At 32.5% G+C, this 144,179-nt stretch overlaps 1 protein-coding gene across 1 annotated transcript; it reads left to right on the forward strand.

Annotated features, from left to right (window-relative positions):
- The first annotated feature begins 8,455 nt into the window (after positions 1-8,455).
- LOC126776781 (head-specific guanylate cyclase) lies at positions 8,456-78,256 on the forward strand. The gene is made up of 14 exons (XM_050499539.1): positions 8,456-8,691; positions 35,321-35,394; positions 37,207-37,289; positions 40,395-40,555; positions 40,901-41,112; positions 41,522-41,706; positions 49,579-49,757; positions 67,068-67,247; positions 70,479-70,617; positions 71,657-71,823; positions 72,926-73,069; positions 73,369-73,523; positions 76,823-76,964; positions 78,085-78,256. Exons 1-14 carry the CDS (start codon positions 8,503-8,505, stop codon positions 78,166-78,168), a joined length of 2,094 nt encoding a protein of 697 aa, XP_050355496.1. The 5' UTR covers positions 8,456-8,502; the 3' UTR covers positions 78,169-78,256.
- The last annotated feature ends 65,923 nt before the right edge of the window (positions 78,257-144,179 follow it).

Below are 144,179 nucleotides of genomic sequence, written 5' to 3' on the forward strand. Positions count from 1 at the left end.
ATATTTGGATAATACTATACTTACATACTGATCAAGCCTGATGACTGTTGGTCATTATAAATACTCTTATACTAAACCGGAAACTAATTTATTCTAGTACGCTTTTACCGTCAACTGTACACTTAGACACGCTCACTCATTAATATGCATAATCACTCACCGCTAATGAATGCACTCAGCGAAGGTTTGAATCGCATACCACCATGACTCGGTTTGCCATAATTTATTTCTCTTCATTATTTAGTGTATTTAGCTGAACGAATAACAAAATCAGGTTCGTAATTTAAAAATACTTTACTATGACGCAATTATGACTGATCTGTACCAGTTTCTAAATTGTGACATAAAAGTCGGAAGTTTCAAGACTAATCAAGGCGAAGTTTTAAAGAATCAGATAATTATATTATTTTCACGATAAAACATTTACTGTGGAATCTATTAAGTTATACGTAAGCTAGTTAATATAAGCCACTAAACAATTATAAATTAATATTTAAAAGCATCGTTTCGTTTAAAATGTCAATCTTCAACTTGATTCAATTGACCTGCTTAAAAGTTAGTAGCAGTAGACCTAGTAGAAGCACACCTAGGCAAAATATAATTACTCTCATCTTCATTTTTAGAACAGGATTTACGTGATGTGCTTTTCTATATACACATACATATGCAGTAAAATACATGTTTTAACCGCGGCATCGAATGCTTGTTTTCTTATATTTTCGTCATATCTGATTTATTGATCTACTTCAGCAATATTGAAGTCGTAAATAATAAAAGCGTCTGTATGTTCGTTGGAACGGCTTTAGTGCTCTAAATTATTTACTACTTCTACGTGGGTAGGAATCCTACATTCCTATAGTCGTAATAAGTTTTCTTTATACAGGGTTACAGGGTAATATGTCACGATCCTTTTAAAGGGTTATAGTTCAGGACAATAGCTATCAAATGACCCCCAAAATGCTTATGCAAAAGTGTATCGTTTTCGAGTTATTAATTTTTTAATATTTTTTTTATTTAAAGGATGTTTTATGATTCTAAAATTCAATAAAAAAAAAATCAACGTATTTTCCCTATTTTTTTTTTGTATTTCTTGCTAGGGTACATCCTAGTTAATAATAACCAGTTATAAAACAACAACAATCTTCAAGCATTTTTAAATTACAGATCCAAAACTGTACAACTTTTCGATTTTTAATTTTGATTCATTAAGTTACTCGCAATTTTTTTGTAAAAATCACTATGGCTCTTATCGTGCGGATCATTTTAAAAACATCTGCGTTTCTTTAGCTATCCATCGGTACATAAAAAGTACAGTAACAATCATAAACTCAGGAGAAAATTAGATAACAAAGAGACCAGGTAGGAAATTCTAAGAAATGCTATTGTTAAGAAATTAAATCTCGATCAAAGACAAAAGGACCTCAATGCAAAGTAGTTAAAGATTATTTTTAATAGGGGTAATAGGTAAAAAAGGAGAGATAAACCAGAGCTGTCATTGCAATTTTGAATTTAAATCAAAAACAAAATACTTAATCTTTTTAGTTACTCCATACTTTCGAAATTACACTGTTTATTATTCATAATTCGTGTTCAAAATGAGATCCCCTATTTCGTATACAAATACGCATTCTTTTTCTTAATTCACTTTTTACTACAACACTACTCAAGCTATGTCGAATAGAATTTGCAGCATTCATTATTCTTGTTTTGAGTTCTTCAATTGTTTGTACTGGTGAAACATCATAAACCAGGCTTTTCATATGCCCCAGACATAATAGTCCATCGGAGTCAAATCTGGACTTCTCGCTGGCCATGGGATTGGTCCTTCTCTGCCAATCCATCTATTACGATAATTGCTGTCTAGCCACTGTCTTACGGACATTCGAAAGTGTGCGGGGCAACCATCATGCTGGAATATCATTCTCTGCCTAAGTTTCAGCGAAACATTTTCGAGTAACTCATGCAGGATTTCTCTAAGCAAGCTTTCATAACTTTCACCATTTAAGTTATCAGGTAGGAAATGTGGCCCAATAAGATTATCATTGATAATCCCCATCCAGACGTTTACCGAGAAACGTCTTTGGGAACCGCTTAATCGCTTTTTGTGAGGGTTTCCCTGTTCTTTTTGAGACCAATATCGAATATTGTGGTAGTTAGTAATACCATCTTTGTCAAACTTTGACTCGTCTGTCCATAAAATTTTTCTCAAAATATTGGGATTTTCTGCATTACAGTGTAGCATAAATCGGCAAAAATCTAAACGTCTTGCAGGATCTCCTTCTTCAATCACGTGTACGGGTGTGTAATGATAGGGATACAATCCAGCCGCGTGGACAGTAAACCAGACTCTCCATTGAGATACGCCCAGTCGGTTTGCCACAATATTGGTGGAAACTGTAGGGTCCTCTCGAAAATGACGAATAATTACATCTTCTTCATCTGGAGAACGGACACGAGGGCGTCCGGAATCAGATTGTCTCCTTTGCACGCGACCAGTTTCTCTAATTCGACGATACACACCAATAAAGACACTATTGTCAGGTGTCCGGCGATCCGGAAATCGACGATTATACTCACGACGAGCAGCTGCGGCGTCACCGTTACAATATCCATAGCAAAATAAGATGTCAGCGTATTCCTCATTAGAGTACGGACGACGAGAAGAATTTTGTTCTGCAGCCATAATAGTCCTTTTTACGCGCCAAGTTATCATAAACACAAATCTCAAATTCCTTTTAGCTAGCCGAGTCACGAAGTTGTAAGAAACAGAGTCCAGTAAACGAAGCGGTTTTTTTCAAAAATTTAAGAGATCAATATTCACTAAAGCGCGTCTACACTATACGAGCAGTGCAAGTACAGTGAGTATTATGTGCCCCGACAAGGTTTTATTACTCTTATTCCTAAAAGAAATGAGATAAAAGGAAATTAGAAAAAATGACGGTAAATTCAAAGGAATTGATAATAGTATTCCACAAACAGCTCTGGTTTATCTCTCCTTTTTTACCTATTACCCCTATTAAAAATAATCTTTAAGTACTTTGCATTGAGGTCCTTTTGTCTTTGATCCAGATTTAATTTCTTAACAATAGCATTTCTTAGAATTTCCTACCTGGTCTCTTTGTTATCTAATTTTCTCCTGAGTTTATGATTGTTACTGTACTTTTTATGTACCGATGGATAGCTAAGGAAACGCAGATGTTTTTAAAATGATCCGCACGATAAGAGCCATAGTGATTTTTACAAAAAAATTGCGAGTAACTTAAAGAATCAAAATTAAAAATCGAAAAGTTGTACAGTTTTGGATCTGTAATTTAAAAATGCTTGAAGATTGTTTTTGTTTTATAACTGGTTATTATTAACTAGGATATACCCTAGCAAGAAATACAAAAAAAAATAGGGAAAATACGTTGATTTTTTTTTTATTGAATTTTAGAATCTTAAACATCCTTTAAATAAAAAAAATATTAAAAAATTAATAACTCGAAAACGATACACTTTTGCATAAGCATTTTGGGGGTCATTTGATAGCTATTGTCCTGAACTATAACCCTTTAAAAGGATCGTGACATATTACCCTGTAACCCTGTATATCTACAATAGTACGTATTGAAAATAAATTGAATGGTCTGTGTCTTGATTCGATTAGTATTTTGATAACAAAACTGTATATATTAAGTTTATCAATAGGTTTTATTATTCAGCCAATCGTAGTCCACAGCTGGTGGTCTATTCTAAGTAAAACGTCAAAGTAAAATGTCCCAAGAATATGCTACAAATATAGACTGCCGGCCTATTTTGTAGCATACATACTAGGCTGGTGAAAACTTTACGTTGATCCGACCTAATTGAGTTTCTTAAGTTATTAACAGCCTGGGAATGTCGAGTCGAGTTTTTAATAAAAATCATTCTTTGTTATTATATATTTTCTTATTAAATTAAATTACTAGGTTCAGTCAAAGTTATATTCATGGATATAAAAACATCACTAAGTTTTTTAATCATAATATATTATTTATAGACCCAAAATTTTATAATGTTCGGAATTACATAGAATTATAACAGTTTTAAAATGTATGTTGCTGTCAGTTAAAACTTTAAATCTATGCATTATACAAATCCCTTAATACGTAGAGCTTACGCGAATTCAAATGTCTGTAAATTTAATATAATAATAAACAAAATACGTACACTCTTGAAATAGCCTTCACTCCGTATCCAGTAGTGTTTTCAATATTACGTAAACATTGAATGTTCAAATTCCAGGTCACGCTGATAAAATATTGAATTTTACCGTTGAAAATTTCTGAGTAGCAGCCCGGAGTCTGGAAGTTGAAAGTGTACCCTTGCGTGTGCCTCGGAAAGCACGTAAATTAGTTGGTCATGTCCCTGCACTTTTTCCAGTCGTATAAGATATACCGTCCTATCGGATTATGAAAATGAGGTAATAAAAAGTGCACCTGTGTTTGCGCACACACTTTTGCACTATAACATGTCCAGCGATATTGGCCGCCATCACCAAAACCGGATCGCCGAAAGGACATCATCATATTACACACAAATGTACCTAAACATTCTAAGGGACAGACAAAATTTATTTTTATGTTTCAAATCAAATTAGTCGATCCAATTTAAGATACAAGTAATACACAAATTATACTATTATATTAAAAGCTCAAGAGTTTGTTTGAATGCGCTAGACCTAGAGAACTATTAGTGATTTGAAATAATATTTTTACAATATGTTTAGATAGTCCATTTATTGAGGAAGGCTTTGAACTTACAAAACAGATGTTTTTACTAGAAATATATAATTAAAGTTTCATTTACAATCATGGGTATACATATATATTAGTATTATAATTTATACTTTTAATTGAACCTAGGAAGCCGAATTTTGCAAGGTTTATTTAATGACAAAAGCACCCACTTTAAAAAGGTTTTATGGAAATTTGAGAGAGATACTGGCTTTGTATGAATTCAGGAAATTAATTTAAATGTTATTTCAAAAATATATTCCCAATTTATAAGATCTTATCAAGATGTTTATTGATCTAATCTATATTAAATATATTCTGAGCTGTTAGAGCAATTGGCGTCTGACCTTCGCATCTAGAACGTACCAATTTCTTAATTGGTAGGATTAATTACGTCACCCCTGGATGATTTCTAATTACTTTTAAATATTGTACTATGAAAATATTTACATTGCTGGATTTTGCTTTATAATAAATTTGTAAATAGGTTAATTATTTTAAAAAAAAAACTTTGTTCTGAATTCATTTCGTGACGAAAATAAAAAAAAAATGCCATTTTCATAAAAACTCATAATACATTTAAATTATTAAAATGGCTGGTCACTCGCAAATAGCAATATTAACTTAAAAATAGTCAGTTATCACAGGTAAAATCACAGGTATACTTAATTTTTTTATTTATATGAATATGTAGATTAGCTTTCTACTTGTATTATTAGTTTTACAAACCCACTACTAATTCCGAAATAAATACTAAGACATGACAGGAACTGAAAGAATATACTCAGTGAAATTAAATTCTTGCATTAAATTTTATTTACAATTCAAATTGTAAAAAAAATAATTGAAAACAGCTAAGACTTGATCATTTCGCTCACAAAAACCCATGTTTTAACCATAAAAGTCGTAAGCGTTAAAATTTTAGTGCACAAACATTTTTTTTTTTTGTTTTGTAATAAATTTTGCCTAAAGTAAGTATTCTTACATGTGTATCAATATATGCTTACAACAATTTTATATATGTATACGTATGCGGATATTCATGTTACTAAAGATCATTGAAACTTATAACAAGTTCCCGACTCCGCTGCGAAGTTAATACATCCTTCCTGGGACATGGATTACATTTCTATTGTAATAAAATTCCTTCGATTTTTTTGACATTGCAATTTCCTCATAAAATAATAAAGTATAAGGACAATAAGACTTGTGACGTAAAACAAATTTATTTACTATATAAAAAATGTGGAATTAGCATTCCTTAATACATATGTCATTTTTCATTTGAGAAAAAGAGTATCTAGTGAGTTTTTACTTGGTGGTGGGGCTTTGGGCAAACTTTATAAGTACCACATGCTCATCAGATATTCTACAGTTGAGCAGCAATATTTAATATTGTTCAAACCGGTTGAAGGATGAGTGAGCCAGTTAAACAAAAACAAAATACAACAATGTTTATGGTCAAATCTATGGGTGGTAGTGACCACTTACCATCACGTGACCAATTTGCCCGTCCGTTTACTTATATATATTTATTATTGACAATAAATTTGACAGTTGCTAACTCGACTGTACATAATATTGAGATCGCCCATCGCTAAACTAAAAAATTTTTTCGATAATCACGAATTAAAAATTTTATCACTTTTTTTGTACACGTACTACTACATATGTATGTAGTAATTTCAAAAAATTTACATTTTATCTTAGATACAAATTAACGTACATTTTTTTGCTACAGATAATGCTATCACCAAATATTTCCGTACTACTATAGTTTTGGTAGGACGCTGTGCAGCCAAACAAACGCAACTTTTCCTGCGTTCCGGTTCGCTGGGTGCAAGTGCAATTACAGGCATAAAGGGTGGTAGGCGGTTCATTGACATAACTGTATATATATATCGTTACAGTTGCAATTAATAGCCTGTGAATGTCCTATTGCTGGGTTAACCTCCTTTCCCTTTTTTTTGAGGAGAAGATTTGGAGCTTATTCCACCACGCTGCTCCAATGCGGGTTTGTGGAATACAGATGTGGCAAAAATTCACTGAAATTAGAGACGTAGACACGACGTAGAGTCAAGCACGAGATGAATTATAATCACAAATTAAACACATGAAAATTTAGTGGTGCTTGCCCGGGTTTTTAATCCACGATCATTGGTTAAGATTCACGCGTTCTTACCACTGGGCCATCTCGGCTATGTCGCTATGTAGTAATAATAAAATGTTCAAGTAAGTTATTATTAATCTTATATATTTAACCTTACGGTACACGGTAGCCTAGGTTCACGTATATTGCTTATTTGAAGTATATACTTTATATTTAGAATATAAGATTATTATTTTTTAAATAAACAGAATTTTAAAATTCAATTCAACTATTTGTATTGGATGAATTTCAATGTAAATAATTTGATAAGCATTAACTTTAAGCAAATTTTCTCAAGTGTTATTTTCATTACAATTTCCGTGAACTCATTCGTGTAGCAAACACTTTCTGTTTGTCACTTGTAAATATTTTCTCGCTTGCTTTTAACAAAATTAGAATTGATTATTCGACTGCAATCGTAATTCCGGGAATTAAAATTCAAATTTTAAATTGAAATTTGTACTATAGAATTTCATATTTCATCTGACTTTTATAGTTTTGTTTGATAAATAATTGTTGCTTTTGCATTTTTTATCCTTAATATTATTTAAAAAAACTTTTTTTGATTTGATTAATAGAATCTACTAGGTAGGTGCATGTAAGGTAGGCAGGTATTACGTGCCTTTGTATGCAAATTATAATGAGAATCAATTTTTTATAGGCGGACGAGCGTTGGACGACCTGATGTTATGTGGTCACAAACGCCCATAGACAGTGGCGCAGTAAAAAAATGTTAACCATCGCTTACATCGCCAATGCGCTGCCAACCTTAGGAACTAAGATGTTATATCCCTTGTGCCTGTAATAAAACTGGCTCACTCACCCTTCAACCGGAATATAAAAATAACAAGTACTGCTGTTTTGCGGTAGAATATCTGATGAGTGGGTGAGTTGACTTACCCAGACGAGCATGCATAAAGCTCTACCACAAGTAAACGTACATTAGTTATGAGGTGAAAGCGTAACAACCAAATAAACTCACTTAATAATATTAGAGAGGATAAATTGATTTAATAAAATTGTTACGAAGCCATGTTTAAAACAAATGGAGATTTAATATTGACGTTTTAATAACCAAGCAAATTTATTGTATTGTTCGCATAGTAAACAATATTTTTGAAATGCTTTTGTTAGTAATTTAATATTTCTTATAATTATTTTAGACATTAATAATGTTATTACATAATTCTTCAGCTCAATTTAACATTTATTTATCATTTATTGTTTGAAATTTCAAAAACAATTTAAAGATAAAGTATTGAATTTGTGATTTTGTGTGATAACGGAATAAGCACAAACAACCTTAAGTCCTTAATTATAAACGTTGTTTATCGGCTGAGTTTAAACAATGTGTGTCTTCCTGACTTTCTTTCGAATGTCAATTCAATAATGATAGAAAGAGCAAAAAGAGCAAAGTTTATAAGGTCGTTAATGTTTCATGTCTCCCACTAAAATAAAATAAATAGTTCACACGGACAATGTATAGTGAAAAAACATTAAATAATCTTTCTTTGTTTCAGATTGCAACCGATATCTGCAGTGATAATACATACTCTAAGCAAACAGATACTATGACTTGATCATAAAATAAAGTTGATCATGTCGTGTCCATTTCGCCGAGCGTCCTCGCAACACCAATTTGCAAATGGCGGCGGTTCCGGTAAAAAAGAGTTTCGGTCTCGGCAGTCGTCGGTTCACCTTTCTGGACCGGAAGAGGAGGTGGGGGATAGCAATACCCTCACATTGAAACATCTGAGCGAGGCGCTGAAACTCTTGACAGCACCGTCGGTAAGTGATCGCATTTGTTGAAATAATATTATTCGATGCATTCATAGAATCGGTTTTATATAGACACGTCGAGAATACGTGTAGCGTTTTAGTAATGTTAATATTAATTTACTTTTATTACAATAAAATAGTAATAGGCAAACTTCTCAAGCTTTATACCAAATAAATAGTTATATTTACCTCTGCATACGAAGACAAATGTAATAATATATAAATTTTTTACTCTAGACAACCCAAAAACAATATTTTTTTACATAATTGTATATAATACGTATTTAAAGGGTTAAAAATTAACTAGCAACTCTCATTTATGAATAATGTAATACGTGTCTTATTTAGAAATGGTGTTCGAATTTCGCCAATTAATAAAAGCAAAAAGAGAACGCCACCATGTCCATCCGACTCCAGGATCAGAACTCAAAACCTATCCAACTGCAGAGAGGTGTATGACAGGGAGACGTGATATCTCCGAAACTGTTTACTGCTGCATTGGAAGATGTTTTCAAGCTTCTGGACTGGAACGGACTTGGCATCAATATCAACGGCGAGTACATCATTCATCTTCGATTTGTCGATGACATTGTAACTAAGGCTGAGACCTTGGAAGACCTCGGCACTATGCTCGATGACCTCAGCAGGGTTTCCCAACAAGTGGGTCTAAAAATGAACATGGACAAGACGAAAATCATGTCGAACGTCCATGTTGCACCCACTCAAGTCAAGGTTGGAAATACTGCACTCGAAGTTGTAGACAACTATATCTACCTAGGTCAGACTATCCAACTAGGTAGGTCCAACTTCGAGAAAGAGGTCAATCGTCGAATTCAACTCGGCTGGGCAGCGTTCGGGAAGCTACACGATATCTTCTCATCCCAAATACTGCAGTGTCTCAAGTCGAAAGTCTTCGACCAGTGTGTGTTGCCAGTGATGACTTATGGATCAGAGACGTGATCGCTCACAATGGGCCTCATAAGAAGGCTCAAGGTCACTCAAAGGGCAATGGAGAGGGCTATGCTCGGAGTTTCTTTGCGAGATCGAATCGGAAATGATGAAATCCGCAGGCGAACCAAAGTAACCGACATAGCCCGAAGAATTGCTAAATTGACGTGGCAGTGGGCGGGGCACATTGCTCGCAGAACTAACGGCCGCTGGGGCAGAAAGGTTCTCGAGTGGCGACCACGAACCGGAAGACGCAGCGTGGGCAGGCCCCCTACAAGGTGGACCGACAACTTAGAACGAGTCGCAGGAAGCCGTTAGATGCGGGCAGCGCAAGACCGGCCAATGTGGAAATCCTTGGGGGAGGCTTTTTAAAATACTATCTGAACAGGTTGAAGATTGTCACGGTGTTCTCGTGTGTACGGGGTTCGTTCCACCAAGACCGTCACATTAATAAAACTCGTCATAAAGATTATAAAATTTTCAACATAAAAAATCAGGGGGTTGGACGTTGACAGTATCTGGTCAATTAAGTTAACATTAATACAATAAAATATTATAAGTGAGTTATCTGTAGGTGAGTTGGCATCGGTTAAAATTAAGTGATAGAATTAAATAGATAAGCAGGATAGTGTAAACCCTGAAAGCATTGTCACAATGAGTGAACAAATAAATAAAAGCAGTGCGAAGCAGCAAAAAGCATCAGCAGCAACAGCAGGCTACTGGAAAAGCAGCCTCTACTTCATAAAACAGCAGAGCCTCCAACAGCTCCAAATCAGCAACAATTCCTCAGTTGAGACCACCGAAAAATATTATTTTAATTTGTAATGCAATATACAAAGTATATATAATATTAAAGAAAAATAAACACTCCCTGTGAACAAAACAACTTATTACCTATCTTGCATAAATACTAAGAAGGTCCTAAGAATGCCCTTGTGTGTCTAGGTACAAAGAAAAATAAGTTATTAAAACCAAGTAATAACCTAGACAATTGAGGTTATTAAAGTTAACTTTTAATGTGTCAAAACCTGGAAAATTATTGCTTAATTAGCAATAAAATAATATTAAAAAGCAAGAACTATCTTTAAATTAATGAAACAAGGCTTTTAAACAATTCGAATCACATTAGGATTCGACCCAGGTCACTTAGTACATTGACAAAGTCTATGTTAAGTTTTTTAAGTAAAATATCAAGAAATTAATAAAAATATGTACTGAACCCTGTCATGTATTGATTATATAATGTAATTTATGCATCAACTCACTTCAGGAGTGTTTAAATACGTAGAAATAAGACAATATATGACTTATATTGCACGTGGCACGGTTTTTATACAAAGACTGGAATTAAACGAAGAATCGATTAAACACTACTCAAATAACAATTAATATGCCTCGACTAAACGAATACAATGTGTTTTACTTACGGTTTGGCAACCTGAACCTCTCAAATAAGTTTTACAAAGTGGATGACGTAGGTAACCCTCCGTATATCCGTATTTTCTATATAATCTGAAACGAATATAAAAACCAATATACGAAATGTACAAACAATATATTCAATGCCAACGATCCACTATATTCAACGAATATACTTACAAAAAGGAATATATTTAATCGTTTAAAACTAACATGCGTCGGTAAGCGACCGGCGCTTGCTCAACGATCAAAAGGACGACTGAACGGCGAACAACGTAGTGCTGCCATCTCTCAAACCGCACAGATAATAAATGTCGAAACAATGAATGCCGATTCGATAACCGTAATTTATTTTATAAACTGGTTAAGTTAGGTAAAATATATACAATATTTTAATAAAAATTTTAATAAAAATTAAAATATTGAAAAATTAAATTTTTTAGGGTTACAGTATGAACCCGCTGTTTTCCATGTCGAAGTCAGCGACGGACGTCCCGTCAATTTGATGTTTGTTTATTTGGGTTACTGTATTCTATGTTGATGAGTTACTGGAGTATCATATATATATGTAGGATATGGATTATAAAAAATTCTATAAGATCCTCACAAATCACTAATCCGTAACAATGCGTTCACGAATGGAATTCGCCATTGAAGTTGAGAGAATTGAATATAAATCGAATGACTGTGTAAAGAAGCCAAGCAAGATTATTTATCACATCAATGGACAGAGATTTATCAAGAATAAGACCGAGGTTACGTTCTGAATATGGAATTGGGCAGTTATGAGAATGTAAGTTGGGCAGAGAACCAATAAAATTTCATTTATTTGTATTTTTTCGATTTTATCTTTACATTTCGACAAGTTTATTTCCAATGATTCATAGAATACGAGGACTTTCGAAGTCTAGGTGGCGTTAAATAAATTCATAGTTTTGTTTAGGCTATTAACAGAAGGGTCGTGATAAATCGCTAAGTCATAAGCGTAACTTAAGCTGGAAGATAATTAAAACAGAAATTATGTTAATAAAGAAATAAATAGTAAAGGATATAACATACTGGCTTGAGGGACACCAGCATTTGCTTTACACATTCATACCGATCACAAAACAATTGACCTATGCACAGGCAAGCTTCTAGAGCAATTGAATAGCAGAGTTAGAGATATAAAATTGTGTATATTGGAATAACAATACCCATGTTTCTTTTGAAAGTAAAAATAATATATTTCGATGGCTTCGATGTTAAAGATGAAAAGGCACAGGCTAATGTTATGTAATATTTATATATTTTATTATACAACCTAACTTCAGTTAAGGAAACTCTGCGAAGGCCAGGAATTAGAAAGCTGTCACTGGCACTGTTGTGCCACGGCAAGTGAAATGCTCCCAATAACTAAAAAAATCTCAAAGATATTATTTATACTAAATCTGTGCACACAGTTAAATTGCTTTTCCCATACCCTTATAGCCTAATGACGGCATTTTTCTTTTCATTTTATTAACAATAAATCCGAGGTTTTAAATATTATACTGATAAGAAAAACATTTACAAGTCAGATATTACGTAAAGAAATAATTTAAAAAACAAAAATTATTTAACTCTGTAGAAAAATAAATATTAATGAAATAAATGCAGACTTGAAATCCCCTATTCTAGAAATGCAATTTGTAAATCTGTGAACAGACCATGTGCCAAGAAAATCTGTTTTTATTTCTTTCATCTAAAAAAAATTTGTTTATCTAATGTTGCGGCCAACCATCCATTGCCCAACTTTAAACATTATGCAATAATACCAAAATGGATAAATGGACTTGCATTTAAAATTCTACTTTATTTTTTCGAACATACAGTTTATTTTTGTATAACAAAATATTTCAGTACAAACTGCAGTACGAACTTTAGCATTAAATCCTTACACGTAATGTCTTCAAATTCCGCTTTTCAAACAAGTTAAAGCAAAATGTAATACTTTGTATTTTGAAAATATTTCTTTCATAAGCTGCTTGCTACATTATGTAATATTACACTGTGTATTACAGTTAATAAAATATTGCTAAACGAGCACGAAGACCACTACATATATATTTTTAAGATTATTGTTTCCTATAGGTGGACAGACTAGCAAATGGGCCATCTAATCACAAACATCCTAACATTGGTGCTGTAAGAAAAATATACTTGAGTAATAACTCTTCCCTTACATTGTAAAGGCGGTATAGCTTTGTGCAAGCCTGGGTAAGTACCAGCCACTTATCGGATATACTACCGCTTAATAACAATAAATATTGTTATATTCCGGTTTGAAGGGTGAGTAAAAAGCCACTTCAAGCCACTGTAAGAAATAACTTGTACCAGACAAGGAACATAATATCTTCGTTCCCACGGTTGGTGGTTCATTGGCGATGTAAGGAGTGATTAATATTTCTTACAATTCCAATATCTCGGTGGTACTACTAGTCCATTGGACCGTCCATCTTCCTACATTATAAAATAAACAAAGAAATCAAACGATGTTATAAATCAGATCAATATTACAAATGCCAAAGCAATTTTGTTTGTGTGTTTGTTACCTTGTTACAACTAAACCACTTAACAAACAATTTGTACGCGAATGAAGTCGCGGCGAACTAATACTATCCGTATAAGTATAAAATCCTAACCTTGATATCTGAACATAGTAATGGAACTGGAAGCTATAAATATATATCTTTAAATGGATTATATCTTACAGTCTTATGTTTACATAAAGGTTATTACTTATTCATGCCGACATCTGAGGACGTGGAATACATTTCCATTGGTGTCGAATGCATAATATTTATGTGTTCTTATAATTAAATACTTGGCGATCGATGTGGGTATTATGTATAATTTTTTAATTTATATTATACAATGTGTCATTAACCAAAAGATTTAAGATGTTGTCTATTGTACTATTTAATACACTGAATCACATCTCATTCCTTCTATTTGACTGTATAATAATTAAGAGGCAGTAACCCATATAGACAAACTTGTTCAAGGACCTACAGCAAGTATTTTTGTAATTGGCAATTATTTTTAACGCATTTGAAAGTTACTGTAAGTGGTTTAATTTTTAAGTCTTAATTTTGGAAAGGTCTTAAGATCCAAAAAGTTCGTGTTGTATAATTGGTAAGCGTTTCTTTAATCTTTCATTTGAAAACCAATTATTACCCTAAACTATTTCATCCGATGTAATTATATATGATTGCACTTTAATTAAATCAGCAAAAAATAAAGAAAAGTTTCTAATGGAAAAGGTGCTGATAACACAGATCGTGCTCAGACCGTTTTCTTTATCGAGGCAAAAAGAGAGCATACGTCTTAATCAGAAGACGTTACAGAATTAAAACTTTGCCGGAAGCGTTTCTCTCAAATTCTACAGGGCTACATATGGTTATGGTCATTGATCACATCTATGTAGAAAAAACGGTTAGGTTGACTGGCTATGGCAGAGATGAAGTGGCGCGATCTTAAATGAACTCGTATTATTTGTCATTATATTGCTCATGTTATATTAAAACTCTTAGTTTGATACACTCTTAAAGTAATAATTAATTATTATTATTATGTAAAAGTACAAGAGACAAAAAACATGAAAATTTAAGAGCTTAATCGAGGATAGGCCTGTTATTACATGCCTAGAAATAAATAATTTAAGATGTAACATTTTTTCGAAATACATTTGAAAATCACCACACTTGGTACATTTTGATATAAAGTGAATACAGATTTGAAAATTTATTGTTCAAATTTTTTTATTCAACGTTATCATCAGAAACCCTACTATTAATTACAATCCCAAATTAAGCCCATCAAATTATTTCTATATGATGCCAATCCCAGCATGCCTACAGATAAAACTAGAAATATTTTTGTTTAAAATTTAATTATAAATTTTTAAATGGTTTTATTTTAAGCTAACTTTGTCACTCAATGCTTTAAAAAAAGCGTAAGCGTTTAACCATAGTTATCCGTAAGAACCGAACCTTTACGAGCTGTAACTCACCTAAAAAATTTAAATAATACTTACTGAAATAATGTATGTTCAAATAGTTTATATTCAAACAATATAATTACAAATAAAATTAAAAATAGTTAAATAATGAACAAATCGTGACCGCGTTGAATGGTGGCAAGAAAAAATTCTAATGGTGTTGATAAATCAGACCTTGATTTAAATTTCACTTTTTATTTGTATTTAAGGCTTTAACGTTTTTTTTATTGAATAGGTAGTTATGTTATATTAAGTTATCCAATAATATACCAAGGAGCCTATTTATCCAATAATATATCAAAGTTAAAAAATACAAAACTTTTACGACGACCATGGATAGGCAGGCTTGTCTATAAAAAACTTTTTCAAAATAAAGAGGCAATTTGAAGAGATTGCAAGATAAAGTGAAATAGCAATGTTTTCCGCTTCGGGGTACAACATTTTTCTTTCAAAGTGATCGGCATAACAGTGAAAAACTCGTGAAATTTATGTCGTTTAGAAATTAGCCTTTAGTGGAAAAATGCATTCGCGCACTTCGCTTTGCAATTTTGAATGATGTAGGCTAATTCTATTTTATGTAGCAGTTTTGTGGTAGGTTTAACATTTTACCTCTTGTTAGAACTTTATTCATAGTCCATGTTATAAATTGCGCGATTCATATTGTACACGTAAAAGATTTTAAAAACTCATTCGTTTTAAATTTTTTTATTTATTCTTGCCAGCGAAATTATTTAACCGCCTTTGAACTAATGTACAAATTATAAAACGAACGTTTTAAAATGTTATTTCTTTTTACTTTTAAAGATTATGTAATTATATTATTACTCATTTTTATAATTAAAGAAAAGGAATGGATCAATAATTAATTTGTATTGGACCTTTGCATGTTTTAAAGTTCGGAAAATTTGTTTTTATTTATATCATACCGTGAACGCGATTTAGATACCTATCTGATCTAGATACAAGTTTTTGCCAGTGACGTAAGTTTTTAAACAAAGTTAAGTTGCACGCAATCTAAGGCCTTAGATAACTCACACAATATTCCTAACCCAACTAGAGTTTGAAGACAATTTTTACAACTTGTCTTCAAAGTCAGACAATAATTTCTCTTTTTGTAATGATATTTTTAAAATCATTATACATTATACTGTTCTGATATAATTTTTATTATATGTATATACAGAAAAGGATATATCATTTGCCCCAGTTAAGCCATAAAATAGGTTTAACGTAAGCGAATATACCAAGCTTTTACGATGCTATAAAAATATAAGGAGTTACCAAACAATTTCATTGTTTAATGTGATCAAGAACAACGAACAATGAAAATATGTTTTAAAATATTACTTTATTTCCATTCCAATTTGAATAAATATTTTATATACAGAAAAATTAATAAATTTTAAATAATCTAATTGGTAAAGTAACAAAATAAAATCGTTGCATTTCTCATTCAGATTCTGGTTTTTTAACTTGTTATTTGATTTAGGTATTTATTTTTTATAATATCGGTAGGTAGGCAGATGGGCCATCTGACGATAAGTGGTCACTGCAGTTCATAGATTTTGCGCATTAAAATTATACCATTCCAGAAATATTAACCATTCCAGACTTCATCATGCCACCAACCTTGGGAACTAAGGCAAGTATATACGCAAAGCAAGAACAGCACGACATAATAAGGCCGCACTATAAATGGATATATAACTGCATTCATATTGTTATGTATTCATTATATATAACACGACTGTCTCATGTTTCAAGGGCTAACTCAAAGGGCTGCTGATTTCGAGGTTCGGGGTTCAAACCCCGGGAAAATTAAATGGTATTGGATTTTCTGTTAAAAAAAAATCTCAGCAGCTACACGAAGTTTGGAAGCTGGCAGTTAGCGTGTCTGGAAAGGAAGTAAAACCGGTCCTGCGCTTGAGATTTTTCCGATGTTTCCGAACTGTGACATAGCTCTACACATAGAGAGCATACCATTGTTTACACTCGATTACTATATTTATAATGCATACTCGCCTATTTTCTCTTAAGAATGTCTGCCTAAGAATTTTAAAGCCAAATTCAACAATGGTGAAATCACGAGGCGTATGTAATATTACATAATTAATACTTGCTTTTAATATTGTACTTACAAAATTAATATCATACGAAAATCATACAATGTTATGTTATTGATAAATCCGAATTCCCTGAGGTTATTTATCAAGGAATGCTCGATACGTAACCGAACGGTAGTCTTACCGAAACACGTTTATCATATCTTATTAGTTCAACCTATTTTATGAATTCCTTAATACATGATATATTTAAGTAAAAACGAGTGTGTGTCCGTTAATTGTCCCTAAGCCAATAAATTGTGATGAAATTTTGATGATTTGTTCTGTATATAACGTGGTTCCCAGCCCAAAGAATCAAGAATTTTTGTTTGTATGTCTGTCCTTCAATAAACATTTATGTATACATTTATTCTATCTGGAAGAGGCTAATACGGATAGCTATTTATAATATAAAATTCTAAACTTAAAATGTTATATGACTTAATAACGGACGCTTACTGGGATACTTTATAAGCTAACAGTAACACAAGGTGTACTTACAAACTTTTGATTGCTTCGAAACTTTGTTACATCCCGTAACGTTTCATTGAAATTCCTTTGTCCTTGTAATTGCTTTAAGATGTATTTAACAACCGTCACTATTATTATAAAAGCAAACATGATTTGTTTGTTACATTTTTACGGCTTAATTATTCAACCGATTATCGTAAAATTTGGCATACACGTTATCAGGCGTATAAAAATTAACATAGGGTATCTAATACCGGACCCCCATTACTGGAAACAGTTACTGTATCTATATGCGAAGATGACCACTTACCATCTGATGGTACATATGATCATTTTTCTTAAAAATGAATTAAAAAATGAACTATTGACAAATTCGCCTTAATAACCTTAAAGATAATACAATACAATATTTGACCTATTTTTATGCTGAATCTGATTTAATAAATATTTAATACGCGATAATTATTTAATGAGGGAAAATTTAAACAGCCATACGTATATATACATATAAATATACTTATCAAAACACAAAATTGGTCCCCAGAGTGACCCGAAATTTTCAATATCCGTTAAAATAACATACAAACGTGATGTTGAAAAAATATGAATATAAATGACTGAATCCTTTTTATTTTCAAATATTTTTTATCTTATTTTATTTTCCTTACTATTTTAAATTCAAATGTATCAGTCCGTTGTCTGTTACGCTTTCAATCGATTTTGATGAAATTTGTTACGAAACAAGCCAGAACCCCAATGCCCCCCAACACTTGGGTGAAGCTACGAACGCAAACTCGTATACATATATATTTATTCCTTCAAAATTGTATTTCTAACTCATAGAGGCAATCATATAAAGGCAATCTTAAATCAAATATGTGTGCCCTAGTATTTTTAGGGCGTATGAGTAATTGTGTAACACCAAAGAGTAATTCCAACATTTGTTTAATATACGACCCTCTTTAACCGTCGCTAATGGCACTTCCTGTACGTTTGTACGTCAATCCATCATCCTTTCAACTCGAACACTTTAAACAATGTAGTTTACTTACAAAATACACCAAGGTTCTTTCTATAAATAACTGCTTTGAGGAACTAAGACAACAGCAATCTTGACTATGTTCGCTGGATGCGTTAAATTGTTTTTTTTTTTTTAAATTAATAACACGTAAAATGGTTATTTAGTACATAAGAGTTAGAAATATACAAATAAAGATTAATTATAGTAACTGTGCAAAATCATAACTGTATGGAATGGTGGCAAGAAATGCAGAATTGCTGCATTGAATCGCAATTCTGAGAATCATGAACCACCTCTCACTGTCACTAGTAAAGGCAATAATCCTTAGTAATATTATAAATACGTAAAATAATAATATGTTTCTTACGCTGTCACGTCTTAAATCATTTAGCCGATTATCATAAAATTAGGATATAAGGTTCCTGGCACCTCCCATGCGGAAATTAATATGTTTTGTAAAAGTTGTTCCAATATTACTGTAAGGTCCAGGTTTTTGAACTGCGAATAAAACAAAAAAATATATATGTTTGATGTTAAATATTAAATTTAACTTTTAATGTACTTATTATATAAAAGGTATAATTTTTTTAGTGTTGCCTGAAAAGCTAATTTTTTTCTGGTTAAATCCAGAAAAACGCTAGAATAAAATGCTTTTATGTACGCTGAAAAAGCTCGAGTTCGTTTTAATATTTACACCTATCCTAACAAATACGTCTGCAGTTTTTCGCCTAGTGAGTATTGTGCTACAAACTTCAAAAGCCATTCTTTTGTAAACATCTATACGGGTTACAGAGATTAAAATTAATAGGATTAATATCCAATGACTACTTGATAACAAAACGACTGAGTCCATATAGGAATTTTTTTTAAACATTAAATAATGTGTTTCTATCGACACAAAGACCTAAATTTATTCTGCAATAATTATATCTTTGTTCTTGATAGTAATGACGCGGAAATGTTGATTTCTTTTAATAAAACTCTCTGAAATGTTAATTTATCAGGTGAAAAAAATATTACATGTATATAATATTTTTTTCACCTGATTTTCCTTATAATATGTTATACCTCCAAGATATTGTAAATAAAAAATGAACGTAAAAGTAACGTAAAAATATAATGGCACGCTTTAAATATTTTCGCAAAATACTATCAAATATAAACTAACTAAAAATCTACAATAACTAAAAAACTACTATAAACTAACGACTAAATCAAATTAATTTTGTAATAAAGAAATAAAATTACATTCACGCGTTAAATTTTACGATGAGAAATCACTAATTTTTATTTTAATCTAAGAATGCCGAGATGGCCCAGAAGTAAGAACGCGTGAATCTTAACCGATGATCGTGGGTTCAAACCCGGGCAAGCACCACTTAATTTTCATGTGCTTAATTTGTGATTATAATTCATCTCATGCTTGACGGTGAAGGAAAACATCGTGAGGAAACCTGCATGTGACTAATTTAATTGAAATTCTGCCACATGTGTATTTTACCAACCCGCATTGGAGTAGCGCGGTGGAATAAGCTCCAAACCTTCTCCTCAAAAGGGAGAGGAGGCCTTAGCCCAGCAGTGGGACATTAACAGGCTGTTACTGTACGGTATTTAAATCTAACCTAACTTTTAGTTAATTTAAGCTAACTTTTTATGATCTATTATAAAAATAGCATAAAGCATAGCTGTCCCATTTTATCGTCTCAACTAGTGCCAGAAGGTATTTTCTCTTGCATAATTAAAATGTCAATTCACAGGGGAAATTCTAGCATTCTAGCCACAATACTACGCGATCAAGAATTCTATAGCATATTGAATACACTTTTTTATCATTCGTAAACATATAAGATTATTATAAATCTTCTCTTTTGTCGACTTGCTGATTTGGAAATGTATATATATTATATAAAATAGGAAGGCATGTGAACGGGAAGATGTGACTATCGCCCAAAAAATTGCCGCTGTAAGAAATATTAACCATTACTTATATAAAAACATCACCAACTTTGGCAACTAAGGCGTAATATTCCTTGTACCTGTAGTTACACTGACTCATTCCCTCTAAACCGAAACAGTACTTCCTCATATTAAATCAAGTGTATAGCTATCAGCGTTTCCGAATGTAGATTCTTCTAAGTAGAAGCGAGAAACAGTCAATAGTCTCTTCTACCAATATATGTAATAAAATAATATAAAGATATATGTATATACTTGATATAAAGCCGAGATGGCCCTGTGGTAAGAACGCGTGAATCTTAAACGATGATCGTGGGTTCAAACCCGGGCAAGCACCACTGAATTTTCATGTGCTTAATTTGTGATTATAATTCATCTCGTGCTTTACGGTGAAGGAAAACATCGTGAGGAAACCTGCATGTGTCTAATTTCACTGAAATTGTGCCACATGTGAATTTTACCAACCCGCATTGGAGCAGCGTGGTGGAATAAGCTCCAAACCTTCTCCTCAAAAAGAGGAGAAGAGGCCTTTAGCCCAGCAGTGGGACATTCACAGGCTGTTACGGAATATACTTGATACAACACATACAAAATAACTCAACAAATACATTCTACATAACATTCGCCGTTCGTTGTCGTTAGCTCATTCATTATTGGCTAATGATTTTCTTCTATCCATTACAAAACAATCAGCCTCAGCGTCTACTAAGCAATATGTACCCAATAGGTATGACTAGGTATTTAGAAGTATTTTCTAAATTTAAATTCATTAATTAAACATAGAAGCACTTACAGGCTTATCGATAGACGAAGTAAAAACTACCACAGATTCGAAAAAGATTACCCTGATCTGAGAAGAACCGGCTAAAGTAACTCAGGATTTATTTGTATTTTTTTTTTCAATTCAATATGAAATATATATATAAATATACTATAATTTCAAACCCAAGTTGTGCATCATCTATGATCTCAAGTTTTACATTCATTTTAACTTTTGACGCTTCTTGTATTCTGTTGTCAAATCATATACTTTGCCTCACTAAACTTAAAGGGTTACTTACTCTGCGTTTTCATACGGATTCTGATATACAAATCACTAATAAAATTTTTGTGTGTTAATCCAGGTTTTAACCTATCTGTGTGTCTAATTTTATCCAAATCAATTATAATAATAGTGAGATTTAATTAAATGTTCAATGATAACATAGCATGGGTATGAAACTTAATGTGCACTATTAAATATAGGTCCATAAAACAATATTATTGATATAATGATCGTAACAAAATGTTTACAACTCTTGTTTCACTAGCTTTTAAACTAGGGAAATCATTTTGTATGTTGAAGCTAAGTATAGTTATAGATACTACATATTTATAAACGAACGCCTTATGTTCAGGCGCAGGGCCAACGGACTTTACGTGCTTTCCGAGGCACGGGAGTGTACACGCTTCCAACTTTCAAACTCCGGGCAGCTACTGAGAATTTTTGACAGAAAAAATCGATAACTTTTTATTGGACCTACCTGGGATTTGAAGCCAGGACCTCTGGGTCTGCGGCCTTACATGTAGCCACTAGTCCAACGAGGCTGTCAAATAATTTATAGTATATAATATTTATATAACTTTTAAATTATACGTGTGTTTCAAATAAATATTTGAATTATCTTCATAGTCGTAGTACCTTAGTGTTCTTCTTTTTACCCAAGACAAATACCTTTAGACAGTAATTCCACATTTTGTTCAAACCTACCTATTTAGGCAGACATTAATTTTAATTAAATAATGGTGTATTTTATATATATTTTTATATTATAAGATCAATTATAAATAACAATATCAAAATTGTCCGTGGAAAGGATAAAATGTTAAGGAGTAAAAAGCCCGTTCATGTAAGCCACATAAAACGAATAAAAATCCGCATCATGTGTGACACTCTGATGGATTTTACTGAAGCCTTTGTCGAAATACAATTGAACATTGACGAGAGCGAATCAATTGGCAATTCTAAGGATTTTAAGATTTTTATTACGCTTTTGTATTGAATCCCATAAAGTAACAACGACTGTATTAGAACGTTTTTTATATACTACTAATTCAGCCTGTAGTTATGCCCACGTGTTGGGGGAGGGGATATTACGAACACAATATCCTTTTCTGTATCTGATTACATATTGTATGCAAAATTTAATAATGATCGGTTATCATTTCAAGTATTTAACTGAGAGTCTAAATTATTAGATCTTTGATGTAAATATCAATCCTGGCTGTTTCTTTTCGTTTTGTACTAAACGAATAAAATAAGTCCTGTAGGGTTTTCCTAAAATAATATAAATATAAAAATAAATTAATTTAACCATTAATACGTACATAAATACTTAAATGAACACCGATGTCTGCATTGATAGCTTATGAATCTAAAAGTAACGGACTGTTGAGTGAAAGTTATCAAGACTAATTCTCCACGCAGCATGCATGTTTTTACTATTATCAGATTTTCTCGCGATATCACCCTTCACCCTCGAGCATGAAAAAAATTATGAGCATATACTTAGCGCATGAAATCACTTAGTACACAGAGCTGTTATGGCATATATAAATTTATGTTTAACTACCATTAATCAAAAATAATATCAAAAAACAGGTCCTCGTCTTATATAAAATTCCATATATCAACAGTTCATTCCAGAAACTATTAATTATCACTAATTGCTTAACCGTTTAACATATCTTGCTTGCGCGATATCAATTCAAATTAAATGGCTTACAAGTCATAGCAAAAACGAATGATAACGGGTATGATTCTACTTATTTAAATAGTTGATTTGTTATCAAACATTAGTCACAAAAACTCGGGGACAGTTCTAAAAAATATACAACACTACCAATGCCATTTTTAAGGAATCAATAACATTTCTCCCTCCAATTAAGCGTATATTTTGTTTTAAGAATGGGGCGACAATAGCCTTAGGGGTAACAATGAAACTTGCAACTTTTACAGCGTTGGGCCCATAAACCATTGCGCTATTGGCGCTTAAGCATTTAGTTTAATTTTGTAAAATTAAAAATTATTTGTGCCCTACTTGAGTACTGTTTGTTTCGATTTGATTATTATTATTTTTTTTTTTTTATATCGCCGGGAGGGCAAATGACTCTACTCCACCTGATGGTAAGTGGTAGTAGAGTCCAAACGCGACGACGGCCAGTACAGACGGGAAAAACGTTCTGCACTAGCCGCCTTCGCCTTGCCGGCCCGCAGCAACACTTAGTATTGTTGTGTTCTGGTTTGAAGAGCGAGTGAGACAGTGTTACAGGAGCAAGCGAGATAATAATAACTTAATTCATGATAGTGCAATGGCAATGTAAGAGATACTTGAGGTTACTTACAGTTCCAATATCTATGAGCGGTGGAGACCACTTACGATCAGTGACCACATATACCAGTCTGTCTATATATTTTAATAAAATATATAACAGCTATCTATGATACTTTTTTCTAGAATATTCGTCTTTATTTATTATACTTAGATATTCTAATGAGTATGTACAACCTAAGTCCATTCTATGTTACGAATTATCAATATACAATTGTATACTAATTGACAATAATTATTTGCTTATACTAACAGCTTCGTCAACTATATTCAACGATCAATTGTAATCAATGTGCTTGAGCGACCCTATTCCAATCAAAGCCATTAACGTCGAATTACAATTAATTTCTCACAGCTATCAATGTTAAGCATGTCTCGAAATTTACTATACATTGAAATGGGCTGCGTTCTGACATAGGTCAAATTTATAATTTTTCATATCATATTCGTAGTTATAGAAAACATTGTATGGAAGCCAGTACGACGTCAGATAAAATTCTGTCACAATAATAATGTTAAATTCATTCATGTCAAATTCAGACCGATTTCGGCCACGGTCGCTAATCTCAAGAGAGATTAAATAACTGCGCAGGACATATTATAGTGCACAAGTGTGTGCGCAAACACAAGTGCACTCTCTATTTCCTAACTCTCGTAATCCGATGGGACAGCAATCCGACACGACAAGAGTTCAGGCGCAGGACCAACGGCTTTACGTGTTTTCCAAGGCACGGGAGTGTACACATTTCCAACTTGCAGACTCCAGGCTGCTACTGAGAATTTTCGACGGAAAAATTCAATAAATTTTTATTAGCCCGAACTAGGATTTGAACCCAGGACCTCCGTTTCTACAGCTTTACACGTAGCCACTATACCAACGAGGTAGTCCAGTCTGTCACAATACCTATCCACTAACTCGCATTAAGTTTATAAGCTTATGTTTAAGATGAAACGGAAGCATTATTTAAATGATAGTTGATGTGGATTTGAATTCTACTAATACATAACGGTTACGATACGTTCCTGATATTAACCTCCTTTGAATAGAAACTGGTAGCCAATTCAACTAATTTATATATATTCGACCGAACTGCAATTCGATCGTTATGTTAGTAGCATTGGAAAACGGTTAAACGGCAACGATTACGTATCGATTCGATTGTGATGAAGTGTAAATTTGTTAGTAGAATTGGCCTTGATTGGTGAGATGAAATCCTAGTAGTAAATATAAACCTTTAAAGATACATTTTGTGTTAGTTAAGAAACGCTAGAAATCTTTTCATCATTATATAATTTTACAACTACACATATATAGATTTTTTAATATTTAATTTATAAAGGATAACGGCCACCTGTAATCATCATTTAGAGAAATGCCATGTCCGATTCCATTAAGATTGATTTTATATATATATAACACTATCTCACTGAACCTTCAAACAGTAATTTATATTATTAAAACTTTAGATGAAAAATAAAAGAAATGCGTCTTACTAATTATGGTCATAAAATTTTATGTATTATTCTTTCTCAGTTTTTCCAATTATTATTAAAAACACTATGACACTTAAAACAGAAAAAAATTCATACTTAGAAATGATTCCAAAAATAGCTTATACAAGATGGAACTAGAGATTTTCAAATGACGATTTATTTATTTATCCTCTTTATTAATTGTATTGGAACCAAAAACAGGATTCCAGTAAATTGCGTTATTTTCATCGCTGTTATTCGAACAATAACAGCCCAGGCAGAATGCTATAATTTGTCATGCGATTGACAAATACGCTAATCATTTTTGAGTCAATGTCGTCGTCATTCATTTGATGGTTGTTGCTGTTTTAAGTGATATTTCAGGTATATAGGTATATGATATGACAAAAATTTGAATTAATAACAAATAACACACTTCCTATTTGAAAGGCAACCGTAAGAATTGTTTATATATCAATTTAATTATAGCAGATTAAAGAATTGGTGTGTGAACACCAACACATATCACATTAATTAAGTAATTAAGAATCTCCAACAAAGGATACACACTTACGAGGACATTACATCGTGGAATAATATTTTAAAATATGTGTGCTCCTTCAATTAAAGGAGGTGGTCTCCTGAGCAAGCACAAAAATAATGACTAAACAGAAATTTAAAAAATTAAACTAAATGTTACGTAGTGGTACTCAATAAAACATAGGAACTATAAGAAAAGGTAAACAATGGTTAAACTAAGACTAAATTGTGCAAATGTGAGTTAAGTGTTATATAAAAATAGCTACAAAAATTAAAATTAAAATAACGCGTAAGTAAGTAATTTTAATATATTACGCAAACCCACACATACATACACAATTAAACACAGCTATTACAGCTCCGGCTCGTTTGACTATATATTGCACTTCTCTCTGGTTGTTGCCTTTCATGCATGCTCGTGTAATGGAATTTTATTTTGTCCTTATTTTAACCGTCCATCTCAAACGTAATCTGCTATATGCTCTGCTACCTTCGACTTTTCCTTTCACATCTAGGTGGTCTATAAACACCTTTACGTCTAGACAAAATATTGGGGATGCGAGCTTGAACAATGAAGCTGTTTAATATCAAGTTTTTCAGAAACGATTTGTTTATCCCTGACATTTTCCGTGTCACTTATAATATTCTTCTTCAGCACCATGTCTCGAAACCTGTATTCACTTCTTCCCTTGCTGAGTACACGCTTCGAAGGCATAGCAAAATATTAATTGTAAAAAGTATATATTATTAAATTTAATAATATATATTTTATACAATTAATATTTAGTAAAATTCCAAAATCGAACATATGAACTAATTGTGATAAAATTGTATAAAATCATCCTTACCTGTAATTTAATATAAAATAAACATGTTTGAAATTTTATCTTTTTATTACTTCAGTAAATGCCGAACCGTAAAGTCAGAAAGTGCCGCAAAGTATATAATATTGCAGAGGAATCCCTATTGGAATAGTCGAAGATCCAATTTCAGCCGTAAAATAAAATACTCGGGATGTTTATGCTCTTGATGAAAGAAAAGTGTATTTGTTACAAAACTTTGACATTACAAACAATGTCCCTTTGAACCTTCACCTTAATAACAAATAAACGTCTCAGAAACGAGCAAAAACTAATATTGCGGATACTAAGAATAGTATATAAGTAATAACTATAATAGACCAAGTAAAGAGTAAAAGAACAATATGACGTACAATTAATTTAATTTCAACGGAAATAAAAAGAAAAACAAAAACAAAGTTGCAATTGTAACTAATATTATGAATTCGGAGGTAAGTTTTTTTGTTTGTTTATTTATTTGTTAAACTTTCATGTCTTAGCTACACAATCGATCAAAATGAAATTTTACACACACGTTTTCAGGGGTACAGGACACATTCCTACTTGTGAGGGGGGCGGGTACATCCCCTCACAAGTAGAAATGTGTGAGTGGAAACTTGTAAACAACAGTACTTATTGACGCTTTCAACACTTTTTTGGTTTAATTGATTTTGTTATAGCTTTGTAGTATAATTATTTAAAAGCAAAGATTGTTAGCCCCGAAAAGCCATATGAGTAATTTAATTTATTAAGAAATATATAAAAGTTATTTCAATGTGTATATTCTATTATAAAATTTAAGCTTTATATGAATATATATTTTGCAGTTCCATTAGACAATGAGAGTGACTGAATACAGAATGAACCTTTGTTTGTGTAAACATTTGTCCAATATAATTTCTCATGCGTTGTTAGCTAGTCAATAAGATTGGCCGCCACTAAACTGTCGATTCCCTCACTCTCATAATCCGATGGAACGGCAGACCCACATGACCGGAAAGGGTTCAGACGCAGGACTAACGGCTTTACGGGCTTTTCGAGGCATAGGAATGTTCACATTGTCCAAATTACCGACTCCGGTTTGCTACTGAGTATTTAAATAGAAAAAACAATATATTTTTATTGGCTCGACCTGGGTTTTGAACTCTGAGATATAATGGAGATGAAGATTTATATGAAAATTGTTTTATATTTCATATAAAAAACTTAATCGAGATAAAAATGAATATTTTGTATCAAAGTAAAATGTCAAAATTCCGTCATAATTTTCATAAAAGCCCTCGTCAGCTTAACGTTATCGGTATTTCGTTTTAATTTCACGAATATTCTATTTTCAAATTTTCGGCACTTTGTACTTAATTAAAGTGTCATTTAAGTATTAAGTATTGTGTCTTGTAATAATAATAAATTCACTAATACTATTACATAATAAGACAAAACATTTACAGAAAAAAATAAAGAAATGTATGATTTTTCAAAAAGTGGCCTCTTCGCCAAAGTGCGATTTCTTCTTTCCGATTCTTCCTTTAGGCAGAGAAAACTACTGATCGCTTAAGTTTCACAATTCAAACTCGTTTTAATATGTTTTTTTAATAATAACTACAATATTACTTATTGTATTTACTACTTTATTTACATAACAACTATTATTTATATTCAAGCAAGTATGTATAAACTAGTTTCCGCCTGCGATTGCGCCCCTCCCCTCTGAGTGTGTGTGTCCTTTTCTGTACCCCTTACGACGTGTTAATACAGTTAAGACGTGAAAGCGTAACAAACAAACAATCAAACTAACTTTTGCATTTAAAATATTAGTAAGTATTACGCAGGTAGCGTTGCCTGTACTGTATAATTTGTAGATCTTATTATTTTTGTGTATATCTAAAAAAATATTTATTTAATAAATATACTGACGGTAACAAATCCCTATTAAATATTTTTCTTCCAATTATAATAAGCGTAACGAAAAACATAAGCCAGGAAAGATGAAAAAGAAACACCATTTATTTTATACTTCATTTATTCCTAAAACATATCTGAATAAGCTGAAAATTCTAAAAAATTCCTTTGTAAAATATAATGACTTTGTTTGAAAGTAATACTGGATTTAATTAAAGCCTTATATAATGTCATATTTCATTCATATTTTAACAAGGAATATTCTCGTTTTTGATGCAAAAAAAACGGACATAGAACAAAATTTCTTAATACTAAAATAATATTATACAGCCTTACAGCATACACTGCATGCAATACCATAAAAGACAATAACCATTTAATTGTCTTCAACATCATCTCAGTCGGAAGACGTCCATTGCTGGTCAAAGGGTTCCTCTAAGTATCTCCATGATGACCGATATTGTGCTACGCACATCCAGCCGTTTCCCGCGACCCTAACAAGATCGTCAGTCTACCTTGGACGAGGAGACCCTTTGGTTACCTTTGGTTACCTTTGGTTATCGCTGATTCTACACCAGATCCAGCGCAAGCTTTAACAAATTAGTGATTTTTATTAAGAATAGATCTATTTAATTGATGTATATGAAGTTCAAGTAGTAGTCTGTGAGCAAAATGAGGGATTAGCGCTCTTCATTCATTTTCTTGTAGAAATAACTTTTTAAAATATTTGATTGAAAAATAAAACAGTAATTCATTAATTAACCATTGATAGGCAAAGCCTTTTATCCTCTAAGGAGTTTTCGAGTATATTTAATCTCGGCTCCAATGTTAATTGATTGGGAATTTCATCCGGCTTATGCGGTTTCCTATTATTTCCTATCAATATTTTCCTTCAACATCGAGTACGACATGAATTCGAATAATAAATTGAGCACATTTATTCTAGTGACAGCATCACTGCTTACCATAGCTCAGATCTGTAAACTGTAAGATTAACGCGTTCAATCCATTAACAAACTTTAGCTGAAACAAATTTTTGTTTTATTCTTAGAACCAAAAAATAAAGTCCACATTTACGCATTACTTTCCAGCGGCCAGCGGCACCAAATCCGTCTTTTCAGGGGTCGTCATGGGATCGCTTGCGCAGAGGACAGTCATAGGAAGAATAATAAAATAAAACATTTAGAAGTTTCATATAATTAAAAAAAAACTCATAATATTATATAATATAAGTGTGTATGCTATAATATCTACAATGTGAGTTTGCATGTGACGTTGACTTACTCAGTCTTATTTCAGTAGGATTATCGCTGGACTACATACAAAAAATTATAATATACAAATAGAAACATGATAATTTCATCAAGATGAGGCAATTTGTTGGGATTAGCAATTAAACATTCAACGTAACTAGCTTTACGGATGGTCTTTAATGTGAAAATATCACGCCAAGCTATCATAATACTCAGTTTTTGTGATACTAAACTGCATTTTGCAATAATAAAGTGTATTTTTTTTAAATTGTATGTAGTTTGACAGTAAAGGGCAACGAGAATCACACTGACGATTCTCTACCAATTTTGACTGTATGTAAATCACCTCGTCTGATTGTATTATACAATCAACCTTTGTAAAATTTAATATTAAATATCTATTTTTTTTAAATATTATTATAAATGTATTTTATTTAGTAGAGAAAAAAATCACTCCATTAGTCATTTGACACTCCGAAATGCGTATAGCATCGTTGTTCCGTCTTTCGCAATACGATCCGTTGGTTCGATCACTTAAGGTTTCCTATTACGCACAATATTCTTTGACCTTAATAAATCGAACGTAACATGATTTGTCATTATATTATAGTACAAAACAAACAAACCAACTTTTACAGTCTCACTCAATATATATGTATATAGATTTAATATCAAATGTACGAATAAGCTAAGCGTTTTCTTATCTCATATCTTTATTATAGGTATTATACATTAATATAATTATATGTTTTTATTTGTAATGGCCTGGAGGCGATCGATTTATTCCTGAGGTGTACAATTATTTGAAAAAAAAAACAATATTTTTGTAATATCCTATCATAGAAATATTCTTTAACGTTTTCTGGCATCCTGTTATAAAAGCGTATAACCCACAAAATATTTACTATTCCTGTGTAATCGGGTAGTATTTACAAGATTATGCTTGTTCCTAATGTTATAAGTACGTTACAATTTCTGGAAAAATCTTTTATGTTTTCACGTACATATATAACAATGTCATATTTTGAGAAAGCTATATTATATGAATGTATGTATGAAATAATGGCGACGTTTGTGTGAGTATATCTTAAAACAATATGAGCTTTCTTCTAATAAATGGATCATAAATTTTGCGATACGAAATAATCCAATTAATTGTAAGTCGATAACAACTTTTCTACCAATCAATGATTTGTTTTGCTGTATTTTCGTACGAACTATGTTCGAAGTATTAATTGCCAATACTTACATTAATTTTCTATTTTATATGAGTGTTGTGTATCTGTGTCTCTACTGAATTGTAGTTAGTGGTAGGACTTTGTGTAAGTCCGAGGTACCACCCCACTTATCACATATTCAAATCACCACCACCACTACATCACCGAACAGCAATACTTGGTATTGTCGTCTTCCGCTCCTCGTGGAGACGGAAAGGGTACCACTGATTTTGTAGTGGGTATTCCGATGTTTGGGGCGCACTCGGCGCCTAGGACACCGGCGATACATATACCACCGTTAAACGCGTTACGCGTTTCCCCCGCGTTAAAAAAAGTGTAACTACAGGCACAAGGGACGTTACATCTTAGTTCACATGGTTGGTGGTGCATTGACGATGCAAGGAATGGTTATTATTTCTTACAGCGCCAATGTCTATGGGCAATGTGTTCAAGTTCACCATACTATTTTATAAAAACAAAACGATGAGCTTATGTAAAAAGTAATTATGTATACCCACGTTCTAGATCTTTATATTTTATATTCTTCATTAAATAAGGAAAATATATCAAATATAGAACAATAATTTAAATAACTGACAGACAAATCCCGAAGCAATCAGCTTTTTTTGAGTTAACTTAATATATTTTAAAAATATATTAAGTTAATAATTAAATAAATAAATAAATATTTTACTGGTGATAAGATTTTGTGCAAAATCCATCTCTGTAACTACACAATCATTTGTTATTCTACCGGTAAGCGTCAGTACTTTATTCCGCTTCCAGCTTGCAAAGTGAGTCAGTCAGTGTAATTACTTACTGATAATCGAGGGGCGTACAATCTTTGTTCCTAGGGCAGTGATGATTTTAAGTGCTATTTATATATCAATTTTATTAACAAAATTATTCACATACCATTTGCAAATTTGTCTTCTACCTATAATTAAATAAAATATGATGAATTCCAAACAGTCCAATATGACTTCAATATCACAAATTCGGTACCAATTTTATATCATGCGGGGAATTTATATAAAGTTTGGCGAAGACGTTGCCTTTCCATAATTCAGTTTGAACTATTCACAGGCGTATGCCGTATGTGGGTCGAGCACTGTACGGCTTCCGCGACCTTACTACGTTCGTCATGCATGATACTATTTATCGATATATAATCTACATACATACATACATGTAGATATTGATACGATCCATAAAGTTTTGAATTATTTTTAGTTATTATGATTGAATTTCTAAAACACGTACGGATAACATAATTTTTTTTGACTATTCCGACCCAATCTAAAATCGAAATCCAAATTCGTTGACAAAAAATAATTTAAATTATCTAATTTGTATAAGCTAAATACAAATTATGTACTTAAATAAGAAGTGTGACGCTTTTGTTTGGTACAACATCTACAATTTGCATTTCTGCCTGACTATACTAAAAAAAGGGTAAAAAAATAACATCTTAACTTCTGTTGCTTTATTTTATTAAAAACCATATAGTGACTATCTAATGAAATTTCATTTATGAAAATGACAAAAAACATTCCAAAGCAATCATAGAATTTTATCGCGTAATTACATAATCGCATTAAGCAACTCATCTAAACTTCAATTACGTTTTAAGTAAACATTTCTCTCAATTATGTCCTTCAGACGTCAATTAAAAAATAAATCAGACGACTCTATTTTCAAACCAATTTAGCTATCGGTCTCAAATTCGACATCCCACTGATAGCTGTCAATTTCACAAAATTTTATCGGTTTTTGTCAATATTTTCGGCGCAAGAAAAGCCTTTTTAAAAATCCATCATCTATTTTGGCATGTCATGGTGATATATGTTGTTTTTATGGCACGATTAAGAATTGTTTGGCGTTTTGCCCTTACGCTATTAGAGAACATATTTTGGTCATAAGACTTTGAACTGTTTTATATACTTCTTTAATTTACTTTTCGACTTGAAAACTATATTAAAATAACACACTAAGATATAAATTTATACTAAATCATTTTATTAAGATCGTCGTAACATATTTTATATAAAGACATATAAAACTGAAAAGTATATCAATTATTAACCCGCATCATTAAGAGGTATAAAGCAAAATAAAAATATTCATATATTTTATTTCATTTTGCATTTGTAAATCCAGTTCAAAGTTAGAAATAAAATTATGTATGCATGTTTATGTTATATTTGCAAGGGAATTGTTTAATCAAAATCATATGAGAATAAAATTTTCGCGATAGAAAATATTAAGAAATGCTTTGTAATCTTTATTTTTTTATTTATACTTGCAACGCTATAAGTTATTGAAACAAAAACTATACATTTAATTAGATGTCATGATGGGCTGGCCACGAGGGGTTTTATATAACTCATTTTTACTAAGCGATGAGAAATTTTTGGCACTTACTACATAATATCGTAATACTGTTTTTCGCGAACAACCACATCTCCTGTTACTCATACTACATACAAACATTTCTTAAATTAGTCAATCAGAGGACTACGAAAAAAAATAACGCTTTGTATTATTTATCATTTTTTAATTAAAAGAATTACTCTTAATCTTCAAAATATTTTTTAAAATATGTGTTAAATTTTTAAGGTTCGTTATAGACAGAAAAAGCAAATAAATGAGATCGCGTACCGAAAGGGGCGTGTAAGGCACGCGCGGATGAAATCTGAAATTTTGCTTGGTTTTAGGCGCACGTTTAATCGTAAGCTTTGATAAGTTTTGCGCATGTCCGAGGCTATGTACCACACTTCAAATATTCTACCACCAAACATTAATACTTGTATCGGCTTAGTATTCATTGATACAGAGAGAAAACAAAAACGATTTATAAATTTTATGGCTCGTAGGGACATTTTGCAACCTGTAATTAAGAAGAAACTTAATTATTTAACTCTATGATTAAAGACTCATTTGTATTTATTAATGTAATCCTTGTTGGTTTTGATATTTTAAATAATAAATAAATTAATGAACTAGCAGCTTACATTAGTGAGTAAAATAAGTAATATACTTGTCGCGGATTCAAATGTATTGCCATCGAAATGGTTGCCATTGTCGTCCAACATGTTGATTTTATTAAATCAGTCAGTGCGCACGTCCGGCGCTGGCGCTGTCCTGAGAGCAAGAGACCAAAAGACCAAGTGTGTCACTCGAAAAACGATCACACGAACTGCTAACAGATAGGTCACTATATTTTTATATTTCCATCATTCGGTTGTACAATAAAATAGACACCCGTCTTATATTTTCACAACTTGATGTCTGACTACCGATAACCCATAAGACATTAAACACGTTGTGTGGTGTTGCTATTCTAATAATATAATTGACGTCATATACCCGCTTAAATTTATTATCTCTAACATACTACTAACTAACTTAAGTACAGTTACTCGAAATAAATGTCACAGTGAACAAGTTAATAAGTACTATTTTGTATATATATACTAGTTTAGTACTCGTGCGTTCAGGTGTTAAATGTAAAAAATGCTTAAACATGAAACAGATAGAGAAACTTTCGACTTTATAATAATAGTATTATATAGATAAGCCCTAACGCAGTTAATGTTACTACGTCAAACTAGGGTATTAACATCTGCGTCACGGTAGCCACGCGCAAGCGATCCCGTGGCGCTCCTCGTTAAGACGGAAAGGGTACCGCTGGTCTTTTAGTGGGTATTCCGATGTTCGGGGCGCACTCCGCGCCTTGGACACCGACGAGTCCCACATACCACCAACTGTTCCCGTGGGTGAAACGCGTAATGCGTTTTCCCAACGTTAAAAAAAGGGTATTAACATCTGTATGGGAATATCATATCGATCTATTTATCTATTGCTATTCAGAAGAAGGATTAATCATCAATATCATAATTCTTCATTTATGAAATGGATGTCTTGTGTTTTGTCTTACCTACACCTATTTATGTATAAATTATATACTAACCCTAAATTCTATGGCAGAAGATCTTTGTTATATAAAACCTAACAAGGACTCTAATTTCGAAACCAATTTCACGATTATAACAAATTAAAGTGAAGCGTTTATGTGCAATACATAAAACAAGCTCTTTTCTTACAGAATGATTGCCTCCACGCCGCAGTGACGTCATTAACGAAGAACCAGGCAGAGCATTACGACAAATACGATTGCCTGTGAGTACTAATAAAATTGTAATTTCTTTTGCACCATTAACTTCGCCCTCGATTAACTTTTACCGTTCTGATTATATTGGATTAACAGAATAATTTAGCTCTGTATTTATAAAGGAATAAAACGTACATGGATGAGTTTTATTCATATTTTTTAAACATATTTTATTTGTAATAATTCTTGGTCCAATTCTTCAGTAACTGATAATAAATTTCTCGTTGATATCATCTTCCTGTTAGGGAGTGGTTTTTTATGTCTTATTCATAAAAATAATAATATCTGGAATATAATGGAATTTTATAAGACCACTTATGTTCAATGTCAATTATAAATGGATTTTTAAAAATAATGATTTAAGAAACGAATTCAAAACTCAACGCATATGGAGATCGTAAAATGTCAGAAAATGTGTATCCAATATTGACTATAAGAATTAAATTAAAAGATTCACGTGTTACGTTTCACGAGTGAGTTCTTGCATATCTATACAGTTTTCTGTATACTTTATTACTTATTTATAAACTTAATTGAATAATATATATATAAGTTTAACACTTTTATTTTTTTATGTATTTTTTTTATTCGTACGTAATGGTTGTCTGAAATAAAAGCAAATTGTTGTGGTTAATCCACCTCATCACTGTTTTGAAGCGTTTCATTTTAAACATATAATTGATACGTCAAAATTTTCTTCACGGGTTTTTTAAAAAAGATTAAATTTATTATCATTCGTTTGTTTTTTTTTCTTATTTATTTAACGGTCGGTGCATAATGTTTATAGTTGCTTGAAAAGTATTATGCTGACGTTTACGACCGCGCTACCTGAAGGCAAGGACTCATGAGATTACCTTGATAGGGATTTGCTTCCCACTATCAATGGCGTTTACAAGCTCGAACGATAGATGCATTTGACAATAATTTCCGTAAGCAACTTAACCGTTAACAAGCTTAGCTGCCGGAACTACGCGATGTAAAATTATGAAATTAATAAAAGACTCAAATTTAAAAGCAATGTTTTTCAAAGTAATATTCGTGTCTTGCAACATCGATCTTAAAATAACACTTATAACCTAAACAAAAACAAAACAATCTTTATGTTTGTACGTCATCTTGTAATTTTTGTAATTTTATTAAACAAACTTCGATGCAACATGGTCTGAAATAAATATAATTTATATTTTAATATAAATTCATATACATATGTATTTCTCCGGTTGCTGGTTTTTTGAATGCTAATGACGTATTTTTATAGGGCAGCTTGTTACTTAAATGAAACTATGCTCCAGTAATTTTATATGAAGATTAAAGAATTGTACAACACTGAATGTTGTGGAAAATTTTACTTTAAAACTTAGTGTTTTAAAGTTTTTTTTTTCAAATTAAAGTAACATTCGTTTTTGCATTTGCAAATTATATCAAGAAGGCCTTGAATTCATATCTAATTAATGAAACAATCTAGACTCGTTAAAAGAGTTTTAACGAGTCCAGTTTTTAACAAAAACGCATAATAAAAATAAAAGCTAAAAATAACTTTGTTATGTTGAGTAATTAATTATATTAGAACAACAGTGTAATTTTATCTTGACGTGTTCCAACAATTCTTACAGGTCCATAGGAAAATTTCCGTGATTATATTGGTTGGGGTTCGAACCCGCTCTTGAATCTCGACAAATGTGTCGTATTTGTCTTTGAATTGTTTTTTACAAGAATACTTGTATCATTATCCTTTCATTTTAATTAATCTCTTCTTTAACAATTTCTGTATATGATTTTTGTATGTTAAGAAATATTAATTTTATATTTTTTATCTCTAGCCGGCGATTACCAGATGACGTGAAGTCGTGTAAAAATTACGCATATTTACAAGAAATATATGACGCTGTCCGAGCTACTGACAGTAAGTACAAAATAATTATTTATTTATATACTATATTCCACAAAATAAAGTTGGTCTTGTGTCCGTAAGCATTTTATTAAACTCCCACATAAAAGCAATAAAAATCATGGTATGAAAGAATCCCTGTTTGTAATTTTTTTTATATAACTATTCTTGTTTGTTGTCTTTTATTTAAAAATATCTGGATATTGCCGTTATAATGCTGCCGTTTGTCCTTTATTTCTATCATTCCGAGTATTTGTTTTGTACAGTACACAAAAATGTGTTTATTTCGTATAAAATATCAACAAAGAAAATATTGAGTATTGATATGATAATAGTAACACACACTCTTAATACAATAGTTGTTTTTTCTGTATATTTTACTATTGTAATATGAACTTTCATTTGTTAAAGAAATACACGATTAAACCTTATTTTCCATTCCCGAATCTCATTTGAATTTTTGGCATGAATATCAAGTAAAACTTTTTGTCAAACTTCAACGTAAGCGTAAACAGCTGATTTTCTAGAGAACAACGAAAACATATTTGAAAGATAAAAAGGGAGAATTTTGATCAAATCGTTTTATTATATTAGCAACAAATATATGTTTTATTAACGTACATACATACGTTTGTTCGGCGCAAAATCTTAAGCAAAAACTTAGCTTATGTGATTTTTCCTCCTTTTATATATGTATTATATATTTATTTCGTGTATCTCGGAAACATCTAATGATTCGGCTCAAAAATTGTCTTTAGATAAGGTTTAGCTATTTGACTTTACCTATCTAGGTGTCTTAAATCTCTGTCTGTCTGGAAAAATACAATTTTTCATACAAAAAAAAATATTCATACAAATAAAATTGATATATAAAAATGGTGTTAAAGGTGATATATAAAAAATCAGCCTCCGCATGTTTATGGCCGCAAAACTTGAAAAATTGTCGATGGAGTCTTGAAATTCTTACACAACGTTGCATTTCAAGTGACCTTGTTTGATTATAAAATAAAATCTGTCAGATGTCAAGCATCCATCGAGCGTGATTTTAGATATCACATTTTTTCCACTAACACAGATCCCTTAATGAATTCGATTAAGAATTATCTACCAAAATACAATATACTACAATTTCTAATGAGCTTATTGATATTGCAATCATACATACGTGGCCATGTGCTGCAATAATATAAATTCAACGTGTTTTATTCATGGAATACTCAAAATGGTCACCGGCAATGATAGCTACTCTCTATTTCGACGAAGAAGTACGCAACGTACGTATAAATAAGGAAAAAGCAATAACTTTAGAAGAGAGAGGAAATAACATTGAATTCGTTAAAATCGTTACGTTGTTAACCTGTTACAAATTCATCACCTTTATCGAATATTAAAGCACATACCAACGTCGAGTATTGCAATTCTGTGAAAGCCATAAAATAGATTTATGAATACGTCAAAGGCAGATACTAATCGCTGGAGTTTCACAACAACAAGTAATTTAAATAAATCCTCTCGATATTAAATCGTTGCATTAATTAAATAAAAATATTTTAACATTTAAATTTTCATATAATATAAAGCATTAGTTACGAGTATAATGTTGTTTTAATTTACGAAATATTATTTGGTCATGCAAATATTTACCCACCTTGTATTTAAAAACTCCGAAAGGCAATTTTAGCTACATTAAATTCATCCATATTTCAGGCTACTCAAATACTTGAAATAAAATATTGTTATTTATTTTTTTTTCCTTAAAGTTGTAACTCATATTTTTCTTGTGAGTAAAAAAGTATAAGGAAGATTGATGACTTCGTAAATTAATTCAATTTTTTCAAACGTCACGAACAGAGTAAGTTAGTCCTTTGTTCCATTTTGAAATATGATGACTGGACGTTTCAAATGAATTTGTTGAGTCCGTGTTTGCGTCGTGAAAACCTATTAAACAATGAAGGACATAACCTGAATTATAAACACGTATTTGTAGTTACGTGGCAATGCGTACAGCTTCGCAATTAAACAATAATCAAATCTTACATCTATGCTAGAGGAGTGCGTGAACCAAATGTACAGCATACATGATTTCCAAGTTGATTATCGACATTATGGCGTTCATTCATTTCGTGTTGATGCAAGAGAAATTTTTGAAATAACAGTTTTATTGATTTTTTCCAAGTGAGCTTCTTTTTTTCTATAAAAGTGTCCGCCGTCGTCTTATTTTTCTTCTTTCAATACTCAAGAATCCGGCGCCTTCCAGTAATAATTTCCAAGTCTCATCTGAAACTTGAAGAAATTTAAACTAGTCTTGCCATTTATTAGAATTACTTGCGAGCTGTCAACCTTTTAAAAGAACACTGTAAAATTGTTTATAATAATTACTTTATTCTACACGGCCAACGACATCCATTGATGACCGAAGTTACAAAAAACTTTTAGATTCGGACGTTTTAAATCCTATTTAATCATATAAAGAAGTATTTTATAATTACAATTTTGTGCTACAATAAATGAATGTATATTGTTTTTACTATACACATTTTAATTATACAACGGCTTTATTTATTTGATGCCTAGAAATACCAACAGTACTGAATGCCAATATTTTTAATGTAGTTTTAATTTGTATAATGAACGATTTCCATTCATGTTCATGATACTTCATTGGAAATATAAAAAGACGGCATTCGTATTTATTTATAAGTTTCCAATTTCATTTAACATTGCATAATTTAATTAATTATAGTGAATAATATATACAAAAAATATGTTTCACGAATATTCAAGTTGTGTTAGATTAAAATGTATTAAACACATTCTTAATACTTTTATGTGATACGTGGCTTGCCTGAATCGTACTATCAATATCACCTCAGTTGAGCTTCATATACAATTACTGCTATTTCAATTAATCAGGCGTTGTCGTCTGGCTAGTTATGTCATTCTGGTATGAAAAATCTTCGAGACATTTTGTTTGTATAGATTTTTACTACAACATGAAGTGTTTTTTTTATTGTCACGTTATTTGACAGAGACTATTTGTTATCAATTTCATTATAAATGATTACAAACAAATATGTATTTAATATGATATAATTTTTAATAAAAGTATATCTCTTTCAGGTGTAAGCACTAAAGATTTTATGGCGAAATTAGGAGAATATTTAATTTTAACAGCATTTTCACATAATTGTCGATTGGAGCGAGCGTTTAAATGTCTAGGAACCGATTTAACTGAATTTCTAACTACACTGGACAGTGTACATGATGTTTTGCATGATCAGGTAAGTTGGCTTCTTTAACGTCGTAACATTAACCGTTATTGCTATTTGTATGACATCGGTTTTTAAGATATAAAAATTAGAGGTACTGTCTACTCCTTTCGCTAAATAATATGATCATTGGTTCTGATGCGGTATATATTAGTCCAGCGATGTTAAAAAACGTAGCTATTATAATGACTTTGAAATATTGTCATATACAATCATATTAAAGTCATATAATTAATAATATATAAAATGAAAGTATTAAAATCTTAAAGTAAAATAATACTAGAAAAAAAACCTGTATTGAAATATGTAAAATCCATAACGGTTACGGTAACTAATTGTTTAATGAAATTTAAACAGGACGATATACTTAAAGATGAGTCAACAGAAAATGAAGCAGCTTTCGTTTGTACAACTTCACACGCTGGCAGAATACAATTACACCTAACTACGGAGAGTGAACCCGTTGCATACTTACTGGTCGGGTGTTTAAAAGCGATAGCAATGCGACTATACGACACCCAGACTGATATAAGACTGATGAGCTATTCCAACGATCCTAGGAGATTTAGGTGAGCTTGGTAAAATAATAAATTAACCAATAGACATTTTCTATACACAAATTTGCATAATGTTTTTATTATTTCTATTTGAATATTTAAATAAGAGTAGTCGAGATGGCCTAGTGGTTAGAACGCGTGGATCTTAATCGATGATCGTGGGTTCAAACCCGGGCAAGCACCACTGAATATTCATGTGCTTAATTTGTGTTTATAATTTATCTCGTGCTTGACGCTGAAGGAAAATATCGTGAGGAAACCTGCATGTGTCTAATTTCATTTAAATTCTGCCACATGTGTATTCTACCAATCAGCATTGGAGCAACGTGGTAGAATAAGCTCCAAACGTTCTCCTCAAAAAGAGAAAGGAGGCCGTTACTGTACTGTAAATAAGAGTTATGAATAAAGTTATTTCTTGCAGATATGATATAAGTGCACTACCATTACATCAGAAATTAAAAGAAGACAACTGCGAGGCTGCCAGCGAGGCAGTAAGTCTGGCGACATCGAACAAAGTAAATGATTTAAGGATCGGAGTTGCTAGTTTCTGCAAAGCGTTTCCTTGGCACTTCATCACTGACAAGCGATTGGAGCTCGTTCAACTTGGTATGTAATTTGAAACTAAAAGTTTTTTAATTTCTTTGAAAATGTTCTCGGAAATACGTTAAATTAGCAGACATGTGTTCTCGTGTCCACTTTAAGCGAACTTTCAATTAGAATTATCAATAGTTATGTTATGACATAATTAGACACATGCAGGTTTCCTCACGATATTTTCCTTCAGAGGCTAGACACGTAATTTTTAACTGAATGTTTCGGATTCAAACCCAGGCAAATCTTATTTTTATTCATTTTTGAGACCTATATATTGTTTCAAATACATTTTCATATAATATTAATCAATTTAATTTAATCATATTCTCTATTGATAGTACTAAAAGAAATTTTAAATTATTATTGTATCAAAAAGTCATAATTTTAGTCAGATCTAATAAAAAAACTCCAAGCACTTAAAAATATGAAAAAGGTATCATCATAGTATCTAGGTTACCTTAAGCAATTTCATATATTTATGACTGTTGGCTGAATTCAAAGATACGATGCTGCAGTATTACATAAAGTCTGGAGAATGTTCCAAATTGGACGAAATGCTTTACTTTATGAACAAGAACTTTGTGTTTTCAGCTAACCAAAGCTTTCTTGAAACTTCCTTTTATTTAGTACCTTGTAAACAATTTTCAAGAAGGACCAATAAATATTTTTTATGACGTTGAAATTAAAAATTTGTAACAGAAAAGGGAGAGAGAGAAAGAGAGTGAAACATATTTTTCATTTATCTTAAATTTTAATAGTTATTCAAGTACAAGACAGTTATATTTTTGTAAGTCTTTAATTGTTAATGTGTATAAATGTACGATGCTTTGTATCTTAACTAAATATTGCATTATTAAACCCAAGCAAGTATCTTTGAGTTTTAATGTGCTTGTGTGTGAAGGATAACATTCTAAGGAAACTGCATGTGTCATATAAAATCTGTCATATGTCTATCCGTGGAACAGTGTGGTGGAATAAGCTCCAAATGTACTCAAAAGTGGAATAATCAGAAGTACGTTTACCGATAGCCGAGATGGCCCAGTGGTAAGAACGCGTGAATCTTAACCGATGATCGTGGGTTCAAACCCGGGCAAGCACCACTGATTTTCATGTGCTTAATTTGTGATTATAATTCATCTCGTGCTTGAAGGTGAAGGAAAACATCGTCAAACCTGCATGTGTCTTATTTCACTAAAATTCTGCCACATATGTATTCCACCAACCCGCATTGGAGCAGCGTGGTAGAATAAGCTCCAAAATCCTTCTTAAAAAAGGGAGAAGATGCCTTAGCCCAGAAGTGGGAGATTCACAGGCTGTTACTATACGTTTACGGGCTGATACTAAAACTTACCACTATGTTAGATAACTTCTATAAAGCTACTCAAGATATAATTGCACCCAAAATATTTTTAAATTTCCATCTTTCGAGATAGAATCCATCACATAGCTACAACCAGTCTTAATGATCCCAGCCATATGATACCGTATATCATATAAATTAACAAGACTTTTTATTGCTAAAATGCCTTGAAAAAGAGACTGTTTTTATAATGGATCCGACAGATAGGATATTTTCTTTTCTCACAATTGTAAGGGTTACAAGAGGATACCATATTTACCCTTCCATTCATTCCATAAATTGTGGACACAATGGCTCTTTCATACAATAATAAGCAACTTTTATCAGTATTTTAGCAGTGTAAATTAACTTTTATGTTCATAATAATCCATAATTCTACTGTTGTACATAACCATACATTGCGTAATTATAGCTCACAAACCATTGTATTATATTTATTTCAATATTTCTTCAATATCAATTTTCATGTTTAGTTTATAAAATTGTTTCGATACTGGTGTTGAAATCAATTCAGTCAGGATATAACTGGAAATTCTATTTTTGATGCCATCGACGGCGTTCTTGTTTGACCTAGTCTCGCTTCTATTTTGTTGTTACATAACCTTTCTTAGTCAATGCAGTCGAAACAAATAAATATATCGCATTTCGCTATTTTAATTCTAGAAAAATAATTTTGAAATAGTTTGTAATTTATATGAGTGTGTTAAAAATTTAATTGCATGATTAATTTTATGCACAATATTCTAAAATGATTAAATAATGAAATGGAACGTGATGATGGAAAAATTGTTACAATTAGTGGAGTTACTAGCAATTTATTTTATTAGTTATCGCTTATCAATAGAATTTATTGATAAGCGATAACTAGACGAATAATAACACTGAATTTAAGATGACACCCCTGTTGAAAGACATTGTCATTGTTAAGCTCTATAAAGCCATTCCATTAACTCACGTATCCTTTTTATTGGGTTTTGATGCTATATAGTTCCGACAAAATTGAACCACTGACTGACTTAAAATTATAATGTTAGAAAACAAAAAACTTTAAAAAATAAAACCAGGTACAAGTAACCTAATTTGTAATTAATAACAATGCACAGGTATTTTAAGGCAATATATTTTTTAAATATTAGTTTCAAGTCACGATTATATATTTTTAGAGTAAGAAAACTTATGATTAGGACGAATAGATGGCCTAAGTGATTGTGTTTTTATTGATGATGAAAATATAATAACGAATTTCTTACATAGGTTTTATAGAAGTTTATGAAATATAATAAAACTTGTATGCAAACAAAATTTTCGCGTAATTTTGTTTGAAATTTTATGTATTGTATACATAACAGCACATTCAAGACTAGTACTAATCCGACCAATGCAACTGAAGTTTTATCTTTGTCCTTGAAGTATAATGGATGGAATTAAGTGGGATGGTAGGTACCACCCATTCATGAAATATTCTATCGTCAAAAAGCAATACTAAGTAATGTTGTGGTCTTTGTAACTTTGTTTGTAACTACAGATACAAGGAACTTAACATCTCAATTCCCAAAATTGGTTGCGATGTAAGGACTGGTTAATATTTCTTACAATGCCAATGTCTATACGGAGGGACCACTTACCAAGACGTGGCCCATCTGCTAGTTACTTTAATATATATAATATAAACGATAATTTCACCACTGAAATATATAAGGTGTCTGTCAATAACAGAGTCGTAGTTACAGTGTGCTGGATTTTTTTTCATAATAATTATTTCAATGTTATATTATTACAAGCTTTTTGTTAAAAGAAGAAAACGCCTTAGTCAGCAGTGGGATATTTAGAGGCTGTTAATTTTACGAGAAAACAAATGATAGACGAATCGGATGATAAGCCCCTTAAAGAAATTGATGACAATAAATAAAAGATAAAAATTTTGTCGCCCCTTATCTGAAACGATTTAGCTATTTTTACAACTCACCGATTTAATGATCCATATTAATATGTCTTGTCAGATTTACGAGCCTATTTACGATTTGCAATAATTATTTATTATTAGGGGTTTTTGTAACATTTAATTATACATAGTTGAAAAAATATTATATTATTTATTTTTTCATTTTATCAAATGTAGAAATGTAATAAAAACTCGTTTATATTAAGTATAAGGAAAAAAAATAATAATATCTATACTAATAATTGAGGATTTTGTAATACCTAACTAAAACAAAAACTGCTAAGCCTATTTATACATAAAACTTATACTAGAAGATGCAGCGCGCTTCGAAGATGGGTTTAGTATATAATAGTATTATATAAATAGCTGTGCTTCGCAGTTTAACCAGCTTAAAATTAAGCCTATTGACGTCGACAAGCGTAAATTTGATCTTCAGGCATTTTATAAAAAAAATTAGTAATATAATTACAGGCACAAGGGAGATAACATCTTAATTCCCAAGGTTGGTGGCGCATTGGTGATGTAAGCGATAGTTAACATTTCTTACAACGCCAATGTGTATGGGTGTTGGTAACCACTTACCATCAGATCCATATGCTCGTCTGCCTTCCTATTCTGTAAAAAATATATATTAAAACGTCAATTTCAAATTTTATACACTACTTAAGGAATAAACGTCTATTGCAATGTACCTATACACTAAAAATGTCACTATATAAAGGGACATTGAACAATAAATAAAGTCCATTTATATTTAATATTCAAACAATATTTGCAACTACAAGTAAATGCCCTAGTTTCAGGCAAAGTCGTCGTCTTCTACAAGTTGAAATTTTAGACCTTATTTTACTATGCTGCCCCAATGCTGATTGGTGGAGTTTCATCCACCACAATGTTCTGACAATGTTTTCTTCACCAATCAGGAGCGTAATTAACCTTTGAATATAATTCTAAAAATAATACACAAAAGTAAAAAGTTGTGCTTAACATGAATACAAAGTAGTGCTTAATTAAGTTTGATCTCACAATATTCACTTTACATATTTTTTAAATAATAAACATCAATCAAAATATTAGGTCCTACATATGAAATTGGCGTTTTGTACGGGAAGAATATAAAGTCAATTTTTTTTGTAAAATATATTTAATTTATCAAAGTATGCACCATTGTTATCTATGCACTTTTGCCATTTCATAGGTAGATCATAGATCCCTGTACTAAAAAACCATGGGTGCGAAAATCAATAACCTCTTTATAGGCGGTTTGGACTGCCGCATCGGAGTTGAATTTTTTTCCTTTTAATAAGTTGTTGGACAACCTTTCGGAAAAAATGGTAATCTGTTGGAGCAAGGTCCGGGGAGTACGGTGGATGTCGCAGAGATTCCAATTATAGCTCATTTAACTTAGTGGTTGTTTGTTGTGCAGTGTGTAGTCTTGCGTTGTCGTGAAGCAGCAGTGAACTAGAGCGATTGAACAATCTCGGTTGTTTAGCAGCTAGTTCTTCCTTCATGGCTTGCAGTTGCTGACAATAGATATCTGCCGTAATCGTTTAGCCATATTTTAGAAAGCTGTAGTGAACGACACCGGCGCTAGTCCAACAAACACTCACAAGTAACTTTTACCGAGTCAATTTTCGTTTAGGGCAGAGTTATTTGGCTGGGTCTCCAGGGTTCAGCCATTGCGACGAGCTCTTCCGATTATCTTACAGTATCCACTTTTCTTCACAAGTAATAATTCGATTTAATTCATTATTGTGTCGGTTGAGCAAAGTAACACAGCAGTCGACGCGTATTTGCTTTAAGTGGATTAATACAGTTTTATCACTTACCCCGCAGCCTGCAGCTATCTCTAAAGTGCTTTGTGATGAATTCGCTTCCACAATGGCCTTTAATTCTTCATTTTCCACTTTGGTCTCCGGCCCTCCACGGGGTTGGTTCTGAAGGTCGAAATTTCCAGAACGAAAACGTTGAAACCAAAAACGTACCGTGTTTTCTTTTGCGACACCAGCGCCGTACACATCATTAATCCTTCGAGCTGTTTCTGCAGCACTACCACGGTAGAACTCGTACTCGTAAATATACCGATATTTCATGTTTTCCATTGTACGGTAATAAGCGACGCCAAAGAAAATAATACTGAGGAAAAAACAAATGAATGACTGTTTTCAAGACTCAAATGTACCAACTAAATAAATTTATAATTTTGAATTTGGAATTCTTAACCAAAGAGGAGATATTTCAGATCAAAGTGGTCAGTACGACAAAACGCTAATTTCATATGTAAGGACCTAATATATGTATTGAGTCAGATAAACAAGAATTTTAATAACTGTTATTTATTACTCATTTGGGTTCCATTTAATTAATTTTATACGAAAGGGTTGGTTTAAGTTAAGGGTCACCATTACAATGCCAAATCATTAAATAATTTTCCTATTCTGCTACCGATCCTTCGAGATATTGTTATAGTATCCTAAAAATATTAACTGTTGATTTTCAATTAAACTATAACGTAAGTTTGAGTATAACGTAACGTTATAGTTTGAGTATAATTCATCAGTTTGAAATTCATCAAATAGATATAAATTCTGATAGTTAAAATCAAAATATATATTTTTCCAAGTAGGCTCTTGATATATAATATAAAATTAAATGTTAAACTATCACCGGTTTGGAATATGGATTTACCGTGAAGAACAGGCAAGAAAATAACTTGTTACTATTATATATTATACTAATTTGCTACAATTGTGTGATACCGAACGTAAATAGACTTAACCAACGCAAGGGTGCATGAAAAATCGATGACGGCTAATTATTCTGTCTGTCTGTATATTGTGATTGTCAACTCTGCACACTAACATTGCGTGATGATTGTACCATTAAACTTTAAATGCAGTTTTAATTTTGTATATAAAAATTTTATTGAACTTAATTAAAAAAAGAGAATTTTAACTGATAATAAAATTGCTTGTAAAGGCAATCTTATCACTAAAAGCGATCTTTTTATTTATTTAATGTAATATAAATTAAAAAGTTTAAACAAAACTACTCTTAGTTTATTACTGGTGGTAGAGCTTTGTGCAAGCTCGTCTGGGTAGGTACCACCCACTCATCAGATATTCTACCGCAAAATAGCAGTACTTGGTATTGTTATGTTACGGTTATAAGGGTGAGTGAGCCAGTGTAATTACAGGCACAAGGAATATAACATCTTAGTGCCCAAGGTTGGTGACGCATTGGTGATGTAAGCGATGGTTAACATTTCTTACAATGCCGTCTATGGGCGTTGCTGATCACTTACGACCAGGTGGCTCATATGCTCGTTCGCCTACCTATTCTATAAAAAAAAACAAAAGTATCAGCATATCTATGTAAAGTACCTGAACAGAATCTCTAAAGAAATTCGATTGTTTATTCAATATATTAGTATATTTGGGAAATGACTGCCTCGTTGGCCTAGTGCAAATCCCAAGTCGGGCCAATAAAAAGTTATTGAGTTTTTAAGTCGAAATGGAAGTTGGCAGCATGTACACTCCCGTGATTCGAAAGCATGTAAAGCTGTTGGTCATGCGCCTGAACTCTTTCCGTTTGTGTCGGATTGCCGTCCCATCGGATTTTGGTGGAACATGTTTCTTAAGGCGGAGAGGTTTTAGCTTAGCAGTGGGACATTTACATAGTGTTAACCTTACTACAAATAACTTACATCAATTGTCAGTAGACACATTTGAAGTATAAATAACCAATATCTTTAGATTTCCTCAAACGATGACATAATTTATCTCAGAGACATAATTCAGTGGGGATTTGTGAATGAAACTTTGGGGAGATATTATTCAATCAGATTGGCAGCTGTCCTTGTTTCTGCCCAAATAGCCATTCATAAAGACAAATAATGTAATTGATTATATTATTGTATTACGGTTTCCAAATTTCCAATGAGAATTCGAAGAAATTTATATAAATTATAGACTCATATATTTTCAAGCTAATTATATGGATAATATGCAAAATTATAAATTAATTTAAAGTAATTTAAGTTATGTCTATTATATTACTTATGAAATATATATCAATAAAAAAACGCAAGTGATTGCCTGAATTTGAATCCGATATTCGCTTAAAATTCACTTCTATTCTACACTTGTGTTATGTCTTTCCTTGTAGAATACAAATGGTCATCTGATGGTAAATGGTATTATGTGGCCATAGATACTAGAACTCACAGCTTACTCACTTGTGTTGCTACTGGCATTCTCACCTTTCAAACTAAAACATTACAAAATTCTGATGTTTGGCGATGAGTAAATTATATCCACCCATGTAAGTGTGCAGTATTAGCAATTTTTACCAACAGATAAAAAAATGGTGTGTAAGTGTGTGATTAGCAATTTAAGATGTTTTATTATTATAAGAAGTAAAACGTAAATTTGTGACAATACTCACAACCGTATCATTGTAGTGATATTGTGTCTGCACTATTACTACTACTGTTGTGTGCAGTGCTCAATACTATAAAGGCAAGGTGCCATCATTAATTCATATTATAGGCACATAATAATAATTCCCATTTCTCCACTAGGCGGCGGATTCATGCGACTTTTCGGCACATACCTCTCCTTACACGGTTCATCTCTTGGTACCTACTTCAGACTTCTAAGGCCGAGGGGAGTGAAGCTGGATTTTCGTGAGATCCTTCAAAGATTGAATACACCATTCACATTCAGCTTGAAGATACCTGGGTCGACTTCTCTTGCAGAGGTAAGCGTAAAATATCTCTTTCAGTAATTTTTAGTACCATATTTTATTTGCCGATACAATTTACTATTTGTAATTGCGATCGGTGCAAAAGAGTTGTCGTGCTGCAGCGTTATTTAGTGACGGGTTACAAAAACGTGATAAAATGATATTCTCCATAAATCATATATTGTTCTAATTTTCATGGCCTTAGATTTATCTCAAACAGATGTGCCAACTTAAATCAATTTTATATATGTAAAGTTATTATACGAATAATTATGATTTACGAAATTCAAAATTTTCTTTTGAGACCGAATCCTGACAATTTAGTTTCTACATATTCTTCAATAGTTTTAAATAGTGACTGAAAAACTTAACTAGATAAAAATAGAACGGTAAAAGAAATTTTAAATTATAGCCGATTTATGCAGATTTGAGATAAAAGACATTATTTGCTTGTAAATCCAGAAATCTACCAATGGTCTTTCAGTAAGTAACATTAACGGTAAAAAGGAAAACGCATGAATACAATAAACATTCCTTAAAGCCTTTGTAAAGAAGAAAAAACACAAATCCATTTGTATCTCGCGGCTGTTTGATAGATTTGTTATTTGTTAGAATTTGTTGAATATGGAAATATGTTTCTTCAATATTTACTTTTCCCTTTTATTTTTACATAAAAATCATATACATTTGTCCTAACTAATATTATAAATAAGAAGTGAATTTGCTTATTTGTGACGCTTTTACGTCTTATCTATTCAACCAATCATCATACAGTTTTGCGTACGTGTTATCAGGGGTACAGAAAAGGATAAAAGGGAAGTCAGGTTCTAATTAAAACCTGATTCCATACTCCCAAACGCGGTTGAAGCCTCGCCAGAAACTAGTTCTTTTATACATACATCTTTTATTTTAAATGACTAACCTATTTCTACATTTTCTTGTATCATATAATAATTGATTTGAACACCAGAACTAATTTAATTTCCTTCTAAGAAATATTTTTTCTATACCCGCATAGTAATGGCTACAATAATTTAAAAGGCCTTTGATGTGCTGCCAACTATTGCACCTACGGAACTTTCACCTTTTGGTCAATAGTTGGCGAATGGTTAGACTTAAATGCATGCATGTTGGCACTTACATTCTATACGAATAATTTATATATATATATATATACATATATATTCATTCGAACAGTTTATGACGTGAGAAAAGGTTACAAGGTATATTATATTAATATATATATAACTATAATATAACTGTAATTGTAAATTGCATTTTTCTGAATAACGATGCCTCGAATGTTTTTTGTATTAAAATTAATGAATGAAATTTGAATTTACTGAATTTGAATATTTCTCGCAAAAGCAATCATAATGGTTTAGTTGGAAATCTCATTAAATTGAGGTCTTTGGCCCCAAAATGGATTGTGATTAACAAACCGATATCTAAGCGATTAGGATAATAAATGATGCAGGGTAATACAGACTGGATCAGCGCCAACTAGGGTTGCTACAATCTACCTAAAATATTTATTGTATAATATATACTGTTTATTATGTAAACAAATGGACAGAGAACCAAGGTTATCGTCATAGCCCATAGGATTAGTAAGCTGAAGTGGCAGTAGGCTGACCACGCCTTGGTAAACGTAGCGTAGGACGCCCTCCAGCTAGGTGGAGTGACGATATACGCAAGGTGGCTGGCAGCGGTTGGAGATTGGCAGCTGAAAATCGAGCTCAGTGGCGTGCCATTGGAGAGACCTATGTCCAGCAGTGGATGCGAAAAGGGTGATGATGATGATGATATAAACAAATAATAAGCAAAGGTTAAATTACGAAACGGCTATCTTTATAAAATGTGTAACTAAAGGCTACAGCTCCTCGCCAGCGTACACAAATGAATTCGTATTACCTATTATACTCCGACGACAGGGTATGCACTTTCTCTAATCTTAAGGACAAGGTTTAGGACTTCGCGTTGATGGATGCACCCTTTCGATAAACGTAGTTTTCTACGCTTAGTAGTAGATTATCTTTTATATTTTACGTAGTACATACTATCATTAATTTATTATATATTATATAATAATTATAAATACATGAATTCAAATCAATTTACAATCAGCTCAGACATCGGATAAAATACACACGACAATTGACGAATCATTTAATTTTTCATCCATATCTTCGAGTAGTATTTTAAACTTAAAATGTATACATATATATTCAGACGTTTTTTCTATTGACTTAATAAAAATATCTTAATACAATAAAGATTACTTTTTCTGATCATCCATACAAAAATACGTAAAAATCATATTTGTCACTATAGACTTGAATACCCTGTGACTAGAAATTATTACCGGATCAGGGCTAACGTTAAAATATACATATATATTCATGAATTCATATCGGAGTTCAATAATTGCATTCAGGCTTTCAAAATCTAATGCTCATATGAATTGATTACCCTATTCATCTCATTCATTTCGGTGTCGCTTAGTTAAAACAATTCATTAGCAATTATTTATAGAGTTACTAATAGACTTGTAGGCTGTATAGTTGAATGTCAATATCAAAAGAAGAAAACATAGTGAGGATACTGATACTGCCACATGTAAATTTCTGACATACATATATATCCATCAATCTACGTTAAAGAAACGTGGTGGAATAAGCTCAAAAATAATCTTTAAGTTGTCCTTAAGAGGGGAAGAGGTTTAGGTGTCTTCCCATTTTTGGCTTAAGCTCAACAATGGTACACTTACAGAAAAATGTCTGTAAATGACTTAAAAAAAATGTTATAAAAACGTTCAGTTTTTTTAATAAATTATCTGATAAATATCAGATAATAAAAAGGTGTGATGAAATAAATCCGTTACAAAAAATAAGTCAACAATGAAAAGAGGTCGTCTACTTAATAATACACGGAGCGAATAAATTCAACAAACATCTGAATTCAAAGTACCGGTATGGGAATGTGAGTGCTCATATTACATCAAAGAAAATGTAATCTCGTATAAAGATCGTCGTAATTCCCTAATCTTTATCTGTTTTGACCCAAACAAAGGTTACGGTGTGCTTGAAACAGACTTATTTCCAAAGATCAAGTAAAATTTCATGAAATAACTTAGGGATTCATTCCGAGTTTAAAATGGAGTCATTGTGTTCTATACTTATCAAAAAACCTCTTTTATTTTTAACAAAACATTAAACAATAATATAAAAGAATTGTGTAAGCTTATCAAATAAGTACTGAGTATATCAATATACACAAATTTTTGTGTGGAATTCAGTTTACTGATTATTTTATACTCAATAAGAAGTTTGTTGAACAGTAGAAATAAGGCCATAAATACAATCGAATTATTATTAAGACACGTGATTTATGGAATGAAAGCGAAGATGAAGATGACTACGAAATTTCTGGAGTTGAAAGAAATTCATGATTAAAGAATATATTTAAAATTCTTATATTAAATCCCTACAAAACTCTAAAAAATATTTATTTTACTACAAACACGAAAAACTTCACCTAACTGATTTGATTGTAGTATGATAGAAAAAATTTGAAAGTTGCATAGGAATATAAGTATTATAGAAAAAAATACATATAAACTACTACAGTATAAATAATATTATTTTGTCACATTCGAAGTTATGCAACTTAAAATAATTATATCTATCAATATAGGTTTTTTCAATAATTTAAAAACCGGAATAGCTTTTAATAGTTTAAATAAGACGACGAATATATTTTATACTTACTTAAAAGTCCTTACTCAACTTAATATATATTACACAAATAAATAGGAGACAACCTCCTGACTTTTCTTTAACATATCGAAAATCAACTAAAAAATTAGACAAAACAAAACCCACTGATATTTTTTTTCCAGTTTTTATCAGGTAGGTCAGAGTATTTTCTTATCTAATTTAGTAAGTATAATGTTTCAACATCGAATAAATGAATTTGAATTGATATTTTGCTCTCAAATGTTTCATATAAAAAGTTTAACTTTGGGTATACTTGACCTTGCAATTTATTTTTTAACTCCCACAGCAAGCAATGTAGTTTCACTTCAAAATGTCTATATTTTAATTTACGCCTATCAAAGTTGACAGGTTACACCTACTACAAAATATAAACGACGTGCCTTTATATTTGTAAGAAAACTTTCCTGTAATAGCATGCCTGTCAATTTTCACAATATTGAGTTTCTAGTGCACACGTTTAATATGGATGAGCCATGAGTATATATGATCTATAAAGGATGTAATGATGCTCTACTTAACAACAATTCGTTAGTAAGTTGGTAAAATAACTATTTTATTAAACAACTGACAGATCTGAGGTCAAAATAAATTAACGACCACTGTGAGAATTATTTAATTTGAATTTTGAACTTTGTTGGAGTTTATTTTACTTTAGAATAATTTAAAAAAATGCCATACAAGTTTTAATATTTGTTATCAAATTAAGTTGTTATAATTTTTCTTGTACGATAAAAACCATCTTATTCTTATAGGCCATGTTGCATTTATAGTTCTGATCGGATTTATATTGATGTTTTTAATTCTCTGGTTCTCTGGTCGTATCAGTTTGTTATACAATTGAACTATGAGAATTAGCAAATAGAGAGTGAATCTCTGTTTGCGCATACAACAGTATTATAATCTCACAGACATGACATATAAAAATTAGGAAAATTATTTTTTAAGTAAATGTCAATTCAAGAAATCCTTAAAAAGTTTTAGACCAAATAAATTAGAACACTATGTAATTGAAAAGAAACATATACATACACCCATTCATTTCATCGGAGATATTGGTCTTTCATTGTCCTCGTACCTTTGTAGTCTCAATAGTCTCCAAAACACTTCCATACAAGCACCTTTGTAAACCACTTCAAACGTTACTCAAACATTACGTTACACTTCCGTTTGTTTTGTCATACTATTCGCAAGTAAAATAGGTCCATTTGTTTATTTAAGAGTGGACTAGACCACAGTGGATATATTAAGGATGATCGGAAAGAATTTTAATACAGAAAAAATCGAATAATGTAACTTTTAATCTTTGGTTAACATTCTCGTGTTCGAACCACTATCATCATTATCATCTCTGGTCTATCCTAACTTTACTATAATAAATTTTGAGATAAGTATCTTTTTAAAACATAGTAGAGAATATTTTTACTCAAGCTTTAAATATCTTTTTTTTGTTTTTTTTTTTCATAGAATAGGAAGGATGAGCGCATGGGTCACCTGATAATAAGTGGTCACCAACGCCCATAGACATTGGCATTGTAAGAAATTTTAACCATTGCTTACATCTCCAATGCGCCACCACCCTTGGGAACTAAGATGTTATGTGCCTTGTGCCTGTAATTACATTGGCTCACTCACCCTTCACACCGGAACACAACAATACAAAGTACTGCTGTTTTGCGGTAGAAAATCTCATGAGTGGGTGGTAGCTTTCCAGACGAGCTTGCACAAAGCCCTACCATCAGTAATCTTTTTGGAAGGAAAAACAGTATTTATACAATTTGCTCTACAATGGACCATTTACCGGTTATTAATTACCCAGTTGAATGTCTTGTTGAGTTTATAAGACCACATATTGCGAATTCCTTGTTTCAAGGTCGATCTAATAAAATGTTATTGAGTTTATTTTCGTCACATTCTCAGTAGTAATTTTGTCGGGTAGTTGGTACTGTTTACACTTCCATAGGAGAGCAAGGACTTGCACCTAAACTCTTTCTGTCCGTGTTAAATTTGCTGTCCCATCCAAATGGATGGATAATCATAAATATGAGAACCAGGGGACAATAAGCATTTGTCTTTGCACTATCATGCCTAGTTGGCCAGCTCGAGAATGGCTGTGATGGCTTAAATTTATCAGGGTATATCATTTCATAGGTAAGGGTATACTACTATATACTTCTAGTAAAGACTAATATTTTTTAATTAAAAGTAATTTGATTTTTCAAGTATTTATATCGAGGCATGTTTTCTATAATTTGCTTAATATATTTATCACATATCAGCTTATTATCTGATTGTCTTATAAAATTAATTTATAATTGTAGGTGCATATTATATTTAAGTATCAATATCAAAAAGTGATTCCTTATCGAATATATTCAACAGATTTTTTATTTAATAAAAGCTATATACGAAAGTGTGTGAGCGAAATTAGCTCGTTATAGGGGATTTGTTACGGAGAGCAAACAATCCCCGTGTTTGTTGGACCTTTAACTATGTTTGACCAAGATTGGGCCACGAGGTGAGAGAAACGGAAAAGTTTGAAATATATTTTCAACCTTTGAGAATAAATTTACAAGAAAAATAGCATTATTTATATATGTATGCTATGAAACATAGATTTAAATATACTCTTTAATAAATTAAATAAAAAATTGAATACATTATTAACTACATACGTTAACACTTATTTACTAGTTTGTTTTAGTTATAGATTAACGTTATTTTATTTATTACTACAGCAACACCTACCTCATATCCTATGAGTTATTACTCACACCGTTGGTTGCACGGATAGAGATATGTGTAGCGATAAGATTCTGTATCCATGTTTTGTTTTGTCTCTTTGTGGTGATAAAGTATAACGTAAGTACATATATAGAAATGTTATATCAAGTTACATATATTTTTTAAATAAGTACATTACTGTTATGTTTATTTTCATATTTTATCTTAGTTACCAAAAAGAAAAAAAGAAAATCAATGATTTCGTCGTAACCAATGGCGATTCAACAATTTATTATATTTTAGTTTCTTTCTTTTTTTGTTCATTAATAATTCCACAAAACAATATAAAGAGCTATAATTATTAAATAAGCTAAATAATATTACATATACATTTCAGTCAAGTAATTCTTATGGAAATAAAAAAACAACACAAGAGACTCGTATGAAAATTAATAAAAACCAGTATTAATTTTCTTTGTGCAAAATCAAAAGGCGAAGCTTATTCGTTATTATATTTGTGTAAGCATTATTTTTTTTATATAAAGTTCATACATATACATAATGAATTAACATTGTAATAAAGAAAAAATAAGCATTTACGGAAACATTATCTGATATACATAACATCTATAACCAGGGTACATAATTTTCAATAATATAGTTTTAGTATGGTAAGTTTCAGGGGCACTTATTGCATTAAAAAAGGAACCTTTAATTCATGAAAACAAAGATTATAAGTTAAAAATAAACAACATAGATTATAGTTATACATACAAACACTACACAACAAGTATTTAATATGCACATATTGCTATTCTAGCTGTTATTTGTCAGATTGTATGAGAATTTAATTCTCTTTTTTAACCATAAAAGTATATTATATATTACTTCACAACAAATACATATTCATACCTATTATATTATCTATTATCTTTTAATGAATCATTAAATAAAAGTTTATTTCTGTCTGTGCGTGTGGTGAGATTAAGGTTTAAGTTGACATTTATCAAATGTTAACTTTATTTTATTTATATATAAAAAACATACATTTGTGCGAGAACAAAGTTTTCTAAATTTTAAAAGATGTCATTTCGTAAAGTTGAAAGTCTTATCTCCAACTTTTCCGCTTTTATATTGATTTTTGAAACGGGAAGACAGACAAGGAAATGGGTCATCTTATGATAATCTGACGAACCATCGCCGATGTACTTTGGTAATCTAAGAAGTATCGATTCATATTTCTTCCATCGTCAATGTGCTGCAGGCACGAGATTTAAGGTCATGTTTAACAACTGTGTATAAAATTGAATTGAAATGAAAGAAAGATGCCAGGATTTTTATGAACTCTGGTTCCACCCTCCAATAGCGACGTGTAATACATCGTTGGATAGGTATTTTTAAGCTGAACAAAAGTTATTATGTACTAAGTTCCAAATCTTAGTCCGTTAAGAGTTATGCTTTACTAAACACATCAGTTTAACAATAGTTAAAAATAATGTTTTACCCCAATGCATCGCATTCTCGAATTGATACTAGTACATTTACTTGGTGGTAGGGCTTTGTGCAAGCTTGTCTGTGTATGTACTATCCACACATCAGATATTCTACCGCATAACAGCAGTACTTATTCTTGGTATTGTTGTTTTCTGGTTTGAAGGGTGAGTAAACTAGTGTAGCAGTAGCAACTACCTAACTACCGTTATCATCAGTCATACGTAGTTGGTTACCTGAAAGAGATAGCTATGTAGCGATAAAGTCGCCAAAATTGTATCCTACATTTATTTAGGCTGTATCCTGTTTTGTATTTTTTTTTGTGGAGTACAATAAAGTATAAAGTAAAGTAAAATAGCTTCTTAAATATAAAACACACTATCTTTGTAATATAATAAAAATAAATTTAAAAATAAGGTATTTTAGGTTGCCTCTTCACGCATTTTATTCCTACTCTGCATCCATTATGATCTCATAATAAGGCTGGTCCTACAAATCCATGCCTGGCGAATCCTTGGTACTTAATAATTATTAAAAAGCAATATTTGTCAATTAAACTGTCATGTTTACTAAAGCATAACTCTGCTCGGACTAAAATTTAAAACTTAAAGCCACAGTAACTTTTGTTTAGCTTAAATACACTTATCCAACGATGTATTACAATTCGCTATTGGAGGGTGGGAACAAAATTTGCATCTGCCTTTAATTAAATGAAGTATAATGTGCGTGTGTGTAAAATGTATACATGTGGTAGTGGACGCTTGCTATCAGGTGTCCTATTTACTAGTTTGCCTACAGACTTAAAATAAAAATAAAAAAATAATTGAAGAAATCAACACTATAAGCTATAAATAAAACAATTATACATGCGTTTCTTTGTATATATGTAAAAAAAGAGCGAATTGATTGAAACTTGGTCTTGAATCGTTGTGGAAGTTTGGATTTAAAAATGTCTTCCACTTTTAAAAAGATAGTTCCCTAAGCCGGCGCGTTTTATATCGAAGAAAAAGTATATAAATAAAAATTGTGTTTTCTTTTATGCAGGAACTCACCAAATTTTCATCACATCGGATGAATGGTTTACGAACACATACACGATAAGCATACCAACATTCATTTCTGTTTATATAAGCGATTAATAATAATAATGTCCTCCAGACCGATTTCGGCCACGTCGGCCAATCTCAAGAGAAATTAGCCAACTACGCGGGAGATATTATAGTGCACAAGTGTTTGCGCAAACACAGATGCACTCTCTATTCCCTAACTCTCATAATCGTACCATCGTACGGCAACTCGACACACGTGCTTTTCGAGGCATGGGAGTGTACACACTTCCAACTTCCAAACTCCGGGCTGCTACTGAGAATTTTTTGACAGAATAACAAAATAACTTTTTATTGGGAATTGATCCCAGGATCCGCCGCCTTACATCAAGCCACTAGACCAACGAGGCAGTCAAATAGGCGATTAATAATATATCTATGTTACTTTCTTAAATATTTTAAGTTATACTTTAAATTTGTAAAATAGTTGCATTTGCTCAACGTAGTTCCTGTTTATTATTCTATAAACGGTGTCGACGCTGTGACCTCTAGCCGTAGTTAGGTATTCCGTTCGAGTTTTACCTAACCTGCTTACAAGACTTGAAATTTATCTCCATGTATTTGAACTTTTCTATTTGATTATAAGTAAATTAGATCGATATAGTAAAATTTCATTTAACAGATACCGAGTAGATTATAGAATCATTTTTGGTATTAATAATCAGTTTCCGCCAGGTTTTATATACCCTTTCCTGTATCCCGGATTACTTATGCATCGGATTGATAGGAATACGAATAAAAAAGAGAAATAAATAATAATCTTTTTGATTTTTTTTTTGGATATGCGAGATGGTGGTGGTTATCTTGGCCAAAGACATTGGCACTACGAATAAGACATACGCCGCTATCCGTGGTATCTAGATGTAAAATCCCTTATAGTTATAATTCCAATTTCAAACGATAAATCACATTTTTTTTAAATTATTTTTAAGACAAATTTCAAATGCCAGTGACAATCATCGCTGCGTTCAAACGATTCTCTCTTACTTTTAGTTGCTATTCTATTCATAGCTCTAGTTATCTTTCAAATGAATTTACTGTTTGTGCTGTCAGGCCTTGGAACAAGTTTCCTGTAAACATCAAAGCTCACTTTAAGACATCGTCTGCAAGAACATTTTCTGAATGTTTCTTAATTGTTTATTTATTTTTAACTTATTTATTTCCATATACTATATATATATACTTATTTGAATATTATTGTTATGTTGTAGTACCGCCTTCACGTATTTCTGATTAGCCTAAAGGTTGACTGGTAGAGAATGCCTTCTGGCATTAAGTCGGCGTTTTTTACCAATCTCAATAATTTAATTAAGTTTTTTTTAAATAAAAAATATACAAGCATGCAATGACAATTAATTAATAATAAATAATAATATAAATTTATGTTACAAAAACGAATTCCAGTATTTTTTATTTGACATAATACATAATTTTATCTGGTTACCCATTTATAATACTTCTAACAGACATGTCACAATGTTTTATGATAGTTTCATTCATATACGTGATAATAAATCAAAAACTACGTACGTATATGTTACGTGCAAGTTACGGCGTCCTGGGAGGTCATGAATCATTATGCACTAAGTAATAAAAGGGATTCCACGCCCTAGAGTGTTACACTTAGAATGAACAAAAATGGGGATGATAGCTGAGTGTTGCAAGATCTTAAGATGTTGAATATTCTTAATATATATATAAAAAGGATGCTATTTTATTAAAAGGGGTAGATTTTTTTTGAGATTGACATATGAGTGTGTCAGACAGCTTTCGTGTTGTATTTATACTTAAGTTATTAAACATAAAGTGATATATATATTCTTATTTCTATCGGGGCATATAATAAATAATACAAGTATGGAAAAACAGACAATTATTGTATGATTCAATACATTAATTGTCTGTTGTTTTCATCGTACGAGTAACATGATATGACCAAAATATAAATTGTAAGAGCTAACGTTTTATAAACAAATTTATCCTTCATGCCATTTAAATTAACTTGGATTAATAATTCTCGACCAATTGTCTAATCATTACACTAGGTTGAGAATACCTGTTCATTATTTATATTTACTGTGTTTTGTTTTTTAGTATCCAAAGTGTAATACTTTGCAAAGATTGATTTTCCACAAGATTGAGATGAAAAATTAACAGTATTTTTTTATAGAATATGAAGGCGGACGAGTATATGAGCCACCTGATGATAAACGCCATCAACACCCATAGACATTGGCATTTTAAGAAATGTTAACCAACTCTTACATCACCAATGCGCCACCAACCTTGGGAACTTAGATGTTATGTCCCTTGTGCCTGCAATTACACTGGCTCACTCACCCTTCAAACCGGAATACAACAAGTATTGCTGTTTGCGGTAGAATATCTGATGAGTAATTAATTTGAAAATGTGAAAGTGGTGGCAATACTATGACGAGCAAAGTTTTTGGTGCTTGTGTTGTTTTAAATATAGCGACTCATGTATGACATTTGGTTTTCAATACAATATATGTAAAGTAATATCGAACAATAGTCATTCCCCTTTATTCATCAAAACCTAACTTTAAGCTAAAACTATACTACTAATATAAATATATATAATGATTTCCATATTAGTACTGAACTGTTTTTTAAAAAAAAGCATATTTCTCATCTACTTCAGAATCCACTAAATTTATTGTCCAGCAGCTTAGCAATTTTATATAACGTACACTAAATCCCAAACATAAAACAGCTTAATTTATTAGATACTGGTTTTGAATATCAATGAAAATCAATTCATATTTAATTTGGGAATCCACCAATAATATAGTAAAAGTAAACAAAAGTTTTTTCAAACCCTTTTACATTAAGTATATTAAATTCAACCTTCACAAACCTTTGGCTTAATAAAACGGAATTGATACTTCGAATTTGTTAACGCAGTACTTTGGTTTCATTCAAAATTTCCGATATCTTTGTATCAAAATCAAATTGAAATTCATTTCCGATATATTTATAAATTTTAAACTTTTATATATTCGATTTTAAAGCTTCAGTTATAATATTGATTTGATAAAGATTGATAATCTTATGCCCGATAAGAAATGATTGCCTATTGATTACTATATTCAAAAAACGATTGGTTTTGCTTACGGCTAGTAGAATTGTCTACGGGCGTAATTTAGAATTCGAATAAAGGGTAAATGAATGAAGCCGATAGATTAGTATTTCAGTAATTGTAAATGTAATTTAATCAATTCTACTATCAGTAAGTAAAATGAATAATTTATTGTATATAGTAACTAGAAATTTATTCATACGTATTCTATATTCAAAATTAACATACCATATATTCATTTTTGATAGGTAATCAATCTGACAGGCTTAAAAATATATTCTATTTTTAAATATCGAACAGGTTGCATTTTAAATACCAAATGAAACTATTATCATTTTCGGACACACGAAATGTTCGCAATTTTATGCGGCAATGAGAACGATGGCTGCAATGTCGTCGGCCGCGGCTGAAATACTGACTGACGTAAATGTCAGAAACGTACGTTCAGAAATTTGTAGCCGTCAGTTTTCCAACATCCACTTCCAATGGCCAGTGAAATCGGTAAATGGTGCGACTTTTAGGCATTTTTTTATTTTTTAACGCTACGTTTATTGTATTTTGGTCGCGCCTTTTACTGACATAATGGGATTTTCTTATGATTTTTTCATTATTAGTTATATTTAATTAAAATGGTGAATGTTATTGAGTTTTCACATTGTGTTTTATTTTACTTAATGACCTTAGCATCTCAGAATAAATAAAATCGAATATACATACTTATTTAATATATTATTATAAATAATATAATTGGTGGTAGGGGGTTCTGCAAGCTCTGGGTAGATACCACACATCAATAATTAGCATTGATTGTTCCGGTTTGAAGGGCGAGTAAGCCAGTGTAACTACCGATACAAGGGCTATAACATCTTAGATGTTATATTCATGGTCCTAAAGTTGGCCGCATATTGGCAATGTAAAAAATTGTCAATATTTTTTACAAGGTCAATGTCCATGACTACCTACCATCAGATGGCACAGTTGTACATCGACATTTTTTTTCCACATCTTTAACGAAATAATTCAGTCAATTTACGAGATGTAGAATACTTTCTATCCCTGCAAAGCCGGGGGTAGCTATTTGAAATAAAATATGAAACACTCTTGAGAAAAGTTCTTACTAGCTAAGATTTTAAAATGTTAAATCTAAAATCGAATTACTCAATAATATTACTCTAATGCTTTTAATTAGTCAATATTTTGTTATTTTATCGTTTCGAGTTATTTCGAAATACGTATCATTTTATTTTCTCTAAAAAAAGTACGTAACTTATATAAACAGTAAGTTTTTTTTATTTTATATTATATAACCGACATGGCCCAGTGGTAAGAACGCGTGAATCTTAACCGATGATCGTGGGTTCCCGATCCCGACTCGGGCAAGCACCACTAAGTTTTCATGTGCTTAATTTGTGATTATAATTCATCTCGTGCTTTACGGTGAAGGAAACCATCGTGAGGAAACCTGCATGTGTCTAATTTACTAAAATTATACACATGCAGGTCACCTTATCATTTTAGCCCAGCCGTGGGACATCCACCGGCTGTTACTAAGTATTTTTTAAATAATTTTAGGATTTATTTAGAAATTTGATATTGCTATTAAAATAAATCTTTTGAATTACAAAACATATATATGTGTATATATACTTTATTTATCACTTTTTAAATACAATACACTAGTTTTCCGTCCTTTTTTTACTCTGAGACGTGGGAAAAAGACAAACGCATTGATAATCTTCGTCTTCTAAGTCTCTTAAAATCAGTTGTAAATAGTTAATTGTGCTTTTGCTGGTGGTAGCTTTGTGCAAGCTCGTCTGAGCAGGTACCATCCACTCATCTGATATGCTACCGCAAAACCCCAGTACTTGGTATTGTTGTGTTCCGGTTTGAAAGGTGAGCTAGTGTAATTAAAGGCAAAATTGCATTTTAAAAAAGGCACTTACGTATATTTATGTTAAAGCTATATTATTTCTTATGTTATGTGCTCGGTTAAGAGTCCTGAACTCATTATAAGCTTACGGTACAGTACAGTACGTAGATATATTGGAATGCAATATGATTGACTTTTGAGTATTATTAAACATTTTGCCGACTGGTCGAATGAATGGTCGACATCAGTCGGTGACGTAATTTCAAAGCGCCCATTTCATTCCGGGAAAATGACAAGCATTTCTCGTTATATATCACTGAAGCCGGAACATTTAATATTGATAATATGGTTATGAGCAATAACAGCTTATTAAGTAGTTAAATTATATATTTTTTAAGTATTTTACACTGAACATATTCCTTTTACGATATTACATTAATTGGAATTTTAAAGAGCGTGAACTACCGAGGGGAATTAACAAAATACTCATTTATTACTTGATATTACTAATTATTTATAGTAAACATATTCTTTACTGGGTGGTAGGGATTGCGCAATCTCATGGTAATTACCACCCACTCATCATATATTGTACCAACGAAGAGAAATACTTAGTTATTAGTTATTGTTCTGTTTTTTTTCTAGTTTGAAGGTTGAATGAACCAATGTCACTACAGGCAGAGTCACAATATCGAAGGCTGTTAAACTTACAGTTTATATTGTCCAATGTCTATGTCATACTATATGAAATGATATCTGTCATCAATATAATATATATATTCTCACAATCCGCGTTTATCATGTCGACCGAAAATAATACCTTGAATAAACCCTAAAGTCACAACTCGTGCGAATATAATGTCGAAATTACGTTCTCTCGACTGACTTGCGAAAGATCTTCGTAAACGGATTGTAGGAGATTAAATTGTTATTCTGTGGTAAGGTTTGACTGTATTCTCTTGGCATTATTTAATTTGTATTGTTACAAGCTTTTATTTAACTTAAATTGTTAATGTGCGTCAACTAATTGAATTTTAATTTATTTCCGTTAAGCTGATGGATCTGACGTAGCACACTTGTTCGATTCTTGTGACGTATATTATAATCTAGTTACGTCATTTTATTTGTATTTGTTTATAAATGGATGAATAACTAAAAATGCTTCTAGTGTTTTGGTTTTTATATTCATAAATTAAATTTATTTATTTATATACAAAAAATCTGTGTGCGTAAATAAATAAGCATATAAAATTTAATAAAAAAAAACGGCCATATATTGGCAAACATTCTTTCGCTTATTGAACATAAAATACAGAGCGATACCGCCCCCCATCCTCCTTAAACAAGGGCGAAGCCGAGGACTACGGGAAACTATTTTTACAATATTTGAATTTAAATATTTTTAACCATTCCTTACCAATTCGCCATCAACCTAAGAAAGTAAGCTGTTATGTCCCTTTTGCCTGTAGCGCTTCCAATTGGAATACCTACCCAGACGGGCTTGCACAAAGCCCTACCACCAAGTAAGTCTTATCTATCACTGGAATATAGACTCAACCGACAATTATCTTGTTTCGAGAATAATGTTATTTTTCGCATTGTAATATTTTTCTTTGAATGAAATTGTTTTGTTTTGTCATTCGTCAACTTTCATTTATTACATTTTTGTTGACAAAAAGTATAATATTTTTACGATATTAAGATCTCGACGCCGATTACTGTAGTAAAATCGTAAACTGTCTATATATAATAATAATTTATATCAAACATAAGCAAAACTGTAATAAAAATTATCAAATGAAATATGAGAGAGAAAATACCGAGAGAGAGAGAGAGAGACTACGTGTAGTACCAGCGTGGTTGAATAGAATAAGCTCCAAATCTTCTCACCAATTACCACCACATATATATATATATATATATATATATATATATATTACCATCACTTGAATTTTCACTTCAAAGTGCCAGTATTGAACCACGACCAATATATAAAACAACACCTGAGTGTGTCATAAGATCACACAGTAATCACACAGTAAGTAAATAAAGTGAAAATAGCCGCTGAAATTAAATGATATTATTATTAAAATAATTTTTTCAACAGAATATTTCTTAGTCTATTAAAAATATTCTACCAGTTAAGTAATTAAATCTTTGCTCAAAACATTTTTAACTCTTCCACAAGCGACTGGAAAAAGAATTTTAGTGTAATTTTAAAATGCTCACACTGTTTCATCTGAAAACACAATGGCTACATTGTGAGTTAAAAATTGTAAGGCCAAGTCTTCATGCACATGACAACATATTAAGGTCATATGGCGTGTATACTCTTTGCATATTTGACAATTTAAAAATAAAAAAATACTTAGATTAAAATAAGAGTATTCAAAACATATATATATATATAGTGTACATAAGTGCTAATCTGCAGCATTAATTATTTGAAAATGTAGGGAAAATATTTAAAATTGAGCGGGCAAAGTAATCGTTAACAAAAAGGCTTACATATTGTCAGCATATAATTGTATTTTCTAGATTACTGCAAATTATGATAAGAGAAAGACTTTAATTTCAACGCACTTAGACGTTATTTCAAATATACATAATACTTTCCATCCATATCGAAATTTAAAAATGGGTGCTGTTGCTGTACGCATTAGTTAAAGCCATCTTATGATTCCTCCTGAATAAACGAAATAGGTACCACAGGCTCATCAGGGTATTCTCCGGTGGGGACTGTCTGGAGAGGAGAGTACCAAGTACACACACACTTAAATACCCACACATACACATACGTAATACTTAACATATATAAAAAAATACCTACTAAAAAAATAATGAAAAATGGACCGGGAAGTTTTGGGGCCAAGGGCCGCAGGGTCAAGGTGGAACCTGAGACTTTCATATCGCTAGGCAGCCTATAAGCCGTTGAGCTATTTAAGTTAGGTAAGCTTTTATAAAATTAATTCATTGTAAGTCGACGCTAGATGGCACTGCAGCATATCGAATTATATACGTTATATGATCGCCTTGATAATTTATACTATATAAACAGACAAAACAAAGTCAACCGAGTTTTGTTACTGATTTATTATCATTTATGTTGATATTCACAACATCTTAAATATTTTTGTAAGTAACTATATATAAACGCCTCTTTTTAGAGAAGTAATTCAGTATAATGGGTCGGCAACTCGTTCTTATATCCTTGGAGACATCAATTCGATGACTCGTAACCGTTATTTTTTTCCTCAGGGTCTCGAGATAAAAGGACAGATGGTTTTCTGTTCGGAGTCGGACTCGCTACTTTTTGTTGGTTCGCCTTTCCTTGACGGACTCGAAGGGCTGACAGGACGAGGGCTATTTATATCCGACATCCCATTACACGACGCGACCCGGGACGTCATCTTAGTCAGCGAACAGACAAGAGCTCAGGTTTGTTTTTTTGTTTTTAAAACGACATTTGCAAATTTTCTTAATGTATTTTTTCCGTCGTCATTTTTAAGTGCTTTGTGTTACGTATTGTATATTTTTTATTTGTTATATTATTATTTGTAAATGGTTTAATTGTTAGTCCATAACATATTAAAGATCCAAGAGGTATTGGGTTCGGGTAAGACCAATAACAGCTTTTCTTTAAAAATAAATTCCAACTAATTGAAAATGAGTAAGGGTCAGAAACACAAAAAGAGTGTTTTTTGGTGAGGTTTTTTGGGTAATAGGGCACATGCTTGTGCAGTAAAATACCTCGAATAATAATTATATTTATTCAATTGTATTTATACTCTAATTAGTAAAGAACTAATTGTAATGAAAATACATTTTCTATTGCAAAAACAAAATGAACAATAACTTCGAAAATCATATCTACTCGGCCAACAAACAGGTACATAATAATTGTAAATTTTACAACGGACAAATAATGAATTTTATTTTGACGTATCATTAGATAAGTAATAATTTTAAGCATTTTTTTAAAGATAATTCGTATTTGTCGTCATTATTTAATTATGTATTCTTCACAGTAATGCAGATATACTAATAGATTATTATTAGTGCAATAATTCATTACGATTTGCAACTGTTACACTAAAAATAGATTTCGGGTTTTGATTTCATAGACCTCAAATGCATTATAAAATCATTAAGACAATCTAAAACACGAAACGCTAACAATTTCGCAGCTCTGCCATATGGGCAGCTGTGGCGCTTAATGTTTCTTATAGTATTATTATAACTACGAATAGCACCTGAGCTAATTATGTAAATATTATGCTCACCAGCTGCCTAGTCAACATTAGCACTACATTTCCAAAAGTAATTTAAGATGATTGGTTAAGTGAAAATTACCATTAGCAACTGGTATTCTATTTGCTTAGAACTCTTGATATTCTATTCTAGAAATTGGCTGCATCGTTGAACTGAGAACTGCTAGATACTATGTTTGTCGAGCAAGGTCTCGTTTTAGAGGCCCTGGGTTCAACTAAAAAGTGATTGAGTTTTTCTGACGCTAAATTGTCTAAAAATTCAGTACCATCTCGAATCGCTTAAGTTAGCCGTGTTTTTATTCCTTGAATATATAATGAATGTATGGTATCTATCCAGCCGTGCTTGGACAAAGCCCTATCACTGAGTAAATTAACAGTTTGTTTAATTTTAACACAGTGGAACAGGATTTTAAATACATCGTTATGTCATATTAAACATGCAAAGCTCTGGACTTACACTTATAAAATACTGAAATTGAAGTGATATACGCATAAAACAGACGGTACATGAAGAAACTTTTCGCTGAAATGCGACCTTGACCGAAGAAGTATTAAAAAAAAAAACTTCTGCAATGTTAGTTGAAAAACAAGCCGTCAATGGTTTTAAAGATCATAACTTAACTACAATTAATTATGGCTAATTATGATTTACAGTTAATTAAGCTTGTTCAAGCGGGTTAGTTAAAAACAACAGACTCAAAAAGGATCCAATAACGGATTAGGCTTTCAAAACGTTATTGAGTTGTACTTTAAAAAAAATTACAGGCTGTTGCTATACACGAACAAATAATTTAAATACAGAAAAGAGACAAGATATAAATAAATTTTATACTAAAATGCAGAAGGGGTTTCTAATTTAATAAAAGGTATAAATCCCACGATTGAATACTCAAATTAATGAGAATTTTCCGACGTTATGTGCTCCCAATAATTGCTTTAAAATTAATCACTCGCTAAAAATACAATTTTCAATTCGAGACTGTATTTTTCTGTTGAAAAATACGACTCGACGTCCGTGTAATGTCGATGTAAAGCGTTGATACACGACTTATTAAAGCTGCAGTTAAACCATTTTACGTGTGCCTATGTAATATAATTATTAATTGTAATTAATAAATAAAAACTTTTTTAACATAATTCTCTCGTTACCTATAAAGTGAATTTAAAACATTTATTTTCACTTGCTAAAGGAATATTGTTATATTTGATAGGGCACATAACTCGTATAATATTATTTAATACTATTATTTCTTCGTATATGTATATACCTATATTTATATATTTATTGGTGAAAAACATTACATTTCTACTACTACTAATATATATTATATTCAGTTTATTGTAGAATATTTTACTATTGCTGTTTGACGGTAGAATATCAGATGAGTAGGTCCGAGTGCGCTCCGAACAACGGAATACCCACTAAAAAACCAGCGGTGCCCTTTCCGTCATAACGAGGAGTGCCACGGGATCGCTTGCGCATGCTACCGCGACGCTCTGACGGGCAGCCTGCGTATGCAGGCTTCCATTCTCTAGGGGGATTACCAGGGTACTGAGAACCCCCTAGTCCCAGCGACGCCTGTTGCGGCGGAGGGAGAAGGTGCGCATAGCGTCTCATTCTTCTCCCCAGTCTTCTTCGGCGGAGCAGGTTTGCAGCGGCGTCCTCTTCCCGCTCCCGCTCCGCGGCCTCCTTCTGCGATATTACATTTTCACAGAAAGAGACAATTTCCGACCAACACTCATTGCTTCCGAGGATCGCGTTGATGATGCTCGGCAAGGAGAGGTCTCCGCCAACAACTGCCGCCAGAGAAAGCCTCTGGGGCCCCCACGCGGCACACTCCGTCAGGGTGTGTTGCGCCGTGTCGGTTGGCGCACCAAACTCGTAGTAGGAAGGTGACATTTCCCGCCGTGCTATCTTGTGCAGGTACTTACCGAAGCAGCCGTGTCCGGTAAGTACCTGCGTCAACCTAAACGAGAGCGTGCCTCGTTTTCTTTTGACCCAGCGCCTTAAGTGGGGACGTACCGACTCCACTGTCGCCAGGCCCGCTGTGGGGGACTTCAGATCTTCCTCCCATTGGGCTACAGCAGCCCCGGCGCAGTGGTTTAGGTTCGTCTGAAGAAAGCTGAGTTCTGCTCTCATGACGACATTGCAGCTTCCTCCTCGGCCTGGTGCCGTCCGACATTGGTGGTGGTCTGTGTGCCTAAGACCACCTTACCCTTCGTGATGGGTGGGTTGCACTCCCTCGACCCCTTCATGTGGGCACAGAGCCTTACTATGAAGTAAATAAACATATTTTTCATTTATATTATTGCTACTGCCTTTTCACAAAAATACATTTTATAAAATGTCCAAATTACCTGATGTCAATGTCAGACTTATGTATACTTTTATCCACAGGATGGACTTCGGAAGAGAATGGACAAATTGAAAAATTCAATAATGGAAACCAGTAAATCTGTTGACAAAGAACGAGAGAAAAATGTCAGCTTACTGCATTTAATATTTCCACCGCACATCGCAAAACGTCTGTGGCTCGGTGAGTTTGTATTTAAGATTATTTCGATTTTTATTCTATTTAATTTCAACTTAAAAAAAAAACTCTAAAATGAAATGATTTTCAACGTCTGAATGATATCAAACAGTTTGACTTTATTGAAATATATCTTAATTTATTGCAATATATGATTACTTCAAACAATAAAAGTCTCATGTAAGTCTTTTAGTTCGTAAAGTAAAATTTTAGCAGACAGGAGACTTTGAACCTCGTAAACCAATTTCCTGTGCCATCAAAAGTGTATTGTTACCAGCGAATAGTTATTACTTGTTTTAAAGAGTTTTATTAAGAAGGTAACTCACGAAACGGAGATTGAATTTTATGTAATAATGATAAATACATTATACATAAAAGGGTGATCGGTATTAATGTTGATGCATATAGAGGGCGGGGGAGGCCGAAGAACGTGTGGATGGATTGCGTAAGAAAGGGTATGTGAGTGAAAGAGGTAAGTACTGAGACGATGAGTGACAGAAAGAAGTGGAAGGAACCCAAGTAGTGGGATAAGAGCAGGAAGAAGAAGAAGAAGTAATATATTAAAATTGAACTATGATTAATACGAAAGCTATACCTACATAAATAAAACGTGACATTTTGTTTGATCAATACGCGTTTGTTAACAAAAGCATCTATAATTACCTATTTATTGCAATTTTTGTGTGATTGAAATCGTAAGTTGGAGTTGCGCTCAACGATATGTGGACAAAGGTTTTTAACGCAGATTAAATTAAGTTCTTTACATTTGATTAATGTTTATCTTAAATCGATAACCAATTTTCTAGTTCAATCTATTTAACGGTTAGGTTATGTTTGTAAGTTCTCAATTCTCTTAAAAATAACAAGTAAATAATTAAAATTGAAACTATTTAAAATAGGGGCTTAATATCTGTGACGTCAGAATTTATATAATTCATTTAAACTCAATTGCATGCATCAACCCATATACGTGATTAATTAAAATAAATAAATAAAATGATACGATTGGTGAATCTCATTGAGCTCAACGATTATTTAACTATAGGTGAGAACATTGAAGCGAAGAGCCACGATGACGTCACGATGCTGTTCAGTGATATTGTGGGGTTCACGTCTATTTGTGCCACAGCCACACCAATGATGGTAATAGCCATGCTTGAAGACCTATACAGTGTATTTGACGTGTTTTGCGGAGAACTCGATGTTTATAAGGTAATATACTATAATGGGTTTAATATAACGTCCAGCTTAATAAAACTAAACTAATTAAAGACACATATATCAAGCTTAAATAGTAAATGGCCCTAGCAACAATATTTCCATACAAATAAATAATACATCATAACATAAACACATAAGCCTTGTAAAATGACAATTGTCTTCGAAAACATTATTAAATGTATATTTGTTTACTACTGATTTATTATAAAAAAGGATTTAAGTATCTAAAGAGCGATTCTATAAGAACTCACTTCGTAGCTCACGCGTGAAATTTTAAAAACTAACTTACAGTGATACGCTATTTCGATTCGTGTATCCTAATGAATATTGTATATACGTTAGTGAGATTTTTTGTTACACTTTCACGTTTAACTACTCGACCAATCATTGTCAAGAGCATACATATTGTTAGGGGTACAGAAAAATACATAAGGGCACCTAACCTATCCCTCCCTTCATACGCGGGCGAAACAGCTGGCGAAAACTAATCGTTTATATATTATAATTATTAAATTATATAAATATTAAAGGTGTAACCATAAATAAGTAGTAGTAGTATTTATGATATTTTTGTTTGTGGCAACACTGTTTTTGTTTTTCTGACTTCCTTATCTGTATTCCTAATTCAAAAATATCATGTGTACGCTCAAAAACTAGAATTCTTACTCAATCGATTTCTTATTTAAAAGCCCGAATTCCAGTATTTATTATTAGTCAATGTTGCATAATGTGTCATCTGACATTTTACGATCGTGATCTGCGTGAGTTTCGAGTTTATTTTTTTTCAAAATAGTTCTATAGATATAGATCCTTAAATGTTAATCGTCTAAAAATTATTTTAAAACAAAACAAAGCAACAATAATAAATACAAGAAAAGATTACCCAATGAAGACAATATCAATTTGACTTCAATGGGTAATCTTTTCTTGTCAAACTAAAATCGATTTGTGTGAAAGTTAGCCCGTTCTTAATATTGTGATATATAATATATCGGCTATGGTATTTACTAATGAAAAAAAAGAATAAGAGCTTAAATATAAATTAGCTAATTTTCCATTTGATTTGTATTGCTAACTGATTGTGTAACTTTAGGTTGAAACAATTGGCGACGCGTATTGTGTGGCGAGCGGACTGCATAGAAAAATAGATACCCACGCACCACAAATCGCTTGGATGGCATTGCGCATGGTCGAGACATGCGCTCAACACCTTACACACGAAGGAAATCCTATAAAGGTATACCTTGACCTACTAATTTCACAAACCCTTCCAATTATTTGTTAGACAAATGTATATTTAAAAGGATTCTTTTGATGATAATAAAAAAATATATGACATAACTTGTAAACCAGAGTAATACTGTTTGTTATTCTTGGTTCAAAACAAGTATACTTGAACAATATTTTGAATCTTTTATATATTTATATTGCAAACGTATCATAATCGCATTACGGCCCAATTTCAATCATTTTTAATTTGTGCTGTTTTATAATTAAGAACTACTTTTATATTAAAATAATGATTATTTTAAACAGATGCGTATTGGATTACACACTGGAACAGTTTTGGCAGGTGTGGTCGGCAAAACCATGTTGAAGTACTGCCTCTTTGGTCACAACGTCACGCTTGCTAATAAGTTCGAATCAGGATCGGAGCCCTTGAAAATCAACGTCAGCCCAACAACTTACAAGTAAGTTTTGAAATCCTAGCATTAGCATTTAAAAAATTATACTATATATTTTTTCATTTACCGCCGAATATGAGATTAATTTAAACATAAGTTAAGCACATGAAAAGTCACTAGTGTTGTAAGGGTTTGGACTTACAATAATCGGTTAAGAATCACATCTTCTAGCCTCTAAGCCATCTCGGCTTGCTACATGAAAGTCACATAGACTCCTCTTCATTCATAAGCTACTTAAAATTATTAAATTAATAATGGTTAAATATTGTTATGTTTTTTATGTTTATATATAAGCTGGCTGTTCCTCGCAACCCAATTTTTTTTGCTTTTTTCTTTGTTGTTGTATTTTCACTTAAAATCCTTCATTTATGTTCGTATATAATAATAATCTGATTAAATCACAAATAAAAAAATATCCGTATATATAGTGTAAATTGAATTATCACGATAACCGCGATTATCAATTATCCATTGTATATTGTTCATTAGTATAGTTTTAAGTGTCTCAGATTTACGGCCTATTGTTCTATTTGCTCTCAATGGGAGCTTAAGCCCTTTCAATACTCAATTAATTCGCATCATTGATTTTAATATGGAAACCTATTGCTGCCGCCGTTAAAGTTTATTGTACGAATTAATTGATTGGCTATATACCGAATCTATGATAGTCATAAAGTGAAATTATTTTTATACTATGTTAACGATAGCTTAATATATTATGGATATTAAATATTGATAAATAATGGTATAGATTTACATTTATATATAAAAACAAAAGTTTATTTCCTCACTTACAAAATTTTTTACATTACATTTTTGCATGTATAGGACGTCTTCCATACGCCACAAAAATAAAAGATAAGCATGCATCTAGTTGTATTATCTGTCTACGTGAGCGTGCGTTTGCGTGTGCATGTGTGCATGTGTAAGTATGTTATATGTGTAGGTGTGTTAATAAGAAATGATAGTAATACACTTTATTGCCCACCACGACAAAAGTGTTAAAGAAAAACCCAACATATAACTAAGCAACAGATATTACAAAAGCCGGTTTTATCGCTACAGAACGATCGATGTCTAAGGGTAGAAAAATTAATCTGGCAACGAAAAAAGCTTTTTTGAACGTGTTTTAAAATGTAGATTTTAATTGATTATATTACTGTATTTTTGTCACACCAAAATGCGCCTTAACCTCCTTTATGCATTTCTCTTTAAACAGAGACTAAGAAACGATTTCAATTTTAAAACTCAATTAACATTTTTTTTTTAAAAACAGTAATACAATAGGTATTGCTTATTTAAGGAATTTACTAATCTTAGGAATTTTAGTATCCTTATAAGGTTTTTTATTAAATTATATTTTTGTTTTTGTATTTTTAAGAACGTTAGGTAAGTATTTTAAATAAAATTAATTCTTTTGGTTGATTGGTTTGGCGCTCCAAAATTCGGTACAGGTACTGTCTCTAAAAGCGTTTGCGCAGTACTGAATTCGGACGCCCAACACATCGCATTTTGTAGTATTTAGAGGTAGGCATAACGCTATTTCGTTATGCGACATTTCCTACCATTTCACTCTACTATAAGCCGCCTAAAAGAACTTCGTTACAAAAAAATAAACAACGCTTTTGTCCAGAAGCTTATTATACAATTAGTGAGTTTACGGATGATAGCACACCTTAGGAATAAAACGATCACCGGAGGTGGCTACTACTTTGTTTTATTTTCAATTTGTAAACAATTACAATAACTGAAAAAAAAACGGGAGTTTCGTTCGCCTGTTATTCTTATGTGAGGTTATGTTATTTTCTTTTCCGAAACGATGGTAGTGCTCAAACATTAAGTAAGTGTGAAGTCTAATATTAAATATATAATTTGATATTGAATAGGTATCTAATGTCATGTCACCTCTTCTCTTTAGGATTGGCACTAAAAAAGATTATTCGAACAAAGTTATTTTACGCGGCTTACAGTAGAGTTCCCCTCCACGCGAACCTTTCCTCTCTTTCTCTTTCTTACTGTCTCTTTCTATTTTATATAGTTGTACGAGTTTTCAGATTTGACAGTAAGCATTGTGTACGGTCTACGGTATAATGTCAAATCTATACACATGTAAATATCATAAAACTCATTTTAAATATTTATTTTGAAAAAAAATATTTTCTTAAAATGTTTAATAAAATTTATTGATTCAAATCATTGCTTAACATTTTTGCATTCAAAAAATAATGAGAAAGAACTGCTTCAAATATTCAAATTATAGAGACATTAAATAAATGAGGATTGCGCTTTTTGGTTGGAAAAAATACAGCAATCAATGAAAATCTAAAAAAAAAATCTAAAGAAAAAATATTTCATAGAACCTCGTTACTAGCAAGATGCCCCGACCGCACTTTTTTACACCGTACAACCACCAACTTTTAAAATTATCTCATATCTCGCATCCCTTTACTGTAGCTCACTCACATATTAAGCCGAAACACAACAATAAAAAGTTTTTTGGTGGTAGTATAACTGATGAGTTAGGTATACCTATCCAAACAAGCTGAAACGAATCACTTCTACAAAATTGAGATGTGCCATGGGCCATGGGCTTTAATACGTAAATTTTGACCAAAGAACCACTGTTTTTTTCATGTTCTTAATTTGTGTTTAAAAACTTGCACTCGGCGGTAAAGGTGTACAATTGGTACAATAACATCCTACCATATTTAATATGTATAATAGTATGTAGGTGGTACTTTAAATAAATAAAAAGTTCCTAACCCAAGAAGGGGAGCCTGGAGACCCTTAGTACGGAACAACCTAGCTTGGACTCCTGCCTCCCACATACAAGTGTATTTATTATTATGATATAAAAAAATAAATAAAAACAAAATGTATGCCTGTGGAAGAGAATAAGTAAATTTATTATATTAAAACACTTTAACAGTCAACAGTAGAAACATAATCTTGTTTCACCCACGAAAGTTTAAGAACTCGACGTGGAATTGAAAGTAGCATTATATTGATAGTTTTCTCTGATACTAAAACGTTATATTCCTTGTTAAGATATTTAACTACGATTCGATATTTAAAAATAGAAAATTGAAAATGGTCCTTACTATTTTCTAATATAACATGTTCCGATGAAATTGCAATTGTTAGAAAAATTTAATCGTGACGTCAGAAATTATTTCTGTTTCCTTATCGAATAATATATGTAAAACTATTTCATTTATTCATTATTAAAAACTTATAAAGATATTCAAATGTCTATTGAAATTGGCAGAGCAAAAATTTCGTCAAAAATGTAATTTTGCACGCAGGTGGCTAATAAAGTTTCCGGGATTCGAAATGGAGCCTCGTGATCGATCTTGTCTACCGAACTCGTTTCCCAAGGACATACCTGGAACGTGTTACTTCCTGCACAAGTACACGCACCCTGGGACAGACCCTGAAGCGACGCAGGTGAGCAATTAGATCGACTATCTATCGACATATTACGTACCTTAGGAATAGTTTGAGAGCTCGTGATAAATTAATTAAATAAATTGTTCAGCATCGAACTGCCTTAATAAGTAATAGATCAGTAAAAAACATGCGTATATTTTTGTAGTCGTTAAGCTATAATTATTATTATAAATTCTATAACGTCGTATGCGCTGTGGATGGTCAGTTTTATTTTATTCATGAGCACAGGTGAGTCATTTGTATTATTCGCTTTGACATGGGTTGGTCCGGAATTATGGGTAACCTTCATTAACAAATTGCGTGTAGTTGTAAATATACTTATATATATTATGTACTATTGTGTAAAGTAACTAGTATGGTTATTAATCATACATTACATTTATTAATTTACATGAAAAGAACCTTATGCTTAACATAATATTACCGCTTTAAACTAAACAGATACAATCCCTTATTATTAGTGATACCGCTTTAAAGCGCTTTATATCAAATGGGTGATCAACTTATAGAAATATTTCGTAACCCTAACGCGTCGCAGGTGACTCATTCATTTTGCGGACACTGTGATGTGGGTTGGACCGCTTTAGTTATTACCCTAGCCTTCATTAGTAAATTGCGGTAAGTTTAGTGTTATGTTAATTGTTATTACAACACTATATATAAAGGTAACTAATATACTTGTTTAAGTATTATAAAAGTGTTGCGTAAAATTTGTTAGGTATCGATTAGTTTGAATTAAGAGTAATATAGGAGAAATTCCAAAAAACAATCATTTCATTGATTCAAAAACGTAAATAAATATTGTTACTGAAACCAAATATGCGTTGAGAATTGAGCTTGTTGCAACAACCGGCTGTGTAGAACTGACTTAAAATTCAGTTGCCTGATATTATAGCTTATATAATTTAAAACTTACCATAGATTTAATGATTTTGGTAAATTAGGAAATAATATTTAGCTTTTTGAATTCAAGCTCGCTGTTACGAGGTTCTGTCAACTGTTTTGTAGTGTATCCCCACTCATGACTACGAGTGATACGTCAAGCATGTTTTAAGGAGTCGGGCTTAAAATATATATAGTATGTATATTAATAATAAAATCTTTTTTTTTTGAACAGGTAAAACACATAGAAGACGCTTTAAAAGATTTTAGCATTGGAAAAGGAAAATCTACTGAAGTGGAACAGGAAGAATTAACATAGTAACATAAATTATATAATAATGTCACATTCCAGATTAAATTTATGTATATCTGATGTATTGTAAATACAACTTTGGTACACTCTGATTATCAGTACTGCTAGCTTTTATGTTTTACATAAAAATATGATCTCATTATAATAGTAGCATTTATTTTATCTTTTAAAGTACTTTATACTTTTTATTTAAAAAAAAAAACCATAATCATTTATCAAAATTTGCTTGCAATAGTAACTTACGTCGTTCGTGCTATCTCGCATTTCTGAACCTACCTTAATATTTTGATCAGTCTTATATATAAAAAGGTTATATAGGATAAAGCCTTCATATTACTGTGAAGTTTACTTTGATAAGAAAGGATAGGATTTATGTTCTTGCTTAAATAAAAATTAGGACTGGTCTCCTACACTAATTTTTGCCCCATGTGACTACTTTTAGAAGGTAGTTTTCCAAAATATATACAACATTTAAACAGACTATATAAGAACTGGCTATCTTAAAAACTAAAATCTGTTAATTATGCTGATGTGATTATTTCTTATGAGAGAACAAACTAAGCAAAACGAGACTTGAAATTTTAATTTGGATGCCAACCTCTACTGGTATTGGAGCAAAATCGCAATCGCAAAATCTTCTACCCAAGAAAAAGAGAGGGCTCTAGCCCAGCAGTGGGACATGTACAAGTTGTTACTTTACTTTTTTACTTTTGTTTTTTTTCATTACCGGAATCATTTTTGTACCTACGTTGATTTTTTTCGGATCTTTTACGGCTCATACAACTTTTACGTTCAGTTTTAAACGATCCTTAATTATATCAGAGCTTGAATGCAAAAGAAGACCTTATTGTATAAGCCATAGTATTGAAATTTATTCGACATTCACATGAACATTAATAATTTATAAAATAACCTTAATAATTTTTTGTTTTTAATTCTCTAGATCGTAATTAATCATTGAGAAAAGTATATTTAGACAGGTAATTAGTGCATTTTAGTAGCAATTAATTTAATGTATATAATCACATAGATAATGTATATTTCGCTTATAAACAACTCGTGCTGTAGATGGGCATTTCATTTACATACTACGAAATGCAATATTATGTAAAATTATTTCAAAATATCTTTGGTGTATTAAATGTCTATAAAAGGTAATATTTATTAATAGTTAATGATAATAGGTAAGAATTCCATAAGACACTAAATTTAGTAAAAGCTTATTATAAAAACATTCAAATGTACTTAATAGGTGAATGATTTCGAAAGAATGTTTCGGTCTTTGTCCTGAGCTTGCTGACGTAATCTGCAGTTTGCATTACATACACGAACGTAAGCACTTTGATTGACATTATGAAATAACCCAGCAAATTATCAGTCATCGTCTGTATATAAAATAATAATACGCAAATTAAATTTCGTAATCGTCGTGTATATTGTTAGTTGTATTGTTATCATAAAAGTAAAGATATAAAATGCAGTTATTATTTTTAATTTAGAACATCAGTTTATATCTTACAAAAACATACACGTAAAATTAAAAAAAAAAAAACGAAAAATAATAGGAACGTAGCTTTTATGCCACATTAATTGTGGCATAAAGTTCAATAAACTTTCTTTTATTAATTCGAATATCGAATTAATGATAAAATGTAGTCTTGTATGAATTATACTTCTGATATAGGGTCAGTTGTACCTGCATTATGTAAGTTGAGAACAAATTGTTCTTATTCTATTCTTCGTATCAGGTCGTTTGTACATTTACGAATGTAATTTTATAGAATTTTACTGTATTATTCGATTTAATTAAAAATATCGATACACGAACAATAATACTACTTCGCTTTAAGTCCATATAATCTTTGAATAGTAATCGAAATATATTTAGGCAAAAAAAGCACACATACAAACACTTTTTAATATAAAATAGATTTTTTCTTATATAGAATAGGAAGGCGGACGAGCATATGGGACACCTGATGGTAAGTGGTCACCAAACGCCCTTAGACATTGGCATTGTAAGAAATGTCAATCATCGCTTACATCACCAATGCACCACCAACCTTGGGAACTAAGATGTTATGTGCCTTGTGCCTATAATTACATTGGCTCACTCACCCTTCACACCGGAACACAACAATACAAAGTACTGCTGTTTTGCGGTAGAAAATCTGATGAGTGGGTGGTACCTACCCAGACGAGCTTGCACAACGCTCTACCACCAGTAAAAATACTATATAGAGGTTCCGATAACCTTATGAAAAAACGTATCGATGAATACGTAAAGGATACGATGAAATTACATATTTACTAAATTGTTGCCGTCACGGGACTCGCAGAAGCCAGAAGAACATCAAAATTGATGGTTATTGAATGAATTTATAAATAAATATGCAGTAATATCAATAAAACAAACAAAGAGTTAACACCGGCGTCGGAGCGGCGTGACGGCATAAACGTCATGCCCAAGGTGATAGAAAATTACATCAGGGATGTTATGGAGCTTCGTAGCCGAAACTATAACTGATAAAAAAATGTTTTTATTAATTGTTTGTTTTGTAATTTATTTATTTGCATTTTTATACCTCAAAATTATTTTTTTAATTATTTCTTCAGTGTCTACAAATACTTATGTGAAACTATCCGAAACGATCAGATAATTCGAAATGATTTTATAATCCGTGACCGTTGTGCCTAGTGCGACTTATTTACTTATTGAATAGCGTTGACTTTAACTGCGATTTGAATGTAATGAAACCAGAGCCGTCTGGTGACAATAATTGGAACTAAATAAAAAATCGCAGTTAACGCTATCGAATAAGTAAAGAAACTCAATCGCAATTATAAAAATAATATTTTACCAATTACTTCTTATCCACGGCTTCGTTCGCGTCATAATTTAGAATTACTAAATACCAATTTCCACGGATCATTATTCAAAAATTAAGAATTTTCAAACAAACCTTAATTAAATTTATTTAGGGGTTATATTAAAAAAAACATCCTTAGGCTCATCTACTGTATAAAAAGAACCCGTATGCAAATTTTTATCGCGCTAGCTTCAGTAATTTGGGTTGTGCGTTAATATGTCAGTCTGTCAGTCGATTATTCTTTTATACATTATTCATCTACCGGTATCAATGTCCAGATCCGTAATTTAATACCCATAGCATCCATGTTTCACGTCAAAAATACAACAAGATATATACAATTCATATATAACAAATATATATTAGATATATTTCATTTGTAACATAATATTTAAAACGAAAACATCCATAAAAAATTATGTAAATATTTATTTCAATGTAATTAAAAAAAAAATAGATGTACTTAATCATATTCTTAGAATTCCGTATAAAGCTTTACTTATAAGAAAATGTAAATAAATTTGAATCTGGGATAATTACGACTTATTTAACGGTATAATGCATTTGCCGATTATATTTAATAAGTAAGGTAACTTTAGTTATGCTAAATAGCTGTATAATGTTGTAGTTTATAGAATTTTAGCATTTACCCTCTAATATTCTACTTGTTTTCTTTTATAATAGAAGCTTTTTCATGCTAATTCTGTCATGCATAATTTTTACACTGAAGTAAGTTGACGAGACTAGACTTGCTATTGCTAGCATGTCATCTATTAGTAGCATCTGTCCATGAACTACAAATATCTGCAGTAGAGCGAGTCTGTCAAAAGGAACCTGAATCGCAGAACACAGTCATAAATATCGTAAGTGATATGCGATATTGACTTTAATAATTATAACATATAAAGGCTATACGGATCAAAATAGAATATCACCATAAGATGGTTTGCAACAACCAGAACAGATACGATGTGAGTTCTTATAAAATAGCCTTTTGTTTAACGTGATAACTGATATTTGTATTTGTTTGATTATCTAGAAAGATATATCTAGAAATCTTAGAAAGAAATCCAATATTCCTTACCAACATTTCGACAGATTATGTAACAATCAATTATCACAAAAATAGTATTTTGATTTAATTAGTATAGTTAATTAAGGCTTATTAACCACTAAATAGTACTCGCGATTTGGAATTTAACAGTGTACAACAAATTTAATAGTGTTCTATTAATAAACCTTTTTTTAACGATTTTTTTTTAACTCTGGAAAAACTCATTATGCTTTTCCCCCACGGGAACAGTGGGGGGGGGAGTATGTGGGGCTCGCCGGTGTCCAAGGCACCGAGTGCGCCCTGAACATCGAAATACCCACTAAAAAACCACCTGTGCCCTTTCCGTCTTAACGAGAAACGCCACGGGATCGCTTGCGCATGCTACCGTGACGCTCTGACGTTCTATTAACAAACCATAGCCAACGTTTTATGTAATGAATTTTGTATTAATTACTATTATGGATGTTATTAATGTGTAAAATTAAATTTCCGATGGAAAGAAAAAAATGTAAAAAAAAAAAACAAAAACAAGCCACGTATTATATTAATTATTATTAATTAGTGAACCAACAGCGCTTGAAATTTACAATAGCTTTCTTTATTATTTTCTTTAATCATCCTTAAAGTTGCCTGAAAGAGATCCGTGTATAAGGGGAAAGGCTGCTTTTTTTCCTTTTATAATCGTTGACTTGCCTGCTTAAGCATCGACACGGTCTAGCATGTAGCACGCTCGCCTAGATGAAACCTGTTTACTCTGGATTTGAAGACACCAACGGTGTATCTTTCTCTCTATATTTTATATTTAGTTTCATTGGTATACAATAAATTCGCTATGTATGATAGTATGTGATATATTAAGATCATTAATAGCCATTTTAATATTCACAATGTATTGGTGAGAGGATGTAGTGTAATGGTATATAATGTGCAAGTATTTGACGGGCCGTTGGCCTGGTTGGTAGATACTTGCCTTTCACGCCGAAGGTTGTGGTTTCGATTCCAACCCAGGACAGACATTTGTGTGCATGAACATGTCTATTTGTCCTGAGTCTGGATGTAATTATCTATATAAGAATGCATTAACAAAAAGAAAAGTAGTATATATAGTATATCAATTGTCTGGTTTCCATAGTACAAGCTGTGCTTAGTTTAGGAACAGATGACCGTGTGTGAATAATGTCCCAGGATATTATATGTGTGAGTTGTGTGTTTAGATATTTTCATGTTATAATATATTAAAGTAATTAGCACATTTGTTGCTTGTCGTAACTCACACATAACGCTACTACTCTTAAAAGTTCAGAAGTTTAAATATAAAATTATACAATCTCCTGCGAACGTTCTTAAAAGCAAATATAATAAAAATTATGCTTTGTTAAACTGTTTAGCTTTAGTACTGTGTAGCGTATGGTTTAATGGTTAGTGAGCCTTAATTATATTTGAAATAGTATTGTAATTAAAGTAAGAATTCTCATATATATAAATATTGTAATAATGGAAAAGCGTACGTTCTAAACTAGTTAAAGCTTACAGAGTATTCATGGCTTAGTATAAGATTCATAATCATGTACGTTCGTATATGACTTTACGGATTAAGCATTTAAATGTATGTACGTATCACACACTATACACACTATTATAAGAGTAGCGATTTAGAAGATTTACAATAACGAACTCTATTGACATAGAAATAAGAAACAAAAAAATAAATCTAAAATTGAAATTACTTTGATTTCGATTTATGAGAAAGCCACAAATAACAAGGATTACCAAAAATGTCTTTTGCTTATTTATGCTCAGAATATTTTCTCGTAATTATTTTATTAATGTTTTTTTTTTTCAACATTTTCACAAATGTTTTCTTTATAAAGCTTAAGCTAGGTTGTAAAAATCATTTGTAGTTTTCAGTTGTGAAAGGGTTATTTTCAGTGGGGCGAAAACGACCCTGGAGACATATGGGTTAACAATTTATAGACACGAAAATAAAAAAAATAAAAGGTAGACCTAATTACAAAGGTTAGGTTGACATTTTTGGAACACTGTCCTAAGAAAATTTAACATTTTCGTGTAACATTTGCCGAAGATTTAAGTAAATATCACGCATCAAGCGTTAGCTACACTGTAAAAAAAGCTTAGTACGTGCGATATATAAAGAAAAATTGTAAAAAAAAAATTAGACTAAGCGATATGAGTATCGTGTTACGACTGATGAACAAAGAAATGTAATAGTAATTTTAGATAATTTCATCGACTATTAACTGTATAGTAATGTATTTACTGCGACAGTTGCTAATATTTAATTTGATGAAAAAAAAAGTATATTTTCTGTCTTTCATCAATTTTACTTGAACGAAAATTCAATATAAATTATAATAATGTATTTTAGATATAAAATAAAATTAACTTAAGTAATGCTATGCTTCGAAACTATCGTCACATATCGCATAGAATTTTTAGTGTAACATATAGTCAGTTAGGTGATCCTTCAGGTATCGCTTTGTATTATTAATAACTGCACTTATATAGCAAGCAATATGGAACATTTTTGTTAAACGGACAAATTATTTAACTGTTTTATTATTACACTTGAAATAATAATTATTTAGCTAAAGTTTACGTTCACTGTCTTCGAAGTAAACTGTATGAACTATTAATGATAAATGCTTGACGAATTACACTTAAAATAAAACATACTATTTTACTCACTTACGGACAGCGTACATTTGGCGAAGCGCAACGCAGAGCATACAAGCGCTAGTGTTCAGGAACGTACTCGAGCATTGGCGCGTATAATTAAGAGAACGCGCGAATATACGACATTGTGCATTGATTTGCCACAAAGCGTTAGCTAAAAAGCGCGTACACACACTTGCACATTTCTGCGCGTTACGCAAATAGCACGTCTTTCCTTTTATAATCTGAGGACCAGAATATTCAGATGATTTATTTTAATTTTAAACGTAAATTGTGTAATGCTGTTAATTAAATAGAAGTTTATTAAAATTACTTTGCGCTACGTTTCACCAGATTTGCGCCGGCTCTTTAGCATTACACTTCTCTGCAATGAACACCCAGACTACATTTAATTAATATCTTAAAAATAAGTTAGTCTCACCTAAAAGTTTATAGGATCTAGTCATTTTTAGTGTCGAGGAATTTCAACTATATATTTAAAAAAATATATCACCACCGCTTTGTAAATAGAATCGTAGTCAAATATTATATATTTCCCTCATTATCATATTAAATCTTAAAGATAATACCTAAGCTTTAAATCTTAAATACATAAATAATTATATAAGCATTTAAAAATGTATATCTCTTAGAAATACTATGTCGCGACTTCCAAAATTTCATCAAATATCTTTTTAAAAATTTTCTGTTCTCAATGAATTTGATAACCATTAATATTATATAATTTTAGTTACGTTGTGTTATTTAATTTTAATGCAATTAAACTTTTATTTATTTATAATGAATTTAGTAAGAATCTCGTTTGTTTTAACTGTGTGACATATTTTATGCAAATTGTTTATGGTTTTTTGTATCCTTAGTAATATCGGCCTTCTCTTTAGATTTAGAAATATTAATGAAACTATGTATTAGAAAAATCACTATTTACTATAAGCTATTTTACTCCACGCTGAATTGCGTTTCATTTCTGATAGAATCTTGCCGTAAGGAAAGTGTAACTGTGAATGCACTGTTAGAAAAAAAAAACTATAAAATAAAATGTTTCTATCATATGCAGTGTGTTTTATTTATTTTTAACCATATTTTATTTAATCGATATAAAAATAATAATATTGCCCTGTTCGAGAAATTCCTATTTACTTTTCCAATTAAGCGTAAACATTGATAGTAGTAGTGAGGATCTAGCCCAAGGGGTCAGAAACGAACGAACTGCGACTATTACGGCCTACACGGCCCGTAAGCAAAGCGTAATATTGCTCATTGATTGTCATAAATCTATCTCCGGTTCGAAAGAAATATAAGAAATAACCTCAGGCTTAAGAACCGGGGGACGAAATACAGCGACCTTATTATTTTTTAAACAATTTTTGTTTCCAATGAATAAATATATATTTTAACTAGTTTACAACCGTAGCTTCTAAGTTTCAGTTGATAAGATCCTATGCTGTATACTTGAAAGCGCGTATGAAAAATTTCATGATGATCGGTTGAATAATGACGTAATAAAACAATCAAATCAATAAACAAAGTCATTGCATTTATAATATTAGTTGGGACAGCGTAGAACTACAGGTTAATTTCTGAGGTGTGCTTTCATTATAACAGCCAAAAAATTGACATTCCTTTTAAACAAATTAACGCTACTTGATTACGTCACGACTTTGTTCGGACTAACAAACATCGAACGCGATGTTATTGACGACCATAGCGTTCGATGTTTGTTCGTTGTTGCAGTGTCATTTATATGTAACTAATATTCTATCGGGGCTTCGTCCGCATGCTATAAAGAGGGACAGGTATGAGGTAAAATTGTGCTTTAAGCTTGTGATTCAAGCATGCTCTATACCAAATTTCATTAAAATCGGTTCAGCGGTTTAGTCGTTAAAGCGTAACAGACAGAGCTACTTTCGCATTTTTAATATTCAATTTCAGGAAACTTTGATAAACGTCACATAACAAAAAAATATTCGTACATAACTTACAGGTATTTCTACGAGATGGAAAGCACAGGCTCGAGCTCAATTCGAGTAGAACTGTATCCTCATTCTCTTTGTTATTATACGTCCAATATGAACCAAATATTCGCGTTCGCGCCATCCGTGTTCGTACTATGCGGTGTTATATTATATTTCAAATGAAAGATAAATCACTTCAAACATACACAACGGATTATTCTTAAATATTTTTACCAATTTTCATTTTCTAAATCGAATGATATAACTAAAATGCTATAAAATGTTTGAAACCAGATGTCTTCCCTCGTATATCGGTCTCTTTTAGCAGCCGTAAAATTTTCCAGCTATTAAGTTTTATCTACGTTCAACCTCGGCGAACCTCCTTTAATGCTATTGAGAATTTTTATTGAAATTAATTTATTACGAAGAAATGAAAATGTATATCCGATGAATTTTCACTAATCAATTTCAGTAGTATTAGTTGCGTTATTAATGCGAAAAGGGTGTGCATCCTTGATTCACAGGGTGCGGGCCAGCTCCAACAAAATTCTAAACATGATTGCTGGCAGACTTGACTGTATATTTATAAACCACTGTTGTAAAGTTTCAGGTGGACCAGTAAATTACGTAAGTAGTAGATAGTAGTATTTTATTTTTGTAATTTTGTATATGAGCCTTGTTACTTGAATAAATAAATTATTATTATTATTAAATTGTTCTAAATAAACAGTAAATACAACGATTTTTTATAAGCTAACAAATATATGTATTACACTTATGTATTGATAGTAAGAGTAAAAATTACTTCTATAATATAGCTAGATTATTGCGGCTTACATGATAGTCTGTTGAGTAGTACAAACTCACGTTCACCTCAATAACATTATTTAGGATTAGTATAAATCTATCTAACCTAATATAACTCTTTCATTAAAACAATATTTTAATAAATAACATTTTGAATGTAATTTCGTACCTCATAAAGTTAACTTCCATTGCTTTTATAAAGTATTCGCGAATTTCAATCTCATTTCGTATACATCTATTTGCATTCTAAGCGTTTAATAACCCCTAAACGGCTTACGGTCGTAAAGACCGAACGAGACCTTGAATTTATGGTTAAATACAACATACCATTTTTATAGATCATTCGGTTAAGATTCAATATACAAAGCTTAGTCGTGTTACGTTAAATTATTTTTTTGTTTATACTAACTCCCAGTCCCGGCACCGCCCGGGCCGAATAAGGGTCTACATGGAACGTTTATATTAAAGGACAAATATACAAAAGCAAAAAAATTACATTTCGGGTCAGTAACCTTAGTGGGCTTAAGCACAAGAACGATTGGTTATATATTTATATTTATTTTAGCGGGCTGACAATGTGCTACCTGATGCTGAGTAGTCACCACTGCCTATAGATATTGGCGCTGTGAGAAATACAAACCATTCTTTATATAGCCAATGTTCCACCAACCTTGGAAACTAAGAAGTTATTGTTAATTACACTGGCTTTTTTATCTCTTTTGGAAACCTTCAGAAAAGTACAGCTCCCATGCGGGGATTACACTGGCTCAATCAACCCAACAACACTGTGAGGTGGAATATGTGAAGTAGTAGCAGTAGTATTATGATTACTCAATTTCTTGTGTACATTCTATATTTTGTATTATAGAAATGATGAGTAGCAGAATGACTCGAATGAATGAATGAATGGTTGAACGAGCTTATCAACGCTCCAACCAGTCCATTATGAAGAAGCATCTAATTTTAAATAAAATTTGCCGCTAAAGACCTATACACATACTGCAGTACACATATGGTCGTAAACTTTATAACAGTACAGTAACAGCCTGTGATCCCACTGCTGGCTAAGGCCTGCTCTCCCTTTTTGAGGAGAAGGTTTTGGAGATTTTTTCACCACGCTACTCCAATGCGGGTTGGAGGAATACTCACGTGGCAGAATTTCAGTGAAATTAGATACATGCAGGTTTACTCACGATGTTTTCCTTCACCGTCAAGCACGAGACGAATTATAATCAAAATTTAAACACATAAAAATTCAGTGTTGCTTTCCCAGATTTGAACCCACGATCGTCGGTTAAGATTCACGTTCGTTCTTACCACTGGGCCATCTCGGCTTATTAAACATGTATGTATTATTATGTACTAGTAGTTCGCCGCGACTTCACTTGCATGTTAGGTAATAGAAAAGGATGCTGGTGTTGAGGTAAGAGTGAGAAAATAGGTTCAGTGTTCTAGCCATAAAAATTTAACAGACAGACAGAGTTACTTTCGCATTTATAATATTAGAATAAATATTGTATTATATAAATTTAACTTAGATAAAGCCACGGGCCACAGCTTGTATATAATTATAATATATCCTGGGACATTTTTCACACACGGCCATCTGATCCCAAATTAAGCTTATACAAAGCTTGTGCTATGGAAACCATGCAACTGATATACTACATATACTACTTTTCTTTTGTAAATACATACTTACATAGATAATTACACCCAGACTCAGGACAAACATACATGTTCATGCACTCAAATGTCTGTCCCGGGTGGGAATCGAACCCACAACCTTCGGCGTGAAAGGCAAGTATCTACCAACCACGCCGACCGGCTCGTCAAAATATATATATGTATATATTTTTTTTTTTTTGATATATATATATATATATATTTATATATATATAATTACATTATATGTATATAAGTTTTAAATATATTAATTGTAACTATAATTTGTATCATGAATATTGAAATTTAATGAGTCATTGTCAGTTAAATGTAATAAAAGATTTGTTTAATAACCGAAATAACAATAACGCAATCTGGTTATGGTGTGTGATAAATCTTTTTTTTTTTTTTTTTTTTTTTTTATAATCGCCGGGAGGGCAAATGACTCTACTCCACCTATTGGTAAGTGGTAGTAGAGTCCAAACGCGACGACGGCCAGTACGGACGGGAAAAACGTTCTGCACTAGCCGCCTTCGCCTTGCCGGCCCGCAAGATGCCTCTTCACGCCGCGTTTGAAGGAACCCGGGTTGTAAGAGGAGGGGAACACGTGAGCTGGTAAGGAATTCCATTTTTTGGAAGTGCGACAAAGAAAGGAGTTGCCAAATTTCTTTGTTCGCGATGGAATTGATGTCACAGTTAGGCGGTGACATCGAGAACCAGCTCGCGTGGACTTAAGAAGGAAGGGGGAAGCAGGAATTAGAGAGAATAATTCCTCAGAGCACTCGCCGTGATACAGTCGATAGAAAGCGCTCAGTGCTGCTATCTCACGACGCAATTGTAAAGGTTCAAGGGTGTTTGTGACCTTTACGTCGCCAATAATGCGTACGGCACGTCGCTGCAACCGGTCCAAGGCCTCAAGTAGGTACTTAGCGGAGCCATCCCAAAGGTGCGAGCAATATTCCACGCAAGACCGTACCTGTGTTTTGTACAGCAGGCACAGTTGTTGTGGCGTGAAAAAGCGCCGCACCTTGTTCAGAACTCCGAGTTTCCGTGAAGCTGTTTTTATAACAGCCTCGATGTAATCCCTTGGACTAAGGTCGCAGCGAACGTCAATCCCCAGCATGGCGATTTTGCTTTGCATCACCAGCGGAGTACCACAGAGGGAGGGAAGAGGGGAAAATGTTGACTTTTTCGCCGTGAGAGCGCATACCTGTGTTTTCTTGGCATTAAACTCAACAAGATTATCAGAGCCCCATTTGGCGATGAGCTCTAACGTCCTATCGAGTTCAATGACAAGATTCTTCCGCCTCTCTTCAATTTCCGCTCGCCCAGCCACTGCGAAACCCGTATTGACGATCATTAATTAAAGAGTGATCTTCTAGATAATGGATCAGTTGGTTGTTTAAAATCCGTTCCATCACCTTACAAAGTACTGAGGTGATAGCTATTGGCCGATAATTTGCCGGGTCAGACCGATCCCCTTTTTTGGGAACCGCTTGCACATTAGCTCTTCTCCAAGCCTCCGGCACACTTCCCGAAGAGAGAGAAAGTTGGAACAGGCGCGTTAACACAGGAGACAGCTCCGCTGCGCACTTCTTCAGCACTATGGCTGGTATTCCATCGGGACCGCTAGCTTTCCGTACATCAAGTGATTGCAGCTCCGCACGAACATCACGTTGCCTGATTTTGATGTCAGGCATCGTATGGCCACATGAAGGTATTGTAGGTGGCAGCGCACTACAATCATCGATGACGGAATTATCGGCAAAGAGTTTAGCCAGGAGATCAGCTTGCTCTTGCGGACTGTGAGCTAGCGAACCGTCCGGATTTCTGAACGGTGGCAACGAAGGTTGGCAGAAATTGCTTTGCACAGACTTGGTCAGACGCCAGAAGCTACGGGAGCCCCTAGGATGTGTTTAGTGTTATGTATCGTCATATTGTAGTCAAATGAAAATCATTAACGCGTTATGGCTCTATATATATAAAACATATATAAAATAAATTAGCTAATTGGCCAAGTTACATTTTGACCGTGCAGCACAAGCTGCGCCAGCCTGCTGCACCAATACATTATGCTAACGTACATTGGCGACAAGTATTGGCGGTCCAGCCGAATTGTGTCGGTTTTTCGTGCACACTTCAAAACTATTGGCGACCAACATCGTTTACAAGTTGGCCTCTTATTCATGTATTTACACGTCAATAGAGTTTAATCATTTAAACGTACGAAATTGTAACTCTTATTTGGTATCCATAGGAAAAGCTTACCTATTATGAGTTTACTGGAAGTTTTGTGATATTGTGAATACGTTTTTATTTATTTATTTATTAATCCTTATTATACCTATTGTACACAATTTACAAATATATAAAAGATCAAGTACATATAGCATGCAAAGGTCTTATCACTTACAGTGATCGCTTCCAGGCAACCTCTGTAAAGAGAAATATTTATGTTTTTTTTGCCAGGATCATCGGGCATCATTTGGCAGGAGAATCGTGTGCGAACAACTTATACTTAAAATTAATACGTTGTGTTGATAAGTTTATTTTTTATTTTAAGTTAAACTGCTTAAGCCTGTATTGTTTTCTGATGAAGAGGTTTATATCTCAATAAATTAATTGTTATAAACCTCCTGAATGACGAAATGTAGTATCAAGTAATCTCGTAATTGTGCCAACTTATAGATTTACTGCAAAATTACTTTCATTTTATGTAATTTGCTCGATCATGGTGTCATTAACGTTGCTGACACGAAATTGCTTGATTAATGTACGAAAAATCAAATTTAGTGACACGCATAAGATATTTCGGGAGCTGAGCCATATCGGCATTTACATATGGATAAAATTAAAAAGACATTAATTCATAGACATAACATGTCATCTTCAGCACTTTCCGCATTTGTTTTTTTTTATATTCGCCGGGAGGGCAAATGACTCTACTCCACCTGATGATAAGTGGTAGTAGAGTCCAAACGCGACGACGGCCAGTACGGACGGGAAAAACGTTCTGCACTAGCCGCCTTCGCCTTGCCGGCCCGCAAGATGCCTCTTCACGCCGCGTTTGAAGGAACCCGGGTTGTAAGAGGAGGGGAACACGTGAGCTGGTAAGGAATTCCATTTTTTGGAAGTGCGACAAAGAAAGGAGTTGCCAAATTTCTTTGTTCGCGATGGAATTGATGTCACAGTTAGGCGGTGAAATCGAGAACCAGCTCGCGTTGACTTAAGAAGGAAGGGGGAAGCAGGAATTAGAGAGAATAATTCCTCAGAGCACTCGCCGTGATACAGTCGATAGAAAGCGCTCAGTGCTGCTATCTCACGACGCAATTGTTAAGGTTCAAGGGTGTTTGTGACCTTTACGTCGCCAATAATGCGCACTGCACGTCGCTACAACCGGTCCAAGGCCTCCAGTAGGTACTTAGCGGAGCCAGCCCAAAGGTGCGAGCAATTTCATTCCACGCAAGACCGTACCTGTGTTTTGTACAGCAGGCACATTCGTTGTGGCGTGAAAAAGCGCCGCACCTTGTTCAGAACTCCGAGTTTCCGTGAAGCTGTTTTTATAACAGCCTCGATGTAATCCCTTGGACTAAGGTCGCAGCGAACGTCAATTTTGCTTTGTATCACCAGCGGAGTACCACAGAGGGAGGGAAGAGGGGAAAATGTTGACTTTTTCGCCGTGAGAGCGCATACCTGTGTTTTCTTGGCATTAAACTCAACAAGATTATCAGAGCCCCATTTGGCGATAAGCTCTAATGGCCTATCGAGTTCAATGACAAGATCCTTCCACCTCTCCTCAATTTCCGCTCGCCCAGCCACTGCGCGTCCGTAGTATCCACCATGCACTGTACTATCGTCTGCATAGCAATGTATGTTCCCTAGAGAGAGCATATCATTGATATGCAAAAGAAAGAGTGTGGGAGATAGCACAGATCCCTGGGGGACCCCAGCATTCACTACATAGAATTGTGAAGCGCAACCATCAACTAAAACACGAAGGCTACGCTTGTGTAGGAAACTGGCAATCCAGGTGCATAGCTGAGCAGGCAGACCATATGCCGGCAGCTTGGAGAGAATACTTCTGTGCCAAACCCTGTCGAAAGCCTTGGAGATATCGATAGCTTCACCCCAGAGGTATGTTACGTACGCTAGATCACCTGTGGACCGTTTTGGTCGAAATCCGTACTGACGATCATTAATTAGACAGTGATTTCTAGGTAATGGATCAGTTGGTTGCTTAGAATCCATTCCATCACCTTACAAAGTACTGAGGTGATAGCTGTTGGTCGATAATTTGCCGGGTCACACCGATCCCCTTTTTTGGGAACCGCTTGCACATTAATTCTTCTCCAAGCCTCCGGCACACATCCCGAAGAGAGAGAACGTTGGAACAGGCGCGTTAACACAGGAGACAGCTCCGCCGCGCACTTCTTCAGCACTATGGCTGGTATTCCATCGGGACCGCTAGCTTTTCGTATATCAAGTGATTGCAGCTCCGCACGCACATCACGTTGCCTGATTTTGATGTCAGGCATCGTGTGGCCACATGAAGGTATTGTAGGTGGCAGCGCACTACAATCATCGATAACGGAATTATCGGCAAAGAGTTTAGCCAGGAGATCAGCTTGCTCTTGCGGACTGTGAGCTAGCGAACCGTCCGGATTTCTGAACGGTGGCAACGAAGGTTGGCAGAAATTGCTTTGCACAGACTTGGTCAGACGCCAGAAGCTACGGGAGCCCCTAGGATGCGAAATAAGGTCATGACCAATCTGTACAATGCGCTGTGCATCCGCTCTCGTGTATGCCTTCTTACAGGACTTGGAATTTTTATTGTAGTTTGCTTTCAGTGAGTCAATGTTAGATGTCCCGCTAATGCAGCCGTTGATCCACTTGCGATATGCCGCCTGCTTAGGTGATACAGCATCGGTACATCCATGAGTGAACCAACGGTTACGCGTACCCCTACTGACGAGATCTGAGCTAGGAATGTAGCATTCCACTCCCAACATGATCTGGTCAGCAACAGCAGTGGCACTAGCTGTCGGGTCATTCCCACTGAAGCAACGTTCCTTCCAAGGGACCGACGCATAGTAATCGCGCATACCGTCCCAATCTACCGACTTATAGTGCCAAACGCGACGTTTTCATACCGCTAGTGGTGGCAGCTTGGCCTGTGGCAATCTGGTAGATATAAGGTTGTGATCCGAAGAGCCAAGAGGAGCCTGAACCACAACCTGATATTCCACCGGGTGAGAAGTCAGCAGAAGGTCCAGTAAAGAAGGTGCTTGCCCATCAATGTCTGGGAACCTGGTGGGCTGATCAACCAGTTGGGTCAAGTCATGCTTGAGAGCAAAAGCATGAGCAGTCCTTCCAGCATGGTCAGTTTTGAAGGATTTCAACCATGATTCGTGGTGAGCATTAAAATCCCCCAAAAACACCAATTCCGCGTTAGGATACTGCTCTTGCGCAGCATCTGCCACCCGACTAAGATGGTCAAATAATCGGCTTGTCTCCAAGTCACCATTGCGGGATCTGTAGAGGCACACGTAGACTGGACTCTGACGAACCAGGTCCACCCGTACCACCAACATGGAGAAGGAGGGGTCCTCCAAGCAGCGCAGTCGGTGACAGCAAACATCCGTCCTGACGAACAAGCATACTCCGGCTTTCGCTTTGAAGGATTCTTCAAGCGTGTAGCCGGGATAGCCGAGATAAGGTAGCTGGTATCGGCAGGACGGAGTATTTGTGTCTCCGTGAGAAACAACATTGCTGGCCATGCTGTCTCGAGATGGTGGTGGACAACGTTGAGATTAGGGTGGAGTCCACGGATGTTAGAGAACTCGACCTCAAACAGCGAGGGTATGGTGGGGGTGTGCACCTTATTAGTTAAGTGCCCTTTCAATATTTGGGCCAATGAACATGTGGATCCCGTCCTGTCCCGTTGAAATCCGGGTCACCACTACTAATTTGAGTTATTTCATCTCTTGCTTTATAGTGCAGGAAAGTATTTTGAAAACCTTATATAGTACCTAGGTGGTAGGGCTTCGTGCAAGCTCGTCTGGGTAGGTACCACCCACTCATCAGATATTCTACCGCAAAACAGCAATACTTGATATTGTTGTGTTCCGGTTTGAAGGGTGTGAGCCAGTGTAATTACAGGCACAAGGGACATAAAATCTTAGTTCCCAAGGTTAGTGGCGCATTGGATATGTAAGCGATGGTTGACATTTCTTACAATGCCAATGTCTAAGAGCGTTGGTGACCACTTACCATCAGGTGGCCCATATGCTCGTCCGCCTTCGTCGTTTATATTCTATAAAAAAAAAATCTGGGTAGGTACCACCCAATCATTAGATGATTCTGCCACCAAACAGTAAATATTAACATTGGTTTGAAAGTTAAGTGAGCAGTGTAATAGACACAAGGGTCATAACATTTTAGTTCCCAAGATTAGTGGCGCATTGGCGGCTTAAGGAATGACAATTCCTTTATATTTATTATAGCGACGATGGTGACCTTTTAGTACAGGTCAGGCCTTCCTATTTTATAAAAAAAAAGCATATTCCGATTAATTTAGTTACTAAAAGTTACTAAAGATCCACTTATCCCATGAAATTAATATACATATAATAGAAAAAATATCAAAACTTAAGACACGTAGTAAGTAAATATCAAATAATTAGCTCCGCAACTTAGTGGCGTATTAGTATACATGTATTCTTTGTTGCGCTAATGCAAACATTAGCCTCGACAAAGTATTCTTCCTAAGTAAAACTAAGACATTGGAAATAATGCTTATAAAGTGGGTAGTTTATCCACTTTAAAACTATTAAAATTGCAAGTTAATATGCTGAAAACTTTAAGTGAAACAATATTGTGATAACTCTAGTTTAATTTTATGCGCTCGTAAATAGTTATGTGTTATAAGTTGGATATATAAAAAATCGTGTAAGTGAATATTGTTCTTTCGAAACAATAAATATCTTAAATAATACGACGAGCCGGTTGGCGTGGTTTGTAAATACTTTTCACGCCGAAGGTTGTGGGTTCGATTCCCACCCAGGACAGACATTTGTGTGCATGAAGATGTCTGTTTGTCCTGAGTCTAGGTGTAATTTTCTATATAAGTATGTATTTACAAAAGAAAAGTAGTATATGTAGTATATCAGTTGTCTGGTTCCCATAGCACAAGCTTTGTACAAGATTAATTTGGGATCAGATGGCCGTGTGTGAAAAATGTCCCAGGATATTATTATTATTATTATAATAAGTTCTGCCAAATGTGTATCAATCAACTCGCATCGAACCAGCGCGGTGGAAGCCAAATCTTCTTAAGATGAGAAGAGGTCTTTAAACATAAACCAAGAATGGTTCACTTGTGAGAAAGTATAATTTGTCATCTCAATAAAGCATGATTCGTCGCTGGGATAAGAGCCATCTTGTTTAGGTAAGTACTTCTTTTATCGCTTACGATTAACTTATTTGATGCAAAATTTTCTCTGCTTCTTTTTTTAATAAAATATTCGTTACTAAAATTGTATAATAATACAAACATAAGTTATATAACTTTAGGGTAACGCTTCAGACAAAAAAAAAATAGTCATTTCTAAACGAGCTGTTAGATATTTTTAATGTTTGAGCAATAAAAACCAATCGAGATTTTTCTAACAAAGACGTAATAAATTATTATATTTACAACGATATCATGGATCGATTATTTTTAATAGAAACAGTATTTTTATGTTCCTTTTTTATGAAATTTTAATCATTTAAGTGTTTGCTTTCAAATAGGTGTACATAAAATGTTTCTAATTTTAGTATATGATTTATTAAGATATGGTTTATGTAAAATTAGCTAGCAAACCTTTTATATTAAATAAAATAGTGGAAAAAAGCACCAATTTAATAAATCCCTGAGAGATATCCGGCAGTTAACATTATAATTAAATCTCTTTTAAAAACTAGCCATCTGGCTGGATATATATTATATTGTATAAGTGTGTGCATCACAAATACATGCTCTATTTCTAAACTCTGACACGACCGGAAGTTTCGGAAGAACGGGGCGAAGTTCAGGCGTAGGAACAACTGCTTTCAGAGGCACGTGAACGTTAAACACTTAGAACTTCCAAGCTGCTATTGAATTTTCTAAAGTAAAACTCATCAACTGTTACTATCCTGATCTGGGATTAGACCCGGATCTCGGGTCTGTAGCCTTATAGGATACAATGCCAACGAAGCAGTCCCTAGATAGATTATTTTTTAATTTTGATAATTGTATTACAACTTACATTACATAATTCACACTAATATTACTTATATTTTATACTTAGATAGGCCTTAGATATGAACTGTATCTATAAACAAACTAAATGTAACTAATCTTAGGACTACAACTAAGCTTAACACTTCGAATGTAGGTAGTCGCCGGCTTATTTGAAACGTTCTAAGATTTATACGTAAATAATTGTTTTCAATACAAATATGAACATATTAATATTATACTTATATCAAGCAATTTCTCCACCTATAACTACGCAGATAACTGTTTATTATATCTGTAAACTTATGAATTCACTACTTAGCAAAACTTCTATTAATAAACGATATTTTTGAAAATTTAATTCTTATTAAGGCAATATAAAAAGAGGCTTTATATTATCTAGAATTACTATTTCATGGACATTTGACAGTAAATAAGGATTTATTGTTAAAGGTTTTTTAAAGGTTTCCGAACAGAACAACATTGAAAATATTTACCTCGTTTAATCTTAAACAGATTATAAATCCATTATTATAATATTATCAAACATATGTATTTAACTTATTAATCCATGGTATTAAATTAATTAGTACGAATCGCTAATACCGTTGAAATGGTGGTAGTTTGAATATTAACCAGATAGATTTCCCAGATAGGTCTGTAATATACTGAGCTTAATGTGTGAGCGTGAATTATCTATGATTGGCAGCTGATTGCCTGATTGTGGTTTATAAGACAATTAGATGGGATTAGTGATAAGGTTATATTAAGAGGTAAGTACTGCTTGTTTTTTGATAAAATGAATACGAAATTGTGGTCTTATTATATTGTCGTGTGTAGTGTATAATCAGCCAAAATAGCTCAATGGTTAGGGCACAGAATGTGAATCAATAGCGAGTTCAAATTTAGGCACCACTGTGATTATGCTTGGCACGAAAATAGAATTGGACATTAGGCTTAAGGCATATAAATCACAGATGGTAAAACATGATTTTATAGCGACATTTATAAAAGCAATTTGTTTCTATAATTGTAATAGTAACAGTCTGTCAATGTCCTATATATGGACAAAAGCCTCCTCTTTTCTTGAGTAAAAGGCTTGGAGCTTATTCCAAAACGCTGGTCAAATTTTGTTTTATGGACAGCTTGTGTCAGAATTCCATCTGACATATGCAGGTTTCCTCTTGATTTCTTTCACCGCTGAGCACAAGATCAATTTTTTAAGAAAACGCATGAAGATTTAGTGATGCGAAAGTTTAAATACACAACCTTCGCTTAAAATTCATTAATATTATTTTAAGGATAATAATATATTATTTTTGAGATTTTGTAAAAATATAACATGGTTCTTAAACCTGGACTTGACATACAAAATTTTGAACTACTCCGCGCAAGAAATAACACGTAAGTCACGTGCTAAATTTCACGTCAATACTCTATAGTTCCGTGACGTACCTCGTTATGAGTCAGTCAGTGGTATTTTGCTTTTATATATATATAGATATGGTTGATCAGACTACAACATAGAATCCTTGGCAGCAACATTTAATCAGATAACAAGCAAACGATATTTAACACGGCTCTTTGTGCAAAAAGCAATATCTAAAACGTATGCAAAATGTATTAAGGTAAAATTGCAAAGTAAACTGAACTTTATCCTTTTGCGCTACGCTCTATATTAGCTCATGAAGCAGAACGTACAAGATTAACTGATAAGCTTACGGATAATGCGGTACCACGTAAAAGGATAGTGTAACGGTAAAACTCTTTTGAAATACTTCATTTAAGAGGACACCTTAAACTTTGTAGGATTACCTACGATCTTTATATATTTCTAAAGATTGAAAAGAACTGTTATTTACAAATAGATAAATCTTATTCAGACCGAATAATTTTATTACGACTGTATAGTCGTAGTAGTATTAACTATAATATTCTTTATAAGAAAAATAACGTTTGACTTTCAGTATATAATACTATATTCTGAAAGTCGAACGTTATTTTCCTTTATATTTTTTTTGTATTATTCTTTATTTTTATTTTTATTTATTTATATTTTTTATTTTATTATAATTATAGTTCAATTCCTTTTGTTTGATGCAAAATGCGTCCTATATTTTTATAACTGGCACGGAATTATAACACTGCCAACATTGCAACATCAGGCTAATTTCTAGGTAGAAAAACCAAAAAATTGTATTAGCTCAAGTTTAAATCAGCTACTAGACATATAAGACAAGATAAAAAATCATTATATAATATTTGACATAATAATAATAATATTTGACATGTTCGTTATTAATATTATAGAGCTTATAATAGAATGAAAAAACAAAAAATATTACAATGATATTTCAACACAAATGTATATTCGACATCCATTATATTTTCTCGGCTTACTTCTTTATATAAAAAGAAACTCCTTAGAACCTTACCTTAAGCCTATCAATACATACATATTTTGATGCTTAAGCATCTCAATAGAGATTTCATCTGATTCAATAGAACGTTTTCAAACACTATGTGGACTAAAAGTTCTCTTAGAGTAAACATATTAGGTTTCCATCCTTAAGGTTTTTCGTTACATATTTATCAACGGCTAATAAAATTATTTTAGGGTTGTGTATTTTGTTGTAGGGTGTAAATATTTATAATAATATAAAATTGTTAGGTGCTGATAGTGTAGATAGAATTATAAAAGTAAAAGGGAACGATGACACTGTGAAAGTTACGGGAAGGTGTTGGATGGTGACCTACCACCTACTTACATAAATTCGGGTCACGCCTTCAGCGTATGCTGGATGTCACGTCTCAAATCGTTGCGGCTTCCATTAATTTAACCATGTCTCAAGACGTCGAGAGTGGTTTAGAATGGTTGTATCTAGTCTAATCTCAGATTTATCTACCCTGTCCTGTAAATTTTAATATTTATCGTGTTGTCTAAACCTTAGCGTACTCATTCCTTAAAAGCCGGCAACGCACCTGCAAACCCTTGGAAGTTGCACGTGTCCATGGCCGGTGATAGTCATTTTCCATCGGTTAGCTTCCTGCTCGTTTGCCTCATCTAAAAAATAAATAACAATTCGCAATATCGATGTAATTATGTACCTCCTTCTACCGCGTCAGATATTTGGGACAATTGAAAACGTTGAATAAATCAATTAAGCCATGCAAATTTTCTGATGGAGGTTTCTGTCATTAATATTATGTAGGTTACGTATCCGCTTCGAGAGACCTACGCAAATAACTTCACCTATCAGATCCGTTTATATATTTTTTGTTTTATTTTTTCTTCTAAAGATTTTAAGGTTACTAGCTCAGCGATCTTATTAATAAATTTTCATTTTTATAACGTGTTTCTATACAGAAAAATAGACGTGATTTATTACCTCTTTAATATGTTTTATAAAAACGTATAAGTAGCTTAGTAAGTAGAAGTATATAAATGTAACACTGCAGCACGTACCGCAACTGTTATATTTTTTTTTTATTTGTTATAATAATATAATATATTTTCTTTTTAATAAATTCCAATACACGTAACTCTAGCTTTTCATTTAAATTTATTTCAAAAGGTTCAGACCTTTTTTGTCCGGCCCCTATTTTATGGTTTCTATCAATCGTTCTTTCAATGGCAAAACAGTCGTAAAGAAGTTTATGAGGATTTCCTCATAGGCAACTGCCTTAATACGTTGCCTCGGGGAATCCCAGAATTCGGAAAGCGATAACAAACAAAATATATTTCGGATAAACGGTATAATCTTCAAAAAATTAACATGTAGATCACTAGAGATGGACTTTGATAAGCTATCAATATTTGTTATTTTTAGATATGATATTTAAATTATTGTCAAAATCTTTGAAATTTCTAATTAAATGTATTTTTTAAATTTAAATCTTTCAAAAATATTTTGTTTTGTCCCATTGTTAGATTTTTTTTTACATGTCAAACATGTGATGTAAACTTGCCATCTAACAAATATTATTACTTTTATCTAAATCAAAATATCAAATCTAATTATATTTTATTTTATTGCGTGCTATATCCTAGACCGTGTCAATGCTTAACATCAGGCAAGTCAACGGTCTATTATGTGTAAAAAAAAAGAGTTGTACGTTTCACTCTCTCACCATGAGCATATATGCCATTAATCTATCTCAGTACATAGTTCACGGCAAATCAGTAATGCGCTAATGGCCGCATATTTCAATACCCATGATCAATTTGTTAAGTTCGTACTGGATGTGGGGATAGAGGACAATTGCTTAAAATCGTTTCCTGGGAGCTTTTGTTGTATTCTAATGGCCCAAACACATTTTTTTTCTATTAATGATAGTATATTTTTTCATTAATGTTTCTCTTAAAAAAGGTAATATATATGCACAAGGAGTATCATTTTAACAATTCTTCCTAATTGTAAGCGAAATTAGTCCCGGGACAGAACCAGCTTGATAAAGGTCACCGCATACGAATGACCTAGTTTTATATAAAATGGAAGACACGCCTATCATTATCTTGGGAACTTAGCGTAGCGCATAAGACAAAGGGTTCATTTCATAAAAGAGGAGCTGTTGGTCTTTACATCCCATTATCTACACTTTCATTGAATTATCCTGTATATTAAAATATGATACGACTTCATTTCAGATGCAACTTATTCAGGAATACAATAAATTAAAAGAATTGATATCAAAACAATAGATTTTGATAAGCGTTAAATTATAAATAAAATAGCCCATAACAGCCTATTTGAGTATAATATAATAAATGATTTATGGTTAACGGCTTAATTTTTTTTTTGTAGTATAGGTAAACGGACGAGCATATGGGCCACCTGATGGTAAGTGGTCACCAACGCCCATAGATATTGGCATTGTAAGAAATGTTAACAATCGCTTACAACGTCGATGTGCCTTGGAAACTAAGATTCATTTGGACTGTAGATTCTATGGAGAGGAACCGGCAAGAGAGTACAAGAAATACTAACTCCACGGTTTTTATCATTTATATAATTTTGTATTAATATGCCTTATTTATCAATGTAATAGGCCAGGTTGAAAATATGTGTGTATAGTTATTATAAAAACGTATAAGGACAGCAATCGGATATGACATCCGAGTTTGGATGCAAGACTAAGACTTTACACGCTATCCGAGGCAAGGCATTGTACACACGTCCAAACTCTAGACTTCGAGCTGCTACTGATCTGAATTGCTTAGACCCAGAATCTCATGATCTGCAGCCTTATATATTATTATTATTGTAATTTGATCGAAATAAATGTTTTTATTGCTATTATTATATCTTGCCACAAGACGAATAATGCAAATATAATATGGAATAACCAAAAAGTCATGCACCCATTCTCAAATCAGATAGGGCAACTACGCGTAAAATATGATTGTGCACAAGTATGAGCGTCAACACAGCCGCACTTCCTATTCTCTTACTTTCATTACCCTTGATGACAATCGACCTTAAGTACTTTTCAAGGAAAATAATTAATACTGTCTCTTTTCAACTTCAGGTTGTTACTGATATTGTCTTGAGAGATAATTCAAATATGTAGGATTCGAACACAGTACCTCCGAATCAGTGGCTTATAAGATAGCTTCTAGACCAATAAGACAGTAAGCTGAATGGTATCGATTGTATTAGTGCAGTAAGGATTACATACCAGCTAAACTAGGTGAAGTGAAAACAACAGCGACGAAGTAAAGCTGCAGCCAGATCTGTCGAGTGAAATATCCTCATCATTCAAACTAACAACATACATCAACAAGTTAGCCGTTCCTGCTTCATACGGGTAAATAAGAGTAAATATATATTATAGTTGAAGTCATATTCAACATAGTTTAATTAGTATAGTATAAACATTATATAATAGCTAAGTCTAAAGTGTAATTGCAGATTTACACAGAATTCCGTGTCGCAGTGACTCTTTTTTGACGCCGTAGAAACCTTCAGAAATTTTTAAATCAAAACGGTTCTCGTTTATCCCAGGTCGTCACTTCAGGGTTCAAAACCGTACCGGACTTGCTCCGGTCATGTGAGTTTGCTATTCAATCGGATTATGCATGTTGAGAGTACACTTGCTTGCAAACACACTTGTGCACTAGAATATTTCCTACACCTGTATGGCTGCCGTGGCTGGAATCCGTCAGTAAAATATCATTATCACCATTAATCATCATGATATCTCATGATAATGATATTATAATATTCTCTATTCATCTCTCCGCATTGTTTTCAATATCATGATATAAGTTCTTTGACCTTTTCTATAAGCAGCTACAATAAAAATACTCTAGTAGTTTAATTATTATCATTCAATCAATTTTCATCACATCAAAACTCAGTCTCAACACTTATCTCAAATAATTCATTTACTTTCATCCTCTATCTTAGTGGCCCAACACTATTCATACATGACAAAAGGTCTGACGACTGCTTTACGAAGTTTTCTCTTAAACTTTGGTTTAAGGAGAACAAGTCGCAAGTAATTCCTTTCAACACATCACCATTAACATCCACCTTAAGCCAATTCTAAGTTTCTCCATCGTTTTGGATGATTTACCCGAATTACCAAAACTTCTAACAGACGAGTAGTTAAAAAAATTGTTTTAAAAAAAATAATTACAATTTTGTAAATAACGAAGAAGTAATTGCTTTAAAAAAATTCAATATCACTACCAAAATAAACACATTTAAAAATTGCTTAACTTAATTCATTTCATCGTATAAATATTCAGCGAATGAAAATTAATTCAATATCGTGAGTGGATTAACGAAATGGTGTGAACTGTCCCCCATGTATTAAGTTTAATTATAACAAAACAATCATTCTAATTAAACGGAATTGTAGACGAATTAATTGTACCAATGTTTGAATTATAAACAAAGTATATTTGTTTGTAGACGACATCGAATTTTTTTGTGATGTTTTATGTACGGACGCAAATTGGCCACAAGGTAAGTGGTCACCAACGTTAATAGACATTGGCCAGGTAAGAAATATTAATCATTCCTTACATCGCCAATGTGCCACCAACCATAATAGACATTATATCTTAGTTCCCGAGGTTGGTGGTGCACTAATATTTCTTACAGTATTCTTATGTCAATGAGCGGTGCTGACCACTTACATTCAAAATTTACAAGTCCACCTAGCTTCTATGAATAAAACAAAAATCTTATTTAACCTTTTAATTAATTAACAATTTTCAAATATTTTGTAAATTTGTAACATCAAACGGGAGAATGGCGTAAGCTAACGTTTTGTAATAGGATCAAATTAGCGTTGAATATACGCCTGTTGAATTAATTTGTTTCGCTTAATTGGTATGAATTTGTGCGATCGCTTGTTATATTTGTTTAAAATTTTTGCTTAAACGTTATACATGATATTTTTTTTGTTTTGATTACAAGTATTATAAAACAATTAATATTAAATAAATCGTTTCGTTCATACCCATTTGAAACGTTTAGTTATTACGATCAAATATTCACCAAAATTCTTCTCGTATGATCAAAAATCATAGAAGAAAAATAGTCGATTATAGAATAACAAATTACGTAATTTTAATGAAGTTTAAGTATCAAATATATGTGAAAAAAACCACAAGAAAAGAATAATATACTTATAAAACACTAATAAATTACAAATAACAGTAAATCATTCGTTAATGTCAAGTAACTGAATGGAAGCCGAAGAATCACTATTTACATCTAAGCTAAGTCTGCAGCGGCATAAATGTCAATAGCCAAACAAAGCCAAGAGTTTCTGAACTCGAAACTTGTAATCGCATTATGATTGGCTAAAGCGACACAATAGCTGTAATCAAGTTAGATCAATATTACATTCAAATGCACATGTTAAAGAACGACATATTTTCAGGAGTTAAAAAATTTAAATTTTAAGCAAATATATCTACATATTATACTTTCTCCCACCGCTTGTCCGTGTGTGTGTGTGTGTGTGTCAGATAGCCCTTCCACGGTCCACGGAGAGGCCCCCCACGCGGGGTGATTATCACCGTCTACGGGACGGTGATCGAGGTGCAGGCCCAGATGAAATACCTGGGCCTGATCCTGGACGGGCGATGGAGCTTCGGGCAGCATTTCGTGCAACTCGGCCCGAAGCTGTCAATGCCGCCGCCGCATTAGGCCGCCTCCTACCCAACGTGGCAGGAACGGGATCGCTATGTCAGCGCCTCTATGCCGGTGTAGTGAGGTCGATAACACTGTACGGTCCCCCGATATTTGTGGACGCACTCACCGCATAAAACCGGGCTCTCCCGGGTCCCCCACGGTGGGCCTGGCGACAGTGGAGGCGGTACGTCCCCACTTGAGTCGCTGGGTCAAAAGGAAACGAGGCACGCTCTCGTTCAGACTGATGCAGGTGCTTACTGGACACGGCTGCTTTGGTAAGTACCTGCACGAGAAAGCGCGACTGTGGTGCGCCATCGACACGGCGCATCACACCCTGATGGAATTCTTCTAGAGAATGTCGTATTGCTCTTTTAACTATAATACGATACTTAAGGCAAAGCTTTGTCAATTTTTTTCGTAGTTATCTCGTCTCAACAAACCACAGCGATTGATGTAAAAAACATATTGCACAACCATATTTTTTGTTTGAAGTATTACTATGTAAGAAAATGTAGTCAACCCTAAAAGCTCATATCGTGTTAAAAATAAAACGTAAATATAACTAATTATTCAATTTTGTCTCTATTCTATAGCATTACGAGTATAAATCAGAAAATTTTGAAGATTAAAGAACATTTCGTGATTTATTTATATTATATATAGATATATTATTTTATTTTTTTTATAAATTTGCAATGTGTATGTTTTTTTACTTTATTTTATTATTATATATTATTAAAATGTCTGTACATAGTTTTAAGTTCTAAACCCTCTTTTTAAAAAGGGAGAGGATGCCTTAACCCAGCCGGATTGGATATTCATAAGCTGTTACTTTACATAGTTTCACACATTAAAATAAAAACTTTTGAATTTATTTCCAATTATTGGTAAATTACTTAAACTTTACAAATCCGATATTAAATAAATATTATATTGTCGTTATATACAGTCTCATGTTACCAAACTTTTAAACAGAATAATTAAAGTGAGTTAATTTTGGAACAATAATGTATTTAAAAAAATATATCTTATGTACATAATAAATACTAAATGGCATTTATTGTTAAACAAAAAGCACCGAAGCACTTGTAAAACACAAGCACATTGTGATAGATTAGGATGAGCAATATTTTATTGAATAAATCAGGTCAAATCATAACGCACTCGAATGAATTCCAATAATCTAGAAACATCCTGCGGGAGTGACCAATAGCAAAAGACCTATTTCACTAGCAACTATTCAATGCAACGCTAACCATTAGTAAAGACCCGCATAAACTGTTGAATGAAAACAAACGTCGGACAAAGGAAATAGGAACTAACACGGTTTACCTCAGAACAGAAAAACCGTGGAAATGGTGTTTTATAGACATAAAGTTTTATACATGTAGCACATCACATATTACAAACCAACTGCTCCTGCCGCCTCTGTCTGTCTGAACACGATTAACTTAAAAACAACCAATTGGATCGAAGGATGGTTTAGGTGTTATAATTATTTATATGCACCGCATAAACTAATAGATTTTTAAGTATTACAGGATAAACGTATTACCCGTGCAAAGTAAAAACGGGTAACTAATTGTATATTATGCTACTTCATGCTATACTAACTATATTTTCAAGCTAAATTAAGTGAGATATTCAAAATAACAGAAATCATTATAATAATATTGTAATGATTTCTGAATAATCTCATGAAAATAATCAGTAGTGATTCTATTTGACATTTGACATCGTTATGCAAAATTTGAAATTATACATTTTAATCTTTATAATACTTAAGTTTGGATAAATTTTATAAAAACTTAAAAATATTTGTGTTCTTCAAGAAAATTAAATCCTTGGGTATGAGATACTGTGACTTTTTAAATATTTCTTCATATTAGACAAAAGGTCCTATTAAAAATTTGGGAAATCAATAATAAAGCTTTGCCATTTCTTTGTTCTAAGGTCGAACTCCCAGAACGTAATCCCTTGGTTTTCTAACTTGCAATGGCCATTCCGAAGTATGTAGTATATTAATTATTACAGGCATCGTATTACGGTCGAGATATAAATTAAGGAATCTGTAAGTATTGTTTATATCTCGACCTTAACGCAACGAATATATACATTTATATACAGTACAATATATATCAATATATTATATAATACATACTCATACAATAATATAAGCATTATATTCAGCAGCAGGTCAAATTTATAACATTATAGTGGACATAATGAAATATGAAAGAAGCAAATAGGTAGAAGAGTCGGTAATATATATAAAACGAACAAGGATCATTTGAAGATCGCTTTGATGTATCTTTTTAAGATAAATTTTGACTGGGAGCTATGACGTACTTTTGTTTTCAATGGTCAAGGCCTATCACTTGTGTGTCACTTGTGAAAATTAGTTATAGTAAATAAATATTGCGTTAAAGTAAAAAAAAACAATGCAGTATTGGCTGACATATCTAATCGCCAAAAAGCCAAATAAAATATAGAGGTCGTATACGATTGAAAAGAGTTTCTCCAGAGCAATTCAATGATACCCATAAAACACCATATGATAAAGTTAAGTGCCGGGAACGTAAAAGAATGAAGGCATTCGAGCGGTTCAACGACGGTGAAATTGGTTTTACATCGAAACTTCTCCAGCAACAATCGTATGGTACATGCTTTTATATAAGTTAAAACATTAATTTAAACCACACCACATTAAAAAAATAAGACATGTTCTCGATAAAATATTATATATATGATAAAAAAGTGTGGTGTTGGTATTCGTTGATTTCCATGCATGATAAATAAGAATTCTATTGTATTTAATTACCTATGTAACTTGATCGTCGGAAATGAGTAACAATCTATATTCCGAACCATGGTAGCTTAAAATTCAATTGAATCTTATAAAGGGCTTGTGAGAGTCTACTTGAATAAAGTATACTTTGATTTGGTTTTGTTTGATTGAACGCTTACGATTACGATTTAATAGTGTTTTATAGTGTAGTAATATATCCTTTTTTCAATAAATGTCTACAAATCATTTTACCTACATTGCTTTTTTAAACTACATTTGTCCTAAATTAAAAATTCCGCCCACCGAATTTTACTTAAATATATAGAGGCATATTTCAAATATCAGCCAAATCATTCAACAAGTTTTGATTATATTGTATTTTATTTTACTTCCAGTTTTCTTTTAAGTTAAAAAATGTATATTACAAAATAACTAAGACCATTAATTAATATATCTATTTTTGTCGTAGTAGAAATGAGCAATGAATAATTACAGTCTTGATATTTCTTTCCACAAAGTCGGTGATGCTTTTACGTAAAGGCTTGCTAGACTCATTCTAATGAAAATTGAACGTCGGCCCGTAGAGCAGAAAATTACATTTTATAGGTTTTAAATATTCAAGTCTTGAAATAAAATTAAAATGTTTTCTTTTTAACGTTCATAATGATAATTTTTAAGTTGTCAATTGTTAATTTTATATGCGGCGAAACACATCCGATTTAAAATTGGTAATTTTATTTGGAAAATTAAAAATGATTATAGTAATTGCTTAATTATTCTTATATTGATCAAATTTATACATTGACAACAGATTTCGATTATACCTTAAAGCATATAGGTATTTTTATTTGAATTATTTTTACAATTATATATTTTATAAATAAAGAAATAAAATGTAATCAAGCACTGGAAATGATGTAAAACACTTTTATGACAAATAATATCATGTATTTACAGTTAGTGAATTCGCAAAGAAGTTTGTTAGACTCTAACTAGAGTTCATTGAGATAAATAATGCCTCAAGCTTCAGCTAGATCCAAACCACTGAACAAGGTGAAGTTAATTTTCAAGTTAACATGAGAACACTTCTGTCAAACTTATTTCTTGTTATGGAATATATCTTGTACTACGGTTCAATACCTCTACTCGAGTAATAAAAATTAATAAGTCTTATCCAAAATACACCAACAGTTAAGAATTTTTTTCTAGTATCATAAAGTATATATCGACAAAATTTGCAAATTATGATACCAATTTCAAGGTTAATATTTAATGTTAAGATGAACGAAAACAGCTTATAAGTCGTTTGATATGTTTCAAAATTATATAAGGCCACAACCTAGTCAAACATTTTATTAAAAAGAATATTCTATATACCAGTAACTCCATGAATTGGCATGCGTGGAGTTACTAGTATTACGAATTTCCTCATTAATCATTTCAATTCATCAAACATTAAAACATAAACTTTTAAGCTAAAAGTTTGTGTTTTAATAAAATACGATAGTACCCAAGAAGTGGCGGTCTTAAGGAGGCTGTGGTTGACTTTTAATAAAGAAATATTAATTATAAAATTTTGCAGTAGCAATAACTTGATAAACTTGGCATAGTTGCCAGTTCATAAGGTTACAGATTTCAAGGTCTTACGTTCAAATTCAGCTATTAGATAATTCCGCCCGGAAATGTTCAATAGCAGTCCAGACTTTGGATATTGGCATTGTTTACACCGCACGTAAAGCAGTTGGCCCTGCGCCTGAACTATTTTCGATCGCCTTCTATTTTCCTTTCTATTGGATTATGAGAGTGAAGAAATAAAAAATGTTCCTGTTTTTGTAACAAACTTGAGCATTTCTTTATCTCTTGCAGAGGTTGGCTAGCTTCCATTTAGAATGGCTATATCTGATACCGGTCAAAAATAAACGCCAATGTTTCTTTGTTTAGTAAAGTTGATCGTGCGAGTGTGACCCAATCATCTCATCAGGCAGTTGTTTGGAAGAACCTGGCCTCTTTCTACTGGAGACATAGTCTTAATGGAAACGGCAGACCGGGATTGGCAGAGGACTGAACTTTTTCAGCTCAACTATCGCTTGGTCTGGCTCTTCAAACATCGCCCTCGGGCGGTAACGTCCATTTGAATAGCCTAAAAGACACGTTAACCGGAATGGACTCCTAAATAGATTTAAATAAATATGATCTTAAGGCAGTACTTAAGATCATATTATGGACTTCCTAAAAAATTTCACTTTGATGCAATTGTAAATTACCAAGTATCTGTTTTGATTAACTTGCATTAAGTGTCCAGTGGAATAAGACGGCTTGAACTCGGCTAAAACTTAAAGAGTATAAAATTTCATTGTTTTTATCGGTTCAATGTAAATAAAATCTAATTTCATGTTTAATCAAAACTAAAACATTAATGAAAACATTTTTATAATCTGTTGTAAACGAGAAGAGTAAATATTATAACTATTGGTAGAACGTAATTGTAATATAATTATTAAAAATTTGTCAAAAAAAAAACAAGCGATTTCAAACTTTACAGAGGCATTTTTTTTATTTCAATGAGGTTTACAGATAAATCATTGATTGCAAATAAGTTTTTAAAATAAAGTAAGTCAATATTTTTTTCATGTCAAACTTAACAAAGTACGCTCAGTAGTATTATTGTAATTTAATGTGGTATAAACTCGTACATTGTTGTGTGTACACGACCTTGTTTAAAAAAAGAACATTGTTTGCAAAACACCAATCCTGAGCGTTTCGATCCTATCATCATTTCGTAGGATTACTGTAAGCTTCATGATTGGATTGTGATCGTGCGTTGCTTTTATTTTTTCTTGAATGTTGTATGGAATTACGATAAAACCTTATTGGTGATCTGATAGAGTTGAACTATCGTCTAACAACTTATATGCCTTTTAATAGCAAATATATATGCATAAAGTATTCAATAATAATAATAATGTCCTCCAGACTGATTTCGGCCACGGCGGCCAATTTCAAGAGAGATTAGCCAACTGAGCAGGACATATTATAGTGAAGGCACACACTTGATGCGCAAACACAGATGCACTTTCTATTCCCTAACGCTCATAATCCGATGGGACGGCAATCCGACACGACCGGAAAGAGTTCAGGCGCAGCACCACGGGTTTACGTGCTTTCCGAGGCACGAGTATACACACTTCCAACTTCCAGGCTACTACTGAGAATTTTCGACAGAAAAACTCAATAACTTTTTATTGGCGCGACTTGGGATTTGACCTAGGACCTTCGGGTCTGTGGCCTTACATGCAGCCACAATACCAACGATGCAATCACAAAGTATTTATTTATGATGTGCAACATCTATTTGCGCGCGTTGAGTCGCGTCGACTGACTTGTATGCCGAGACGGCATGCCTTTCGTCAAGTTGTTACTTATGCCGTCATGTAGGTTCTGATTGGTTTTGGTAGAATCTACGTTCCGAATCAGGAGTAGCTTCGAGTTAAAGGTAACCTTGTAAAATATGCACAATTTATGTGTTTATTAATAAAGTATATTTTGATTAAATAAATATTGTGTGTCAACAGTCGATTTTAATCTATTTCTAATTGCCGTATCGATTTAAGACAATAATATAATATGTAAAGTGGGCACTTGAGTTGCGCTAAAACGTTTTCCTCGTTATCGAAAAAAAAGTAATTTGCATCTTATATAGCATTTCCTGTCCGCTTTATTTTTTTTTAAATAATTAGAAGAAAATAGAAATGACTAAAAAAGTACCTTCTGTTTTCATAACTTTTTTGCTTCTAAGCTATCACAAATTTTTAAATCGAAGTATTCGTTGAAGGAGTCAAACCGAGCACCACTTAAATCTTAACAAGTATTTGCATTATATTACGCATGAAAAGCAAGGAATAAGTTAACTAGTTTTTTATTATTTATATAATATTTTGAAATATATAATTAATTAGAGCTAATTTAATTAGAGCTATCGAGAGATCATAGTAAACTAGTTTATTGGTGTGGACGATATTATAATTTTTTTTTTCAGCCTTTTGCCGTCCACTGTTGGACGAAAGCCTCCCCCATAGAACGCCAACCATCCCGATTCGATAATATAATATAAGGTATAAACTGATGGTAGGGCTTTGTGCAAGCTCATCTGGGTAGGTATCATCCTTACCCTGGGTAAGTGGTTTATCAGATGTTCTACCGCAAAACAGCAGTGCTTGGTATTGTTGTGTTCCTGTTTGAAGGGTGAATGAGCCAGTGTAATTGAGGTTAGTGGCACATTGGCGATGTAAGCGACTATTAACATTTCTTTCAATGCCAATGTCTATGGGCGGTGGTAACCACTTACCTTCAGTTGGCTCATTTGCTAGTCTGTTTGCCCAATTTATATTTTAAAAAAAAAACTTTTTTTGACATAATTAACTTGTTTATTATTAATAATACAAATAAAAAATTTAAATAGCTACTGTATAAATCATGACGTCGAATGGTGGTAAGAATGCTAGCAGTATTTCTCCTTTTAATCGCAATTACAGAACATTCTTTCGGCCAGTACAGGCTAGTACAGAACATTCTTCCCGACTGTACTGGCCGTCGTCGCGTTTGGACTCTACTACCACTTACCATCAGGTGGAGTAGAGTCATTTGCCATCCCGGACATATAAAAAAAAAATCCGATTCTCTGGGCGAAAAATGAACAAGCACTCCTATCACTAGTAGAGGCATTAGAACGAAGTGTAAAATTTTAAATAAAAGGCTTGGCACTTGTTCGCTTTAGCTTTTTCCGCAGCAGAAAAATCAAAAATGTAAACTTGTTATATATTTTCCTCCCTTATTAGTAAATCATTAATTTCTTTTTTCAAGTAGCCAAAGCTAATAGCTTTGGCTACTTGAAACTTATTAAATTTAAATATTTTTGATAAAGAATACAAATCAACACAATCCCCTCATTAAGGTATTACTAAATTCAAATAGGCGTACAGCTTGTGCTGTTGTGTTGTTGTTGTGTGTGGAGTAGGGGGACAATAGCCCTAGGGGTCATGATAGAACCTACAAATTCGCTAGGTGGCCGTAAAGTATAAATATAATAATTTCAATACTATATTTTATATTCATTGTATTCAAAAATGTTTGCAAAAAATATAACATTATTAATAAATTTTCACAACCCTAAATTTCAAATCTACTTGTGCCGTAATTGTATGAAACTATTTACTTAATACAAGCTAAGGCAAATAGAATGGAAGTAGTGTGTAAATGGTCATTCAGGCAGTATAATTATAAAGACAATGTTGTTTCAGTAGGGTTATCGCTACGTATAGTTAATTGTTATCTTTTTATTTATTTTAGGAATGAGCCAATGGATGAACTAAACAGTTCATGTTTGCCGGTTGAATAACTTATAACATGAGTGGAGATTTTTTGTAAAAACAAACATGGAACTAACTCACCGCAGAAATCAAATGATATGCGACTTTGACCACAATAATTATAACATTTATACAATACACGAGTAATTATATTAGTTCTTACAGAATAGGAATGCAAATGTCAATCGAGAATCATAATTAGAATATCGGTTATGGCAATAATAATATAACTAAAATGATAACGTTTGAATTAATGCATAAATTTTTTAATTATCGGCATTTCTCTGCGTCAGCAGAAAATTGTCAAATTGATAAATATACCAAACGTTTAATTTGTCTGAAATTCCTTTTGTTTTAGTATAAGGATTGTGCGTATCTTCAATTCACATAACTTCGCCGGTAAGTAAAGGATACCCGAGACCAATTCTAACAAATCTCGTCGATTACTCTCAGTAACACTATTCCAGGAATCCTTATAAATACAATCATTCAATTGGCGTTTAATTTATTCATGAATATTCGTAATATTTGAAAGTCAGAATGACATCCAAAATATATAAACATAACGTTTGCATTCGTTGATTAACATGCTAGATAAATAATAATTAAATTTTATTTAATTGCTTATGTAATTTATTTGTCGGAAAAGAGTTTCTTTCTGGTCCATATCGATATAATCCTCATCATAAACTGGAAACTTTATATTTAAATTAATCTTGTAAAATGATGTGCTCGTATGAGCATGTGCTTCTACTATTGAATACAGTAATTTTGATTTGGTCATTAATACGGGAAGTCATTCATCAATTTTCATGTGCTTAATTTGTGTTTATAATTCATTCATTCTTGCTCGACGGCGAAGGAAAACATCGTGAGAAAACCTGCATGTGTCAAATTTCACTGAAATTTTGTACATGTGTATTCCACCAAACCGCATTGGAGCAGCGTGGTGAAATAAGTTCCAAATATTCGCCTCAAAAAAAAAGGAGAACCCAGCAGTGGGACATTCACAGGCTGTTACTGTTACGGAAAGTCAATTGACAACTAAATACAAGAGTGCAATAGTGCGCTTCGGCAGAGCTTAACTATGTTCTTATGACTCGATAAAAAGAGACGTGTCTCGCTTTCCGATATATAACTGGCAATTTTGGTCTCGAAACGAGAGCTAAAAGAGTTATAAAAGTAAAGCTCCTATTATCTTAATGTTATTATTAATTTCTAATATTATGCCAGTACTTATTATCTATTATATTAAGTAAATTTTAGAACACCTGAAAAAGTAAGCAATCACGTAATATATATGTATCGTTCTAGCGGTTGCTGTTGTCGTAACTACTTGTTAGGGTTGATAAATAAATATCTACTATCTAAGTAAACAAGACCTATTTATGTCTATTGCCGGCTCTTCTCAGTAGAACTTACATTCCGAATCATGGGTAACTTTACATTTTATATAATCTTGTACAATGGCCATTTGAAAGTGCTTGCACAAGCCTTCTTAAATAAAGATTTATTTTGTTTTTGGTAAATTTGCCTAAGTAATAATTATTTGATTAATAATGTTTGGGCTACTGCATGACCCCTGAGTATTATTAAATAAAAGTGCTTCTATGATCAATCGATTATAAATTTATGTGCGTGCATTATTCACACAATTCATTTATCATCTTTAAAATGTGTTAAATATGACTCGAAATCACTTTTAATGATTTAAATTCTAAAAACACAACAGTGTGCTTGTATCATATTGAAGAAAATAATTGGATCTTTGCAATAAAAACATTTATAATCCGTATTTTACGAGTATATACATCAAACGAAGGTTTTAAAATCCTTAAGGAATACAATCATGTAAAGAAAAATGTGGAACAAAGAAAAATGACTATGCGGCAGAAAGTTATCTGCATCTGTAACAAGGATACAGAAAATATTTGATGCGGTACATTATTTTCTGCTTACAAACAAAATTTTACTTAATATTGCATATAAATTTGTATAAATTAAACTTGTTCAAAGTTTAATTTATACGTTTTATACGCACTTCTTTTGCTTTCTTGCCTAGAACTCGCTTGCCTATAATATGCCTATTCACGCTTGCCTAGAAGATACCCAGTTTATAATGCTCAGGAAATATAGACGCTGAAGGACATTCCACATTTTCGGTCTGCGTATGAGAAATAAGGTAACAAAACGCTTCGCGCGAATCGGTGGAATGTCGATGACAACGGGGTGTAGGCTCTATATAATACTCTATACAATACCTCTTTTTCGTCTATATTCCAAACGGTGGAATTTAGATTGAATGTGAGACTTATTGCCGCTCATTTTCCTATATATATATATATATACGTTGTTATATATATAAAAAACGTAAAAAGCAAAGGAAGTAATTTTCAAATAATATTAAAGAAAAAAGTAAGAAAAAAAAGAAGAAACAATAAAAAATTAAGAAGAAAGAATGGTCCACATATCTGGTGACCCAAGAGCTGTCGCTTATTTCGCCCAAAGGCTGAGCCTAGCGGTGCAGAGGCAATAGTGCCAGCGTCTTGGGTACAATGCCACAGGACAATCTTATAGACGGCATGTTTTTTCTATAAATTTCTAATGCGTGTTTATTTATTTTAATTTTAAATTTTTAAAAATGACTGTACATAGTTAAAGAATAAATATTGTGTTACAAATAAAAAAAAAATTGTATGGATAATAATCGCACTTCTATCCCATATTCTAAGTAGCTCAATGCTCAATAACATAAGTTGTAAAGTCGGTTATAGGGTCAGGTTTCCGAGTCTAATATATGTGGAAGTTTCCGGGTTTAATATATGTGGAATATGTCTTGCTAGAGTAGAGCTTATAATAAGGCTTCTTTTTATTATAAAACTTGAAGTCATGCTCGGAGGAAGGAGAGTACGTAGGATTAGTTAAGTTTTGTGATTGCTAAATGTTATTAACTAGTGGCTGTTCCTCGTTACTCCGTTAACGCTAATTTAATTATTCCCCTATATGTCATATTTTCATATTTTCGATTCCTAATTACTTTGAATGTACTTTCAAACAATTAGTAAATGTAATGTCTGGGAATATTGCCCGCATTTATAACAGTTATGGCTACTTTACGACAACAAAGGTTAGCTATGCTTTTATCGATTTTATCCATAGATTGTTGTTTTTCAATATATTTTGTATATGATGATGATGACCACTCTCTGAAATTGCGAACCTATACTATAAAATTTATTTTTATAATTATTTATAAAACTACTTTATATATTGTGCATATTAATGTAAGTTATTTAAAAAAATAATGTATAATAATTATGTATTTTTGAAAGCACTCGTATTTACTTTGCACCCATTTTATTTCTACTTTAGGAATACTTACCACTGAAAGAGTAATAATTTTACATTGATTTATAAAACTCATAAAATTCAGAAAAGATCAATAAATAAAAAACATAAAGATCTTAGAAATGAACGCCTGAGACCAAAAGCGAGCTCAAGTAATAAATTCTGAGGATATTAAATTTAAAATTAATAAGAACTTGATGATTATTTCGAAACGTACGCAAAGTTATAATTCATTTTCATCTCGTTTTGTATTACACTCAAAAGTTTTAAACCAACAAATTTCAAATACAACATAGGCTTGAAATTAACGCTTCAAACAAATCTCGTTTAATATAAAAAAGTTTTCTTTTGTATAAAATAACGAGACAAATATGAGGAATTAAGAGTGAGTCATTTTTTATGTATTTTTTTAATATTTCAAAAGATTTCAAAAGGTTCTTTCGTTGAACGTAACAAGAAGCAAAGTTTACCTTCGTCTGTTTAAATAAAAAAGCTACTTAAGTTATATGAAAAAAAAAGTGCTTTTTGTTTTCGGCTAAGATATATAAATAAATATACGTATAGTTATATAGTTTCGGAGAAATCTTTACCAATAGGGAAATAGATTTTATTTTATTTCCTTATAGTATCCATACCTATAATATATAATAAAAAGTACGTTGATTTTGCCTTATAATTTTAATAGATCATACTACTACGGTTGTTATCAGCAAATAAATTCTATAAATTATTTACTTGATTCTCGATCCTCTCGACAATCAACTTAAGGGGATAGAATCTTATTTTATTAGATTATCCTTCAAACATTATAATATTTAGTGTATGTACAAAACCACCATTTTTTTTTAATTTAAAATAGATAGGCAGCTTAGCAAATGGGCCGCTTGATGATGTTCAATACCATACACATCGGCACTGTATGAAATATTAACCATCCCCTACTAATTATTATGTGCCTTGTGCACTTGCATTGGCCCACTCAAATTGGAACACAACAATACCAGAAGGTGAATATTTATTACCGGATAAGTATTACCGGAGGTAGAATATTATGTGATAAATGGATGGTAATTTTTTTTTAATTTCCAAATTACTTGTTCACCTAATTAATTAATTCAAATACGATTAGCTATAACGAAATCAGCATTGTTTATTAGAGTGATAAAATTCATATCAAAATTTCAAAAGAGCAAATTAAATTTTAGTCAGTAAATATCAAGCGGATGGTTTTCAAAACTCAAAAGCAGTGAATGCCAGTGGCGGCGGAAACCGCACTATATTAAAACTAGAGTATTTGTTTCCGCTTTTCAACCAAAGTTTACAGTCAAAAAACACCTGGGTAGTTTTGAAATTAGGTTAAAGTTAGTTCGTCTAACGAGAGAAACAAGCTTATGATGTCAGTGAGTGTTTTTTTGATAACGAATTTTATGGATATTTTTTGCGGTATAAAAAAGATGAAATGTCTAATCTTAGCTATACTTATTTTTCTTTTAATAAGGGAATCTCCATAAATGTTTTGTTCGTTCCCTTAGTGCTATGTTAATATGTTTTTATTTCCAGCCAGCATCGAAATCCAGTGTATGTTATTGTAGAGCATTAGTCACGATTTTTTCCAGGGAGAAAATTAACTTTATGGAGGACTGATGGTAGGGCTTTGTGCAAGCTCGTCTGGGTAGGTACCACCCACTCATCAAATATTCTACCGCAAAATAGCAGTACTTGATATTGTTGTGTTCCGGTTTGAAGGGTGAGTGAGCCAGTGTAATTACAGGCACAAGGGATATAAAATCTTAGTTCCCAAGGTTGGTGGTGCATGGGCTATATTAGCGATGGTTGACATTTCTTACAATGCCAATGTCTGAAGGCCTTTGGTGACCACTTACCATCAGGTGGCCCATATGCTCGTCCGCCGTCCTAATCGTTAAAAAAAGGAGAGACTGGTGGAGATTATATCCTCACTAAGTTTTTCCAATGTGAACTGGTGGATATACTTGTCTAATATTTTACTCAAAAACAAGCAAATTTTCTCAAGGAAGAAGAAATTCCTTTGTCAACAAATACTCAAACTATTTTAAAAATAAACTTAAGACTAATTTTGACGAGCCGGTTGGTGGTGGTTGGTAAATACTTGCCTTTCACACCGAAGGTTGTGGGTTCGATTCCCACCCAGGACAGACATTTGTATGCAGGAACATGTCTGTTTGTCCTGAGTCTGGGTGTAATTATCTATATTTAAGTATGTATTTACAAAAGAAAAGTAGTATATGTAGAAACAGTTGTCTGGTTTCAATTAATAGATATTATTATTTTAATTCACAACCAATATTTAATAGACACGAATATTATTGATAACATAATGCCATCTCATTGATCATTCATCAAATATAATCAACTCTATCTATAATACTAATAGATGACAGATTTGAATGATTGCAAATTTGAAATATATTGTAAATTTTACCGTTACTGTTCTCATTTTTATTTAAAGAATGTAATTAGGTTTATCAGTGTTGAAAAAAGTGGAACGATGGACAGACAATGATGACGAAACGGATTTACTAATGTAACGAGTTTAAAATGAATCCTGGGTAAATTAAAATTGGCGGTATCCGATTTATCTCGCTATACGATAGTGAAATTTCCTTGCTATTATCGTATTTTTGGATAACGCGAATTAAACGCGAATAGATGCCTAAATGTTAAAGAAAATGCGTAAATATATTTTTATAATGTTCCATATATATTTTTTTATATTGTATGATAGTAGCTTAGAGCTTTAGTTTAATGCCAGAACTGAGCTACTACTTGTTTTGTGTTTACTTAAATTAACTAATTTTACTTTGCTCTGAATTGCCATTAGTCGATGCAATAGACGACCAGCTTTCAGTATTTAGCCAGCCAAAAACTGGAGATAAGAGTTTTTATGTACGATACAAGGGAAAACAATAATATTAAGTATTGCAAGTTATGTAAATATACTTTGGCGGTGAAATATATGAGTGGGTGATACCTACCAAGATGGAATTGGACAAAACACAAGTAAACTAATATTGAATGACCAATATTGATGTAATAATCTATTAAGTATTATTTGTTATAGTATCGGTAGGTAGACGAACATATGGGCCATGTGATGGTAAGTGGTGACCAACTCCCAACGTTGGCATAGTAAGAAATGTTAACCATCGCCAATGCGCCATCAACCTCGGGAACTAAGATGTTGTGTCCCTTGTGCCTGTAATTACACTGGCTCACTCATCCTTCAAACCGGAACACAACAATACCAAGTACTGCTGTTTTGCGGTAGAATATCCTATGAGTGGGCGGTACTTACCCAGACTAGTTTTCACAAAGCCCTAACACCAGTAAAAATAATATTATTTTGGTTATAATAATATTATTTAATAATATGTAAAAATAATGCCGAGATTGTCTCGAATAATTTATAAAGAGAGTTCCGAGATTGGCCCGTCATCAGAACATTAATTCAACGATTGGTTCTTGTCCAATTTGAATAAAAAATATAATTTTATTATTACAGTAAAACGAGTAATTGTATAATAATACAACAGCTATGTTGTATTTTCACATTTATAATAAAAACCATCACTAATACACAAATGATTACAAATAGTTCATTTACAATAATTTACTTTGAACCCATTAATAAAGCTCAATCTAAATTAATCGTACGATCCGTTAAATTACGTAAACGCGACATGTATCATAATGGCTATCGAATTTCTACATTAGTGTAATAAATTTTGTAATCCAAGCTTAACGAATTCGTTCATTAAACAATAACGTTATAATTTCATTATCAGGTAATCCTATTTAATTACTTTACTATCCTGTGAAATAATTTTGTTAACAGTGATAAGCAAGATCGTCTTAATAATCGTCAAAAATGTATGTAAAGTATTAAAAAGGAAATCACAATATAATTTAATAGAAACTACTAGTTTCCACCAACTTATTTGTACCAATAACAACGCGTATGCAAAATTTCAAGATGATACATTACAAGTTGCTCTTGCAACTTGCGAATTGAAATGAAATAAAACCTAAATACTTTTTTACTATTTTATAAAATAGTAAGATATAGACATTGGCACTGTAAGAAATATCTGCCACCAACCTTAGGAACGAAGAAGTTATGTCCCTTGTGCCTGTAGTTACCCTAGATAACAAACTCTTCAAACTGGAACAACAATACTATTGTATTGCTATTTGGCGATAAAATATATGATGAATGGGTGGTATCTACCCAGACCGGATTGCACAAGGCCAAACCACCAAGTAATTTAATCACAATCATTTTTAGACTCGCGTTTTCTATATGGGCCATATTTCTTAAAAGGATTAAAGTTATTTGTGTTAGCACACAAATTATTTAATTAATTTAATAAACATTTTAGTGAGAATCTCAGCAATAACTAACATTAATATATTTATAGAACAACCCAAGGCAACATTAATGCCGGAATTACTATAAATTGTCTTGTAAAATATTCATATTTTACAAAATTTAGGTCTCAAGTTAGAAAATTTTAGCAGCACATTTCATTATTATATAAATGAGCAGCTATTCATTGTTCTGCTTATGTATTCTATTCTTTAGAGGACTCACTACTTATAATTCATTTATATTTTAAATTTTACAGTATATAAATATATCACACTTAGATTAGACTGACAATACACATAGGATATAAATTGATGTGTGGAATACGGAGACACAGAGCATTTATAATGACAAAAAACTTAGATGACAATATATTTTCGTATTTTCTTTACATTTAGTTGGAACGCTATTGGAACAGTTTTCACATCAAACGCTAATACGCATGGGTCCACAAATATTAATGTAATTTTAATAGCGGAGCGAATGTTGGCAAGAATACGACGGGAGTAATTAAACATCGTAAATTACAGCGAATGACGTATAATATTAATATCTGGTTTAATATGACGCTTCTAGAAATATATTAAGCCACTTTCTGACATTGCTTTGGAAATGTGTGAGTGAATGTATATATTTTCACCATTCGTTTTAATGTATGAAACTTCGTACAGATTTTGCAAGAAGACTGCTGATATAGGCATTGTCGTCACTAGTTATACTATGAGTGGACTAAACTTCGTGAACAAATTCCACCTGGATCTCCGTGTCTGCATTTATCTCACTGTTATGATATCCAAAGTAAAGATGGCCTAGTGGTTATAACACGTGAATCTTAACCGATGATCGTGGGTTCAAATCCGGGCAAGCACCACTGAATTTTCATGTGCTTAATTTGTGTCTGCATGTGTCTAATTTCATTGAAATTATGCCACATGTATATTCTACCAACCCGGATTGGAGCAGCGTGGTGGAATAAGCTCCAAACCTACTCCTCAAAAAGGGGAGGAGGCCTTAGCCCAGCAGTAGCCCTGTTAATACAGGCTGTTACTGTAATTATATCCAAAATCATTCTCTATGTTGCCTTTTCTGTCTGATTCCGAGACCTCTTGAGCATTAGGATTATGCTAGCCTTTTTAATCACAATGACTAACTAAAGTTAGCTTTGGTCAACGGCATGACGGTAGCGCGTTGTGTTCTATGCTGTTTGTCTTTCATATTAAGTAGCACATTACGACTGCTCACGTCCTGTTGCCGTCTCGTCACCCCGTTGTCTGACTGCACAATGAATATGTTATATAATATGTAGTATCTCATAAAATAGTAAAACTAATAATGATGTCCTCGTTACCGATTACGACCACAGCGATCATTCTCAAGAGAGACTAGCCAACTGCGCGGAACATATTATTATAGTACAAAGTGTATACGCACTCTGTTTCAAAAATCAAAATCAGAAATATAAGTACTAAACAGTATCAAACATAAGCAATTCTAATTTACTCACACGTATAACACAAACGTTCAATTCACGTACACGACCATTTGCTTGTGGAGTAGTAAATAGGTAGGATAGATTATGACGCGTTTGTTTCATACATTTATACAGGCTAGTAAAAGATGGGTATAGTTATAGCATGATGAACTTAAATCAGACCCAGGGAAATGTTTATATAATGCTTCTCCAGACAGCCTAAAAATAGGTCATAATTATATTTATTATAAACTATTTTTACGCTGCCTTGAAAAACTTTAATAAGCCTTTTATAATATGTTTGAATGTTTTTATTAAATAGGTAGGCGGACAAGCAAATGGGCCACCCGATGGTCAGTGGTCACCAATGCCCATAGACATTGGCATTCACTCATCCTTCAAACCGGAACTCAACAATGCCAAGGACTGCTGTTTTGCGGTAGATTATCCGATGAGTGGGTGGTACCTACTCACTCGAGCTTGCACAAAGTCTTACCACCAGTAAATGGTACCACATTGTATTTTGAGGTTAGTAACATTTAAACACTTAAATAGGTTGTTTATGTTTACACTATTTAGCGTCGTAATGAGGTTTGAAGCCGTTCCAACCTGCAGTATACGCTGGACAACAGTTTTAAACTGTCACGGTAAACTGGTCTTTGTATCTAATGAATTAAGCGTCATAATGCTTTGTTTTGTTAGTATTTTGTGGCAGTATATGTGTTCGATGCAGCAATATAACATAAATAGTGTCGGTGTGATCTTTATGTGAAACATTCACCGATTTTGCTTAAAATATATAATATAGATGATGATGATTTTGATCATGGAATGACAAAATGTGTTATGTAGAAACTTAAATGTACATAAAATAATTATAGAAAAATTGAAAATGAACAGTACTGTACTTTAAAATTTCAATAACAATTAAAGTAAGTAAATTGTCTAATTGAACGCAGTAATTTGACAAGTAATTTTAAGCAAAATATAATTAGAATTGGCATTTCAAGGTTATTTATATTTCAAGGTATTTTATTTAATTGTCATTTTGTAATTAAATAAAATATTATTGTAGAATCCTACTAACAAACGGAAGAATAAACTTTTGTTTCAATGTAATAGTATTAATAATATATACTTATTTTTAAATATATATAATCATAAAAAAAATATATTTTAATGATTTTAAAACGCTGAATTAATTTGCTTTATTTTAAAACGCTTATGATTATCTTTAGTAGTAATTAACCCAATTAAGATGCGATTTTCTAAGAGGAAAATTGTAAGGAAGCTTTAGAAAGGTATTTGCTTTGTATACAAAGAATAAAATAACATCCCTACAAGGAAAATACTTCATAAGTCTTTAGTTAAATAATTGAAAAGAAAGAATTACCACAGTAAAGCGACTTTATTTGAACAAAAGGTATTTATAAGATTCTGCTCAAGCTTGCATTAAGTTGAACCGCTAAGCTTAGTGGATAAAATCTTAAACCAAAATCACTGGATAAAATCTATATTAAAAAAAAAACATTACTATATTATAAAAAAACACTATTCCCGACTTTAGTTATATTAAATAGAAGTTGTTTAGTAATCAACGTACGTGATAAAACTGTTTTGAAGTGCTTGGCATTAGAGAGTCTATTTTATATAAAAAAAATCACAACATTAATGCTACTACCATAATGCGAAGGTTGTTGTAAGCCGTTAAACAGTAAATAGGAATGCATAAAAAGCACCTGAAATGGTAAATTATTTAAATTTCTGGCACTTAAACTTGGCACAGCTTGTGATAAAAATTCCGCTTATTCTTAGGAAAAGACCAAACTATGCCAATTTTTGGTCATGTTGCATTCATTTACAGAAATATCTTTTTTTAAATGTTTGTGTAAAAAAAAATTATTTAATTGACATTTTAGATAATCAACTATAATTTTATCCTAGACCAGTAATCAGCCACGACTTTGCGTTGATATTTTCGTAGACACATCTCGAAGATGTGTCTTTAGAATTTCTTTAACATCATTGTATTAATTTGCATGCTATTGTAACTATAATATTATAAGCAACGAACAAAAAACTATCGACAGTTACGATATATTTGCCAGTATATTATATAATAGTAACAGTTTATTAATGTCCCACTGCTGGGCAAATGCCCTCTGTACTCTCAAACAGAAGGCTTGAAACATAATCCATCACGTACTTCAGCAGCACCGAATTGCACTGAGCTTAAAACCGGAATATAAGCTACAAGGTATATTGGCCCCTATATATTAGCATATAATAATCTTAACATTCTATATTAATATCTTAATGCATAATCATGTTTCGTTAGTCTTATGGCTGAATATTATGCTCGTAAGTTATTTTTAAATTAAAACGATTACATGTATTTTAGACTCCCAAATGCACCAAGCACTGACGAACAAAATCTCTGAAACATGTTTCATATTAACGAGATTAATTTTTAATTTTCTAATGCAAGTTTGTCTTATAAATATCCTTAAAGGCACCCTGACGCATTTATGTATTCAATATTTAAAGTGCAGTTACGGCTCTCAATATTATTAAGTCAATATTATGAAATAGGTATTCAATCAGTAAGTAAGTAACAGCCTGTAAATGTCCCACTGCTGGGCTAAGGCCTCCTCTCCCTTTTTGAGGAGAATGAATGAATGAGAGTGAATTCTCTTATTATTGTTTTTAAAGTATATATTTTTATATATTAATTATATAAATGAGAAATTCGATAAGAGAGTTGTGAAGTTGTGAATAACGAGAAAAACTAATTAATATTACTATTAATTCCTAAATAATTAATTATACAAAAAATACAATTATCTTTAACCAGTTCGAGCACCCCTTGATATGACGTCATTACAACGGCCTATACAGTCGAGGACAAATTAAAAATGGCAGCATATGGAAATTGGCATGTAACTGGGCAGATGACGAACACGGGCTGATGATGATAATAAAATTATAAAACATAAACGAATATCTAAATGACAACACTATCATCCATATTTTAATCAGAAATAAGACTTTATCAGTTATGTTACAGAAGTGGTTTGTTTAAGTTTACTTCGCCTAACCCCATTACATTTTCACTATCTTTATTGGTATTTATCAAATGCTTACAAACACGCTGAGCTAACATCAACTTATTAATAATATTGATAAAACATATCGTGCAAGTAAAGCAACATACGTGAGTAATTATGGAAGTGATTCATGAGGAACAGTACAATTAATTAAAGTTTTATGTAAATTTGCTAAAATATGACGATGACTGTTGAATATTTCGGAAATGAAAACAATTTATGCAGATTATTCTACCCGTGCAAAGCCGGAAAGGAAAGCTAGTCGACTTTAAAACTACTTCTAATAATATACTTATTAAGAATGAAAAAAAAATCAATTCAAAAACATTAAAGTCATAACTTTTTCTCAATACCGAATTGAATTCCCTTGCAATTTTTTTCTAAATATACATTCGTTATACTAAGTTTAAGGTAAAACTTTGCACAATAAAAGCCGAGAGCAAAGAGCAAACTCTATGTTTATCTTTATACAACGTGTTCATTTCAATCAAGTAAATAATAGAAACTTCGAGAGCCTTCCTGAATGCGGTTGAATAGTTCCAAGTTAGTGAAATCATACTACACACGTACACAATAAAAAGGTAGTTCTTTTTTGTTTTACCTAGCTTAGTTGCCTTAGTTTAGCTTTTATAACTGCAGATCCCGAGAACATATTTAACTTTCAGATTACGCACATAAAAGTTCTTGGGTTTTTCTATCAAAAAGTTTTCAATAACATCTCGTGAGAATTTGACAATGTTAATTCTGTTTCTTTGAAAAGTGCACAAACTTGGTCTATAGCCTAATCCCTCTCAAGTCGTGTAGATTGCCATTCTGTGTTAATGTTTATACCATCATTGTCATCATCAGTTAAATAATAGAGAGTACCAGGTAAACTCTTATCGTACTCGTAACAGCCTGTAACTGTCTCACTGCTGGGCTAAAGGCCTCCTCTCCCTTTTTGACGAGAAGGTTTGGAGCTTATTCTACCACGCTGCTCCAGTGCGGGTTGGTGGAATACACATGTGGCAGAATTTCAGTGAAATTACACACATACAGGTTTCCCTCACGATGTTTTCCTTCACCGTAAAGCACGAGATTAATTATAATCACAAATTAAGCACATGAAAATTCAGTGATGCTTGCCCGGGTTTGAACCGATCATCGGTTAAGATTCGCACGTTCTTACCACTGAGCCATCTTGGCTTACTCTAATGGTAACCAATAATTTAAATTGATCAGCGTCACTTCAGTCCATTCATTTTCTTCTCGTTCAATTATGTTTGACATTCAATCTTTGACTTCGATACACATGTTCTGAATGATGGATTATCAGGGCTATACCCTAATCGTTATGTAGATCGCCTTATACATTTCATTTTCAACAATTTACTGGTACAATTTAAAATATTTTTCATAACTGCTATTATTCACAAATCTTTACAGAACAGACACCAAAGCCTCTCAGAGATAATGACGTCATTCATTATGAAGACTGACGTATTCTGATTTTTAGTTCGCTAAACGTAATTAAAAGAAGGTGCGTTTTTTGTTAATGAGTACATTTTTAATGAAGTATTTCTTTTGTTGTTAATTGATTCATTATATTTTACTTCAACTATTAGTACTAGAAGCAGCCTTTAAATGTTCCATTGCTGGAATCATCTACTTGAGGATTTTGGAGCTTATCTAATTACGCTCCTCCATCGCAGTGGATTACTTGACGATTATTCTGTCATTAGAATAGATTTGGAATTAATTATATGTTGTGTATAATTGCTAATTGCTCACAAGATAGGCAAATTGTATGAATTAAATATGATAATAGATAATTCTAATCAAGAAAGACCATCGATTTATCATGATCATCATTCCACTATCTGACTGGATGTATAAGTCTTTTTATTTTTTTTTATAGAATAGGAAGGTGGACGAGCATATGGGTCACCTGATGGTAAGTGGTCGCCAAACGCCCTTAGACATTGGCATTGTAAGAAATGTCAACCATCGCTTATACCCAATGCGCCACCAACCTTGGGAACTAAGATTTTATGTCCCTTGTGCCTGTAATTACACTGGCTCACTCACCCTTCAAACCGGAACACAACAATATCAAGTATTGCTGTTTTGCGGTAGAATATCTGATGAGTGGGTGGTACCTACCCAGACGGGCTTGCACAAAGCCCTACCACCAGTATCTGATAGTAGTAGTCTGATATGTATCACCAGTTTTTAAGATCCTTAATTAGCCTAATATTCATAATAACTGTAAAGTTATCACATCTAACATAACACATATGTACTACATTAAAAAAAAAAAACGATTCATTTTTCTTACGGATAGTAATTGTCTTATAGACGTTTTAATTTTTCGTTTAAATATTTATATTTTTATCTTCATACTAACTCAACTATCCGTTAATCGTAGCCTCTTGATACGAACAGTAGCAATAGACTACTTGTGATCAAATGTAATTCTACGACAGCATCTATACATGGCAGGCATGCAATCAATGGATAATAACAACGAAGACCTTTATTTCTATTAATAAATGAAATAAGTTGATGATAGTTTGATGCAAGCCCGTCTGGGTAGGTACCACATATTCTATCACCTTAACACAATACTTAGTGATGTTGTACGCGCTGTTGCACTTAACATCTTAGTTCCCCAAGTTGGTGGCGTATTGACGATATAAAGGATAGTTAACGTTTTTTATTATGCTAATTTATATGGGTGGTAAGTAACCACTTACCATCAGGTGGCCAAAAATCAAAGTAGGTAATCTCATAGACTTACTAAGCTTGCCGGATGTGTTACAGATCACAAGACATATATACACTTTATTATTTTTCTGCACCTTTATGCGTAACCGGTAGGCAAAGATACATCTAATGATTAATTTAATAACTTTGGTGGAATCAAACCATTACCGTCCTACCTTACGCTGAGGAAACGGAGAAGAGGGGTAATGCTACGATACGGAACTATCGACACTCGACAGGAGGAACACTTCGCATACGACATACATTGATTGTTGTTCTAATATTATAATTATTTATATACGGTCCATAAACAGATATCATAGATTGGATTATTTTTATTGGAGTTCCTGGATCAAATATATTACGTTATCAAAGACAGGGTCACAACAAATTTCTAAATGACAGTAATATCGTGAGAAACCATGTGTCGAAAGAGAGTATCCACCACAACCACAATTCATGGAAGAGAGTGGTGGAATAAGTTCCAAACTTAACAAAAAAAGGTCGTTTCTTATTTACTAGGTATATGTTATATACTCAAAACTAGTTTTTTTAAATATTTATGTACAGTGGAATAGTTTTTCAAGTAGTGATATCAGCCTCAGCAAAACTATTATGAAACAGGCGGATAGACATATAACTTTATACGTTACCGTTGTAACAAGGTTAAATTGCTATTAAATGTTGCAACTTTCACATACTAGCGATACAATAATTGTTACTCTATCATAAACCTAAGTTTCAAAACACGTTGGCCTTAATACGATAACAATGTTATTAAAACTTTTCCCGTATAAAAAAATAAATTTTAATATATATTATAATTTAAAAAATAATAGCCTGTGATGGTTAAAAAGGAGGCTTTTCCCCATATTAAGATATGGTGAAATGCTTTTCATGTGCTTAATTTAATTTGTGTCTATAAATCATCTCGGAATAAGCTCCAAATCTTCTCCTCAAAAGGGAGAGGAGGCCTTAGCCCAGCAGTGGGACAGTTACAGGCTGTTACTGTACTGTACATGTTTTCCTAAATTATCATTATTGATTATTGTTAATATTCGAACACTGAGCTAACACTGAAATTCATAAAATCAAGTTTTATTTAATTATATTATTATTGAACTGTATATCACGTTGAGACATTGCCTATTGAGCATGAAGAGAGCATGCTTTTGAAAAATCACGTTACATAATTGCACGCTACAGTTACATTTAGTGCAACCTAGCACAAGGCAGGAGGTACGGAGTGAGAGATGTATGCTAATGACCAAGCATGATCTTGTTCGTTGAGTACTTGCTACTTTAAGACATAGTTTTGTTGAAAAGTAAATTAATATTTCAATAGCTAACTGAGCGAATGAATAAATTTAAATAAAACCATTCGTTGCCTTTATTTATGGTGTAATGATCCTTTTTATAGTAAGTTTTTTACTAAATGTAGTTCAAGTATTAATGTAACAGGATTTAATTCATTCTTTAAAGTTGAGTCTATTTATAATGTTGATTTATTAGTACGTAAATCACTGGCGTGTTTAAAGCGCCCTTCTAAAATCTGGGTTTTAGTTGCAAATGTACACACTCAAAGAGCATACTGTTTACTTGTAAGCATTAATACTCTCTAAATAGGTTATTATGCGTTTTAGGCAAAACTGTACCAAATTGGTTTTTATTTTATTTATTTTATAAAGTCAGTAGGGTCCTGGCAAATAAGATGATGATAAGCGGTCACCACTGCCTATAGATATTGGCGCTGTAAGAAAAATTAATGCCAATACGCAATCATGTATAATTAATGTTATTCTTGAAAATATAATAATAATAATAATTTAATAACCTCAAAATAATACGATATCTGGATCACATACTTGATAGATTCCATCCTCTACGTAGAGCTTTCAAATATTCTGACCGAACCTTTCCATTCGCACGAATGAGCCCGAATATCGTTGGAACCCTATTTCTTAATACGTGACGTGCCCTCCAATATATGGTGGACTATTATCTTATAATTCGAAGCACAAAGTGTATTTAAAGCGCTGAAAAGCGGTAGTTTAATAGTTATTTATGATATAAAATTGTTGTTACAAAACTTACTTTACTGATGGTAGAGCTTTGTGCAAGCTCGTCTGTGTAGGTACCACCCACTCATCAGATATTCTTCTGCAAAATAGCAGTACTTGGTTACATTTTGTGTTCCGGTTTGAAGAGTGAGTGAGCCAGTGTAATTGCAGGCACAAGGAACATAACATCTTAGTTCCCAAGGGTGGTGGCGCATTGGCGATATAAGCGATGGTTAATATTTCTTACGATTCCAATGTCTATGGGCGTTGGTGACCACTTACCATCAGGTGGCTCATATGCTCGTCCGCCTACCTATTCTATATATAAAAAAACTTTAATTTACATCAAGTCTTTACAATGATGTATAATAAAATTGTATAAAAGAATATCTAAATCGATTCACAGATTCCTTTATTCTAGTTTTAACAAGCTTTTTAAAATTTAATAACATACGAAAATGACAAGGTAATTTCCGCACACAGCTTCGCTAGCATGTAAGGGGGAGGTACACTATCTTATTTTCTTTACCCCTGACAACATGTATAGAAAAATTTCATAATGATTGGATCATTTACAGTCTTTCATATTCATTCAATCATTTCTCCTCTGACAAATTCTTTACAGAAAATATATTTCACTCTGAAAATGCACCTCTAACCGAACATTTAATAAAATCTATCTTTGGTCATATATCATCAAAAAATTATTGGATTCATAGCTTCTTGGCTCTTAAGTACACTCATGTTCTTATGTATATTTAAATTACTTCAATTCCCTAATAAAGCTTCACTTAAGGGTTTGGGTACATTTACTAATGACCGCTTCAGTCGCGGTCGAGCGTGGTATGACCCTTTATATTTAAGTGATACTACGCAATTCATTATTCCTCACACTATATCCGTTTGAAAACTTGAACCTGAAAAAAATTGATACGTTTTGTATCAGGTAGCGTAGAAATTCAACGAATTTGGTTATATGTTAGATTTAAATTATTATACTTTGTAATAAATACTTAAAATATAAGCATTTATGAGATGTTCGTGTATTATTATTTTTATCATGCTAATATTATGACTATATATAATATTATACAAGTCGGTAGGAACAACTTCGAGAAGGAAGCCGATCGAAGAATTCGCTTGGGATGGGCAGCATTTGGCAACCTTCGTCAAGTCCTCAAGTCGTCTATACCGCAATGTTTGAAGACGAAAGTCTTCAACCAATGCGTCTTACCTGCCATGACATACGGTGCCGAAACGTGGACACTAACTGCGGGACTAGTCCACAAATTCAAAGTCGCTCTGCGTGCTATGGAGCGAGCTATGCTCGGAGTATCTTTGAAGGATAAGATCAGAAATGAGATTATCCGGAAAAGAACCGGAGTCACCGACATAGCTTGCAAAATTAGCAGGCTGAAGTGGCAGTGGGCTGGTCACGTATGTCGTAGGACCGATGGCCGTTGGAGCAGACGAGTCCTAGAGTGGAGACCGCGAATCGGCAAGCGCAGCGTAGGGCGCCCTCCAGCCAGGTGGACCGACGACCTTAAGAAGGTGGCGGGCACCAACTGGATGCGGAAGGCGGAGGACAGGGAGCTTTGGCGCACCTTGGGAGAGGCCTATGTTCAGCAGTGGACAACGATTGGCTGTTGATTGAATATTATGACTCGTGGCCTTATGGCCGCTAAATTCAAACCTGGTCGGATCATTAAACAGTTATACGGTTTTCTGTTGAAAATTCTCAGTATCAGACCGGAGTCTGGAGTTGGAAGTAAGTAAACTCCCGTGCCTTGGAAACCACTTAAAGCTGTTGGTCCTGCACCTGAAATCTTTCCACTCGTGTTGAATTGCCGACCCAAGGGATTATGAGATTAAGGAAACAGAGTATCGATATTCGTGCATACCCTCGTGCCCTATAATATGTCCTGCACAGTTGGTGAACTCTTTTGAGATTGGCCGACGTGACCGAAATCGGTCAGGAGGATATCAATTATATTTTTATTTTTAATAATATTTTATTCTTTCCGTATAATTTTAAATTAATTATGTTTGATGCTTACTAGCTGCCCACTAACGCATTAATAGTTTTGTATCTATTAGCAAATCAAATCATATTTAAAGAGCGAAAATAGGCATGAACGTGAAATAATAATTTATTATATTGATATAATAATATTTAATACCATAATGTAAATTCCGTATTTAATATATGAGAAATATTATAGTTAATTAGGGTTAAAATCAAAATATATATTATCTAATTAAGGTAAGTGGAAGGGCAGATGGACCACCTGGGATGCTAAGAAATATTAACCATTCCTTACATCAGCAATGTGCCAACAATCTTGGGAACTAAGATGTTATATGTGTGGTTACACTGGCTCACTAACCCTTTTAACCGAAACACAACTATACTATATGTTGCTGTTTGGCGGTAGAATATCTGATGAGTGGATGATACCTATCCATACAGGCTTGTACAAAGTCCTACCAAATCAAATACGATTGATATCTAAACTGTAAATTGATTTTGTATATTACAATTATTGTTACAATAACAATTTGATAGTACCAGCCTGTTTGATTGTAACAGCCTGTTAATATCCCACTGCTGGGCTAAGGCCTCCTTTCCAGAAGGTTTGGAGCTTATTCCACCATGCTGCTCCAGCCGCCAGCGCGTTGGTAGAATACACATGTGGCAGAATTTTAATAAAATTAGACACATACAAGTTTCCTCAGATCAATTTCCTTCATCGTCAAGCACGAGATGAATTATAAACACAAATTAAGCACATGAAAATTGAGTGTTGCCCGTGTTTGAACCTATTTCACGGTAGCATGTGAAAGCGATCCCGTGGCGCTCCTCGTTAGTCGAAAAGGGCACCGCTGGTTTTTTAGTAGGTATTCCGATGTTCGGGGCACCCTCGGCGCCATGGACACCAGCGAGCCCCACATACCCGCCACTGTTTCCGTGGGGGAAACGCGTAATGCGTTTTTCCAGCTTTAAAAAAAGGGTTTGAACCGACGATCATCGGTTAAGATTCACGCGTTCTAACTACTAGGCCTTCTCGGCTTTTTTAATATAAATTTAATACACAAATAATTAAATCAAATATTCGAAACATTTGTCACTTAATCGTTCAATCAATTTGTTCAAGGAAAGACTAAAGTGACAGTAACTTGTAAAGAGCTTGTTTCAATTAAACAAAATAATGAAGCAGCCGAGAGAGCCTTTGATTAAATAATTTGAAGGATTTCATTTAAAATAAACATAAACTTAATCAAGCTTATATTAACTTCTAGATTTATTCTCGTTTTATATTAAGAAATTTATTATGACACAGAAGTTTTTTTTACAACTACAAACAAATCTAATTAACTATCATAAATTTTTTTTTTGTTTTTTTTTTTTTTTTTTGAATATGTTGGCGGACGAGCATTTTGGCTGGGCCACCTGATGGCAAGAGGTCACCAACGCCTATAGACATTCGCATTGTAAGAAATGTTAACCATCGCTTACACATAGACACAAGGGATATAACATCTTATTTGGAACTAAGATGCTTAACAAGGTCCCTTGTTGTTATTACACTGCCTAACTCACCCTTCAAACCGGAACACAACAATACCAAGTACTGCTGTTTAGCGGTAGAATATTTGATGAGTGGGTGGTACCTACCAAGACGAGCTTGCTTATCGCCCTACTACCACCAGTAGACTAATTTATAGTTTAAGGATGGACATATTATTTTATGTTACCATATGAGATACAACATAATAATTTAAAAATTAATTAATTTTTTTTTTTTTTTGCGAAAGCTAAAAAGTTTGTAATTTTCTTCAATCAACAGCCAATCGTTGTCCACTGCTGAACATAAGCCTCTCCCAAGGTGCGCCAAAGCTCCCTTTCCTCCGCCTTCCGCATCCAGTTCGTGCCCGCCACCTTCTTAAGGTGCGCTTGCCGATTCGCGGTCTCCACTCTAGGACTCGTCTTCTCCAACGGCCATCGGTCCTACGACATACGTGACCAGCCCACTGCCACTTCAGCCTGCTAATTTTTCAAGCTGTCGGTGACTCCGGTTCTTTTCCGGATAATCTCATTTCTGATCTTATCCTTCAAAGATACTCCGAGCACAGCTCGCTCCATAGCACGCTGAGCGACTTTGAATTTGTGGACTAGTCCCACAGTTAGTGTCCACGTTTCGGTACCGTATGTCATTGCAGGTAAGACGCATTGGTTGAAGACTTCGTCTTCAAGCTTAATTTTCTTACACAACATAATATTGTGAAGTGAAGTTTATTATAATATTTTTTTACTTTACTTTAAGCATCTCCTGCAAGTATAATCTGAACGCGACTAGATTATTATAGGCCTTGTTTAAAACTCGATTCAAATAATTTAAGTTTTTTTGTCAGAATTTATGGTCTAAAAATATATTTAAAAAAAAAAACAAAGTTTTATTGAGCGTGAAGATAGAATTTGGCAGCAGGTTAAGTTAACCCAGCACACCTCATAAATATGTCGCAAATGATATATTCGTGGTCGGATAAATGGTCCATGTTACATTATGTATAATAAAAATGAGTACCTTGTTGGTCTAGTGGCTTAATGTAAGGCCGCAGACCTGGAGGTCCTGGGTTCAATTCCCAGGGCGGGCCAGTAAAAAGTTATTGGGTTTTTCTGTCAGAAAATTCTCAGTAGCATCCCGGAGTCTGGAAGTAACTTCCAGGTTATGTGTAATTCATTACAGCTTTGTGTAAGTTGTCTGAAATATGGCGGTGAAAAAAATACGCAAAACCATTAAAAATGAATTGTTTAACGTGTTTTTATAAAGTGACGAAAAATCTTTCTGCCGATAAACCTCGCCTTCCTTGAACATTTCATAATTTGCTTAATAGCGAATGATCCATTTCTAAGGTTAGCTTCGCCTCGCAGGATTAATTTTCATGGATAATTTGTAAGCTCAATCTAACGGACTTCTGACTTGTTAATTCTTAAACATCGTTGAGCAATTTAAAATGAAACAAGAATTTCGGTATTAAATCGTTACACAATTAATAAATAAATACGTGCTAAATGAAACGATTATATTGTTGATGTAACGTCAAAATTTTCCATCAATTAAGTGTTTAATTATATTAATTAATACTAACGGAAGCCGACCACAAATTATTACAAAGTAACTTTAAGCAGTATAAACTCTACCTACTCAATCGAATCAATGGTATATACTCGCCCGACTGCCTATAAAAAAACTATGTACTGTGTACTATAAAAAAAACATTGTATTGCTCACTGGATAAATAGTTTTCAACCGCGGCAACGCTCTCATGTGTTAGGCACCCCACGTCCTTTTTTGTACTCATGGATAAAGAATTTCATGATGGTCGCGTGAGTAGTTAAAACCTGCAAGCATAACAAGCAATCATTTTCTTATTTATTAAATTATTTAGTATGTTGTATTTATTCTTATTGTGGCTTTTTTCACTATAGTAATACAATATATATATATATATATATATATATATATATATATATATATATATTTATGTTATATGTAGATGGCTGGACAAATGGGCCACCTGATGTTAAGTGGTCACCACCGCCCATATAGACATTGGCGATGTAAGAAGTATTGACCATTCCCTATATCGCCAATGCGCCACCAACCTTGGTAACAAAGATGTTGTTCCTTGTGTCTGTAGTTACACTGGCTCAATCATCCTTGAAACCGGAACGCAATAATACTAAGTATTGCTGGTTGCCAGAAGAATATCTAATAAGTATACTTGTGGTAGGGCTTTGTGCGAGCTCGTCTGGGTAAGTACCGCCCACACATCATATATTCTACCACAAAACAGCAGTACTTAATATTGTTGTGTTCCGGTTTGAAGGGTGATTAAGCCAGTGTAATTACAGGCACAAGGGACGTAAATTCTTAGTTCCCAAGGTTGGTGGCGCATTTGCTATGTAAGCGATGGTTGACATTTCTTAGAATGCCAATGTCTAAGGGTGTTAGTGACCACTTACCATCAGGTGGCCCATATGCTCGTCTGCCTTCCTGTTCTATAAAAAAAAAAGTGGTACCCAGACGGGCTTGCACAAAGCCCTACTATCTATAATAGTTTTAGAAAAATCTCGATCCAAGCTTACTCTAAATCACAAAAGCAATGTTGGTCTAGCAGTAGTAGTAGTAATAGTTTTGTTGCCAACACGACAATTATCAAATACGATAGTGACAATTTGCAATCATTGAAGAAAAGTTAATACAATATTGCATAGTTTTTGTGCTTTCTGAATAGTTGTAACGATTAACGTTGCGAACTATTTTAGTTAAACCTAATAACGACCACTATTAAATCATCTTACAATATGATATCGAAAATTTGATTTATAGATATGTTCATATTTGAGAACCTATGTGAGAATATTCAGCCCGTATGGAACATAAGTTAGGAAAAGGGTCTAGACATTTCCATTATAACGCGGCCTTATTTTATATCCTAGCATTTATTTTATAAGTAATTTACAGTACAATTTGCCGTATAAAAAAAAACACCACACCTATAAAATGCGGTGAAGTGTGAATACGACTTACGCCCTTAGGATTCTGTACTGTTGTAATATGGATATACTATTTTTTTTTATAATAATTATAATATACTTTCATGCGACAAGTGTTACAAGTACTTAGAATAATATAAAAAAAAGCTACGTTACTTGGTGACAAATGTTAAAACTTCTAATTTAATCGAATAGATTTGAATAAACAGATTTTTTTATATATACAAATATTTAAATCATTACAATAATAAGAAATTGTTTTTGATTTAAGTAATCGGTGATTTTTTATTTTGTTTGTAAAATATAGGTTGTAAAATATACACAAATTAAAAATTACACAAACTATTTCCGTGTTAATATTCAATTCTAAAAATAATTAAATTATTCCTTAAAAAAACTTAGCAAGTAAAACAGAGCTTAGGCTATTAAAATATTGTTAACTTTTATAAGAAATGTTAGTTAAATTTTATCTGTCTTAAATATTTTATACTAGTTTCCGGGTTACTATTCGGTATACTATCCGGGAGATAATTACTATTCGTTTTCTGAACACTTGTCAACGTATATCCAAAATTCAGACCATTTAAGTAGTTAAGAGGTGAACGCGTAACAAACAAACTTTCGTTTTCATAATATTAGGAACGATGTACATAACATCAAAATTTTTATATTTTAATAGTGAAAAAATTGCACTATAAATATATATGTCATATCGTATAAGACGTTATATGCTCGAGTAAGTCACAATTTTTCTGAGGAATGGAAGCGCAACAACACCAACTTCCTTACTACAGACAAGTAATAGAATATTTTGATGGGAGAACCCAATTCTAACATTAATTTCATACCAGTAAAAGCGCACAGATAGAACAATGAAACTTTTTTTACGAACAATAAACATATTTCTGTTTCTCATTGGCTTGCCTTAGCTTAGACATATTACACACAACATTTCATAAGCAAACATAAAAAAAAACATACAAAGAACTAGGTCTTATTAGGACTCATTGAAAGAACAATGTATTTTAAAGCTGCATCATAAAATGAAACGACTCTAGCCGCACGTACTGTTTTTATTATCTTCGTAGTAATAGTTTCGTTTCCTCGACTAAGACCTCCTTTTACAAATACATGACTCATGTTTATATTCTACTAGTTTCTGAACGCTGGTTTACTCGCGTGTGAGGGGCAGATGATACCCTATAATTTCTGTCCACCTGTTTTTATGATAATCAAATAAAACAAACTCAATTTCGTTTCTATAATATTAGTAAATATTATGTTGTAACACTACTATAACGCCACGCCGAGATGGCCCAGTGGTTGGAACGCGTGAATCTTAACCGATGATAGTGCTTTCAAACAAGGGCATACTGAATTTTCATGTGCTCAATTTGTGTTTATAATTCATTTCGTGTTTGACGGTAAAGGAAAACATCGTGAAGAATCGTGCTTGTGTCAAATTTCACTGAAATTCATTGGAGTAGCGTGGTGGAATAAGTTCCAAAATCGTCTCCTCAAAAAACAAAAAGGAGAGGAGGCCATGCCCAGCAGTGGGTCATTCACAGGCTGTTACTAGAAAGAACAAGCCTGCTAACTCTATGTACCATTATACATTTATATTATAATTTCAGGACCATTAAGCTTTTATTTGAGAAGTTGTTTGTTTTTTGTACCTTCATTTTAATTGTCTCTTAAAAAAACTTGTTGCCTCTACTAAACCTTCCTCAATTTCGCATAGCAATTATATATCTATTCATTTAAATAAATAATAGTTTAATTAGCAGGAAGAATTTAAGAGAAAGAAAATTCATATTAATATTACTATTTCTAATTAAAGGATCACACAAATGTAAAGTTTAAAATAAATTCGTATTTAGAAAATATTATATTTATCAATCATTTTTACTTATAAAACATTTGTTTTCCAGATTATATGTGATTTTATTTTCATAAAACATTATCCATTGGAACTCAACGATTCTAGCACAATGTACAAATAAAATAAAAATAAATAAGCACACTTTTGTATCATTAATTATAGAATGTAATTTTATCGAGAATACGACAAAAATTAAAAAAAAAAACGTTTCTATATTTATACATTCATTTTAAAATTCAACGAATATTACCTACTAGCTGACCCGTGCCCACTTCGTTGGGCGGTAAACATTTTTACTTGTGATCGATTGGCCGAACATTAATAAAATTAGTATTAGTCTCACTTATTTGATATTTTAAATTATTTCTTAAACTATGCTACCAAAAAACAAACTGTAAAAATGAATTTTATTTAAATAAAATGTTTTCGGTAACAAAGCAATTTATTTCTAATTAAATTGACGTGTTGTATATGAAAAAAACGTCTAATAAAAATATCACTCTATACATTACAAAACTGAGGCTTTTCCATACCTGTGTCGTGTTATCTTTTTAACAATTGATCCAAATTATATGCAGGGAGACTGACAAATGATTTAACTCATCCCAAAGATATTGCACTGATTAGCTCGGTGACAAATATTAATTTATCCTTTACATCATTAATGCGCCACCATCAGATACGGGTGGAAGCTGGTAGGTTTATATGTACTTTTCGTGTTTATAAAATGATTGTCATTTTAATTAAACAAGTGACGTTGATATACATATTTGCTTATAAAGTATGAATAAGATTTAATCAAATCGAAAGAAATATTTGCAATGATACCAATCCATACATCAAATGAAAGTAATCGCTGTCACTTGTCAATCAAAATTAGGTACGTAAGGGTTGATTTAAGTTTCTGATCCATTTACTAATGAACGGTTGACGCGGTCGTATTTGCGGGCGACCCTTTTATTTCAAGTTTATGAGAGTGACTCTTCAGTTCGCCACAAATGTAGACTGTCCCTAATTAATTACTGAACTTAATGATTGAGTGGAGTTTTGTTTTACAACTTCAATCATCAATCATTGAGCTGTAAGTGTTTATAGTATTATTATTACTCGTTCAGTAGTTGAAATTGTATACGAATTTGATGGATTGAACTTTTTTTTCTCCACTCATTTTCAATTTTATTCTAAATAACGATATTCATTATGACCGGATGCGTTGACAGTCAGCGAAATACAATCAATAACATAAGTGAAATTAAAACTTTTTACTTATAAACGTTGCTTAGCGACTCTTTAGTTAAATACTTACAACCTTTCTTATAAAGGTTATGTAGCGAGTGATTAGTTAAACAATGCTGTGTCTTCTTTCGAATGACAAATCAATAATGATAGAATGAGATAAATCAACGTTTATAAGTAAGACCTTTTTCTGTCATCCTATAATAATTGATTCAACATTGAATTGATAATTAATTAATTACTATTAAAAATATAAATTATAACAACTTACTTTATACGTGACATTGGCAGAATATTCTACGCTCAAATAGCATCACACGTCACACGCCAGAAAAGAGAAAAAAAAAAATAACAACTTTCTTTAGAGTTGACCGGAAGATAATGAGTATTCGCATTATGTGTACATTTATATAATTGGTAAACATAAATAAGTACATATATATTTGAAAATATCAATAGATAATATATTTGAAGATATCAATATTCTTGCCGGTTCTTGGTAGAATCTACATTTATATTGTAAAAATTCTTGTTATATCGGGAAAGTATAGGATAAGATTGAAACAGGTAATGCTATAAAATACGTCCAGTGATGTGTTTTATGGCCTCACTCCTGTATATTACACGAAAGGTTTCGTAGAACTATTTTATGGCTTTAAACAATATTTCCTTTTAAGAAAAATATATGAAACCGATTTATTTATTTTGGCGCTGATAAGATATTTCATAGTTTTGAAACATTATTATTTAATTCTGCGTCAAAATTTTATAATATGTCAGATTAAACTATGGAGACAGAAGGAGGCTATCGCCCTCCACGCTGATTCCATTAAAGAGGCAATCTTTTTCAAATTATCATATTAGATTCAAATGTTGGCGACACATTAACAGTGTATGGTATGCCTTATAATTTATTCGGCCAAATGCCCCATTAGCAAGTCGGCTTTTCTAAAGCTAATTAAAAAAGAAAAAACTAACGAACCGATAAATATATGATAAACATTGAACAGTCCTTCCTGAAACTAAAACTTTAATAATATAAAAGTTATCAATCTGATTAGTAGTTTAGAATCGGTAAAAAAACAAACTAACATAACATTGCACAAACATATAAGAACAGCTTAAATTAAAAAAAAAAGTAATTAAATATGGAAAGAAATTAAGATAGACGATCCTGCAAGCCAATTATAATTTACATCGTCGTAAATGAAAATTGTCCGATCTTTCAAAGGTCAGCCCAGATTTACAGGATTAATATTCATGAACATAATACGCAAGCTAAAACTGACGCAGTTATTATTTTAATAATGCATGTAATTTCGTTGTATATAATATTTTTAGTCAAATGTATTTTCAAATTGGTTGAAGGTTAGGTTTCTCAATAAGTTTTTTTTCAATTTCAAACGATACTAGAAAATACATGTATGCTCCAAATACGCATATCTCGATAATGCAATATCGAGATTATTATGAGGTATTTTTAGCAAAATAAATGAAATATCTAGCCAAAAACATTTCGTTCAAAATGCTAAACATTTTTCACAGATGAACAATTATGCATGAGAATACAAAAATATGTCAACATTTTGACCAACACAATATATATGCTTATTATTATGAAAAACTTCCACCTCGACGCGAATTCGTATAATAAATATAATTTACCTACTTTCCTTTAAAAGTATAAAATACATAAAGGGACCTAGGAGTTAAAGGAGGTTAGGGACCTAGGAGAGCTTCTAGATTCTAATTTATTATTTGACAGACATGTGAATAAAATTATCGCAAAAGCTTACAGTATGTTGGGTTTCATATTTCGCCAGGGAAGAGACTTTAAAAATATCAATACATTTAATATGCTGTATAATTCGTATGTAAGATCTAATTTGGAATTCGCTTCAACGGTTTGGTCGCTTGAGAAACGCAGGGAATGCAAAGATCAGGTTTTTCTTTATTAAATTGTAAATAATTTTGTCGATTCAATGTACCTAGTCAACAATATTTATTTCAAGTATTTACATTCCATTGCCCGTTCAAAACATACCTTTTATGTCCCAATGTGTAGAACGAACTATGCTAAAAATCGCTTTTTGGTAAGAGCATGTGACAATTATAATAAACGCTACTCTAATATAGATATCTTTAAGGAAAATTTATTTAAGTTCTTAGAAGCCTTAAAAAAACTATATTTGTGATTAATATTCCTATATTTTTATTTGTTCTGCTTTTTAAATTACATTTTAAATACTTTTTATATATTTTAATTAATTGTTAAATAACTTGTTATTGTTAGGTTCACTTCATGTTTGAATGTAAAAGTGGAAACTTTGTTGGCTTATGTGAGACTTATTTTGCTACCAAATGTTTATGTATTATATTATGCTGTATGTTTCCCAAATAAATAAATAAAATTCTTACTAACAACTAGTGAATGACCCAATGGCACAGGGTCCACCTCCTCTCGGCGCTATCCGCACTTTTTTTACGCTTTTCTATGTATTTTTTTAACGTATTAAGCGTTAATTTTAGTGTATACAACTTATGGTAAGCCTCAATAAATAAATAAATAATAAAACCCAGTACCTCAAGGCTCGGGTTACGTTTTGAAGGTTAGCACTGCGTAAAAAAATGTACTTGTATATACGTACAGATTCAAACTGTGATAGTTCTCATCACGGCTAACTCATAAATAAAAAAATATATAATACAGATTGTTGGCAAAATACATAAATTGTCCAACAATATATTCAATTCAGCAATTTCCTCCTTTTATGAATAAATATTTTGTAAATATTAAAACTTTCACAGACAATGACATTTTATAATAAAAAAAAAACAATTTTACTTTATAACTTTCTCTTGAAAAAACTATTGAAATATAAAAAGTTGAAGGACGTTGTTTATTGTTAAGTGAATATTTTTTGTGGATAACAAGAAGATCCACTTGATAATCTTTGATATATGCTCGCTTATCATCTTTGCTCATGATCAAATGTAATTATGATACGAAATTATCCGTAAATTTTAGACATTTTGTTTTAATTTCGACTTGCAAACTGAATAATGCGTATATCATTTTAATGTAATTTATTTATAAGCCAATTTATATTTGATTTTAAAAATAAACTCAAACTCAGTCTTACTGTCTATCTATCTTAATGGCATCTTATAATTCATATAATAAAACCATATCACACTAATGCCTTAACGATAGCAATACGATATGCATACATCATTAATGTAATTTTGATATGAAAATATAAAGTAAATATTACACTGCTAAGAAAATTATTTCTCTCTTTTTGGGGAGTAAGGCTTGGAGTTTATTCCACCACGTTGCTACAATGTGAGCTGGAGAAGGTAGGAAGTATGAATAAATGGGCTTTTAAAATGAAATCTACGGATATTATTCGCGTGTTTTAGCCACTGGTCCATCTGGCTCTCAACCAAATAGAAACGAGAATAGAATAAATAATATCATCATAATTTCCATATCCAATTCCAAATCTGCGCTTCGTAAGTCTGTTTATCAGACCAGTGCACTGAAATCTAATCATATTAAAAAGTTTCATGTTGTAATGTTCAG

This window comes from Nymphalis io, chromosome 21 (genome assembly GCF_905147045.1).
Source record: "Nymphalis io chromosome 21, ilAglIoxx1.1, whole genome shotgun sequence".
Taxonomy (NCBI): domain Eukaryota; kingdom Metazoa; phylum Arthropoda; class Insecta; order Lepidoptera; family Nymphalidae; genus Nymphalis; species Nymphalis io.

Bases quoted from the DNA above. Each gene is read 5' to 3' on its own strand.
- LOC126776781 (XM_050499539.1), top strand. From the start codon at position 8,503: ATGTCGTGTCCATTTCGCCGAGCGTCCTCGCAACACCAATTTGCAAAT. The intron at 40,556-40,900 runs GTAAGTTGGCTT...AAATTTAAACAG, and splicing joins ATGATGTTTTGCATGATCAG to GACGATATACTTAAAGATGA. The intron at 73,524-76,822 runs GTAAGTTTTGAA...TTTTGCACGCAG, and splicing joins GTCAGCCCAACAACTTACAA to GTGGCTAATAAAGTTTCCGG.